Source organism: Euleptes europaea, chromosome 2, assembly GCF_029931775.1.
Source record: "Euleptes europaea isolate rEulEur1 chromosome 2, rEulEur1.hap1, whole genome shotgun sequence".
Lineage (NCBI taxonomy): Eukaryota > Metazoa > Chordata > Lepidosauria > Squamata > Sphaerodactylidae > Euleptes > Euleptes europaea.
Window position 1 is genome coordinate 125,456,218 of NC_079313.1, and position 144,179 is coordinate 125,600,396.

The 144,179-nt window shown below is 44.4% G+C and overlaps 3 protein-coding genes across 3 annotated transcripts; 1 reads left to right on the top strand and 2 right to left on the bottom strand.

Moving 5' to 3' along the window:
* Positions 1–5,976: 5,976 nt before the first annotated feature.
* Positions 5,977–16,045, bottom strand: ANKRD60 (ankyrin repeat domain 60). Its single transcript, XM_056844893.1, has 4 exons — positions 15,763–16,045; positions 11,830–11,960; positions 10,357–10,522; positions 5,977–6,245 (listed from the first exon to the last, which is right to left on the bottom strand). The coding sequence occupies exons 1-4, from the start codon at positions 16,043–16,045 to the stop codon at positions 5,977–5,979; spliced, it is 849 nt and encodes a 282-aa protein (XP_056700871.1).
* Positions 16,046–20,153: 4,108 nt separating this feature from the next.
* LOC130473039 (serine/threonine-protein phosphatase 4 regulatory subunit 1-like) lies at positions 20,154–79,303 on the bottom strand. Its single transcript, XM_056844557.1, has 20 exons — positions 79,281–79,303; positions 77,936–77,980; positions 62,166–62,298; positions 60,131–60,237; positions 59,258–59,400; positions 56,921–57,067; positions 46,134–46,241; positions 44,464–44,529; positions 41,032–41,190; positions 37,933–38,087; positions 36,480–36,922; positions 35,176–35,387; positions 33,867–33,956; positions 32,540–32,725; positions 30,977–31,138; positions 29,736–29,836; positions 24,035–24,155; positions 22,495–22,629; positions 21,682–21,823; positions 20,154–20,328 (listed from the first exon to the last, which is right to left on the bottom strand). Exons 1-20 carry the CDS (start codon positions 79,285–79,287, stop codon positions 20,174–20,176), a joined length of 2,817 nt encoding a protein of 938 aa, XP_056700535.1. The 5' UTR covers positions 79,288–79,303; the 3' UTR covers positions 20,154–20,173.
* Positions 79,304–79,832: 529 nt separating this feature from the next.
* On the top strand, positions 79,833–108,462 carry RAB22A (RAB22A, member RAS oncogene family). Its single transcript, XM_056844555.1, has 7 exons — positions 79,833–79,868; positions 86,632–86,711; positions 95,140–95,221; positions 101,481–101,552; positions 101,638–101,744; positions 104,891–105,000; positions 108,329–108,462. The coding sequence occupies exons 1-7, from the start codon at positions 79,833–79,835 to the stop codon at positions 108,424–108,426; spliced, it is 585 nt and encodes a 194-aa protein (XP_056700533.1). The 3' UTR covers positions 108,427–108,462.
* The last annotated feature ends 35,717 nt before the right edge of the window (positions 108,463–144,179 follow it).

Here is a 144,179-nt window from a genome sequence, read left to right on the forward strand (position 1 = left end):
TTTAACTGAAGGCAGACACTGACAAACCAAGCTGGCTGACTGCTTCCCAAGTCCTTGGAGGGAGAGAGTGTGGTGGTCAGGAATTATGGTTGCCAGGTCCCTCTTCACCACCCGCGGGAGGTTTTTGAGGCAGAGCCTAAGGAGAGCGGGATTTGGGGAGGGGAGGGGCTTCAATGCCGTGGAGTCCATTTGCCATAGTGGCCCTTTTCTCCAGGTGAACTGATCTCTATCGGCTGGAGATCAGTTGTAATCTCTAGCTAGTACCTGAAGGTTAGCAAACCTATCAGGAACCTCAGAACCCACTTGCCTGTCCTATCTAGCCTCCCAGCAGAATAACAAATCATTCATGTGTAGCAGTTAATGAGACATGTCTGGGAACACAATCCTTTGCTAGATAGCCCATGGCCCCTTAGCCAACACTAGGGTTGCCAACCTCCAGGTGGTGAAAAAATCAAGATACCCTTATGCTGCACTATAAGTCTAACAAAATACAAAGCATAAGTATGACAAATACGGTGTATAATATAATGTAACAGTTACAATAGTTACACTCCAATTATATATTCACATATATATTCCTATCTACATACCCACTACAGAAACTATAGTAGCTCTATAATGCATAAACTTAACAGGAGATAATAGAGCAGAAAGGCAAAAGACCAACCTCCAAGTGGTGGCTGGAGATCTCCTGCTATTACAACTGATCTCCAAGCAATAGAAATGAGTTCCCCTGGAGAAAATGTTGCTTTGGCAATTGGGTTCTATGGCATTGAAGTCCCTCCCCAAACCCCGCCCTCCTCAGACCACCCCCAAAATCTCCAGGTATTTCCCAACCCGGAGCTGGCAACCCTAGCTCTCACCCCCAAATGAAGCTAAGCCCAGTCCCATAAAGGTACTGAACTACATTTGAAAAGACAGTGGATCCAGGCAGGAATTCCTACTTTGCCATGTAAACTGGTTGAGTGACCTTAGGCCAGTCACATTCTCTCAGCCTCACAGGATTGTTCTTTTGGAAGATACAGCGAAGAAGAACAGAATGATGTTGCAAGCCACTTCGGACCCACTGGGAAGAAAAGTGGAGTATAAATATATATATAAATAAATTCATGGCTGAAGGTGGGTAGTCGGTTTTCCAATACAGCAGCCCTAGCAGCCCACTGACGATAAGAGAGAGAGATGTTACCAATGGAACTGACATCACCACATTGGAGAGATGCTCTAGGATTCACCCCAAACTCTATGATTTTACTATAGAGTGAGGTGAATCCTACAGTGTGAACATAGATGTGGTGACATCACTTCCAGGTATTCACTGGAAGTGACTGTGCAGCAACGGTGCACCATCATTCCACCACCTGTCCCCTTCCCCTCCCTTTCCTAATCTGAATCAAAGCCCCTTCCCACCTGGGAAATGAGTCCGCAGTATGAAAATCTGGGCACATCTCTGATCCAAAGTACTTGTGGCAGACCTGGACAAGGCCTGCGGACTCTATAACGTACAGTGTAGGGGCTAAAATGAGTTTCCATGCAAAAGGAGTAAAAGGGTGGAATACAGAAATAAATAAGTGCTAAGTAAAAGAAATCAAATAAGTGCTGACTGAAGTGGGTCAAATTACAAGGAACTTTCCCAACCTTTCCTTGCTGTTAAAGCTACCCTTCCCTGTAGGGTTGCCAACCTCCAGGTAGTAGCTGGAGATCTCCTGCTATTACAACTGATCTCCAGCTGATAGAGATCAATTCACCTGGAGAAAATGGCTGCTTTGCCAATTGGACTCTATGGCATTGAAGTCCCTCCCCTCCCCAAACTCTGCCCTCCTCAGGCTCCGCCCCCAAAATCTCCTGCCGGCGGCAAAGAGGGACCTGGCAACTCTACTTCCCTGGCACATCAGGGCAGGCCAGTCTTGCATGCTTCTGCAATCCTGCAGAGCATTATGCACTGTTGGTGCTATTTTCATAACCGCAGTATCCTGTTGGTCACAGAAAGCAATTGCCCTTTGGACAAGGTTGTGTTCTCACGCTGAGTGGCCTAGTTTATGCTCCCCCGCCATAAATATGCCTGTTAGGAGATAGCCAGGCATGTGACGTCTGGGAAGAAGCCCCCATTCCACCACCTGCTTCTTGGTCCCCTCTGCTGCACAGACTAAACAACAGTCTAGACAAATGTCAGAAAGAGGAGCTTCCAGGAAAAAAAAACACCTCTTGTGTATTTCCCCGTGATGTGAAGAGCGTTCAATAAGCAGCAGCGGCAGCTTTCCTGAACGACTCTGGCATCTGTCAGAGACACATTGCGAACGACCCCAGTTAGACAGCAGCATGGCACACTTTAAAGGGATCAACAGCAGGGTACACCAATCTTCTGTTGCAATAGGGGACTTTCGAAGGCTCTCTTTGCAAGTGGGAAAAGATCACTGTATCCAAAGAGGGAAATTGAACGCATGAACACATGAAGCTGACTTCTACTGAATCAGACCCTTGGTCCATCAAAGTCAGTATTGTCTACTCAGACCGGCAGCAGCTCTCCAGGGTCTCAGGCAGGGGTCTTTCACATCACCTACTTGCCTAGTCCCTTTAACTGGAGATGCCAGGGATTGAACCTGGGACCTTCTGCATGCCAAGCAGAGGCTCTGGCACTGAGCCATGGCCCCTCCCCAAATTGCAAAGGCTGCGTTCTCAGCTACAGCCTACGCATAGCCCAAAGTTCCCCTGTGGGCACCATCACCCTGCAACACGTGTTCAGAATGGAAGCAAGCATACATATAGCTGGCTATGAAGAACTGGCAGGCCTGCACCAAATGCACACTTCCGTTGGATGCCTGATCCTTGAGCACCCTCTGCTGCCTCAGTGCGAGAGTACCGTTTCAATATATCTCCATACAATTTCAATTGCCATGACCTGGATGGTTCAGACTGGTCAAATCTCAGAAGCTAAGCAGGGTCAATCCTGGTTAGTACTTGGATGGGAGACCATGAGGAAATCCAGGGCTGCTACGCAGAGGCAGGCAATGGCAAACCACCTCTGTTCGTCTCTTGCCTTGATCCCTACAGGGTCACCATAAGTCTATCCCAACTTGACAGCACTTTCCACCACCACTGTTACGCCAAGCACAGGGGGTCTCCGTTTATTGGGGAAATTAGCTGGAGACTAGATAGAGCTTTGCCAGCTGGAGACTAGATAGAGCTTTGCAAGTGGCTGGCATGGGGGTCTTTTAACCAATTCTGCTCCAGATGAGTGGACCAATGGAAAGTGACCCAATAATGAGGCTTTCATGAATTGTATTAAAAGTAATCAAAATTGATGCGCGCGCACACAAAATTCCCAACACATACAGAGCTCAGAAAATAGTCTTGAGAGTCCCAAGTGGGTTTATAGCTACCTTCCTGAAGACTGAGGTCCAGAATGGCAGTGGCAAAGAAAGCAAGTAATGGCCAGCACTACTAGCAAGGAAAACGGCACATGCAAGTACCATGGCTCACACTTTGGATCCAGGAAGTGGTAGCAATTTGACTGAGGCCAATAGGGCTATACTTATACCCCAAAATGTAACTGAAGGCTATGACTGGGAATGGCTGGGCTCAGAGAGGCTCACATAATAGTTCAACGTATATTAAAATAGAATAAAACATTTTGAAATTACAATTAAAACAGCCCGATAAAATCCCTAAATAGTACAAAAAATATATCTGATGGCACCCCCCCCCCACCGCCCAGGTTGTAACAGAGTTGCAGCAGGGTGAACAGATGAATAGGCTTTGGGGAGCCGCAGCATTTTTTTTTTCCTTTTCCGGTGTTTTTTACTGATAAAATGCTACATTTGTGAATATTTTAGCGTTTTATTGATAAATTGCACTGGAATATGAAAAAAACCGCTGTGCCTCCCCAGCGAAGGTTTCCCACCCCATGGCCGTTGCCGCTGCATCGGTTCTCCTCCTCATACTCCCAGACCCTCGCCTCCTCATGCTGCTCCTCTCCCAGGTTTGCACCACCCACCTTTGCCGGCTCTCTTCTCACTCTGGAGCACCACGATGCCCGCATGAGGAGAGGAGGAGGAGGAGGAGAAGAAGAGTTGGCTTTTATATGCTGACTTTCTCTACCACTTAAGGAAGAATCACACCAGCTTACCATCACCTTCCCTTCCCCTCCCCACAACAGACATCCTGTGAGGTAGGTGGGGTTGAGAGAGCTCTAAGAGCTGTGACTAGCCCAAGGTCACCCAGCTGGCTTCATAGGTAGGAGTGGGGGAACCAACCAGGTTCACCAGATTAGCGTCCTTTGCTCATGTGGAGGAGTGGGGGAATCAAACCCGGTTCTCCAGATCAGAGTCCACTGCCCCAAACCACTGCTCTTAACCACTACACTATGCTGGTTCTCATGGCAGGAAGGCAGGAGGGGAAAGGAGAAGCAGAGGGGGAGCGCTGAAACTGGCAACACTCATGTGAATCTGAAAAGCAGCCAGGAAAAGTTTCAGCAGTGAGGGTTAAGATCTGGGAACGTAACAGAGAAAAATAGGAAGGATACCCTATCCTGAAATAAATCATGTCTACAATTTTCCTTTCTCTGTGCATCTGTTTTGTTTTTGCCTTTTTTTTTTTTTAATAATCCTCTCGCAAAGTCTTCTTTCCATAGCTACTGCGTTAAAAAATCAAATGCAAGAATCCCATGGTGGGCCTGACTGGGGCTGGAGATTTAAAAAAACAAACAAACATACAGCCAATTACAGAGTAGCGTTTGCAGGGGGAGGGACTCTGACGGTCCGCCTTTTCAGTGGCGATTTCTTCATTTCAGAAATTTACTCCTGGAAATTCTTCGGGAGTATAAGCCCCCATCCATAGGGGTTTTGATAATTTGGATCAGAAAACTGTGCAGCTTGAGAGCAGCAAACCCAATGCAAACCCCCCACCCTGCATAAATGGCTATGGACTGCAAGCTTGCACATAGTTAAGCCTTTACTCCTGTATCATTTTCCTCACCTGAAACAGCCCCAGAAAACTATTTGTTCCATTGGAGGGCTGAATATATAGCCCACAGTAAACACGCAGTTCTCAATGCAGCATGGAGCACCACCACCACCTCGTTTGGGGTTGGGAAATGCTGCCCTCCTCCTTTCCTGCCATGATCTTGATCCAAATTGGGGTCCCACGCATTTGAGAAATGAGTTTCCACATGAACACATGAAGCTGCCTTATTCTAAATCAGACCCTCGGTCCATCAAAGTCAGTATTGTCTACTCAGACCGGCAGCGGCTCTCCAGGGTCTCAGGCAGGGGTCTCTCACATCACCTACTTGACGAGTCCCTTTAACTGGCAGGATGCTGCTGCAGTTGTTGTGTTTGGGGGCTTCCTAGAGGCACCTGGTTAGTCACTGTGTGAACAGACTGCTGGACTTGATAGGCCTTGGTCTGATCCAACATGGCTTTTCTTATGTTCTTATGTTAGTATCTTGGAAGAAGGGTAGGTTAAAACACTTTGGCCTTTTCTGCAGGGACGTTTCCCCGTGGTCACCCCCGCTGACTGCTTCAGGGCTTCCTTTTGATTATGTATGCCTTTTCCGCCCGTCAGAGGTCGCCTAGCTCTCCCCGCACATTTTGGCATCATTTTCCAGATTCTGGCTAAAACAGCATCTGGAAAACACGGGCAAAATGTGCAAGGAGAGCGAGGCGACATGCATAATCAAAAGGAAGCCCCAAAGCAGTCGGCAGGGGTGACCGCGGGGAAACGTCCCTGCCTAAAAAGCAAAAGATATAGAAGACTGCATCTTCCAAGTATCCCTGATCCCTGTTACAGAGATTCCCACACCCTAAAACAGGGCAGTTCAGTAGCATGGGGCCAGTTTTTCAGGGCTTTTGGGGGGTTGTTTTAAAAAATAATTTCCCCTCTGTTTTAATAATGAACAGTTCACATGACTGAAAAAAAAACACAGGCCAAGCTGGTTACTTCTCAATGAATAATCTGGCCCTTTTCCATCTTAGGCCTGCGTCAAACTTCTATTTTCTCTTCCGGTTTGGTCTTGGAAGCGGTGTGGCAACTGGCCATTCTCAGCTGCCACTGGCACTGAAAGAGCTTGCGCTCACTTTCTTTTTGGCCCCACGCACGGGCTGTGACCACAGCAGTATGCCCAGCATGGTCCTTGTCAGTGACACGGGCCCCGTAGTTAAGAAGAAGCTCTATACAGGCAAGCTGGCCCCCTGCGGCAGCGGCATGAAGGGCTGTTCTACCCAGCGGCGTTTGGTATCTTGGATCAGCACCTGGAGAGAGAAAAACGAGGCACAACAGCAATCCAACAGACTTGAGTTTATAAAAAAAAATTAAAGTGTTATATCGACAAAAATAAACCCTTTGATACATTCCTAAAATAAGCCACTACCTTTCTCTATATATGGGCGCCTTCATAGGTCATTTATGCATGGGTACTTGGACTCACGTTCACCCCCTGTCTGACATGGTTGTTCCTTGGAGTTCTGCATGAGTTTTCCGTCCATTCGAAATGACCTCGCTGCCAGCCCTCATGATGTCCGGGTCTTCCCACTCCTCTTTTAACCCGACTCTTCCCTCTCCCCTGAGCTCAGCCTGACTGAAATCTCCGTGCAGAAGGCAAAGAACTGGACACAGAAGATTGCTTTCTCTCACAGCCAAACACAAAGCAGTGTGTAAAGAGGCAGGGATTCAAATGCTCCCTGTTTCCTGGGAGCTCTTTCTGAGCAAAAGAAAGGCTTTTTAAAACCGAGGCTTGGATTTCTCCCCCCCCCTTTCTTTCAGATTGCTCCATTTTTTGTTTTTTTTTTGTTCTAAAAATGCTTTTTCTCTCACAGTGAGCACTGTGAAGTATGCCAATTACAAAGCAGCATTTAAAGGGGCGGGACCTGATTTGAGTTTGGAGACTGCTGGTGCAGAGATACCCAACTGGAAAGTGTGGGTCCAGCGAGGTAAAACTCCCATGCATAAATGACCATATATGCTGAATAATGCACTTTCAATCCACTTTAGCAATTGTTTGCAAGTGGGTTTTCCCATTTCACAAAGTAAAATTCACTTTCAGAGTGCATTGAAAGTGCATTATTCAGTGTCTGATCTGCACCTGCAGCTGGATGAGCCAAGGTGGTAGAGTCCTAGAGTGTACTTGTTCAGGCTGCAGGTATGGGAATCACTTTCCCCCAAAATAGTCCCTCTATGGCAAGCAAAAAAATACTGTGCAAGCAGAAAACTGGCAGAACAGGGAGCTGGCTTGGCTAGCACCTCTCCCCCAAATTTCAAGAGCCATTTGTTTTCAGACCTAGGGAGAGTAGAGTACTACTGTTTGAGCCAGTGTGGTATAGTGGTTACGGTGCCAGACTAGGATCTGGGAGACACAGGTTCGACTCCCTGCTCTGCCATGGAAGCTCGCTGGGTGTCCTTGGGTCAGTCACACACTCTCAGCCTAACCTAATTCTCCTCCCCTCCATTTTATCCTCACAACAACCCTGTGAGGATAAAATGGAGGGGAGGAGAATAATGTAAGCCACTTTGGGTCTCCATTGGGGGGAAAGGTAGGGTATAAACTATAGAACACTTGTATCCAAAGCCTCATGGAGCTGGACAATTCTCTAAATGTTTTCTATGATCACAAAAACCCTGGTCATAGAAAGAGAACCAAGATATGCAAATTCATATACAAAAGAGATTTGGTTTCCTAACAAGGCTGTGGCTCAGTGGTAGAGCATCTGCTTGGCATGCAGAAGGTCCCAGGTTCAATCCCTGGCATCTCCAGCTAAAAGGACTAGGCAAGTAGGTGATATGAAAGACCTCTGCCTGAGACCCTGGAGAGCCGCTGCCGGTCTGAGTAGACAATACTGACTTCGATGGACCAAGGGTCTGATTCAGTATAAGGCAGCTTCATGTGTTCATGTATGTGTTTATGTGAGATTGGAGGACCAGAGGTTGGACACTGTAGATAAATAATAAACTACAGTCCAAGTAAGCAAACCATTACATTATATAAGATATATAATGTGTTATATATAACACATTATATAAGATAAGAAACCTGTTTATATGCTAAAAAATCAAGAGCAAATTCATTGTATGTAGTATACATAACATCAGCTATGTGTACATAACATCAGTCCAATTAAATGAAAACAATTCCTAACAAGGCAACATTGTTAGAGAAAAACAGATAACAAACTTACAGTATGTCTCCTACCCAAAGGGCAATCTGTGTAAGTATTGTATATGCATAAATGAAAATAATGCTTAAGAAAAAGGAATGGGCAGAGAAGAGCGCACCTGACCTAAATTAGCAAAACTGTGATGGAATAACTGAAGCAATACGTGATTGTGGGAAAGACTGAAAACATTAAAGGGAAACTCATTCAATTCTCCAAGAAAATACGCTAATGAGTCTGATTAAGCATATGAAGTATATCTAGTGACCTGGAAAAACATGCCTATTAAATATAGGCTGATAAGTCTAACTGGTTTGAATTTAATGGTTTGCTTATTTGGGCTGTAATTTATTATTTGTCTTCAACTGTTTAAAACAGGCTTCCAATTTAACCAATGCAGGATCATTCAGAAGCTTCTTAAACTCAACTTATATAGAATAGGAATGACATGTGTGCTTTTTTATGGGGTACGTCAGGGTTCTGTCTGTCTATTTTATTTAATCAGATCTAGAGAGATCAGATTATTTTAAAATAAAAGTCTCAAATAGTACACGGATAGTTTATTGGCTGGGAAATATGGGGTTTCTCCTTGAATCTGGAACACACAAATTAACAAACCTCAATGTCTTTCTTAGAAGTTGAAGGCTGTGTCCAGCAAAGACTGAATGTTGTAAGGGGACATTCAGTCACCAAGCTGCGCTGTGATCTAGTGGTTAATGCATTGCTTTAATTCAGTCAAATCATTTAATCTCCATGTGGCTGTTTAAAGTAAAGCCCCCTCACAAGTGTGTCCCAACTAGGGTTGCCAACCTCCAGGTGTAGCTGGAGATCTCCCGCTATTACAACTGATCTCCAGCCGACAGAGATCAGTTCACCTGGAGAAAATGGTGGCTTTGGAAGGTGGACTTTACGAAGTCCCTCTTCTCCCCAACCCCACCCTCCTCAGGCTCGGCTCCCAAAACCTCCAAGTAGCTGGACAGTGAAGAAAGCTGATAGGAAGAAAATAGATTCCTTTGAAATGTGGTGTTGGAGGAGAGTGTTACAGACTGCCAAAAAAACAAATTAGTGGGTTCTAGATCAAATCAAGCCTGAACTGACCCTAGAAGCTAAAATGACTAAACTGCGGCTATCGTATTTTGGTCACGTCATGAGACGACAAGAGTCACTGGAAAAGACAGTCATGATAGGAAAAGTTGAGGGCAGCAGGAAAAGAGGAAGACCCAACAAGAGATGGATTGACTCAATAAAGGAAGCCACAGCCTTCAATTTGCAAGATCTGAGCAAGGCTGTCAAAGATAGGACATTTTGGAGGACTTTCATTCATAGGGTCGCCATGAGTCGGAAGCGACTTGACGGCACTTGACACACACGTTTCCCAACCTGGAGCACAACCCTCGTCCCAGCAACCATCACAGCAGGTTAGGAGGATTGTGGAGATTTTTGGGGGGGGGGGGGTGGAACCTGAGGCGGGGTGGGTTTGCGGAGGGAAAGGATTTCAGTGGAGTATAACGCCACAAAGTCTACTCTCCAAAGCAGCCATTTTCTCCAGGGGAACTGTTCTCTGTAGCCTGGAAATCAGTTGGAATTCTGGGAGATCTCTAGGCTACACCTGGAGTAGGGTTGCCAGCTCCGGGTTGCGAAATACCTAGAGATTTCTGGGGCGGAGCCTGAGGAAGGCGGGGTTTGGGAAGAGGACAGACTTTAATGGGGTATAATGCCATGGAATCCACTTTCCAAAGTGGCCATTTTCTCCAGGTAGGGTTGCCAACTGCCAGGTAATAGCAGGAGATCTCCTGCTAATTCAACTGATCTCCAGCCGATTAGATCAGATCACCTGGAGAAAAATGGCCGCTTTGGCAATTGAACTCAATGGCATTGAAGTCCCTCCCCTCCCCAAACCCCTCCCTCTTCAGGCTCCACCCCCAAAATCTCCCGCCGGTTGCAAAGAGGGACCTGGCAACCCTATCTCCAGGTGAACTGATCTCTATCGGCTGGAGTTCAGTTGTAATCCCAGGAGATCTCCAGTTAGTATCTGGAGGTTGGCAGCCCTAACCTGGAGATTGGCAACTTTAAACACACAGGCCTGTCTGTAGCATAAATACAGTATTACTGCTGTTGATTAAGGTCAACTGGAACTGTTTCTTGGAGACTTGTAATATGGAAAAATGTTAGCTTACACAGGTACAATGACCCCTTTCTGAATGTAAAACACTACCATTTTGAAGAAGAAATTCCACTGCCTCCAGGAGGCCTCTGTGCGCAGTCACGAACAAAGCCACAAAACTTCGGTGTGCCAACCACTCTGCCCTTCTTTCCGGGTTCAGCAGCTCTGAATGTGCCGTGCAAAATAAGGAGGTCTTTGTAGCTCCTACACCGTGCAGCTGGCAATGGAAGGCGCAAAGCATTACCCAAGGATCGACTCATTATTTAAATAGACTCACCGGAAACCTATTACATGCTTCAAGGTCCACTCTGTTGGCAAAATGGTAAAACGGTGGCCAACATTTTCCCTAGAGTTGCCAATCTCCAGGTAGCAGCTGGAGATCTCATAAGAACATAAGAAAGGCCCTGCTGGATCAGACCAAGGCCCGTCAAGTCCAGCAGTCTGTTCACACAGTGGCCAACCAGGTGCCTCTAGGAAGCCACAAACAAGACGACTGCAGCAGCACCATCCTGCCTGCGTTCCACCGCACCCAAAATAATAGGCATGCTCCTCTGATACTAGAGAGAATAGGTATGCAGCATGACTAGTATCCATTCTAACTAATAGCCATGAATACCCCTCTCCTCCATGAATATGTCCACTCCCCTCTTAAAGCCCTCCAAGCTGGCAGCCATCACCACATCCTGGGGCAGCGAGTTCCACAATTTAACTATGCGTTGTGTGAAAAAATACTTCCTTTTATCTGTTTTGAATCTCTCACCCTCCAGCTTTAGCAGATGATCCCGTGTTCTAGTATTATGGGAGAGGGAGAAAAACCTCTCCCTGTCCACTCTCTCCAAACCAGACATAATTTTATAGACCTCTCTCATCTCTCCCCTTAACCGCCTTTTTCCCAAGCTAAACAGCCCTAAGTGTTTTAACCGCTCCTCATTGGGCAGTTGCTCTAGTCCCCTATATCATTTTGGTTGCTCTTTTCTGGCAAATCTATCGGTCTGTCTGTATTTCCCAAGTGCTGCTGGAAAGCTCCAGCTAAGCACAATTCAGCTCCTAGTTATTTATTCATTTAGCAGGAGATCTCCAGCTAGTACCTGGAGGTTGACAACCCTAGTGGAAACACACACATTCTCTACCATATCTAAGATAACAAGAAAGATCCATGTTATCCAGGAGACTGCTGACAACCTTGACTGCCCTTCTATGATGGCAATACAAACTTCCACTAAACAAATCAGCCAGTGCTGTTTCAGCAAGAATTGGTTTTTATATGCTGACTTTCTCTCCCACTTAAGAATCAAACCGGCTTACAATCACCTTCCCTTCCCCACAACAGACACCCTGTGAGGCAGGTGGGGCTGAGGGAGTGTGACTAGCCCAAGGTCACCCAACTGGCTTCGTGTGTAGGAGTGGGGAATCAAACCCAGTTCTCCAGATCAGAGTCCATCGCTCCTAACCACCGCTCTTAACCACTACACCACGCTGGCTCCCAGGACGTATCCACATGTTTACTTTTGTGAAGAAACCAACCTTGTGGGTATTTCCTTTTACAGCTGTCGTCACAAGGCGGCCCCAAGCATCTTGTGACCAGATTCGCATGGTGAGGGTTGCGCCACTGACAATATCATTCTCCTTAAATGTAGACTTCTCAGGGAGATCCGCTGTGGGGAAAAATCAGAATGGGGATGGGAGGAAGAGGGTGGTAATAGCTGATATGTAAATAAGAGAGCTCTACAAAAGTAGGGTTGCCAACCTCCAGGTGGTGGCTGGAGATCTCCTGCTACTACAACTGATCTCATAAGAACATATGGATGAGACTGGATCAGACCAAGGTCCATCAAGTCCAGCAGTCTGCTCACACAGTGGCCAACCAGGTGCCTCTAGGAAGCCCACAAACAAGGCGACTGCAGCAGCATTGTCCTGCCTTTGTTCCGAAGTACCTAATATAATAGGCATGCTCCTCTGATCTCCAGCCAACAGAAATCAGTTCACCCGGAGAAAATGGCAGCTTTGGCGATTGGACTCTACGACATTGAAGTCTTCCCCTCTCCAAACCCTGGCCTTCTCAGCCTCCACCCCCAAAATCTCCATGTATTTCCCAACCTGGACCTGGAAACCCTTTACAAAGGTTGTAGTTGTGGCAAACTCTTGAACTTAGAAGAATAGTAAATATTTATTTATTCACTTCATTTTTACCCCACATTTCTTGCCAAGGGCGTACACCCAGAGTAGCTTATATCGTTCTCTCTCCCATCTCTCTTGCCAGGCACATGGTTCCATAACATGTATAAGATTGCCATGTTGCCACAGAGTAGTTACAGTTATCAGCCAGTCCTAAAGCTGGACTGATCTATAATTCTCTCAGTATACCAGACAGAAAAGCAAGAAATACATTTAAAAGTAAATAAACATTGATCAAAACTAGGGTTGCCAGCTCCGGGTTGGGAAATACCTGATTTTGGGGGTGGAACCTGAGGAGGGCGGGGTTTGGGGAGGGGAGGGACTTCAATGCCATAGAGTCCAATTGGCAAAGCGGCCATTTTCTCCAGGGGAACTGATCTCTATCGGCTGGAGATCAGTTGTAATAGCAGGAAATCTCCAGCTACTACCTGGAGGTTGGAAAGAATCCAGACAGCACTCACACAATATATATTAAAGTACTAATTTATAAAGGTGAAGGAAGGTGCAAAAGTGAACAATATATACAACAAGATAATAACCAGATACACATATAGATATCAATAGCAGTCCAGCAGCAAAAAAGTTCAATGTATAAATATCCTGGGAGTCAGGTAAGTCAATGTCAATTCCTGAGTGTCCTGAGTACAGGTAAGAAAATTTTTATACTCAAATATAGACTTCTTTAGGTGTTGTAAATTGCTGGAAAGCGGAGTCCCAGGCAGGAGCCAAGGAGGGAAGCTGTTAGGACGTGTTTAAACCCACCAAGAAAATACAACAAATGCTACGATCAGCAAAAGACAAAAGAGACCCCCTCACCTCTGCAGGAGTATATCGTATACCTTGCAGCTGTGGAGAAGTTTAAATCGGGACCACAAAACGCAGCATACAAACAAGGATAAAAGAACATGAAAGATACTGCAGACTTGGCCAACCTGAGAAATCAGCAGCGGCTGAACATGGACTGACACAAACAGGACACAGGGTCTTATTCCAAGACACTGAAAGACTGGACAATTCTACCAACTATTTCGTCAGATTGCACAGAGAAGCCATTGAAATTCATAAACAGCACAACTTTAACAGAAAAGAGGAGAGTTTAAGAATGAATAAGGCTTGGCTTCCTGTCCTGAAAACCTCCAGACTAACAAAGGCAACAGTCAACAATAGCCATGCAGATTAGCCTTGGATTACACACATTAACAGATCACTTCAGGATCAATGGTTCCATATTAACATACCATACCCTCATTAGCACATTATCTTGATACTTACAGGACAATGATTAGCACATTACTTTTGCAGGACAGTACTCAGCTCAAACCTAACCCCTTTCTGACTATATATTACTCTTCCTACACCCTTGACACTGAGAGACACTGTCCTTCAGTGTTACTCCTCTGAAGATGCCTGCCACAGTTGCTGGCGAAACGTCAGGAAAGAAAATTCCAAGACCATGGTTACACAGCCCGGATAACCTACAAGAACCAATAGGGTTGAAATGCCTGCTGAAACTTCCAAAGCCAGAAAGGTGGCTAAATAAGATTTTTAGTGGTTGAACTAGAGCGCCAATGTCTTTGCTGTTCCCATTAATCAAGCAAAAAGAAAGGGGGCCACACCCCGAAAAAATGGAGACAAAAAGCAACAATTGGTGCAAGGAAATAAAATTTAATAAATACCCCAATGCGTTCCGCACAAGCTCCCTCAGGGGTTTCTGCTCCGAAAAATGCCGACTATAAGCAGAGATGGCAAACATTCTTTGACAAATATGATTGAAAGAAGTAATAACGAAAGAATAACGAAAAGTTTATAACATGATGAGATGTTATTTCACACATATTAGTATTTAGCGGTGTTAAGCTAGAGCGATTAGATATAGTCAAAAAACTTAGGTTGGTGTATAAGTATTAGACAGCTTACAAGATTTGATGTATTAATTATGTATTGTACTTTAATACGTGATAGCAGGTAAAGCTAAGACAGGCATTGAAAGTTTTTACGGGCATGGACAAAGAACCCAATGTAATGATATACTATTTCCTACTTGTTTTCCCTCCCCTTCTTGTTTCTGTACCCCCTAAAAATCAAATTAATTTTAAAAAAAAAGCTTCCTCAGGGGGGGCCCATGCAAGCAATAAAACAATGCAAAATAACACCACTGCAGAATTACATAGAGATTCTGGAAATGTTTTTGCACATTGCAGAATTCAGCTAGTTATGGTGCAGTTTTAGTTGTTTTTTTTTAAGCATAAGCCCTCAGTATAGATCTGTTAACTATTGCAATCAGGAGAATATAGCCTCATGGGAGTCTTATTTATTTATGCAAGTAGTAAGTACCGTAGATAATTATTACGGTCCTAGACCAGAATTCTGTTATATACAGAGAATTAAAAGTATAATATAATTATAAATATAAATATTTCAATCAGACTCCATATTATTGATATTTATTTATTTATACCCTGCTTTTCTCCCCAATGTGACATTTTTTAAAGGCCAGATACAGCTTTTGTACACAAAGAGACCTCACCTTCATCTAGAGTTGCCAACCTCCAGGTACTAGTGTAATGCCTGTGTTATAGTATTAATTTCGAATTAATATAACACAGTGGGAGGTTGATAGTTCAAAGCAGTAGTTTTATTGAGCTCAATATACATACCGGATGAAACTGCCCTAATACGCAGGACAGTCTTCATACAGAACAAAGGATTGCTACCCCAGTTATAACTTCTGGTTAGGGATGTTCCAATTACGTCGACTTACTAAACATTGGTTGTCTGCCTTTCTTTAATTAACATAGTATATAGAGATTGGTAGAAGCTGTCTCTAAGCAAGCACTTGGTCTTGTGATTCACATTCCTAACAGTGAAGGTAAGACACTGTTTTTCTCTACAGGGGAAAGCCTGTACCAGGCAATGTGTTCTGTTGGCCTCTTATAGTTATGAATGCCAATGTTCCCAAAGTTTCCATGTGTGGGTAGAATATATCTGCCTGATGCTATGCTCTATTCTTGAGCATAGCACCTCATGAACCTATGAATGTTTATACATATGAAAGAATATATGTTTTCCTATAAATGAAGTTTATAGGCACTTCACTAGCTGGAGATCTCCCGCCATTACAACTGATCTCCAGCCGATAGAGATCAGTTCACTTGGAGAAAATGACCACTTTGGCAATTGGACTCTATGGCATTGAAGTCCCTCCCTCTCCAAACCCCGCCCTCCTCAGGCTCCATCCCAAAAACCTCCCAGCGGTGACAAAGAGGGATCTGGCAACCCTACCTTCATCCAAATATTGGAGGCGCTGGAAATTCACAGGGATCCCAGCCAACAGCTCCAGTCGGGACTTCAGATTGCTCACGATCAAGTCACGGTGACAGTCAGGCACGGAAAAGGTCTCCTCGGTGTCAACAATGTGCAGTTTGACACAGAAAAACCGGTTGGGGCTAGTGAAATCCCCTGAGCGTCCTGAGAGCTGCTGTTTGAAGAGGGTGCTCGTGTAAACACCCGTTTTCTTCTTGCTTGAGGAACCGCCACTACCTTTCTTCTTTTTCCTGCCCGGCATCTTTCAAAGGAGCCCATTCATCAGAGCGTCGCTGCTACCTGGTTCTCTAAACATCAGAGCCACGATGTCATCAAACAGGAACAATGTGCGTGCGGTAACTCGCCAGGGCACATCCAATGTGATGTCATCTTGTAACTGGGAGAGCTCATCCTCTGCAATAGGCAGAGGAAGCACAACCCCATGCAGTCAGGTGAGGAGGCCTCCTCTAAATCCAATTCTGGTAAAGCAGGCGGATACGGAACAAGTAGGGCTGAGTAGCAGCTCAGTCAGGTTTCCTTTCCTCCTTCTGGTATGTTGCTGGGATACAATCAACACTGCCTATTGTTTAATATGGAGTTCTCGACGTGCTATTCAAGGACCAGAAAAGAGCAAGAGTCCAGTAGCACCTCAAAGACTAACAAAACTTCTATCAGGATATGAGATTTTGTGAGTCACAGCTCACTTCTTCAGGTATCTACTGGACTCTAGCTCTTTTCTACTGTTACAGCCAGACTAACACGGCTACCCATCGTGATCCATTCAAGGATTGCCAAAGAACATGTTCTTATTGTGGTGCGAGTCAGTAAGCAAAGAACACGGACGTTTGATCAAATGGTCAAGCGATTTATTAGGATAAATATGAATAGAAAGATACATAGATTCTATGCTCTTGACAAAATCAGTGGCACTTCCAGAGTGTCTCCATCTATTTGGGCCCTCAACACTGTCCTTTAGACATACATCTGCCACTTGGGCAGGTGTTCCAGGAGGCGCCAAGTTTATAACCATATACAGCAAACGACAGCAGGGTTGATTTCTCAGTCAAACGACTCACAAGCTTCGGATTACAAGTGCCTGATATTTCAATATTGCACCACCAAGATTATTTTCCACGTCCCTTAACCAAATGTACTTGCAACCCTTGCAGCTTTGGCAAGAGAAGAGTGGCTAACTTAACACGCTTTTGCTTAGTTGTGATGAGTGAAAAGAGAATGTTGACGTAATTTAAATGGTGGATATGCTACTTCTATCTTCGTTGCACGTGTCTTTGTCTTTTTTACTAAAATGATCTATTAGGTGCTGCCATCCAGCCGTGCTTGGATTATACTGGAGGGGGCGGGAAGGGCAATTAATGGATAGCTGCTGGATGCCTGTCAAATATTTTGAGTGACACTTGCAGAATTACAAATAAGCCCTGCTTGAATGAACGGAGGTTGCACAGATGTAGCTCTTGTCAGTTTACACCCATTGCCAATAGTAAACCAAATGCAAAAAAAGAAATCTCCATGTATCTTGAGTTGGTGTGGGAAGAGGAAAAGTGAGTTGAACAGAACTGCACAAAATTCTCTTTTCTAGTACATGCAACTACAGATTCTTGAAGACCTGTTTTGAAAAAAAAATCACATTTTCAACAAGGACAAAATGTCTGGGTTTAGGGGGGAAAGTGCTTTTTAAGTGTAAAATTTGATTTGTCACATGGGTAAAAATTAAACTCAGTGACTTACTCATGCACAAGTGATATCAAAAAAACCAACAACCACCACCTCACCTTCATGGAAACTTCTCCAGTTTTTAAAAAGAGACATCAAAGTTTATGATACTTAGTTGGCTATGTGCAGCAAAAGGTAAATATCAATCTAGAACTAACAATATGGCAGCCAAAACTGGGTTATGTCTAAAGAACAAACTATATATAATTCTTTTTTCAAACGTTTCTATGTACACTTTTAAAAACGCAATGATCAGTGCTGAGAAAAATTTAACAACTTGTCATGGTCAACAGAAACAAACAAAAAGAAATTTTTTAGAAAAATCTGACTGTTAAAAAAACTCTCATAGCATTAGAAAAAGATTAAAATTACAAAAAATTGACTTTTTTTGCTGAGAAATTGCAGTCATAAAAATTATTTGCATTGAAGAGGCATTTTTTTCAACTTATTACAACATTTAAGCACAGAACTCCCTTGCAGAATATACGGCTTACATAGATGTTTTATGCTGAAATAGCACAGACACATTTATCTAGATCATTTCTAAAACCGGTCTAGGAACCTGCAGGAACTTGCAAAGCAAATAATGTTACCACAAATGCTAAACACTGTATTGCAAATCTGGTTCAAATTTTTCATGGTCTGATAGGCAATTGTGGAAAATTAACGCCGCCCCCCCCTTTTAAGCCCTCAAATCTGAAAAAACATACCAGGAGTTAATTTGACACTTAATGCAACACTGTGGTCTACACAAATGCTGAACAGAATATATTTACTTGCTATTAAATGAGATTTGTTTTTCCACAAACTCACTTTTGATCCAATGATGCATCAGAGCCTTAAGATTATAAAGAGCACCCTTAGTGACAGTGTTCACATTTCAAGGGAAAGAAAATGTGAAGAGGGTCCACTTTCGTAACTGATAAGACCCTTCTGTAGAATTGTTCTGTTTGTGGCCAATTCACTAGTTAAAATGTCATTCAACAATGATCACTCCTGTGAGCAATCCTCAATGAACAGCTGTGTCACACATCATATTCACTTGTGCATAACCTATGAAATCTGGGTTTCCAGAGCTGGACTATGGAGTTCCCAGAGAAGTTGTATGTGTATCAGATTGGCAGATTTAAGTTTCTATGGGTATCCAGAAATAGGATTCCCTTCTGGGTATGATCCTTGGAGTAAGAACGTAACCTGTGGATCTGCCTTAGCGAAATGGATTTCGTTATCTTTCCAAGGTTATTGTATGTAATATAGAATCTTAATAATGCATATCCAGTCCAAGGGTTCAGAGTCTACAATAATTTAACCAAAATGGCTGGTATTCAGAGCACACATACCAAGTAATCCCCCAGAAATAGGGTGCTCCCGCTGGTTTTCCCTCATGGCAGCAGCTCCTCACACCTAACAGAATGCTACCCAAGCAAACCGTCTGACCACAACCCACAATTTTCAAAGGCAACTTGGGGTGGGGAGCTGTGATAGGAAGAAGTTGGTTGAAAATCCTTGATTACTGCACATGTGGAACCTTAAATACAGTTGCTGAATCCCAGCCAGGAACAGGCTGGACACCACACTGAAAATCCCACTAATCTTCATCGGAAAAATGAATTCTCATTGGGCAAAGTACAGAAACCCAGATTTTCAGAGTTTTCACTTACATACAGGCAAAAGATTTTTTGAATCTCAAGAACTCACATTTTTGACTTCATTACATGACCCCCCAGTATTTAAAAAAAAGAAGTGTTTTGATGGATTTTACCAAACTTAAAACAAATTTGCACTATATTCTAGTACTGAAGTATTAACAATTCAAACCCACAAACTTCAAACCACTTACTTCAGAGTAGTCCCAACAGAATGTAAGAACTACTTTAGAATTAGTTATCTGAGGACCATGCCTGCCTCACAGGTCTAGTAGAATGATTGAGGATTAGCAGGAATGAAGGAAAGTGACCGCTACAAAGGGTTCTTTCTAATTTTATGCACACCAACACACAAGACTAAAATGCCACAGTACACAAAGTGAATTTTAAAAAATCATCTTAGACAAAAAGAAAATTTTTACTTTGCTCTAACAACTGTGCTGTATTTTTGCCTTTTAAAAAAAAGCCTTTTTTTGTTACAGGTACAGATTCAAGTTTTCTGAATTCTATGCTGAGTTTCATATGCACACGTTGAGTCGACTGATATAATAAAATGAAATGCCATAAACAACAGAACAGTTCAGTAACAAAATGGGTGTTAAGTGTCCATAGTTTTTTATATTTCAGACCGGATTAGCTCAAGCCCGAAGTGGTGACCAAGCAATTCCTAGTCCTTGAGTCAGCAAAATTCAAAAGGCATATTCCCGTTACCTTGGAGGAGGATGCAGAAGCCGTGAGTGCGTGCATTCCACACAAATGCAAACATAAGGACTGGACTTTTTGTTGAGGTCAATATTAATCCCCACGTTTGCAAAAGGGAGTCGGGGAATGGACAGTGGTTGAGTATTCCAAATCACGTTGCCAGTTTTGTGGATAGGCCCACGCGTTCCTCAGTTATGCGACTGAAATTAAGAACAAGCCCTTTTTCTCTTGGGTTGCATTGAGCACTCGATGCAGTCTTCCTTCCTGGCTAGTTGCTGGAAACTTTTAGCGGTCCACAGAGACAAACGAAGTTAGTTTTGTTTTTCGAGGGAAGTAATGTGCATGGTGTGGTGTTTTGGTTTGATGGTGGCAAAAAAGGCAACATCTTGATCCCTGTCGGCTTGCAGAACCAGAACAGTTTCTTCAACAGCTTCGAGATGAGGGTTGCCCACGCTTCTAAAATAAACTACAACATGGAAGTGAAGAAAAATATTTTAATCTGACCACACTGATCAGTTAACTATTAAAAATAAGTCGACCATGGGTCTCAAAAGAGACAAGTCCCCTGTGGCGACCATACGTTTTTTTAAAAAACAAACTTTATTAAAACAAATCAAATAAAAACGAGGGTCTAAAACACAAATTACTAAATACATAGACATCAAAATATACAAGTTCAAACTAACTGCTCATTCTGGACAGAAAGGCATTCCATTTTCCAAACTTTTCAGACTTTTGGTCATGTAAGAGGTTAGTTTACACAGTCAAATGCACTCTGTCAGCTTCTCCAACCACTCCTCCTTCTTTGGGATTATATTTTTCTTCCAATTCTGTGCAAGTATTAACCTTGCCAACGTTACAGCATTAAGCACAAATTCATGGACTTCTTTCAGAAGGAAAACCACACAATTCAATCATAAAACCTATGGGGATAATGGTAAGACTTTGCTTACACCTTGAGAGATCACCGAAGCGATCATGTTCCACTATCCTACCATTCTGCTTCATTCCCACCATAAATGTATAAAATTTTCATTAGCTTCTCCACATATCCAACAATTCTCTTTAGCCCCTTGATAAATTTTTGCCAATTTAGAGGGGGACAGGAGCCACCGGTATAGCATTTTTATTAAATTTTCTTTGGCAGAGAGGTTTACAAGGAAATTTTTAACCACTTCTTAACACGAATGCTCAAACCTCTGGATTTACTGGGGCTTTCAAGTTATTTAAAAGAGCCCCGTGGCGCAGCGTGGTAAGCTGTAGTCAAAAGCTCTGCTCACGACCTGAGTTCAATCCCGACGGAAGTTAGTTTCAGGTAGCCAGCTCAAGGTTGACTCAGCCTTCCATCTTTCCAAGGTTGGTAAAATGAGCACCCACCTTGCTGGGGGTAAAGCGTAGATGACTGGGGAAGGCAATGGCAAACCACCCCGTAAACAAAGTGTGCCTAATAAATGTCGGGATGTGACGTTCACCCCATGGGTCAGTAATGACCCAGTGCTTGCACAGGGGGCTACCTTTACCTTTTGCAAGTCTTTTGTCCAGAGCTTTGCAAATATTTTCCGAAGTGGCAACCGTAAGTTGATCTCTGGTGACTCCTCCTTCTCTGTTACTTCATACAAAGTGAGAAATCTTCTCCCCCAAAGTCACCCACATACCACAGAGAGCTCCAGTGCGTGTTTCTGTTTTTTTCAGGTGCTATTCTAGGCACAAGGGATCAACCCCCACCCCCTTTCAAGTAATCTAATGGAGGGGTGAGGTCTCACTTTGCACTGGGCTTTGGGGAAAGGCGGTAAAACAGCAAAATGAAAAGTATGCATACCTTTCTCCAACAGCGTTTGCCTCAGAGCTTTGGCAAGCAGAACCCTTACGTTTGGCACAGGATCTGACGCCAAGCTCAGGAGGCTGGGCAGCAGGTGCTCGACAAAATGGTTAACGGGCATGCACTCCTCATCCACCACCGCCTGTGGGAATATATCAAGCCGAAACCAATCCCGTAGTTAGCAGAATAGAGGGCCTGGTTTTCAGTAGAAACAACTGTCAAGAGCCACACGACAGTAATGGTGCATGCCATTGCAAGACAGAGCGCATGTGCAGCATGGTGGCTATGAAACTGGAAGAGCCAGGGTCTCACCTTAGCCACGAACTCACTATATGGCCTTTTTGGCAAGGCGCTTTCTGCCTCTCAGCTTTCACCCCCCACCTCCACCACATGAACGCATGAAGCTGCCTTATACTGAATCACACCCTTGGTCCATCAAAGTCAGTATTGTCTACTCAGACCGGCAGTGGCTCTCCAGGGTCTCAGGCAGAGGTCTTTCACATCACTTTACATGCCTGGTTCCTTTAACTGGAGATGCCGGGGATTGAACCTGGGACCTTCTGCATATCCAGCAGATGCTCTACCACTACACCACACTGGCTCTCGCAATTTTACTACACCTGCACACCCTTATCCTCTATTCCATCACAGACTTCAGGGCAGCCTTACTGACAGTGCTGGTCGGTCTCCTGTCCAGAGAACTCACAGACCCTATTCCACTTCGGGAGCAGAGCTGTGCCATGCGCCCTCTTAGAACCATTCTGTTCTGCATTCACATCCCAAGCCAGAGAGCCACAACACAAAAATTCCCACCTGGCAGATGAAGGCGAAGGCTTGTCTTCCAACCCACTTGGAACAATGGCGGAACCTCACAATCAACTCATTAATGAAATTTAATCCCAGAGAGTTTGCATTGTTGGCGTAGAACTTCTGTAATATTGCCACAACCTGTGAAAATATCGGGGGGGGGGGAGGGAGGGGAGGAATCAGGCCATGAAGGGAAACAGCTAAAGAGAGCACCACTGGTGCAACAAATTGTTAAATTCTATGTAGATACATGAAAGGTTTTTAATTGTTTTTATGGTTGTGCTAGCCAGCCTCAAGGCTGGGAAAGGGCGGCCTTTAGATCAAATAAACAAACAAACAAAATGCCTCAATATGCTTTAGAAATGAAAGTTTTTGCATGCAAGACAAAAAAGGTAGCTAAAATACCAACAGCTATAGGAAAATTACAGTCAAAATTAGAGCAGTAACAATTGGCTTCAAATTGGTTGAAGTAAATTTCCATATGTTATATGCTGTCAAGTCGCTTCCGACGTATGGCAGACCTATGAATGAATGACCTTCAAATAGGGTTGCCAGGTCCCTCTTTTCCTCTGGCGGCAGACTTTTGCGTTAAAGCACGCGTGGCACTTCCGGTTTAGAACCGGAAGTTCCACCTCACGAGGGGCCTTTACCTCTTACCGTAGTTTGAGTGGTAAAGCAACCCTTTACCACTTAAACTAAGAGGTAAAGGCCCCTCGCGAGGCAAGACTTCCAGTTCTAAACCGTAAGTGCAGCGCACGTGCACGTTTGCCCGCCGACCCTCAGGTGGTCGACGGGCAGAGGGGGCAATTGCCGGGAGTTTGCTCGCCACCAGTGGGCACCTAGCAACCCTACCTTCAAAATGTCTTATCTTTAACAGCCTTGCTCAGGTCTAAATTTACAGCTGCCAAAAAAGGTGAGAAGAAGAAGAAGAGTTGGCTTTTATATACCTACTTTCTCTACCACTTAAGGAAGAATCAAACCAGCTTACAATTGTCTTTCCTTCCCCACAACAGAAACCTTGTAAGGTGGATGGGGCTGAGAGAGCTCTAAGAAAGCTGTGACTAGCCCAAGGTCATCCAGCATGCTTCATGTGGAGGAAGAAGAGTTGGTTTTTATATGCTGACTTTCTCTACCACTTGGAAGAATCAAACCAGCTTACAATCACCTTCCCTTCCCACAACAGACACCCTGTGAGGTAGGTGAGGCTGAGAGAGCTCTAAGAGAGCTGTGACTTGAACAAGGTCACCCAGCTGGCTTCATGTGGCGGAGTGGGGAAACCAACCTGGTTCTCCAGATTAAGAGTCCACCATTCCAAACCACTGCTCTTAACCATTACATCACTCTGGCTATACCATCAGGGAAGGACCGGGCCTTTAAAATGGCCTAGCAACAAGCCAAGAAAAGCAGTAGACTTTGCCGTGCTATTGGCTCCAGGGCTCAGTGTACTCCTGGCCACCGGAAGCCCCTCCGGGGTCCTTCTCAGTAAAAGAACCCTTCTGCCCCTGCCCCCCAAATACAACACATGCAGGCAGAGGACGCAGCCTACCAGCCTGAAGGAGATCCACCTGACTTCAGAGACTTTATCTGAACAGAGCGTTAGTGCAATGTGTCTTAAGTAGTCGTATACATCGTTGGGATTGTAGAGCTCCAGAATCAGAATCAGTTGTCTGAAATAGAGGAGAGATAATTACTGGCAACATTGCTGGTTATTACACCTGCCTGCTGAAGAGGAGAGGACTGACTTTTTTCTGGTGAGCAAGGCTTTAAGGAGACATTATGATAATGAATGCAAAGCCTTGAGCCTTTGTCCTTCTGTTTTAATCAGTGTGAAACACACTTCTCAACGAAGACATAGGAATCAACTTTTTTTCTTAGACAAATGCAAAAATAATAATAATAAACAATTGCCTGGTCCATCTAAAGCACTGCAATATCTGACAAACACACTTCATTAGCATCTCAAGCAAAGAAACCTTAACTGAACGGTCTGGGTACTGAGATAGATCAGAGCTTCTCAAAGTGTGGGCCGCGACCCCAAATGGGGTCGCGTAATTGAATCTTGGGGTCGCAAAAAAGTCAACAGCCTTGTCCCCCCAGCCCCTCTCGCCGAGCACTCCCTGTAGACCAGGGGTGTCAATCATAGGGCCCCAGGCCGGATCAGGCCCGAAGAGGGCTTTTATGCGGCCCACGGAAGCAAGGCGCCCCCCTCTCCCCAAATCCGGGCTGGAGCGTGCAAGCTGCCCCAAGCCTGCAAGCAGCTTGGTTTACACACTCCAGCCCAGAGTGGGGAGCTGGCTGTGCTGGGGGAGGGACCTTCCCAAGCTGCTGCGTGCGCCGCCAGGGCAGAATAGAGCATGCGGCCCGCCAGCACAATGAGGTTGCACGTGGCGCCGCGCTTCGCAGTTGCTTAGTCGCAGGGTGGCCGGGCCACCTGGGTGCAGTGTAGTAGAGCCAGTGCAGGACCCAGCTCCCTGCACAAGCCCCCAAGGCAAGGAGCTGTCATCCAGCCGCTTGGCATGGCTGCCTTTGAGTTGCTGCTTATCACCAGCCCTGCTGCCTCCTTGCTCTTAGGGACAGCTGCAAAATTGGGTCCCTCCTGGCCTCCTCCCCCCTGGCGGTGAGTAGGGAGTGGAGGGCAGGCATGCTTTGGCATCCCTGCATCTGGTGCTGGACCTGGAATGCGATTATTGGTGGGGGGGGATTCAAGGGTTCTTAGCCAAGGGATATTTTCTCTCCCTTCTTTCCTTCCTTTCTTTTCTCCTCCTCTCTCTGCTCTCCCTTTCTCCCTGGTTCTCTTTCTCCCCCCCCCCCCACTCTCTGGTGCTTGCTTGCTTTCTCTGCCCCCCTCTAGTTCATTCGTTCGTTCCCTTTCTCTTTCTCACTATCTTTCTCTCCCTTTCTTTTTTATTTCTCTCTTTGTCCCCCTTTCTCTCTCTCCCTCTTTCTTCCCCCTTTTCTCTCTCTCTCGGTATCTGTCTGTCTATCTATCTATTTCTCTTGTTCTCCCTTTCTTGGGATGTACTGAAACAAATGACAGGATTGTCCATTAGAAGCAATGGGAAAGGCTGCGCAGCCCATTGAAAATAATGGGAATCTGGATTGCCAATTGACTTGCATGGGCTCCACTGAAATACATTACAGCACAAAAAGAGTTGCAAAGAAATAGTGGAATGGAATTTCCAGTAAGGTCTCTAAGCCCAGATACTCTACTCTGGGACTGGAAGGACAGCCCCTGGAACTAGCAGAAGAGTTCTGGGACTGGACTGACAGCATCCAGATTGGAATGAGGACCCCTGGGACTTGCACAAGTGGTCTGGGACTGGAATGACAGCCAGGCGGGAATCCGGTTTGTCTCCAGGCTGGGAACTGATTCCCTTCCTGATTGTTGCAGATGAAACCTAAGCTAAAGGCACAGGTGCTGGGCAGGCTAGAGTTTCTCTTGGTCATTTGGCAACCCGAGTGTAAAGTTGTATGGGCTGCCAGGCAGAACTTTGTCTGGCTGCAGAGCACTCTGTTTGCATTTGGGGAGGGGGAATAGAGCTGCCTCCATGTGTACCCCCCAAGACTGTCTGAGAAAGGTGGGTACCTGTCCTCTGGGTCTTCACTTACTTGGTGCTGCTTGGTGTTGAAAGATAACTGAATCCCCCCACCCCCGATCTCTGAGGCAAAAACGCGGCCCTGGTGAGCATCTGCCCTCCTGAAGCGAATCTTTTTTCTCATGGGAAATGGGATCCCTTTGGAGCAGGAGGAGGTGGTGGGAATACAGTGAGGCCCTCCTTTGGCAAATGGGGGTGGGTGGGGTGGAAGTGTTACACAACACAGGATTTCTGTGGGGCCGGTAAGGCATGTCTCCTGATTTGTAACTTTTTCAGCCCCCTCTCGAGTAGACAGATCAGGAGAATCCCAAATGGAGAATGTGAGTGTGGGGGGAAAGGTGGGGGGGGGGAAACTCCCCCCCCCCAGGAAGAGTTGCTCAGAGCAAGAGGCCAGATGCCTTAACTGGATTGGGTGGGGACTCTTTTGAGGGGGGAGGGAGATTCTCAGATGACTGCTGTCTGTTAGGAAGGGTGTGCATATTCCTGCCAATGTCTTTCATCTGAACCACATTTTTCAGGAGGATGCTTTAATTAAAAAAGGGATATTGTTGTGATTTTCATGATGGTTGATATACGGCTGGTATAGGAAAAAGCCCTCCTTGCCCAATGCTGCAGTCACAGTGTAATTGGACCTCCCCAATGGATCCAAAGTGAGAAGGTGTGGCTTCTCAGCTGGACTCTTCCACTTTTTGCGGCTGACAGGTCTGTTGCTGGCTTAAAGGTGAGCGTTGCCTTCTACCCAACTTTCCTGGGGATGGACCCTGAGCCCATAGCTCCTGTTTGCCCCAGGGGTACCTTTCCCCAGTGAAACCCAAGAATGCTTTCTATGAATGTTCAAGGTGCTAGTTTTGACCTTTAAAGCCTTACACCAGGTGTGTCAAACATAAGGCCCGTAGGCCGGCTCTGACTCCTTGAGAGATCTTATCTGGCCTGCAAGCCAGCCACCCCCACCCCCCACATGCACACTCTTGATCTGGGCTGGCGAGGCATGGCATGGCCCGACCAAGTGACATTTATGTCATAGCCAGTCCTCATAACAATTGAGTTTGACACCTTTGAGCCAGCTGAAGCACTAACACTAGAAGCAGCCACACAGCTAGAAACGCAAAAGATGGCGATTACTGATCGTGTGGAACAGCCAAATATTAAACAGCCTCGCACACATACACCCTCAGTCACTAAGCACTACGAAGGGCAGGTTGTAACTTTTTTTCTGCAGTATAAACACTTTTCAGGTGCAGTCTCAGTAAGGGAAAAATCCATCCTTAAAATCCTTTAATAAATGGTATAATTATAGGTACACCAATGAATTATTTTAAAATAAATTTCTTTATGATTTATTATCAGTAAATGTTTGGTTTGTATACCAATTTTATATACCTATATCCCCAGCGGGGTCCCCTAAAAATTTCTTGAGAAAAAAGGGGTCGCGAGTGGAAAAAGTTTGAGAAGCTCTGAGATAGATCATGATGGGTTAGTCTGTCTGTAGCGGTAGAAAAGAGCAAGAGTCCAGTCGCACCTTAAAGACTAACAAAATTTCTGGCAGGGTATGAGCTTTCGTGAGTCACAGCTCACTTCTTCTCTGAATTTCTGGGTACTGGTTCTGAAAATCTCCATGTAGCTGTAAAGACATGTGCTTCATCTTTTAGCTTCAGTGGCTATGGTCTTCGTTTTATGCTGAACACAGCCAATGGGCACTACTTTATCAGAAGAAGAGTTTGTGTGTGTGTGTGTGTGTGTTTGAGAGACAGAGACACAAACTGAGAGAGGAGGGAAAGAGAAAGGCTATTTGTGAGTTAGTAGCTTTGGTGTGAGAGATATGGCCCGAATGAGAGTAGGGAAGAAGCTGTCCAGTGGACGAAGAAATACGACTTCTGTGCTAAATGTAAACTGTGGGGGAGTGGTTCAATGGATTCCAAACCCCCATGCAATATTACATGATTTTTTATGTTTTATGAAACATGCAGCTCTATTAAAGAATACTGCAAAGGACCTACATGGATACAGAAGATGTTCCAGTGAATACCGCTGTATTAAATGCTCGGTGGGGGTTGGAAATGAACATTTAACACAGATTCCAATAATTAAGGAATAGTATTTTCATCATTCAGAACCGATCTTCTCCACTCTTCCCTGACTCTATTCCAGTACTGCATTGTAAGCCTACCACACACTGGCTGCATCCACATGGGGAGACAATCATCTGCCGTGATCGGCCACACAGCAAAGCCAACCTTCCCATTTTCTGGTTACCCCACATAGGGTACTGGGTGGAGGGGAGTGAGACTGGCTTCAACGCCTGGCCAGTCACTCCAATTAGATACAGCACCCTGACCCACACACAGATGTTGAATGCCAAATGCCATTTTTGCAAAGAGGCAAAGAACAAAAAATGAAGCAAACTACCACTGTTGTAACAAATTCTGCTACTTGATTAGGGGGTGCTAATTCTGATATTTGTGAACTGATCTGGAGAGGGTTTTTTCCCATTTACAGAATTTAAGAGGTATCACTATCCCCATATTGCGGGGGAGGGCATGTCTGAGGAAAGATCCAAACAGACATAAGAACATAAGTCCCAGACCTGGGACTTTTTCGTTTATATCCTTAGCTGTGCTCCAGAGCACATCAGTGCAGATGCAACACCCAAGTGAACTGATCAGGAGAGGGTTTTTTTCCCTATTTACAAAATCTAAGAGGTATCATGATCCCCATATTGCAGGGGAGGGCATGTCTGAGGAAAGATCCAAACAGATCTGGGACTTCTCGGTTTATAACCTTAGCTGTACTACGGTGCACTATGCATCAGTACAGATGCAACACCCAAGTGGAAAATGGAAATCTTAACACCCTTCTGTGACGCGTTAAAAAAGAACCATCATTCAAAACAGATGAGAGTGAAATATTCTGTTACATCAACATGTTTGGAATGAAAGTACAAGATATTCCAAAAGCCCTCTTCCAAGACACATCATGCTTTTGAATCCACACAGATCTTATGGCCCACTGAGGCCTGCTTGGTGCCTACCCTACTGCCTTCCAGGAGCCAAGCCAAAACAAAGACCCAGGCTTTTAATTAAGGGGCTGATCTTTAAAACAAACAGTTCTATAGCCTGCTTCTGGCCTGAGATACTTCTTGAGATGGGTTTTCACAAATTTTAATGATTTTATGATGTTTGATGTTTTGTCATGTTTTTTATTTTGTAAGCTGCCTTGGTCAGGTTCCCTTGAGGCAGCACAGAAATTTCCTAAAATAAATAAGAAAACACCAGTACAGGGGTAGCGTCAATCACATAAGAGTACTGAAATGACAGAAGCCTCCCACTAGATGTCAGAGTTATCACACCAGACTAATTCTGAGTTCCGGTGGAAACAGTCCACAGCCATACACAGCCGCTGAACCTGTGTTAACCTTACAGGTCTGTCTGGTTCCATTCAGAGGATGCAATTCTGCCTGGCTTCGTACCATTTAACGCAACTTATTTGTATGCATTGCACACAAAAAGTCTGACGATATCTGGCTAGAGCATGCAATGATTAACCTCTTCTCATAAGGTTAGCAAGAGCAGCACACGCCACGGTTCAAAAACAATTTCATGCCACTAACAAGGGCACAAACGCATGCAAAAAAATGAAGATGTTTTTACTTACTCTGCAAGCTCATAGCGAAACCGCCAGTTCCTGCTGTTATCGGTAACCACAAACTCTTGAAGCTGGTAAAGGTACTCACGCCTTTTGTCTGCATGAAGCAACTATAAAACAAGAAGGTGCCCAACAATGGGAACAACCTATGAGGAATCAAGTTCAAAGTCTTTGGTATCTTAGGGCACATTTATATACTTTCCTTTAAAAAAAAAAAAACAGCTTTGCCTTTTTCAGACCAACAAAACATTTTCTGCACATCATCTAGACCAGGGGTGTCAAACATAAGACCTGCAGGCTGGATCCAGCCCCTTGAGAGCTCTTATCCAGCCCGCGAGCCAGCCGAGGCAGCCACCCCCACACTCTCGATCTGGACTGGCGAGGCGTGGCCTGGCTCGACCAAGTGGCATTTATGTCATATCCGGCTTTCGCGACAACTGAGTTCGACACCCCTGATCTAGACTGTCTCCAACAACGCTATTGGAGAACAAACGCCAATTATTGCATTTGCTACTTCTTCAAGCGCTGTTAAGGGGCACCCTGCTCAGGAAACACATCCTGATAGTCTCGGCCAGTTATTATGTAATTTCAACTTAACTGTACAATGTCTTAATGACTTTGTACAATTAAGCCCCTGTGGAGGCTGTAAAAAAACCCTCACATTCATCCCCACACCCCACAGATTAACAGCTTTTTTAAAAACCATTACACACATATTACCCAGTACAGCCACCATCAGGGATTTCTGTTGCACATGTGCACTGATGCTGTGTGCATTAGAAACAGCTCATAGGCCACGAAGCAGACAGGCTGTACTATTTAAACAAGTCCTCAGTGGTCTTTATTTTAAAAAGTTTAAATAAGAGAGAAAGCCATTGAATTGTTATATCTGTTTTAATATTTTTATAAGTGCATGAAAAAATAATAAAATGACATATGCAGATCTCAGCCTCAGTCTGCTGCACAACCGGTTGTTTTTATAATGTATGCTCTTTGCAGACTAATCTACACAAACAAACAAAAAAAGACAGATTTGAAGTAACTTTTAGCTGCACCAGAAACTGCTGCTGAAATTCCAAACTAAGTGGGGTAGCCAAAAGCTGCAGGATACTAATTTTCAAACAATTGGGTGAGTGTGTTTAAAAAGCCCCTCTGCACAAAACTGGCCTTTCCACAAACTTTGCTTGACCAGGGCCATGACCCTAAGATGCCAAAATGGGGAAGCGCAAATAAACTCTAGCTGCTTCTACCTTAAGGAAGTCATAGAGGTGTTTAAGGACTCCAATGCGCACTTCATCCAGGTCTTTTAAGAAGCCGTTGAAAATGGGCACCAGGTCTGCTGCTGTGAGCTGATCTCCCAAAATAACAGCCAGCTCGTGAATCGAGAAAGCCAGCGTCCGACGCACCTTCCACTACAGTGAACAAAAATTAAAAATCAGATGGAACCCACATTAACATAAGATTAAAAGACTTTACAAATGACATACCAATGCAGTGCTTAACACATACAGAACAGTAGCTCAAAAAGAGCTTTTTTTTGTTTTCTATTTTACATACTTAGGAGGGCCAGCGTGGTGTAGTGATTAAGAGCAGTGGTTTGGAGCGGTGGACTCTAATCTGGAGAACCGGGTTTCATTCCCCACCCCTCCACATGAGCAGCGGACGCTAATCTGGTGAACAGGGTTGGTTTCCCCACTCCTACACACGAAGCCAGCTGGGTGACCTTGGCCAAGTTACAGCTCTGTTAGAGCTCTCTCAGCCCCACCTACTTCACAGGGTGTCTGTTGTGGAGAGGGGAAGGGAAGGTGATTGTAAGCCGGTTTGATTCTTCCTTAAGTGGTAGAGAAAGTCGGCATATATAAAAAACAACAACCCAAAAACCAAACCAAAACTGACCAGGCAAAACAGGGGCCTCTTTTCTATCTCACCCTCCATATAAACCAACTTGAGCTGATCAGCTCAAATCCTATCTGAGCTCCTTTTCCCTAGATTGGAAAACTGTTCAAGAGGATCAGATTAACTCTCTGCAAACAATGGGCCAGAATGCCCTTACTGCTTTGGGGAAGAGTGGAAATTCCTATTTGGAATATGGGCCAATGAAGGAAGCAGTATAATAAGGAATTGCACAATGTAGGCTTATCAAAGCACCCCAGTCCCAATCAGGTTCCCTAACAGGAACCACTGGTGTAGTCCATCCCACCTGCCACTTTGAGGCTCTATCAGGCTAGCGCAGATGCATTTGTGCTACATCCCTCTCACACCTTACATGCTTTATCATAACTTTATGGTCACGTTTCAGGAAGACAACTCACTGGAAAAGACAATAATGCTAGGAAAAGTTGAAGGTGGCAGGAAAAGAGGAAGACCCAACTTGAGATGGGTTGACTCTATAAAGGAAGCCACAGCCTTCCCTTTGCAAGACCTGAGCAAGGCTGTTAATGATAGGACGTTTTGGAGGACACCGATTCATAGGGTCGCCATGAGTCAGAAGCGATTAGATGGCACTTAACACACACACACACACACACACATCATAAAGGGCACACCTACCATTCAGGTCTGGCCCAGACTAGCCCATTCTCATCAGATCTCAGAAGCTAAGCAGGGTCAGCCCTGATTAGTGCTTGGATGGGAGACCACCAGAGAAGTCTGAGGTTGCTACGTAGAGGCAGCCAATGGCAAACCACCTCTGAATGACTCTTGCCTTGAAAACCCTACAGGGCCACCAAAAGTCAGCTGCGACTTTATGACACTTTACACCACCACCATCATCGTAAGGGGCAAAGTGGTCCTGTACTGCTCCGTATTTTTACCTGTACATCAGATGCCAAGGTTTCATAGGTGTCTTTCAAGCAATGCCAATTCTGTCTCCCCAATGTTAAGGCCACGCCCGGAAGACTGTAGGCACAGTGTTTTGCTATTTCATTATCAACCGTCTGTGCTCGAGCAGGGTCTGTCATTGATAAGTACTGGTCCAGTAAAGGCTGAGGTATGATATCCTGAAAACAAAAAAAACCCCCAACAAACCAGTAAATTATTGATAATAATTAATTAAGCAGGAGGAAGAATGTATCAGCGATGAAAGGTATCTGTCAGAGCATTTGATCTCCCCTCCAGATGGCGAACACACAATGGAAACCAGCCAGTACGGAACAGCAATGTCGGGCCAAACTCCATCAGCTTCATCTTGCGAGCCGGTTACTTTATTGCCACAGCACTCAATTGATTAATTAGACAAAAGGGAAGATCTGGCTGATCAGGAGTTACCGGGAAGCATCAGGAATAACAAGTCACATGAATGATTTAATTGTATGTTACATATGTATACACAGGTAACTCAAAGTTTAGTTCTGAGCGTGCATGTAAATTTGCCCAATTACATCCAGAACAAAACTGGAGGGTGAGAGATTCAAAACAGATTAAAGGAAGTATTTCTTCACACAACACATAGTTAAATTGTGGAACTCCCTGACCCAGGATGTGGTGACGGCTGCCAACTTGGAAGGCTTTAAGAGGGGAGTGGACATGTTCATGGTGGAGAGGGCTATCCATGGCTACTAGTCAAAATGGATACTAGTCACGATGTATACCTATTCTCTCTAGTATCAGAGGTGCATGACTATTATAGTAGGTGCTGTGGAACACAGGCAGGATAACGCTGCTGCAGTCATCTTGTGTGTGGGCTTCCTAGAGGCACCTGGTTGGCCACTGTGTGAACAGACTGCTGGACTTGATGAGCCTTGGTGTGATCCAGCATGGCCTTTCTTATGTTCTTATGTCTCCCCCTGCCCCGAGTGCCCACAAGAAAAATAAGGGGTAACCTTAAACCTGCATACAAGTTACTGGTATGTACAATACTAAAAACCGTTTCTGCATATAACCTTTTTTTGTCCCACATTTAGGGTCATCCTCATTTTGGGCAAATACACCTTCATATTGGGTTTAGAAAGTGGGATTCGATAATGCCCTTGCCCTTATTCTTAAGTGGTGAATTTTTTCCCGTTTGTTATCTATTCTTACACATCAAATTCAATCAGAAGCAAGCAACCAAGACTGGTTTCTGAACAATGGATTAAACAAAATGTTTCAGGTATTACATTAGAACCTCACTGTGCTCTATTAAGAAATATTTGAAACAACCTGTAATTTTGATTTATCTTCTTCAAAGGGTGTATCATTATCTTCTATCTCTAAAGCTCTGTCGGTCCCATTGAGTAGTTCTTCTACATCCTGTAAAAGTGCCCAATATGAAACAGACAAAATTATCTTTAGATGATCCAAGAGTAATGCATTAAAAGACAATACAACTCAAGCAATGAGCATCTCTCTGAGAGCGGCAATCAGGTTATCATGCTTACGAATGTAATCAAAGTTATTCGAGCCATATAAAGATACAATACAAGCATCTGTACCTGACAATTTAAAGCAATTTTTTATGACCTCTGCAGATCTGTGATCCAATAAAAACAACACCTAAATAGATACTTATTACTCTTTGTTAAACCATTTCAAGCCATGGCAAAAACATTTTCATATTATCTCAACACTGACGTTATTAACTTCATTTTGATCTCGGTCATTAATTCACTAATACGCAGGATTAATTTAAAGATGTGATGCTCTGAAACAGAGACATTACTTATTAATGCATTTCTGATTACAATGGTCTTGACTGCCTTTTGATGCGCAATTATGTACCTACTGAATAATGATTCTTCAGCTGAAACACTGACAAACTAGACCAGGGGAGTCAAACGTAAGGCCTGGGGACCAGATTCCGGCCAACGAGCCAGCCATGGGAGCCACCACCCCGGGTCCCAATCTGGGCTGGCGAGGCACGGCATGGCCCAATGAAGTGACATTTATGTCATATTTGGCCGTCATACCAAATGAGTTTGACACCCCTGAACTAGACGGTCTGTGAAAAATTGCAGGCAGCCTTCCCCCCCCCCCCCTTACACTGCATTTTTAACTGAATGTGTTACCTAGCTTTATTGTGCTGTTTATTGTCTTATTAGACCGGTCTTTACTGAATCGTTTTATAATTCTATCATCCATCTCCAGTCTCAATGAGAAAGCTGGATGATAAACAAAGTAAATAAGAAATGAATAAATAAAAATTCTGAGCCTGTTGACTTCAGGATTGCATTGTTAGCGGCTGACCCATGAAGTCCTGCCTCCTGGGGATTTGCCAGTCCGATCATCTAATGGAACAAGACCTCGGTATCAGGCTGGCTTTCAGTGGCTGGAATTAAAGTGTCGTTTAGATGAGACTTGTTAGTTATATTTGCCTTCTGTTTTAAGTGCAGGCTCAGTGCCCTAATTTTTCATGGCTGCAGAAGTCTGAATAAACAAACAGACTTCTATAGTGGTATGAGATGATTGACAAGCAAAAGGTGTCAGCCTCCCCTGAACATTCCCCCCCTCCCACCCCATCCCAGTGGCTCACCATATTTTTCTTTATAGTTGGACTGGAAGGGTCAACAGTCTCTCCCTGGGTTGGTGACAAAGACAGGGGGCTCTCATTCCCTGTGCTGTGATCGGGGTCCAAAGGGGATGCCTCTTCCTGGTCGTTACTATTAACTTCCTCATCTTGTTTTACCTCATAGCCGGAGTCGAGATGAGCAGCTCTGAGTGCAGCAGACAGTACTTGAACCTGAGCTGATTAGATGGAACAAGTCCAGTTAAGTTACTTTTTCACGCACACACCTTCCTAGAAAGCGATACAAATGAATCACATCGTATGCTTTTAAAACTTGCAGCGTTCATGCATTGTTTTACTGCTCTGGAATATTGAAAGATAATATTAGTCTCCTTCGCATACATTCTACGCATAACAAGGGGATAGGCAGAGCGATCCTAAGGGGGTGAGTGGGTACAAGAGGTGCGCCCAGGGATGGTGCAGAAATTCTGCCTCTCGAGCGGCCTGTTGGCCTGGCCAGCTGGTGGCCCTTACGCGGGCAAAAAGGCAGGGGTGTAAATTTTGTAAAACAAATTACAAAAATTTGCTGTGCAACCTTACATGGGGGCTTGCTTACACAAGGATGCTTTCACACAAGAAACTGGCTTCACCTGGGGACAAGTGGCTGAGTCCTGCTTCCATCTGGAATCTCACAGAGCCTCCCAAATCCAGAGCTTCTGTATTTCAACCATTTGATCAGTAAAAAGCATTCTAGAACCCACTGAATTGGTCATTTCGGGGCAGCCCAATAGTAACATTACCCCCCTCACACACCCTTGGACATGGCTGCCCACCTCCCCCCATGACTAGTATTGTTGACTGTTCTTCTGTTTTAGTTTTCAGCTTCTCTTGTTGGAGCCAGCATGGAGTACTGGTTAAGAGGGGTGGACTCCAATCTGGAGAACCGGGTTTGATTCCCCACTCCTCCACATGAGTGGCAGACTCTAAGCTGGTGAACCAGGTTGGTTTCTCCACTCCTACACATGAAGCCAGTTGGGTGACCTTGGGCTACTTACAGTTCTCTAAACTCTCTCAGCCTCACCTACCTCACAAGTTGCCTGTTGTAGGGAAAGGAAAGGAAGGAGACTGTAAACCAGTTTGATTCTCCGTAAAGGGTAGAGAATGTCAGCATATAAAAACAACAACTATTCTTCTTGATTTTCTTTTTGTGTTTATTTTACTGGTTGTTGACTGCTGTGAAATTTTAGAATAGTGGTCTAAAACTTTTTAAATTCCTAAATATAAATCAAACAATTTAGGCAGGTGAAATGAGGCAAGAGGTAGAGTCTAACCTTGAACGTCGGGGTCATCCATGTGCTCCTGCAAACTTCGCAGCACCTTTTTAATTTCACTGCTGGCAACGCAGTTGTTACAAAGAGCTGCCGACGCCAAGCAGCTTTCTTCTAGCATCTCTGTTTTGCACTGAAGCAGTTCCAGATCCTGGCTTATGTCAGGAAGCGGAGGACGCCAGTATAAGAAAGTATTAAACACGTCTTCTGCAGACTGGGCCCTTGAGTCCATTGACCTGCAATTGCCGACTTGACAGCCTTTTATATCCTTGGCCACACAAGCACCAACATTGTCACTCTGACTCAATCGAGTCAAATCTATCTCTGAATTAATACGCGTTGCTGAGCTTTCTTCTCGTGAAGCCGAATTTTCAGAGCAAGATGTGCAGCTAGCGGAAGGTCCCTCAGTCATTGATTCTGATTTATTCTCCACGGGCGTCTCTGAGCTGAAAACGGAAGCCCTTTTAGTCACAACGTTAAGAGAGCAATTCCACAATGAGTGTCCTTCGTTAACCAGCTTAAACATTACATCTCAGGTAGATTTCAATTGCAATAGTCGTAATTTTTTTTCCTTTCGGAATCAAATCCTGCTTTCACAGAAACATCATAAAATTAATCAAAGTTAGGTAGCATGAAACTAAGTGACCTTGTTCTATACATGAATTATTTTACTGTCAGGACTCTAGCTGGGTTGAGATCAGGAATGACTTTGAGTTTCAATGTACAGACTCAGGGATATTTCATTTTCAAATAAAAGCAATTTTAGCCAGTGTAGCATAGTGGTTAAGAGCGGTGGACTTTAATCTGCAGAACTGGGTTTGATCCCCCACTCCTCCACATGAGCGGAGGACTCTAATCTGGAGAACCGGGCTTGATTCCCCATTCCTCCACATGAAGCCTGCTCGGTGACCATGGACTAGTCACAGTTCTCTCCGAACTCTCTCAGCCCCACCTACCTCACAAGGTGTCTGTTGTGGGGACGGGAAGGCAATTGTAAGCCGCTTTGAGACTCCTTTAAAAAGGTAGAGAAAAAGCGGGGTATAAAAACCAACTCTTCTTCTTCCTATGACTTCTCTACCATAAAGACAAAAGGGACTGCACAAGTCCCATTTCTAATCTTGCCCCTGGCACAACTGTGAGGGCCAAGTCACAAACAAACACTTTGACTTGAGCTTATTATTTCAAAGTTGTCCTTCCTGCACAGATCAATTACTGGAGACCAATGGGGGTAGCCACCAGATAAACAGAACAATTAGGACATAACGTAATCAGCCCTGTAGCTACGCTGAGCTGATTTCTGCAATGTGCTAATGAAGGACATGCATTAACATCGGCTGATTCTGATCAGGTATCTCCAAGACCAAATTGCTGTACCTGCGTACAGCAGTGCTAATGAAGGACATGCATCAACATCGGCTGATTCTGATCAGGTATCTCCAAGACCAAATTGCTGTACCTGCGTAGCATAGCATTCATATGGTTGCCTGCTGGGTGGGGGCTGGAAGGCCGGATGCTGAGGGTCCCATCTTCCCGAATGTAAAGACCAGCACTGGAAGGGTTTGCAAAAGTAGAAATAAACGGCCCAAGCGACTGGAAAGCAGCTTGGCGAACCTGGAATAGTAGAAAAAATAAGAAGACACAAAGGAATGAATGACCATCCTTCTGTGAGCTAAGCATTCACAAGCCACTGTTCACTTTATTTAAATACATTTCAAAAGTAAGGCAATCAGCTCTGACTTGTAATAGTTAATACCTTTTAGAGCAGTGGTTCCCAAACCTTTCAGGCCACTGCCCCCCTGGTTCCACAAACTAAACCCCAGCGCCCCCTACCCTATAAAAAGCATTATTCATAACAGGGGTTTGCATGACTCCCTAAAGATAACAATAAAAAATAACAATAAAATTTAAAAACAATAACAATTAATTGCATATCTATTCAAAATCAAATGAAAACTATTAAGTTGAAATTTATTCAACAAAACTGATGAACTTAATCCAGTGGTACCAGCTCTTCAAAGTCTGGGGCGGGGGGATTCTGATAGTTTCCACCAAATTTGCCAGCATGGTGCCATAGCTTGATCTATTGTAAATCAGTTGAAGGGGCCCACCTCTAGCACCCCCTGCTGCCCTCTTGCTTCATAGTGCCCCTCCTAGGTAATCCCACTGCCCCCCAGGGGGTAGTACTGCCCACTTTGGGAGCCACTGTTTTAGAGGATATTAAATAGGGAATGAAAAAAATTCCAGGAGCAAAGGGTATTAAAAACACAAGATTATTCATGCAACAAAAAAGCAATTCTATATATAATTTGATTGCACGAGCAAGCAGTTTTTAAATGTTTTGTGAAGTTGGACCAAAGAACAAATGTTGAACATATAACGGCTAGATTTATGGCATATCGCAACATCACGACAACGGAGATTATGTATTATTTTGTATTATATAAGCTATACGGTGGCTTGCTTGGAAAAATGTCTTCCATATACGTACATATGAAGCACGAAATAAGGCTGGCACTGCCAGCGATGCCTTCGACTCAGTGCCCCTATACCTCCAAGTATGTGGTCAAGGCTGCCAATCTATTTGCCACAGCCCAATATATCATGAGGATGGACACATACAGCCCAGATGTAGCATGGCAATCTTTTTCAAAAAGACCCCAGTCTAGAAAAGGACATCTCTTTGACAGCAGATAATGCAGTATCTGCTTCTCAGCGTCTTTAGCGGTTTAATCCAGGGAGTGATATATTTATTCAATGCAGTATTATTTTGCGGACATGCTAAAACAATGTGGGCTAGGGTGTCTATTTGATCTGGACAAAATGGGCATTTTCCATTCTTCTGCAATAATTTTATTGTATTGCGCTTGTTTCTTGGCTGAGTCTAGGGCAGTAAATTTCATCCCCCCTTTTTAAAGTGTGTAGTGGTTGATGGATAGCCAGTGGCTGTTAAATCTAGGGAAAGGAAACCAACATCTACGGAGAAGCCCGCTTTTGTAGGTGGAGTCCCCTTGATGGGTCAGGTTGCTAGAACCCGTCCGCACTATTAAGCTTTGGTCTGAGACAAAAATTAGTTTGCTGGTCAGAGTCTTTGACTGACTTTGGCCCCAGAAGGTCGGACAAGAACCAACGGGCTTGTAATCAAATCAAAAGAGTTTTCGGCTAAATGTTAGGAAGAACTTGCTGACAGACAGAGCGGTTCCTTAGGGGAACAGGCTTCCTCGGGAGGTGGTGGGCTTTCCTTCTTTGGAGGTTTTGAAGCAGAGGCTAGATGGCCATCTGACAGCAGTGCTGAGTCTGTACATTTAGGTAGTTCATGAGAAGGCGGGCAGGAAGAGGTGAGTCAGTGCTTGGCTCTTGTGACCCTTTCTCACATGCCCAAATAACGTGGATCACCGCTTTGGGGTCAGGAAGGAATTTTCCTCCAGGCCAGATTACCCAGGGATCCTGGAGGTTTTTTTGCCTTCCATTGGGCATACAGCAGGGGTCACTGGGGGTGTGGGAGAGGGGAAGTAGTTGTGAATTTCCTGCATCGTGCAGAGGGTTGGACTAGATGACAGCTCCAAACCACTACACCACTCTGGCTACACCAAACATACCATCAGGGAAGGACTGGGCCCTTAAAATGGCCTTGTAACAAGCCAAGAAAAGAGAGCTAGCGTGGTGTAGAGGTTAAGAGCGGTGGACTCTGATCTAGAGAACTCACTCATTCCCCACTCCTCAACATGAACGGCAGAGGCTAATCTGGTGAACTGGATATGTTTCCCCAGTCCTACACACAAAGCCAGCTGGGTGACCTTGGGCAAATCACTCTCTCTCAGCCTCACCTACCTCACAGAGTGTCTGTTGTGGGGAGGAGAAGGGAAGGTGACTGTAAGCCAGTTTGAGTCTCCCTTAAGTGGTAGAGAAAGTCAGCATATAAAAACCAACTCTTCTTCTTCTTCCCTTCCAACTTTATATTTTTATACCACAGAACTAGCTACACACCTTGCAAGGAAAGGATGGTTCAGCTCAACCACTTAGACACTGGTCAAACATGCATTTGCACACAGAAGGAAAGGCATTTTCACAAATGCAATTTCCCTCAGTCCTTAGCATATGAACAGTACTTTCATGTCAAATTTATTTTGCAAAATTAAGAGAGAGAGTTAACATAGGATCCTCAAAAGCTGACAAGGCTCTTGGGAGAACTAAGGATGGCCCCTTTTCCATCATAGCTGAGACCATGAATAAAGAAATAAAATAAAAATGCTTTCCCTGCTCATTTCTCTATTGAAGTGAAAAGAAAAATGTTATACATCTACCCATGGCAAAAGATGGATCAAGATCTATTTTGAGAGGTAATCACAATTATCATCTGAAGATGACTGTTTTATGTAAGCTTCCTTTCTCCCATTAATTATTTTCCTCGTAGGTGATATACGGAGAGTTTTAAACCACCTTGACATTGACGGTTCTCATTCTACCTGTTCAGAGTTGACAATTTTCTCAAAAGTCAACAAAGAACTGTCATGGTGCAGCTCTTATTCACGGACGAGCTAATCCACCTTCTACTTACCCATCTGCAAGGGTCACTGATGAGGCTGATAAAAAGGGGAGACAGCTTGCTCCTCCTAATTTCTGGTGATGTCGTGTAGGAGACAGCCATAAAGCATTCAGCACAAGCCTTCCTCATACCCCAAACGCTATCAGAGCAAAGCTCAAAAAACTTAGGAATCTGCCAAAATAAAGAAAAGAGACTTATTTTAGAACTGGATTATCAAGAAGACAAATGAGTGGGTTCTAGATCAAATCAAGCCTGAACTCTGCCTGTTAGCTAAAATGACTAAACTGAGGCTATCGTACTTTGGTCACATTATGAAAAGAGTCACTGGAAAAGGCAATAATGCTAGGAAAGATGAAGACAGCAGGAAAAGATGGATTGACTCAATCAAGGAAGCCACAGCCTTCAGTTTGCAAGACCTGAACAAGGCTGTTAAAGATAGGATGTTTTGAGGCCATTAATTCATAGGATCACCATAAGTCCAAAGCGACTTAACAGCATCTCTCTCTCGCTCTCTCTCACACACACATTTTAGAACTAATGTGCTGTTATTATTAATTTGGATTGCGGCCCTTAACACATTTACTTTACTTTTCAATAATTATCTAAAGACTAGGGTGACAGCTAGCTTTCTGAAGCCTCCTGCTGGCCAGCCGTTTGTAGCAAAGAAGGGCAAATGAATCTAAGTGACATTAACAGAGAAATCTAAAATAACCCCCCCCCCATGTCATGTCTATCTCAGTGACACTGTGGCACTGTGTGTAGGTGCACGCCACACTTGTAAGCAAATACTCATGTCACCCAAGCTGTCTGTCAATTTGATTTACTTCAAACTCGGATGAGAAGGTGACAGTAAGAGCCAGATGACTTTAAAAGAATTCATGCCCTTTCAGCAGGGCTTAAAGAAGGAATGCTGACATGAAGGATTACCCTTCCAAAATAAAGTTGTCAATTGCAGCCGCCACCTTAAATAAAGTTGTCAATGGCAGCCACTACCTTGGCTAACTCAAGAAGCACAGGGGTAGGGGAGGTAGGAAATGCCAAGGGCAGTCACTATCAAACGCAGATGTTACTGAACTCTTCGAGTCTTAGAGGCTCGGTGTGTGTATATAGATATTTTTTTCTCCTCCATCTGGCATATGTCAGCAGGAGCAGACAGTTCCTATGGTGGCTTAATTCCCCCCACCCCCGAGCCAGAATTCCTATCGGTACTCTAAGCACCACTGCAAATTATTTCATGAACTTCTATTTGATGCCGTGGCAAAGCAGGGGAAACCCTGATCATTGCTTGCAGAACTGTACACATTTAAAAGTTTCCTTGCCCTTTCCACAGACCACCCCCCCCCCAAAAAAAAACTCCTTCTATATCTTTTCTTTCTGTTGGCCTCCTACTCCCGATTACATTTTAAATTGATCCCAGCCTTCCTCGGAGAAGCTTGGGACACGTGAACACATGAAGCTGACTCATACCTAGTTAGCTGTTTAGCTTGGAAAGAAGGTGGTTAAGGGGAGACATGTTAGAGGTCTATAAAATTATGCATGGTATGGAGAGAGTGGACAGGGAAAAGCTTTTCTCCCTCTCTCGTAATACTAGAAGGGGAGTCATCTGCTGAAGCTGGAGGGCGAGAGATTCAAAACAGATAAAAGGAAGTATTTCTTCTCCCAATGCATAGTTAAATTGTGGAACTCCCTGCCCCAGGATGTTGTGATGGCAGCCAACTTGGAAAGCTTTAGTAGGGGAGTGGTCATGTTCATGGAGGAGAGGGCTATCCATGGCTACTAGTCAAAATGGATACTAGTCATGAGGCATACCTATTCGCTCCAGGATCAAAGGAGTACGCCTATTATGTTAGGTGCTGTGGAACACAGGCAGGATGGTGCTGCTGAAGTCGTCTTGTTTGTGGGCTTCCTAGAGGCCCCTGGTTGGCCACTGTGTGAACAGACTGCTGGACTTGATGGTCTGATCCAGCATGGCTTTTCTTATGTTCTTATGTCACTGGTCTATCTAGTTAAATCAGTCTTGTCTACTCTGACTGGCAGCAGCTCTCCAGCGTGTTAGGTAGAGCCTTTTCACACTACCTGCATGAACCCATGAAGCTATTTTACACTGAATGAGACCTTTGATCCATCAAACTCAGTACTGAGACTGGCAGTGGCTCTCCAGGGTCCAGATCTTTTTAATTGGAGATGGCAGGGATTGAATCTTGGACCATCTGCATGCCAAGCAGATGCTCTATCACTGAGCCACAGACCCTTGCCTAACCTACCTCCTCGTCTTTTTAACTAGAGATCCCAGAGACTTTCTGCCTGTCAAGGACATGCTCTGAGCGGCACCCACTCCCTATACATGGTTACCCCCCCTTCAATGCCATCCATGCAACAATCTTGTGAGGCATGTTAGGCTGGCAGAAAAAAACTGGCCCAAGGTCATCCAGTAAACTTCATAGTGGGGATTTGAACTTGGGTCACTCCCATCACAGTCTGACACTCTAACCTCTACACCGCAGTGGGAATTTCTTTCCCCAAGTTCTCTAGCAATCTGCAACCCGAACAAAGGAACCTGCTTAAAGTGTCTTGATAACTTTCAGATGGACCTAAGGGTTTTTTTTTCCTGCTGAACTCCTTTGCTAACAGGAATGTCTTATCTTACAGAATTATTTCATGGACTCCAAATGATCTGATTTTTACCATGATAAATAGTGAAGCAATTATGGTGCTTATTTCATTATTTACATGATGGGAGGAGGAACCTCAATGCATCTCCCTGAGGTCTGCAGCTGTTTTCTTTTCCTCTGCTTTCCTGAGTAATATAGAGGAGCGCGCTCTCTCTCCCCCCCCCCTCCATCTCTAAATATAGAGCTATGAATCATGGCAACCACAGGAAAACATTCCCTTACATTTTAAAATAACAGCAGTCCTCAGCTGCAGTTCTCCATCTGCCACTCAGAGGAACTTAATTCTAACTTAGTAAGGCCGAGACTCAAGCAAAACATTTTTAATATTTCTTTTGATATCAGTAGATTCTATTCCTTAATAAAAGGTGGTGGAAGAAAGATACATTGTTCGGGTATACTCATCCAGCTCTGATAGAAGAGTGACGTGCTAACAATGCAATCCTACAGAGAGTTACTCAGAGAGTTCATTTCAATGGGCTTAGATTGCAGTAACTCTCTTTAGGATTGAGCTGTAAGTTTACAAAAGATTACAACACACACACAAACACATACAAGACACACAAAAGATTACAAGATACACACAGAGATCCCTGCCACAAAAGTCCTCCTCATTTATGTCAGGCAAAGGGACCATTGATAATCTGGGGCGACTGATTATTTTAATGCTTCCCTGATTACTTTTTTCTTTCTTTGCATAAAATGCAGTTCCCTGCAACAGTGTTAACTCTAAGACTTCCGGCGGGTGGGGGGGAGTGTCAGAGTTTTATCATACCAAGCTCTTCTCTGTGGCTTCTTGCCCTACAGCATTGCAGATATCACCAAAATTTGCTGCACAAACCTGCAACAAGAAAAAAAACCGACTTTTATTTCCTATTACATGTTTCATCTTACTGACATCATCGCAGCTCTTCATGAAATGTTTTCCCCTCCATTTTTATTACACAGAGAGGACTGATTATTCACACCACCAGAGGAAAAAAAATACATACTGCATTTCCAAGCTACAATTTTTATTAAACCATATAACAAGGCTCCCTTGAGTCTGCAGCAGCTACCACCTGAACACTGTTATGCACAGCAACATCTGCTCAAGACACTTTATGGAGAATGCGTCATAAATAAGATAGGACTGAATAGGAACATGGCCAGGACCAGAGGATCATCAACACTACAGCTATTATTCAGCAAGCACTCAAGTTCGTAGTAAACTTTCAAGTATATGAAGAAGAGGCAGAAGAGAAAGAGGAGTTGGTTTTTATATCCTGCTTTTTCTCTACCATAAGGGGTCTCAAAGCGGGTTACAATCTTCTTCCCCCCTCACAACAGGCACCTTGTGAGGTAGGTGGGCTGAGAGAGTTTGGAGAGAACTGTGACTGGCCCAAGGTCACACAGCAGGCTTCATGTGGAGGAGTGGGGTTCACCAGATTAGAGTCCACCGCTCGTGGAGGAGTGGGGAATCAAACCCAGTTCTCCAGATTAGAGTCCGCTGCTCTTAACCACTACACCACGCTGGCTCCCAAGTTCTTTGTTAAACTGTGGACTATTTTGAGCTAAAGCTAGTGCCACTTATCACCTACACTTCAGGGCAGCCATCTTACGGTGAATTTCATACATTTATATTTTCATAAGTTTATATAATTTCATAAGGTCAACAGGCATTTTATTTACTTCAATAATGCCCAGCCTTTCTCCCCAACGGCTTACGTTGTTCTCTCCTCTGAGCCCTCGAAGGTAGGTTAAACTAAGAATGCGTGACTGACCCAGGGTCCACCCAGGGAGCTTCCATGGCAGAGCGGGGATTTGAACCAGGGCCTCCCAGATTCTAGTCCAACACTCTAGCCATGACACCACGCTGGCTCATTGTAGGTATGCTCCAATGTAGATAGAGCGCAACATAAATCTGTCTCTGCACTGTGTCCATTCTCTGCAATGGCAAAGAGAAAACAGAGGAATGAGGAGAGGCCCTTCTTTCCCTCATGTGACCTAAAGGCAACAAAAACTGTTGAAGGCGGGGGGGGGGGTGTGGCAAGCCTTGCACTCTGACAGTGTGGTGTAGTGGTTAAGACCAGCAGACTCTAATCTGGAGAACCGGGTTTGATTCCCCACTCCCCCACAAGAGCGGCAGACTCTAAACTGATGAACCGGGTTTGGTTTCCCCAGTCCTACACATGAAGCCTGCTGGGTGACCTTGGGCTAGTCACAGTTCTCTGAGAACTCTCTCAGTCCCACCTACTTCATAAGGTGTCTGTTGTGGGGAGGGGAAGGGAAGGTGACTGTAAGTTGCTTTGAGTCTCCTTAAAGGTAGAGAAAATCGAGGTATATAAACCAACTCTTCTTCTTTGTCCTCTCCATCATTTTCTGCAGCTAGGCTGCACATGCACAGTTCCCTGGGTGGGGGGCAGTCCCCCATGGAGGGCTCAGAGACTATAAAGATGGACTAACCTTTCGGACTTGAAAAAGTTTCCCATCCCCACAGAGCTCACAGAATCGGGGAAGAAGTAAGCATTCAACTGTCGACTTGTTCACCATAGAAGCCATTTTGCAGATTATCTATTAAGGAGAGAAGAGAGAAAAAAATCTGAGTTTATTATTTCCATTTAAAATTATTTCCCCTTGGACTCAGCAGTTCTGTTGAAAGCGGTGTCACAAGATGTGGTTTGTCTAAAAGAACTTATTATGGTTCAGGAAATAATCAATGTGGTTAGGAGAATAGGAAGTAATAAGTCTCTGTGTTCCAATGGTTTTCATGCAGCGTGGTTTTCATGCAGCGTACTATGTAAAGTATTTGAAGAGCTCCTTATGGATCAGTTACTTAAAATGTTCAACAGCTGTCTGTAGAGTCATTCCATTCCAAAATCGTGGAATGAAGATCACAGCACATGGATTCTTTAAGAAGGAAACAACCTATCCTTCTTTAGTTCCTTTTGGCCCATTTTACTGTTTAAATTATGGCTATATATTTGAACAGCAACTTGAGGAAAACAATCCTAATCCAGATCAAACAGGGATTTTAAATGACTGGAAAAAGACAGGCTATACTCAGCCCTTGATATTCTATTTTAAAGGTAACCAGATCAGAAATAATTTTCATATGCAGTAGACCAGTCACAAATTTGAGAGGTTTCAGAGCTATTATTGAGATTATTAAGAGAATAATGGATATTGCAATGCCCGAGGCGTGCAAAATCTCTTCCCATAGCTGGAAAACTGGCAGCAAATTTTTGGAAAACCACCTGTTTTTAAGACATTATTTGCCAAACAAAGTTGGGAACATAGATACGTTGAAAAATTCTAGCTAAATTTAAATGGTCCAGGCTCACAGAGAGGTTTTAGAATACGTGGAAATGGCATTGAATGTCAAGAACAGAAAAACTACGTTACATTTAAAAATTGTTAAATGACAAATTATAGGCAGCGGATAATTTTGAACACCACCGTACTTTTGAACAACAAAAATATCTCCAACTAGCCAAAGGCTTTCTTAAAGTTTCTACCTTCTTCAATTTATTTATCTGCTTTTTTTATAATCTGCTTTTCTTGATGACTCAAGGCGCATTACAGGATATAAACAGTACAATCAGACAGCATAAAACAACCAGTGAACAATGCAACTGGACTATGATTATAGAACTTAAGAACCATGCAAACAACAAACTATCTAAGCCAAGGTATATTATTAAGTGTGTGTGTGTTAAGTGCCGTCAAGGCGCTTCCGACTCATGGTGACTTTTATGAATCAATGTCTTCCAAAACGCCCTGTCGTTAACAACCTTGCTCAGGTCTTGCCAATGGAGAGCCATGGCTTCCTTTATAGAGTCAATCCATCTCGTGTTGATACTATAAATACAGGAAGTGGATTACAAGGTCTAGGACAATGCCGTAAAACAGGTGATACCTATGATAAACATTGCTACAGAACTACAATTCTATTCTATTACAAAGGTTAGGCTGTTCATTAGCTTACAGTTCTAGCCGCTTTAAAAAAAAAAAACAAAAAACCTCTTGAACATTACTGCCCTTTCTGCAGAATGATAGAAGTGCGGGAGCCCTCCCGACCTCCTCAGACTGGCTGTTCCACAGGTGGGGGCCACCACTGAGCAGGCACATCAACGGGCAGCAACTGATCTTACTTATTAGCAAGGTGGCACCATCAGAAGGCTTTGCTTAGTCTGTTGATGGCAGATAGATTTGTTTTTAGGTAGCGGGTTTAAATGTATATAGCAAATGATGGTCTTCTGTTATGGGGGGATCGAACACTGTAAGCTAAAGTGGTTTAGAAGTATCTAGATACAAATAAATATCAAGTACCGTATATACTCGGGTATAAGCCGACCCGAGTATAAGCCGACCCCCCAAATTTGAGGCCAGAAAAGGGAATTTCTTATTGACCCGCGTATAAGCCGAGGGTCAATAAGAAATTCCCTTTACCGGCAATGCTGCGCTCTAAAATGCCGGCAGCCATTTTAGAGCGCAGAGCCCCTGCCCCAGGTCGCCCTCCCGCCCCACCCCACCCCCAGTGCCATCCAAGGGGGGGAGGGGGAAGAGCCCCTGAACCCCCTACTTACCGGGAGACGCGGCGAATCGGCGGCTTGGCCTTCCTGGGCCGGCAGGAGGCCTTTCCAGGCCCCTGCCGGCCGGAGGAAGGCGCTTGGGCACGTGGGTGGCGGCGGCGCAGCTGGCAGGGGCCTCCTGCCGGCCCAGGAAGGACCCTGCAGGCAGAAGAAAGGCGCCCGGGCGCCTGGGCGGCGGTGGAGCGGCCGGCAGGGACCTTCTGCCGGCCAAGGAAGGACCCTGCCGGCAGGAGAAAGGCGCCCGGGCGCCTGGGCGGCGGCGGAGCAACCAGCAGGGACCTTCTGCCGGCCCAGGAAGGACCCTGCCGGCAGAAGAAAGGCTCCCGGGCGAGGTGGCGATGGCAGCGGTAAGTTCCTCCCTCCTCCCTCCTCCCCCCTCCTACCGTATTGACCCCTGTATAAGCCGAGTTCGGCTTTTTCAGCCCTTTTTTTGGGCTGAAAAACTCGGCTTATACACGAGTATATACGGTATATCAACTCTAGTTGAAAGGGAATATTGCAACCAATCACAGTTTGCATATTATCCAATATATGTACAAGGTATCGTTTGATGCGTTTACAATATTCACCAGACATGTAAGATGCTTGTACTACAAAGACCACTATATCAGCAGGAATAAGAACTTTGAATGAAATTGACATAAAACTAGCAACTTAATTGAAATAGAATTTTAATATATATTTTTTCAAATTAACACACACAGGTGAAGGTTATCTGACCTAAAACCTTTCAGAATAATCAGTGAATTATTTATTTATTAGCTGCCTTTCTTTCTTATGGAGCTCAAAGCAGCTTACATAGATAAAACATATCAAATAAAACACATTAGAAGCATAAAACCAAACTTTAAAATCTCTACTCAGGACTGCTGCTAAACTTAATTGAATGCCATCTTAAATAAAACGGTCTTCAACTGCCTTCTAAAGATCAAAAGTGAGGGAGCCAGGCCACCCCCCTGGGGAGGTTATTCTTCACTGTGGGGCTGCCACTGAAAAGGCCATCTTCTCCTGAACCCACCAAACAAGCTTCTTTGATTGATGGAGACAGTCAGGGGGGCCTCTCCCTGTGATCTTAATTCTCATGCAGGAACACATGGGAGAAGGCCCTTCAGAAAACCCGTTCCCAAGCCATGCAGGGCTTTGAAGGCAGCCCCAAGCAAAGTACACTGTAACAGTCCAGTCTGGATGTAACTAAGGCATGGTTCACTGTGGATAGATCTGACTGACCCAAGAATGGATGCAGTTGACTCACCAGCCGGAGCTGTGCAAAAGCACTCTGAGCCACAGCAGACACCTGGCTTCCTAAGGTGACTGCAGGGTTGAGTAGCACTCCCCAGCTGCAACCCTGGCTTTTCAAGGGGAGCACAACCCCATCCAAGTCCCAGAACTGCCTTTCTACTAACTCCGAGAACCTCGGTCTTGTCAGGATTAAATTTCAGCTTGTTCACCCTCCTCCCACCCCTTTATGACTCCAAGCACTGGTCCAGAATATCAACAGCATCCTCAGAAAGAGGTGAAAAAGAAAGGTAGAGCTGGGTATCATCTGCATATTGGTGACACAGCAGCCCAAACCTCCAATCAGCTTCACACAGATATGGTGGATAAGAGTGAATCCTGCAGAACCCCACAGGGTCAACAGCCATGGGGCAGAGCAGGAATCCCCTAGCACCACCCCCTCTCATATAACGGGGGGGGGGGGGGATTTGTAGTCAAAGGACAGACTTCTGCATGACAAGCAGAAGCTCTACCACCAAAACAGTTTGTTCCTCAGCTACCTCCACTCCCCCAGCAACAACAATGCTATGAAAACATGTCCTTTTAAGACTGCTAATTTGACTACCTTGGACTGACAAACCAGCAAAGAGGCGAGCCCCCTGCTGCCAGGAGCTTCTAGCACCGGCTCTGCCCCCCTCCGCTCCCTGTCAACAGAAGATTTAGTTGTTCATTTGGGTCAAATTGTTTTTTGGGGGGATTTCTGTTGCATCTCTGTGTGGAGGGTAGTATCATAAGAAGAAGAGCTGGTTTTCATATGCCGACTCTTTCTACCACTTAAGGAAGAATCAAATAGGCTTACAATCACCTTCCCTTCCCCTCCTCACAACAAACACCCTGTGAGGTATGTGGGGCTGAGAGAGCTCTAAGAGAGCTATGACTAGCCCAAGGTCATCCAGCTGGCTTCAAGTGTAGTAGTGCAGAAACAAATACAGTTCAGAAGATTAGAGTCCACTGCTCATGTGGAGGAGTAGGGAATCAAACCCGGTTCTACAGATCAGAGTCCACCACTCCAAACCACCATTCTTAACCACTGCACCACGCTGGCTCTCTAAGCTACTCTGAGTCCACAACTGAGTGAGGAAAAGCAAGTTAAAAAGTATCCTAAATAAATAAATAACTCTGCTTTAAAACATTTCCTCATGCTGGAGAAGGCTCTGAACCGGAAAAATGTTTATGGTCACAATAAAAGCATGTCATTAAATTCTTATAGGGGAGTATACAGACATCTAGAGGTCAGTATGCTGGGGGGGTTTTTTTGGGGGGAAGAGTCCCCCCCTTTACACAACAGGTGAAAGTCACGTTTTTCTGTATATCTGAGTACTCCCCTGAGTATGCAGAAGCCTTCTTCTTGTTTGTCACTGACTCTGTTGCCGTTGCTATGGTAATTGGCACTGTCCAGAGATAATGTTATATAACTCTTATGTCATCTTCTAATTTCAGTAAGACTTTGTGGCATTTAGATAACAACCCTTTCCTTTTTATAGATCCCTTTATGGTTTTCTTGAAAAGGCGTTCATTCTGTACATATATTCCTAGCATGAAAAAAGGACTGTGCTCATGATTCCATCGAGCAACTGACTGCTGTACCTGTAGGCCCAGCCAGATCTTTACCTATGGCACCAAACATTGGGGGGGGGGGGCGATACAGGTGGCTGGATTCCGCCATAACAAATGACCGCCACTAATACGGGTAATCACACGCTGGAAACTACAACAGTGGGATCGACTTAGCACTTCCACCAGCAACAGACTGCAACCAACGTTACCAGCGAGGAGGGGCCGTGGCTCAGTGGTAGATCATCTGCTCGGCATGCAGAGGTTCCAGGCTCAATCCCCGGCATCTCCAGTTAAAGGGACCAGGCAAGTAGGTGATGCGAAAAACCTCTCAGCCTGAGAGCCTGGACAGCTGCTGCCAGTAGACAATACTGACTTTGATGGACTGAGGGTCTGATTCAGTATAAGGCAGCTTCATGTGTTCATCCCTGAACTTTCAGTTCTTACTTATCCCTTCCCATTTACTTTATTAAAATATTTGTACACCACCTTTCCTCTTGGCTCAAGGAGGCTTAAGGCTAATAATTAAATGTTACAGATTAAAGCCAGATAAAATAAACCTTCCACATACCTCCCTCCTCCAATAAAAGATGCCTGTTCTTCATACCCCAGAGTTCTTCATACCCCATCAAAAGCCCTGGCAAACAGGCAAGATCTCTAACAAGGGGGGTCCCCTCACTTCTTCAGAGGACCCATTCCAGACAGTGGGAGCCATGATGGAAAAGGGCCAGGTTCTGGTCGATGCCAGGCGGTCCACACTAAGTGGAGGAACAGCCATTAAGTTCCTCAACACCTCAATTGGGGCACTGGAACATAAAAGAGATGACAGCCCTCTCGTCTCTCAAAGAGAGATGCATGTTTGGGTTCTTAAACATTTTAAAATCAAGTACAATGTGTTCTTCTCCCAAGTCTTAAGGCTCAGACTGTTTTCTATTTTGCTTTTTTAAAAAAATATTTAAGTCTCCTATGCCACAAGACTGTAGGAGGAAAAAAACCCAACAAATATCTCAAGAGTTTCACAATATTATTAAGTTGCCAATACCACAAAAAGTTCACTCAAATATGGTAAGGATAAATGTTGATATTTATACAGGCGACATATAAAGAGTATAGATATTAAAAATAACATCTTACTACTCAAACAAGCTCTGCCTTTAGGACAGGATGCCAAGTAAGAATTTGGAGAATATTATACATTTCCTTTTATAATGGAATTGTCAGTCCCTGAAAAAGACATCTGGTGTTCAGATGTCACTTTGGAAGCTGGCCTAAGCAACTCCCAGCCACAAAATTGTAGTCTGGCTGGTAAAGTCATTTTATGGGTGAAGTATCAGGCACTCATGCTGAAATGGATATACATACCTGTTCAGTTCTGTGGAAACACAACTCATTTCTTGTAAATGAACTGAAGCAACTCAAAGACATTAATGAATCAAGCAATTTCATAATTCATATTTTTACTATTAAAAGGTGACAAAAAGAAGTGGAGTATTTTCTGTAGACTACTGGACATCATGGTGGGAAAAATAGGGCAGCAACATTAAGACAAGTTGCAAATATTCTAATGCTGGAACTTGAAGACTTATGGTGACTCGTAGGGTGTTTAAGGCAAGATCACTATGGGTAGCCGTGGTAGCCTTTCTGTAGAGGTGGAAAAGAGCAAGAGTCCAGTAGCATCTTAAACAAGAACAAAATTTCTGGTAGGGTATGAGCTTTCATGAGTCACAGCTCACTTGTACAGATACTTCTTCAGTGAGCTGTGACTCATGAAAGCTCATACCCTGCCAGAAATTTTGTTAGTCTTTAAGGTGCTACTGGACTCTTGCTCTTTTCAAGGCAACAGACATTCAGAGGTGGATTGCTACTGCTTGCCTCTGGTGGACTGAGAGAGTTCAGAGAGAACAGTGACTGGCCCAAGGTCACCCAGCAGGCTTCATGTGGAGGAGCGGGGAAGTGAACCTGGTTCTCCAGATTACAGTCCACCGCTCTTAACCACGCTAGCTCTCTATTTGGAGGTATCAGAGCTAAATTTTATTTTCCTTCCAGAGTTTAAGTATTCTAACGCTAGAAAATAAACATCCTTTCCATATTTTGACCTTCCCACCATATAGGAGATACATGGTTAACGAAGTACATATTATATTATTTGGCTAAATGTAGCCACATGGGGCTGCTAATTTGATCATGGCAAAGGGATGAGGTCAGGGGAATGTTCAGCTCTTTCTTCCCACATCATTTTCTTAAACAAACCCTCCTAGGTAATTTTGGTCTAAAGGTAAAGGTCGCCTGTGCAAGCACCGGGCTACTCCTGACCCATGGGGTGACGTCACATCCCGATGTTTACCAGGCAGACTTTGTTTACGGGGTGGTTTGCCAGTGCCTTCCCCAGTCATCTTTCCTTTATCCCCAGCAAGCTGGGTACTCATTTTACTGACCTTGGAAGGATGGAAGGCTGAGTCAACCTTGAGCTGGCTACCTGAAACAGAGTTCCGTCGGGATCGAACTCAGGTCGTGGGCAGAGCTTAGACTGCAGTACTGCAGCTTACCACTCTGTGCCACGGGGCTCTAAATTTATGTATTAGAAGGGATATATTACTAGTTTTGGTCTACTGGGGAACAAATGTAGGCCTTTCTACCATGCCTGTATTTTTTCTCACAAATTAAATGCTGGGGGTAGGGATAGTATTGAGATTCAGAAAAAGGTTGGTCATGGATCTTCTGACCCTGGGACTTTATAATTTGATAACACATTTCAATCAGCTTTCAAAGCAACTTCTTGGGTCAACAGCATTCCAATATTTCTTTTTTTTTTTTCAAATGGTAAGAAAAAAAAAAAGGATTTAGAAAATAGGATTTGGGAAGGGCAGCTCCAAGCTACTGCAGCTTCAATGGCAACAATTCACAGCAGCGGGTCGTGACCTATTTGTAGGTCCAGCCTGGCAGATGAACAGATCTCTAACAAGATCTGTGTTAGAGGTAATGTGGCAGAAACAGCTAACTGAGGTACTGCCCAGGAAGAGATATCAAGACATCCTTCTGAGAGATACATTTTGGGAGCAAGTCCTTTAGGGAAGCTCCTTGGAAACAAATGCTCTGAATTACTGTCTGATTGATGAACAAGCCTCAAAAAAGCCGCAGGCTCACCTGCACGATCTCTTCTACCATTGTCAACATACTCAAATTAGTCGTTTCTTGGCTTGTGAAAAGCTGTCATTTGTCATTAAATCTGAATCGGCCAACTTGGGTTTCTAACTACCCTACAAACCAGAATTCTACCTACACACAAAACACTGCAGTTTGGAATCTTGGTTTGCAAGGCAAGCACAAACTACAGTTTGCCAGGGCATATGTAAAAGTAAATTATTGCTTGCTGCAAGCCCAGAAATAATTAATTTGTGTGCTGTGCATGAAAGGAGGGTGGGGGTGGGCATTATGAGACCAAGGCTCCATCAAGAATTTTGTCATTACATCTGAACCAAGACATTCTTTTGGTCATTTCACTGGAGGAAATCTAGCCTCTTTTTTCCTGAAAACACAGACTGAAACGAGCCTTCCTAGGATAAAGAATCTGGAAGCTATACTCATCTCATTTTATTTTTAACTTTCTCATGAATTGCAGTAATTTAAATTAATACAGAACAATGCTTTTAACGGACCGATTCTGGCGGCAAGATAAGCCTTTCAGGTTGCATAGAATTCTTCTGGCAGGCGGAAGTGTCCTATCAAACCTGGAAGCTTGCTATGCTACTTTACCAACACAGAACACAAACTATTATTTTGGACAATGGTATTATCTGAGTCATCTTGGATCATATCTTAGCCAACAAAACAATCTTTCTTACAGCAATTTAGGGCAAGTTCTTCCATTCCGACAGATTTAACAGATCAAGTCTGTTTTAATAAAGGGGATATAATTATCTAATCGGTGGTGTAGTCAGTGATACAGCCTCCAACTCAAAAACTGTAGGTTTTGCTCCCTTGCTTGAGACCACTAAATGTGGGCAAATGAAAGCATTCTGCACTCACCCAGATGAAGGCATTCTGCCCATTCCTTTAATCATTGGGGCAGGGGTAGAACCATTTGTTTTGTTTTTTCCTGCTATTTTGATAGGGCTTTGAGCTAATGAAATAAAACGAAAGAATATGGCCGCTCCTGTTAGCGTTTTTCCCCTTCTCCTCACAGCAAAGGTTGCCATGTCCCCCTGCAACTAGCAGGAGACTTACCTAGCCACAGAGGGGCCTTGTCGGCAACATTAAGATGTTACTGGTAATGCGATGACTTCACTCCCCATGCAACCAGAAGTGGTATTTGGGCAAAACTCTATGGTTAAACATTATGGTTCAACCACTGAGTTTTCTCCGAATACCAGTGCGTCTCCGGCATCCCCTGACAATGTGTTCATGTCACTTTGGGGCAGATGGAAAATGACATCAACGCATCGGGATGCTGCCAATGTCCTCTGCCCAGTTTCCTGCCATTCTACCCTCACCAGCCAGCTGAGCAGCTGTGGAGAAGCGCCCACTGGTGAGGGGGGATCCCCTGCCCCCAGAGGGGCTTCATATGGAGTATGGGTCACTGGGGGGGTGGGGGAGGTAGTTTGGAATTTCCTGCATTGTGCAGGGGGTGGGACTAGATGACCCTGGTGGTCCCTTCCAACTCTATGATTCTAAGCTTACCTCACAGAAGCCTCTGGAATGGTCATCCTGCTAGTAACAAAACATGCACACTAGAGCTTTTTCTGCGACATGAGCTAACCTGTCAGGAATGTTTAGGGTGGTTATATGTCTGCCTCATGGCATAAGCAGGGCAACCTTAAACAGAGTTACACAATTATAAGCCTATTGACTTCAACGGACTTAGACTAGTGTTGCTCTTCTTACAATTGCCCTGTACAATTACCTCACCATTTTTGGATTGCAAAAGCAGAGGGAAGACAAGAATGCAGGAACCAAAGCAAGAAATAAGGGGTGTTCCAGAACACATGCCAAACACATATCTCTGCTCATTTATACTTAAGAGCCTTGAGCAAATCATGATATATTTCGGAAGAATGTGCTAGGGTACGAAGGAAGACTATCCAGGTGACAGCCCTGTAGATGGCCCCAAAAAACAGCCGACAGCTGTGAAACGCATACCCTGGGGATTGTGAAGTATTGCCTGAATAGATTAGTTCAGGCCTGGGAAACTGGGCAAGGGGGGGGGGACATATTACACTCTAGAGAAATTTTCGTTCCCTAGAACTCATCAACATTACAGCTTCTCACATGCCCAGCTTGATGCTTGAGTACTAAACCAGTAACAGGAGAAGAAATAGTTTGTGACCGGAAAGTGCAATTTAGCATTGGGGTTCTCACAGGAAGTTGCTCTTTCCCTTGTATGGATTGCACTGGCTATATTCAGCCTTTAATTTCTCTCATCTGCAACACAAATGGGAAGGAAGTCAACAAAGTCTTAACAATGTGGTTGATGCTGGCTGAATGCACTGAACAAGCACGTCTGAGAGCCGCATATAAGATATCTACTGCAGTCACCCGGATCCCTCCCATTGTCTCTGCACTTCAATTTTTTCTTAAAACCGGTGAGGGGGAGAGAAGGGGGACTACTGGGCAACAAGCCAGCACCAAAAGTGGAATTAAACTAGCAAAACTTTACAATATTTAATTCTGTAAAAGATGTGTGTGTGTGTTAAGTGCCGTCAAGCCGCTTCCGACTCACGGCGACCCTATGAATCAATGCCCTCCAAAACGTCTTATCCTTAACAGCCTTGAAAGCACACTATTCCTAAAAAGCCCAAACAACAACAACAAAAAAAGACAATTGCTACTCACATTGACAGCTTCCACCTTGTATTCGTCGTCACTCTCTGGAGCAGACAGGTCCAACAGGATCGGGCATACTTTGTTTTCAACATCATTTTGAGCGACAAGCCCTTGCTCCAGCAGTATCACCAGAGATTCCTGGCTGGCTTTTCTCACCTGTTGAGAAAACGAGAACTATGAAGGTTTCTTTCAGTGCAAAAAAAGTACACGAGTGGTACCAATGACAACCCAAACGAATCCCTGTCCTCCTACTGAACTGCAGGTGGTTGATCTTTCAGTAAGCTACCACTCTGTAACATTTTGAGAACATAAATAAAGGGGGTGGGGAGGCTGTTGCATACACATTCTGTCACGGACTTGAAAACTGTCATGCTTCAGTACAGAAGAGTTGGAATTCCTCATACAGATTTTACCTGGCCAGTACTGGTCTTGGCCAGGCATGAAGGCTTGTTTGTGCCTGAGTTAGCCTAGAGAACAATAAAGGCACCAGTCCAAAGCTTTGGATCATGGTGCACTCACAAAGCTATGTGTTTGCAACAATATCCTCATGAATTTAAATGGCGAGGGTAGCTCTTGGTGAAAGCTTGTCATTGGTTCTTCGACTGATCACCACGGGTAAATGTCATCCTGAGGTTATCAAGCAGAAAAAAAAATCTGTAATTAACAGTAAACTAATCTGATGGTTCCTCTTCAATCCCCCAACCCCTTTTCTGGCAAATTATATGCTGCAAGTGACTAATGCAAGTATGTGTAGTGTATTAAACAAACCTGTGAGGACTAATAGCCTTTGAGGGCTTAACGGCGAGGCACAGCATTATCTCAGACACCTAACAGCAGCCTCCTGTGCAGAGGAGCTCCACACACACAATTAGAGCGGTTCCTCAATGGAACAGGCTTCCTCAGGAGGTGGTAAGCTCTCCTTCCCTGGAGGTTTATAAGAAGAGATTAAGTGGGAGGGAGAGTATCTTGGCCATCTTCTGGGCATGGAGTAGGGGTCACTGGGGGTGTGGGGGGGGGAAGGTAGTTGTGAATTTCCTGCATTGTGCAGGGGGTTGGACTAGATGACCCTGGTGGTCCCTTCCAACTCTATGATTCTCACACACACACTCAAGCTAGTAATACTGGTCCCAATGGCCACTCCAAAATAATCTCCTAAACTTGCTTCCATCTCATATTCTTATAACAAATTATGTAATAAATCGGATGCTCGAGTGAGACCCTCTGCTAAGCTAAGAGTTATTGACATGCTATTACTGAATTTTAAGACAATAATATAAGCGGCAACATTGCTAGGCGTTTGGGTAGGGTGACTTCAGAATCCAGTGCAAGCGCAAAAGAGCAGCCTTCCCTTGCCATCAATGCAATGCAATTGATTATTATTATCAATTCCTGATAATAACTATGAATTAATATGTCTTGAGACAGTCATATCTTTCTGACATTAACAAGCAATCTCTTCAACAGAAGCAGCTATTGAGGATTCTCGTTGAAATGTGATATATTTATTATATTTTAACCCCTCGTCAGCCGAATCCGCTCCCAACGAAATTCACTGGAAATTCTTTTAAAAGATAGATGACAAAAATACAGTACAAATGTTTTTTGGGGAAGAAAATTCTCAGCTGAGCTGAACCCATGTATCACAGAGGGGCGTCTCGCTGCTTCCTCTCGTCCCTCTGATTGCCGTATCCATGGTGGCTAGAAGCAGGAGGAAAAGGGGCCCTTCAACCTGAGCTGTGTGTGTGCTACGTGCCGTCAAGTCGCTTCCAACTCATGGAGATGTCATGAATCAATGTCCTCCAAAACATCTGAGCCTTGCTCAGAACTTAGAAACTGAGGGCTGTGGCTTCCTTTATAGAGTCAATCCATCTCTTGTTGGGTCCTCCTCTTTTCCTGCTGCCTTCATCTTTTCCTAGCATGATTATCTTTTCCAGTGACTCTTGTCTTCTCATGTGACCCAATTACGATAGCTTTTTAGCTTCCAGGGAGAATTCAGGCTTGCCTTGATCCAGAATCCACTTATTTGTCTTTTTGGCGGTTCACGGTATTAATAAAACTCTCCTCCAACACCACATTTTCCAAGGAATCAACTTTCTTCCTGTTAGTATTCTTCATCGTCCAACTTTCACACCCATATACAAAATGGATTGAACCTTGCTGTTTCCTGCTCTCCCACTGAAAACTCCAACAATGGACTGGAATAAAAGTTTCAGCAAAAAATAAAAATTCAACCCCAAACTATGTGAACACAAAATAAATCTACACCATGCCCAAACAGTTTTCCACTGTCCCAAAGAACAGATCTTTATAATAACTGAACGATATCGTGAGTACAGAAATCTCTACCTGGTTATTTGGATCTGTGAGATACCTCACCACAATGGGCATAAGATACTCTGAAAAAGCTGAAGGAAAGTTTGGTCTGCTCTCTTGCAGGAAAATGGCTATGGGTGGTATCTGCTCCATTAGTTCTGTCCGTACAGTAGGTTCTGGGGATTTAAAAGAAAAAACGTAACAACTTTAATCAGGGTAAAGACAGAAAACTCATGGTTCCAACACAGAGCATATTACACTGTGAAATTGTAGAAGAATCAGTAAGTAAACACATTTCTGAAAATGTTTCATATCTTTTAGAATGCCATTACTTAAGTATAACAACAAATCTTTTTCTGCAAAATCTAACTGCAATTTATTTTTACACTGGGGAGCTGCATATACTTGGCAAGTAGACCATGCAAACATCCAAATCAAATGAATATCCATTCCACCAACTCCTCCTGATAACCTTTTTTGGTAGAATGTGGTGTTTGTGGATAGACAGGTTGATGCAACAGAGAGATTAACTGCAGGAAATCCAAGTTGATAGGGGCAGACTGGTTGGGCTGAGGAGGGCAAGGCGGTAAGTTCTGATCATTCAGTCGGGGGGGGGGAAGAGCTTTATAAATTAAACTGGAAATCTCTGCTTTATCAGATTTAAGACATCTAGTGCTAACGAAATAGGAATTCTGACCCTGCAACTAGCTTTATTTTAAAATACCCAATTCAAATCTTTACAGAAGAGCTCTTATTCATCTGATGAAGAAGTGAAACTTTATTGTCTTTATCACCCCAGAAAGCCTTTTGGGACAAAAAGGCACGCATGTGGCTTTTTCACTCCTATCTGCTATAATACAAATTAACACTTGTTAAGGGAAGAGGGTATAAAACTGAAAATCTCACCTGTATCTTCTGACAGCCTGACCACTATTGCCATTACTGTTAAGTAATCTTCATCATTATGACTGAAATCTCGAAAGACATCAAGTAGACCTCTGGCAATGATTTGCCTGTAACAAAAAAAGTATCATCTAACATAATATTCTTTTTTGGATTTTTTTAAACTTACTTCAGACATTGTGAGCAAGATTAAACAGTGCAATCTGATTTAGCTGAAGGGGTGGGGAATTTGAGAAGTCTGGATAATCAATACTGTCACATTTCTGTTTGTGCCACATACTGTAGCTAGGGGATTAAGACAGCAAAGTCCCGTTATATAACTATTTGCCCATCACTTCCACTGGTCAGAAAGATATGGCTGCTTTTTATATGACGACATACCCAAGAGAAGTTGTAATTATGTCTTAAGACGTGCAAAAACGAAAACATTATGTATCTAAAACTTCACCTCTGGTTATGCTCCAGAAGGACTAACAAAGATGTGGAATTACGCAGATGAGCATGCTGTACATGATGAGCAGTAAAGATATTCATTCTCACTCCCTGCCCCAGGATGTGGTGATGGCTGCCACCTTGGAAGGCTTTAAGAGGGGAGTGGACATGTTCATGAAGGAGAGGGCTACTAGTCAAAATGAATTCTAGTCATGATGCATACCAATTCTCTCCAGGATCAGAGGAGCATGCCTATTATATTAGGTGCTGTGGAACACAGGCAGGACAATGCTGCTGCTGTTGTCTTTTTTGTGGGCTTCCTAGAGGCACCTGGTTGGCCGCTGTGTGAACAGACTGCTGGACTTGATGGACCGTGGTCTGATCCAGCATGGCCTCTCTTATGTTCTTACACCACGCTGGCTAACTAGTCAGCAGCATTGCTCTGCCCCTTCTGAATTACAACAGCTGGCTCATACAAGATGATAAAGGAGAAAACCAGGGCCATTTACGCATGGCCTTTTAGTCAGCAGCATTGCTCTGCCCCTTCTGAATTACAACAGCTGGCTCATACAAGATGATAAAGGAGAAAACCAGGGCCATTTACGCATGGCCTTTTGCGGATTAATTTGTCCCTCTGAAATAGCACTCTTTCCCCAAAAAACTGCACGCATGGGGTGGGAAAGGAGCGCATGACAGGAGCCGCAGCCACTCTCCTCCACCCGATGTCTCTGGGCAGAGGCGAGGGGAAGCTGAGGGGAAGCCGGCAGGAGTGGAGGCTGCTGCGGCTGCTCCGCGTGCCTCCACCCCACCGGGCCAGGGGGAGGGGAAGCCGGTGAGGGGTGGAGGCTGCCGCAGCTGCTCCATGGCCTCCACCCCACCATCCCAAAAAGCTGGGGGGGAATTGGAGCTGCCGCAGGTACGCCGATCACTTCCACCCCACCGGACTGGGGGGAGGGGAGGGGAAGCCGGTGTGTGGGGGGTGGAAGCTGCCGTGGCTGCTCTGCGCACCTCCACCCCACCGGGCCAGGTGGGGAGGGGAAGCCAGTGGGGGGGGGGTGGAAGCTGCCGGAGCCAGGTGGAGTAAGAGAAAGCCGGAATGAAGGGAGAGGGAGAGAGTCGACCCGAATGCTAAACGCTTTGGGAAGCTCTCACAGTTGCAGCGATCCTTTAATTTATATCGCTGCAATCCAGTACTTTGCAGACCCGGGGAAGTTCCGGTATTAGGTGGGTCGATCACGCAGACCATGCGTGAAGCCTCATTATATTCGTGACAAGCCAGGGAGCTTAGAAGGATAAACGGCCATGCGTAAATGGCCCAGGTTTCTATATGGGGGAGGGTAGAAACAAGGGAAAGAAACAGTCTGATGCCAGCACAGATAGTAGAGCTTTCCCAAACATGGGGTCTCCAGCCTGCAGAATGGAACTATCAACTATATGATTTTTTAAAAATTTTAAAAATATGTATCCGCATTATAAAACATATAATAAAAACTGTGATTAAAATCTGTGATAAATTTTTTGTCCACAAACAACTTCTATTTATGAAAAGGTGAGAAACATTCACAGCATGATGACATTACATGATTATTCACAGTATATTTGTTACCTGTTGAATATATTATCGCTAAAAGCATATTTTTCCAGACGTGCAAGTGGAGCCAAGTTATCCTGCCCTGGAATGTCCAAGAACGCAGTTATCCTCATGCTATCACAATCTGGTCCATAGTCTTCAAACCCAACTTGAAGGGAAGGAAAGTAGTACATCAGCAAAAGGGAAAATAAACCCCCAGCGCTAAATATGCCTGACAGGAAAATTTGAAAATTAATCCTCGTAAAAAATCAAGGTTGCCAGCTTTCACCAGCTTTGAGATTTCTTAAAGCCTAAACCAGGGTTCTCCAACCTTTTTGATCCTGCGGGGACCTTTGGAATTGTGACACGGGGTGGTGGGAGCAAGCACAAAATGGCTGCCGTAGGAGGCGGAGCCAACCACAAAATGTCAGGGAGTGAGGTCATACATAACTCTAATAGTAACACTTAAACAGAGCTTCTACCTGAAATCTTGAACAGGATGTGTTTTAAAATGGACATATTGTTTCAAAATATTTTCTTGTATATACACAGTTTACCTTCAGTAATACATCAAACATCCTGGTACTATGGTGGCAGCTGCTACAGCTGCTACAGAACCAAAAAAAATCTGCACAGTCAATGAGATCTCCATGTTAATTTTAAGCATTGTGTACTAATATTTGATAATTTCAATATTTGGGGTATTTTTTCTTTTCTACACTGGAGTGCTACATGAAGATGGCACAGAAATTTCGAACTACAGTCATTTTAAGAAAGTCTCAATTACTAATACATTAGGGTTAACAACCTCCAAGTACTACCTGGAGATCTCCTGCTAGTACAACTGATCTCCAGCCAATAGAGATCAGTTCACCTGCATTATATGGCCGCTTTGGCAATTGGACTCTATGGCATTGAAGTCCCTCCCCTCTGCAAATCCTGCCCTCCTCAGGCTCCACCCAAAAAATCTCCAGTTATTTCCCAACCTGGAGCTGGCAACCCTATAATTCATTAATATGTGGAAAGGTAACTATGCTGTTGTATTCCATTTGTTTTCCATTTTTAGGTGTTCAGAAACAGGGTGGCCAGGAAAACAACAAGAGGGAGCCCCACAAGGATTTGCAGAGGAGGGGAGATCATGCTTCCCATCTCCTCCTTTTGGCTATGTTCCCCCCCCCACACACACACACACACTGCCTCTGGCTCACTATCACTGGCTCACTTCCTCTCTCCTACCAGCCAGCACCAATTCTGGCTCAACTCCCCCTGCCCCACCACCAGCACCATGTCCTTATCCTTTCCCAAGCCACTTATTGTGTCTGTGCACCACGCTTTGTTGCCATGACAACCATAAATGCCATAAATGCCACCCAAACTCCAATAGTTTAGTTTTTTGCAATTTTTCCCCAAGCAATGTCATTATGAACTTTTTGAAGAATTTTCTGCCCGTGTTAGGTATGGGTTTGTTTAAAGGAAGAATTTTTTGCTATTGTGCCAGTTGGACTATTTACACAACAGCCAGCCCTTGGCTCTAAGATGTAGTGCCATACAATAGTAATTATTTAAATAACATCATTTAACTAGCTCTTTTTTATTGTTAGAGCACTCCACATCAAGAGGCTTGGTTTAGATGGGGGCAAGCTAGGTTGTCATGGTGCCTAGAAATTTCATTGTGGCACCTAGTATTTCCAGCAATGATTTTATTGTAGTGTGTCCCTGGATTTCTCAGTGTTTGTGCACAGCTTATTTATCATTTTTCATCAGAATGTTTTATTGTATGATATAAAAATAAATGGGCGTGAAGTTCTTATCATTGTTGTTTATATGCAAATTTTACTTTAAACCTTTCAGCGGTAGTGGATTAAATTATTTCTTAACCAGTTGTTTTCCATTCTGCCTCCAAAATTCAATTAAATGGAGCTTCTTAAAGCAATAACCCAATTACAAGAAATTGGGGAGACGTTAGGATAGCATTAGAGGTTGTCTTGTTGTGATTACGACAACCAGTGTTAGCCCTATATTTATATACGACAACCAGTGTTAGCCCTATATTTATATACTATAACACTTTTGTCACAGCTTTAATAACATTACAAGAAACCGTGAAGAGGTTACGAGTAGCTTTCATAGTGGCAATAGTTTAAAAATGCGGTCATTAAAACACAAAACCCTGATGGTTGAAAAATGAACCTTGTCTTCTAAATTTCTGGACTGGATTCTAAAGCCAAAGAAAATTCGTCCAGGCCTGGCTTAGATATAATGCTGAACTGTGGGGTTTGGTGCTACACGAATGTTCTAGAAAGGAGTTCCTATTCTCCCATGGCATACAGGGAGCTAATCTGTTGTTTACTAGTTTCCAGAAAACCACAGTTTGCTATTACACCCAAACCAGCAAATAATGGGAGAAAAGAGCCAGAGTAACACCTTAAAGACTAACAAAATTTCCGGCAAGATATGAGCTTTTGTGAGTCACAGCTCACTTTGGGTTTGCACTGCAAACCTATATTGCTAGCAAGCAAAAAAACCAACTGTATAATCCTGGTTTGCAGCCAAACATGAACCACAGCCCGCCAGATCAGAGGTAATAGTACACTACAGTGTAATGCAAACTAGGAAGTTAGTCATTTGTGACAAGCTCAGGACCCTCCCATGCCTGTTCTTGCATAGACAGATCATGGTTTGGCATTATAATTTTAAAAAATTATTTCCTTTGTTTATAGTCCACCTTTCTTGATAAAGCGGATTACAGGGTGAATACCTCCTCCCTCCAAAAACCCAGAATAGACAGTCAACAAAAGACAACCAATAAACAATGTAATATGACTGGATTACAGAATTTGGGAACAATGTGAGCAGTAAACTAAGGCAAGGTACACTATAAAGAACACATAAAGTGGATGGATATAAGACAATATATAAGTTATAAGACAATGAAGTAAAATCAGAATATACCAACAATATTCATTGTCGGTTCTTGTAGGTTATCCGGGCTGTGTAACCGTGGTCTTGGAATTTTCTTTCCTGACGTTTCGCCAGCAACTGTGGCAGGCATCTTCAGAGTAGTAACACTGAAGGACAGTGTCTCTCAGTGTCAAGGGTGTAGAAAGAGTAATATATAGTCAGAAAGGGGTTGGGTTTGAGCTGAGTATTGTCCTGCAAAAGTATTGTCCTGTAAGTATCAAGATAATGTGCTAATGAGGGTATGGTATGTTAATATGGAACCATTGTATCCTGAAATGATCTGTTAATGTGTGTAATCCAAAACTAATCTGTATGGCTATTGTTGAATGTTGTCTTTGTCTGGAGGTTTTTCAGGGCAGGAAGCCAAGCCTTATTCATTCTTAAACTCTCCTCTTTTCTGTTAAAGTTGTGCTGATGTTTGTGAATTTCAATGGCTTCTCTGTGCAATCTGACAAAATAGTTGGTAGAATTGTCCAGTCTTTCAGTGTCTTGGAATAAGACCCTGTGTCCTGTTTGTGTCAGTCCATGTTCAGCCACTGCTGATTTCTCAGGTTGGCCAAGTCTGCAGTATCTTTCATGTTCTTTTATCCTTGTTTGTATGCTGCGTTTTGTGGTCCCGATGTAAATTTCTCCACAGCTGCAAGGTATACGATATACTCCTGCAGAGGTGAGGGGGTCTCTTTTGTCTTTTGCTGATCGTAGCATTTGTTGTATTTTCTTGGTGGGTTTAAACACTGTTTGTAGGTTATGTTTTTTCAAAAGTTTCTCCATCCTATCAGTGACTCCTTTAATAAATGGCAAGAATACCTTTCCTATGGGAGACTGTTTTTCTTGAGTTTTCTGATTTTTGTTTGGTTCAATGGCCCTTCTGATTTCATTCTTGGAGTAGCCGTTTGCTAGCAGTGCGTGATTTAGATGGTTAGTTTCTTCCTTGAGAAACTGTGGTTCACAGATCCGTCTTGCACGGTCCATTAATGTTTTGATTATTCCTCTTTTCTGTCGGGGGTGGTGGTTGGAGTTTTTGTGTAAGTAGCGATCTGTGTGAGTTGGTTTCCGGTAGACCTTGTGACCTAACTGAAGGTTTGATTTACGGATGACAAGGGTATCAAGAAATGGGAGTTTACCCTCAATTTCCTTTTCCATGGTAAACTGAATGTTTGGATGGATATTATTAAGATGGTTTAGAAAGTCCATTAATTTTTCTTCACCATGGCTCCAAATGGTAAATGTATCATCTACGAACCTGAACCAGACTGTAGGTTTGTAAGGTGCTGATTCTAATGCTGTCTTTTCAAAATATTCCATGTAAAAGTTTGCTATTAATGGACCGTGCAAGACGGATCTGTGAACCACAGTTTCTCAAGGAAGAAACTAACCATCTAAATCACGCACTGCTAGCAAACGGCTACTCCAAGAATGAAATCAGAAGGGCCATTGAACCAAACAAAAATCAGAAAACTCAAGAAAAACAGTCTCCCATAGGAAAGGTATTCTTGCCATTTATTAAAGGAGTCACTGATAGGATGGAGAAACTTTTGAAAAAACATAACCTACAAACAGTGTTTAAACCCACCAAGAAAATACAACAAATGCTACGATCAGCAAAAGACAAAAGAGACCCCCTCACCTCTGCAGGAGTATATCGTATACCTTGCAGCTGTGGAGAAATTTACATCGGGACCACAAAACGCAGCATACAAACAAGGATAAAAGAACATGAAAGATACTGCAGACTTGGCCAACCTGAGAAATCAGCAGTGGCTGAACATGGACTGACACAAACAGGACACAGGGTCTTATTCCAAGACACTGAAAGACTGGACAATTCTACCAACTATTTTGTCAGATTGCACAGAGAAGCCATTGAAATTCACAAACATCAGCACAACTTTAACAGAAAAGAGGAGAGTTTAAGAATGAATAAGGCTTGGCTTCCTGCCCTGAAAAACCTCCAGACAAAGACAACATTCAACAATAGCCATACAGATTAGTTTTGGATTACACACATTAACAGATCATTTCAGGATACAATGGTTCCATATTAACATACCATACCCTCATTAGCACATTATCTTGATACTTACAGGACAATACTTTTGCAGGACAATACTCAGCTCAAACCCAACCCCTTTCTGACTATATATTACTCTTTCTACACCCTTGACACTGAGAGACACTGTCCTTCAGTGTTACTACTCTGAAGATGCCTGCCACAGTTGCTGGCGAAACGTCAGGAAAGAAAATTCCAAGACCACGGTTACACAGCCCGGATAACCTACAAGAACCAATGAACTCTGACCGTGAAAGCCTTCGACAATATTCATTGTCAATTTGTAGTTATGGCAAAGTTGACACACTTGTTAAATAAGAGACCTCTGGGAGAATTGCAAAGAAAATGGGAAGGTTATTATGATTATGTAAAACAAATACCAGGTTGAAGCATAATATCGAAATAGAGAAATGTATATTAAGATTGAGTTTTGTAATCGTAACAGTATTCTTATTGTATGGTTGGAGCAGTTATTCTAAACATAGCAATTTCTTTAATGCGCGGTTCGAATTTAGAATGTTATTTGTATTCAGAGTGTTCTCGAATTAGTAGCAAGATGAATAAAATTAGCTATAAAATTAGAAATGAGAAGCAGTAATAATTAGGACAATACGGTGTTAGGTATTCTCTAATACAGTATTAGTAAAATAATTTTACTATTTGTAACTAAGAGATTATTATTATTATCATTAGAGTTGGTTTTTAAATGCCGACTTTCTCTACCACTTCAAGGAGACTCAAACCAGCTTACAGTCACCTTACCTTCCCCGCCCCACAACAGACACCCTGTGAGGTGGGTGGGGCTGAGAGAGTGTGACTGGCCCAAGGTCACCCAGCTGGCTTCATGTGTAGGAGTGGGGAAACAAATCCAGTTCACCAGATTAGCCTCCACCACTCACGTGGAGGAGTGGGGAATCAAGCCCAGTTCTCCAGATCAGACTCCACCGCTATGAGTGTTGATTTCATTTTTCAAAGAGGAAACTGCCAGGAGTGGAGTGGAGAAGAGAAACGAGTCTGTGCTGCTACTAAAAATTACTACTCCATATCAGTGCTACAAACAAAAAAATAATAATAGCACCACTGGCAATTCCAGAATGATATACAAGGCAATTATCTGGCTGCATTTGGCAAGTGAAAACAAGCTTAATGAAAAGATGCAGCAGAAGCAGTACTCTGCCATGGTTTCCCTGCCACAAACCTAATAGCATCTGTGTGTGTGTGCGCACGCCATGTTCTCTCTCTTCCCCCCCTCTTCTACTCCCATCTCTCCTGGCAGAAATACAAGAGTTCTCAGATCTAAAAGAAAGCTTGCAGGTATAAAAATGAAATACATCTGTCCACTTGTATATTGTCCAAAGCCTGCAGGTTGCTACAAAGTGCTGGAACTCAACAACACATTGAACACCATTCTGAGATCAGTTCAAAGAACAGGCTGGCATTGCAATTCTAAACAGAGCTGTACTCCTCTAAGTCCACTGACTTGAAGGGACTTGGAAGGACATAACTCTTCTTAGGATGGCACTGTTAGAAACTTAAATCATTTCACATGCCTATGTCAAGCTTCACAGCTTAACGAGCTACACAGCTAATGCCTGGAAGCTACAAAATCCATAGCCTAAAAAGCTGGTGACCCATTTTACCCAATTTGGCTTTTAAATTTAATTCAGAGCCAAAGGGGTGGGAGGGCCAGAAGATAAAGAGATCTGAAAGCCAGAAATACTCATTAGATGTGAGGAAAGCCAATAAAAACACCAGGGAGAGGTAGGCTATAGCAGAGCAACATGACAAGATATGACAAGATCATCCGTCACTCTCCTGGCAGCAGAAAGGGCTGGATATTGGCAAAAGTTGTGGAGAAAAAGTAGAGGATTTGTCAAAATGTGTCAGAACAAAGGAGAGGAATGCTTAAAATATGCAGCAGTGGCTAAAGGCCTAGGCAGCAGATCGGTCAGCAAAACTGCTGACAAACCAAGCACAACCTCAAATGAAAAAGTTCACTTTTCCTAAAGAGAGTAAGAAGAGAAGGGGACCAAAGTTGGCAAAACTGCTGACAAAACCAAGCACAACCTCAAATGAACTTTTTTCCTAAAGTAAGAAGAGAAGAACAGTTGGTCTTTATGTGCTGACTTTCTGTACTACTTAAGAATAAAACCAGCTTACAATTACCTTCTGTTCCTCTCCCTACAACAGACACCCTGTGAGGTAGGTGAGGCTGAGAAAGCTCTAAGAGAGCTGTGACTAGCCCAATATCACCCAGCTGGCTTCATGTGTAGGAGTGGGGAAACCAACTGGGTTCACCAGATTAGCGTCCGCCGCTCATGTGGAGGAGTGGGGAATCAAACCCAGTTCTCCAGATCAGACTCCACCGCTCCAAACCACCGCTCTTAACCACTACAACACTCCATTACAACACTCCACACTGGGGACCAAATTATCAGACTCGGACCTCTGAATGAGTTGTCTAGTGCCTGTACCTTGAAACCCTAGCTTGCTTCCTTCACCATCCCAGGCTCCTCAAAGATGCCTCCACGCAACTAGGACCAGGCCCACTGCAGAAAGAGTACTTGCAGCCAGACAAAGAACTTCGTTGGAGCACAGCAGTTGTGTGGCTAAAACACCACAGCTTGCCCTAGTTGTTGCCTTTGCAACCCCTTTCCTTCAAGTATGAATGAGACAGCAGCCAGCCTCGGAGCAGGCCAACCCACCCTCACGAAGCGCCCCTCAAGGGGCTAGGCACCTTACCATGGGAACTCTTCCTCCCCTGTGTAGGGCAATCAACATATTGGCCCTTCACTGTAACACCTGTTTCGGTTTACTTCTGCAGATCTGAGGGACCTGCAATTTTTAAAAACTGAAAGAGCAAGCAGGGATGCAGCACAAAGGAATTCTGGCAAGTGGAGCAGGGTCAAGATTTACCTTCAACAGCTATACTACTTCCTTCTGAAAAGATATGAGCGCCAAATGGCAGCAGCAAACATAGCCTGGAGCAAGCAAGGAAAGCATGTTTTAAGGCAGAAAAGTTAATTACAAAAATAAAAAGCCCAAAACAAAACTGTTGGGAAGACCTGGTGAAACTTTTTTTTTTTGGCCGTCAAGTCACAGCTGACTTATGGCGCCCCCGTGGGTTTTCAAGGCAAGAGACGTTGGGAGGTGGTTTGCCACTGCTAGCCTCCGTGCATTCCTCGGAAGCCTCCCATTGTCAGGGTACACTCAAGGCTGAGAGTGTGTGACTGGTCCAAGGTTTCCCAGCAAGTTTCCATGGCAGAGTGGGGATTTGAACCTGGGTTCCCCAGATCCTAGTCTGACACTTTAACCACTACACCACGCTGTCTCTAATTGGTGAAGCTTGCCATACACTAAATCTTGTTTTAGGGCAGAGTTGCCCAGGCAGTATGCAGCTCCAAAAGCAAGTTATGCTGCCTAAAACAGAAACTAATGCAAAAGAGGGCAAGAGGTGGGAAGCACGATGTTGCCCCATTGTTGCACGATGTTGTCAAGCTTCGCTGAAATGCAGTGAAGAAACATTTCAAGAGAAAGCCAAGAGGAAGAAAATTAAATAATAATAATAATAAAGATGCCAACCGAAGTGGTAAATACAGCAGCCACTTACCTGGCAACAAAGGCTAACCACCCAAGTGCCTACAGCAAAAAAGAACTTGGTTTTCACACCAATGGAATATTGCCTGTATCTGAGGCCAATATAACAACTGCTGACATTTACAGCAAACATCCAGCACTATCTACTGGCAAATTTCTTGTCCTGGCACAATAACCCTACCTTCTTGCCCTCGTTCTGAAGAAAATTAATACAACCTGCTTAAAATCCCGCCTAGAGGGCTTGAAATGTTTACAAATATGACTGCTCAACAGGCACCTCGGGAGTAAGACACAGTAACAGCAATACACGGAGAAGTGTATTGATTTGTACGCTCTTTGCATGGAAGGTTTGGTCAAGCATCACTTTCTGAGTTATCTGGAACCTATCACATAGATCGTTGTGATACACTTGGGAATACATGATTGAGTTATCTAGTCTACTAAGCCCTGCACAAAGAAAAGATATCCTGTGCCAATATCTGTCCCAAACAAACATATACGGTACTTCCAGGAAGAAGATTTCACCGTCTTTCCCTTCACCTGTGATTACTTCAACTTGTGGCTTTAGTGCACTATCACAACAAATTGGGTTATGTGAATTGGTTCTTCGGGTCAACAAGGTTGCACAAATACATTAGGAGTTTAGATAGCTTATCGCAGGGCTTAGGAATTGCCTGAAGCCAACCTATGGTGGCCCTGTAGGGTTTTCAAGACAAGGGACGTTCGGAGGTGGTTTGCCACTGCCTGCCTCTGTGTAACAGCCCTGGTATTCCTTGGCGGTCTCCCATCCAAGTTCTAAGCAGGGCCGATAGTGCTCAGCTACCAAGATCTGACGAGATCGGGCTAGCCTGGGCTACCCAGGTCAGGGCTCAACATTTTTAAACAGGAAAAAAATAAAATAAAAACACAACTATTATTTTTAAAAAACAAGTTATTGCTATTGATCCCCGCAGTCAGAGGTCGCCTCGCTCTCCCTGTGCATTTTGCCTGCATTTTCCAGATTCTGGCTAAAACAGCATCCGGAAAACATGAGCAAAACCTGCAGGGAGAGCGAGGCAACTTCTGCTGGTCGGAAAACTCATGCATAATCAAAAGGAAGCCCCGAAGCAGTTGGGGGTGCGGGGTGACTGCGAAGAAACGACCCTGCATAAAAGGCCTCTGAATCTTATTTTATGTTCCTTAACTACCTGAGCTCTGCAGGTTGCTCATTTGTCAAGTGACAAATACTTACTCCTTGCACACAAACGAGGACATTTCATTTCCATCAGATGAAAAGTGTGCTCTACCTAGTAGGCTACCAGCCCTTCCTTCTAGAATGCTCTGGGCCCTTAGTTGTCTCTAGACACCCACCTGTTCCAGGACTAACACTAAGCCAAAATTTGGCAGTATGGAAATTGACCTGTGCAGGTGGGTAAATGTCAATCCCAATAGTGCCTTCCATTTTAGCACCAAAAAATACAATAGCCTGCTGCTACATCCAAACCCACAAACTACGGTTTGTGTTTCTTCTCCAAACTTGCTTTGATCATACTTTGCGATCCTGGTTTGGAAGGGAAGCAGAAGTGACAGCTTGCAAGTTTGAATATAATAGCAAACTGTGCTTTTTTCCAAAGCATGCTAGTGAGCACACCACAGGAGGACAGAGCATGCCACACAGAAGTCATTCACTACACATCAAACCATTGTTTGGCAAGACACTTGAACCAACCCAAAGATACAAGACCTACAATGAACAAGAGTTTTGTAATATCTGCTACTTAGCTTTTCTCAGAAAATGGAAGTGCATACATTGAATGTACACAGGCAAGAATGGGATTGCAGCAGCAAGTACCACTCCTGGCCCGCACAAGTTTTCTATAATGTATTCACAGTACCTGCATGTATACAATCTATAATTGTAATTCACAGTGGGTATCTGAAGAAGTGAGCTGTGGCTCACGAAAGCTCATACCCTGCCAGAAAATATTTTTGTTAGTCTTTAAGGTGCTACTGGACTCTTGCTCTTTTCTAATCTATAATTGTATAAGCCTTTTCTGAACAACGATGAACCCTACTTTCTGAAGGGTTCCCAAACCTATATGCAGACTGTACATTCAAAGAGACTGAGAATACAATCTAATGAACATACACAGCTCAAGAACAGGGCTTGCTTCTGCAATCACACCTATTCCGTCCCACCATGTGTATTCACAGCACATGCTTCCATCACACAAACAGGGATTTTGTATTTCTGGAGCAGAATAAGGGCAAGGCAAGAGAGTTGTGCAATATAGGCAAAGCAGCAGGAAGCACTACCATTGGAAGACTCCTTGATCCGTATTTTATGTACGTTGTAAGCCGCCTTGATTATGTTGTAAATTAACATGTTTTAGGGGTTACAGTAAAAAAACAAACTATCAAACGTTACTCTTTGGGGAACCTGGTTTAAATGGCAAAGAAAAAAAAGAGGATGGTTTAAACCATCATTTAAATAGCTTTGGTAAAAATTATATCATTCAGTCATGGATTGTGGCTGTTACAACACACCTGTGCCCAAACATAGTCAGAATATTAAATAGAATATTGCACATATCAGTATATAGAAATTTCTAAAGTGGGTTATTTATTTATTGCTATCCCACCAAAACTCCTTGGACTCAAGTTGGCACACAGTGTGGCTCCCAAGTGGCAAAGGCATAAATGAACGAAATTAAAGCAGACTAAAATACAAACTGTACCAGTTTAAAAGAATTCAGACTTAACACACCCAAGAGCTAAAATGCACAGGATCTGCAAACTCACAGGGCTTTAAAGATAATCACCAGCACTTTGAATTGGGTCCAGAAATAAATAGGTAGCCAGTGCTTCTGAGTTTTTCCTTGTATGTTCAGACTTCCATCCAATGTATTTATTGTTTTCCCCAAATAATTTTAACAACATTTTGTCTAGGACCCACACTGAACACAAGCCTTTGGAAGAGGTCTTTCCATTTCTGAGTGGTACTACGAGTAATAACCAGTATGGTGCAGTGGTTAAGCAAGTTAGACTGAGTCTGGCTAGACCAAGGCATGCCACGAAAAAATCACTGGATGATCTTGGGCCAATTCTATCTCTCCCTCACAGGGTTATTTTAAGGGCAGGAGAACCACCTACGTCACCCTGAGTTCCATAGAGGAAGGGCGGAGATGAATCTTTTCAAACAAATATTTGTTATGTTTTAGAAACACTTGTTTTAAAGGTTGACTCACCTTCCATTTATTTAGGCACATTCCATTTCTTTATGTGCTGCTAGTTGTCTTCCATCTTACGTTTATACCACACTTTTACTTCCTCAATGTCATTTGTCTACAATACACACACAAACCCTTCAAAGATTCTTAAGTTGTATAGGTTCATCAGGCATAAATATTTACCTATATCTAAGGCTCCAATCCTACACAAAACACTAACCAAGTACACTGAAGCAGTCAGTACTTAAGTCACGATAGCTCAAAGGCAACCAGCAACTTTTGATGCAGCAACCAAAATAGCTCCAGTGCAAGTGGGTCAGATGCGAAGCAGGGAGGCGGAAGAAGCAACAAAGATAAGAGAATGGGAGAACCATTTCAGCCCCTGCTTAGGACATCGCGGTCCCCAAGGTGTAGGGTGCAAATCAATGGATTCCCCCCCCCCAGACTGTAGAGTCAGCAGTCAAAACCAATGAGGAGGACAAAGGACAGGTATTCAATCATAGAATCATAGAATACAATCAAAGAATCATAGAGTTGGAAGGGACCACCAGGGTCATCTAGTCCAACCCCCTGAACAATGCAGGAAATTCACAACTACCTCCCCCACACACATCCAGTGACCCATACTTCATGCCCAGAAGATGGCCAAGGTGCCCTCCCTCTCATCATCTGCCTAAGGTCAAAGAATCAGCATTGCTGACAGATGGCCATCTAGTCTCTTCTTAAAAACCTCCAGGGAAGGAGAGCTTACCACCTCTCGAGGAAGCCTGTTCCACTGAGGAACTGCTCTGTTAGAAAATTCTTCCTAATGTCTAGACAGAAACTCTTTTGATTTAATTTCAACCCTTTGGTTCTGGTCCAACCTTCTGGAGCAACAGAAAACAACACGGCACCATCCTCTATATGGCATCCCTTCAAGTACTTGAAGATGGTTATCATATCCCCTCTCAGTCTTCTCCTCTTCAGGCTAAACATACTCAGCTCCTTCAACCTTTCCTCATAGGACTTGGTCCCAGACCCCTCACCATCTTTGTTGCCCTCCTCTGGACACGTGCCAGACCCTTCTTTTTCTCTATACAAATCAATGCGACCAATACAGATATTCTGGATATTCTGAGAACTGTTTGCGATTAGAGCAATACCATGGCAGCCAGACCTAGCCTGAGTTACTGAGCTGCATGGCAGCCTAAAGTTACAAAAGCAGGACCATATTCCTGCCATACAACGCCCTAAATAAATGATTATTGAAACAAATGGGAACTAGGTTTTTTTTTACTATTTTTATTTTTCAAGTCACAAGGCTGTCGTTAAAAGAGCTAGAATTGGCAGCTTGAACATAAATGTCATTATAAATAGAAACAAGAAGTGCTGCATAGTTATTTCTTGCTCAAGTTCTCCTTCCAATCAAACGAGCACCAGCAATTTTGAAGAGAGCAATCGTACCAAAAAATGAAACAGAGAGGCTAAGCAGGACATGACTAAAATGTGTAACCTGGAACCTACTCAGCAGCTGGGGTTGCAGTAACATCTTACTTCTGCAATTACCAGTGGAATTTGCAACACAAGTTTGATAGTAAACTTCTGCCTAAAGGAACAGAGGTGAGAAACATTACAAGCCTTATAAGCACAAATATTTCAGTAAGATACTTAAGAATTACAGCTATCCCCTAAAGTGGAAACCGCTATCAGTATTTCCACAAGGCACTTTTTGTTCATCCCATTTGTTATTTTTAAACTTGTTTCCCACCCTTCTTCCAAGGAGCTCAGCATAATGTGCATGAGCTTGTCAACATTTCATCCTTACAAGAACCCTGTGAAATAGGTTAGGCTGAGAGCGAATCACTATTCCAAGGCCATGCATTCAACTTCCTCTTTGGGCTGGAATTTGAAGCTGTACCTCCTCAGGAAACATGCAAGAGCTGCCAAATTTGTGGCTTGCCCTGTCACAGGAACAATTTCCACCCGGATGATGCATATTTTAGGTGGCAAATGATACCAAGGCTGTCCCCTATTGCAAGAGTGATCCAGATGGTGGCCACCTCTGAAACTTTATAGCCATCACGCAAGAACCAGTCACAAAGGTGCACTTCAACCTCCTATGTGTATGTGCTTGTGTGTGCCGTCAAGTCACAGGTGACCTATGACAACCCCTTAGGGTTTTCAAGGCAAGAGATGCTTCGAAGTGGTTTGCCACTGCCTGTCTCTACATGGGCTGATAGAGTTCTAAGAGAACTGTGGCTGGCCCAAGACTTAATGTGGAAGAGGAGGAGAAGAAGAACTGGTTTTTAAACCCCGATTATCTCTACCTTTAAGGAGACTCAAACCAGCTTACAATTGCCTTCCCTTCTTCTCCCCACAACAGACACCTTGTCAAGTAGGTGGGGCTGAGAGAATCTGGAGAAAACTGTGACTAGCTCAAGATCACCCAGCAGGAATTCATGTGTAAAAGTGGGGAAACCAACGCAGTTCACCAGATTAGAGTCTGCCACTCACGTGGAAGAGAACCAAACCCGGGTCTCCAGATTAGAGTCCACCCCTCTTAATCACTACATCACACCAGCTCCTAGCCTACATTAAATGCTTTATTCAGTAAAGGAAAATGCAGTTCATCTCGAGGAGTTTGCAGGTCACTGGTTAATATGCTAACGGCATATTAACTAATCCTAGTTTGTCAACTCCTGCAGGGTTTCAGCACTAGAAAGCCAGGAGTGGTCGTCCCTCTTTGGGGCCAACTAGTTCTCTCAGGAATGTTCTATATTCTCAGAGGTCCCTGCTTTTGTAGAGGATACAGGAACGCTTTCCAGCATTCAAAGCTGTTGATGAGAAATATCAGGAATATCAAGAGCTAGCTGTTGCTGAAAGAAATCCAGGTGCAAATAGAAGCAAAGTTAAGTACTTGATACAGTTATTAGATGTAGCAGTTCAAAATCCAAGGGGTGTGCATACGTACTCTCACAACAAGTCTACTGATCTACCTTAGTAATAAGTATCCTTGCAAAATCAAGACTGCATATACGCTGCCTAAATTACTGAACATAGAGGTGGAAAGCCAATTAAAGTTTCTATAGCAAGATTAACACAAGCCCAACACAGCTTTCTTCCCCCCACCACTGGATAGCTCCCTCACCAACAATTTCTGCTACAAACTTGTTCCATTAAATGGAATGGTGTTTGCATTATATTTTCCATGTACTTTACAACACTAACCAAACCAGGAAGGGGGGGGGGGTTGAACTCTCTTGTTGACATGTGATAACAGTCCTGAACGAATGAATCTTTCTCCTCCTTATCCCTGGCCTGACCCAGAAATCTGTATCAATTCAACCTCCATGCTGCAGAAGAATACGTTATGGCCTTTACAGAACTGAGGTTTTTCTGCATATTTATTTTACTAGAACTGCAAAAGTAAAATTAAAAAATCCTTAGCAGCTTACCCAGTCACCCGTTTTTAAAGTCTGCCTCTTCCCCTTCTTATTTTCTAACAGGACTTTAGCATGCTCATGTATATTTAAAATTTAAATGCAAACTAAAATAAAAACCTGCAAAGACTATTAAAAAACAAAACATAACAGGACCCTAGCATCCAAAAAATAAATAAAAACGGAAATCCTGACGTTTTCAGACTAAACCTCAGATCTGTTAGATTGTCTACCCATTGGAAGCAAATTTTAAATTGGTAGAAGAGTGTTTCCTTCCAAGCAATGGTTATTGAAATCATGGTGTTCAAACAATATTCTGCTCAATCTACGCTATTTCTCAAATGCAGGTTTTCCCCCCCAAAATTCATTAATTCCCTTCAACGGAAGGGCGGGTGAGAAGCACCCTGCTTTACAATCCATTTTCCCCACCCCCCAAGGTGGGGGGGAGAGATAAGGAACGAGGAAAACCCGTCGCTTTAAAACAAAACAAAAACGTGATGACGGAACGACACAAAGACCTCTTTCGTTTCTACCTTGGAGAGGGGGGAGAAAATTAAATCGGTTACTCACAATCATCTAAGTCATCCTGCAAATCCACAAAATACAAAGGGATCCCTACAAACAAAAAAACAAAAGGAAGGAAAGAGAGAGAGAGAGAAAAGGAGGAGGAGGGGAAAAAAAGACACAGGGGGTTGGTTTTCCACTAGGCTCTTGTCGGAGAGGAGACAGATATTATTTCTCTTAAAAAAAAAAAAACACATCACCACCACCACAATAACAACACACAGTGGGTCGCCGTGTTAGTCTGTCTGCAGTAGTAGAAAAGGGCAAGAGTCCAGGAGCACCTTCAAGACGAACACAAATATTTTCTGGCAGGGGATGAGCTTTCGTGAGCCACAGCTCACTTCGAAGAAGTGCAAGAGTCCAGTAGCACCTTAAAGACTGACAAAAACATTTTCTGGTAGGGGATGAGCTTTCGTAGCACCTTAAAGACTAACAAAAACATTTTCTGGTAGGGGATGAGCTTTCATAGCACCTTAAAGACTGGCAAAAATATTTTCTGGTAGGGGATGAGCTTTCATAGCACCTTAAAGACTAACAAAAATATTTTCTGGTAGGGGATGAGCTTTCGTAGCACCTTAAAGACTGACAAAAACATTTTCTGGTAGGGGATGAGCTTTCGTAGCACCTTAAAGACTGACAAAAATATTTTCTGGTAGGGGATGAGCTTTCATAGCACCTTAAAGACTGGCAAAAATATTTTCTGGTAGGGGATGAGCTTTCATAGCACCTTAAAGACTAACAAAAATATTTTCTGGTAGGGGATGAGCTTTCGTAGCACCTTAAAGACTGACAAAAATATTTTCTGGTAGGGGATGAGCTTTCGTAGCACCTTAAAGACTGACAAAAATATTTTCTGGTAGGGGATGAGCTTTCGTAGCACCTTAAAGAGTAACAAAAATATTTTCTGGTGGGGGATGAGCTTTCATAGCACCTTAAAGACTGACAAAAATATTTTCTGGTAGGGGATGAGCTTTCGTGAGCCACAGCAAGCTCACGACAGCAAGCTGTGGCTCACGAAAGCTCATCCCCTACCAGAAAACATTTTTGTCAGTCTTTAAGGTGCTATGAAAGCTCATCCCCTACCAGAAAACATTTTTGTCAGTCTTTAAGGTGCTACTGGACTCTTGCCCTTTTCTACCACCACAACAACAAACAAGAGATCCACGAGCAACCCTTTACACCAAGCCTGGGCACCCCGTGATAGACAATTCACACGACACATACACACACACACAAAAGCAAAAAAAAAAAACCCTCCCCGTGTTATTTTTTAAAAAGCCGGCAACGGGGAGATGAAACACGCATCCGTCAAAGCGAAAGGAGCAGGGGGGGGGGGGGGGAAGCCACTCACCAGCCATTTTGAAAGGGACATGGGTGGAGAGAGAGGAGGAGGAGGAGGAGGAGGCGCCGCCCGCCCGGCCTGACCCGCCGCTGAACCGGCCGCGCCCGCCCCCCGCAAGGCCGCACCGAGGCCCGACCCCCTTCCAGAAACCGCCTTTGTATCCCTTTCCCCCCCAAAAAGCATAATAATAATAATAATAGTTAAAAGGGGCGGAATATAAACTTAAAGGCCTCCCCTCCCTTCCCTCCCAACGTCGCGTCACCGCCAAAGGGGGAGTGGAGAGGCCTGGTCAGGTGACCGTCCAAGATGGCGGCGGCTCTGAGGCGGCGCGAGGGGAGGGTTGGCCTGTGACTGGGAGCTGTGGGGTGAGGGAGAGAGGGCAGGGGTCGTGTGCGCTTATATTTGGAGGGGGGGTGTCTCTCGCCCCCCTTCTCGGAGACTCCGCTTGGCCCAGAGGGAAAGTGGGGGCTCCCTTTCTCCAGGGAGGGGCGGTGATGGTGCTGCCGGGCTGCGCCTGCGGTCCTTGAGGAAGGAGGCAGAAGCCGCCGCTCCTCTCCGGCCATGGCTCTGAGGGAGCTCAAAGTTTGCCTGCTCGGGGTAAGTCGATGGGGGGGGGGGGAGGTTGGGGGCTGTTGGAAAGTTTTGACAGAGAGGGTTTTGAGGTTTTAAAGCTTTTTCTCTGCTGTCCCCCCCTCCCTTCTTCTTTCAGAGGAAGAGTGTCCCGTTTCCACACACACCCTCCCCGCAGTCAATCTTTGCAATATTGTGTGTGTGTAAAGTGCCGTCAAGTGCCGACTTATGGCGACCCCTTTTTTGGGGGGTTTCATGGCAAGAGATTAACAGAGGTGGTTTGCCATTGCATTCCTTTGCATAGCAACCCTGGCCTTCCTTGGTGGTCTCCCATCCACATCCTAACCAGGGCCGACCCTGCTTAGCTTCTGAGATCTGACGAGATCAGGCTAGCCTGGGCCATCCAGGTCAGGGCATATATTTTGCAATATTTTGCAAATATTGCTTCTTTGCAATATTGCTTCTTTTTTATTTCTTTGGAGGGGAGGGGGGAGAAAACGACCCCCCCCTCCCGTTGTTATGGTTCAGTGTGGAGTTACCAGATTTTAGGGAAAGCTCGGTGAGTGGGTGGGGGAAGAGCTCTTCTTCCTTTCCCTACAGGCTACAGCTATTGCTGTACATTTTAAGATTTGGTTTTCTCCTGTTTTTGGTATGATGCTTTTTTTTTTTTTTTTTTTGGAGGGTGGGGGCAAGATTCTGAACTTGCTCACGTTAATCAGAAATGAGCCCTGCCTTGTGGAAATATTAATAAGCTTTGTGGCTTGTAAATGGTTCCCCCCCCCCTTCATTGGGAAGAAACGTTTGTTTTTTTCTGTTTTGTGCTGCAAATTATTTTAGAGCCATTGTTGATGCATGGGTCCAAATGATTACAGGTTGTTTACTGGATTGTTAAATTATGGCTTGACATTTTGGAAGCTTCTGAAAGAGGAGAGAATCATACCTCGGTGTATGGAGGAATGAAATCCAATCTGAATTCCAACTTGGGAGAGTTTTTGGCATACCTAAATAGTTTCCCCTAACATTTAGGAACGCCAATGCTTGAAAGGTATATTTCCTTCTCTTCTGAAAGGTGCCATCCTCTATGGCTGGTTGCTTATGGGATGGATAGGTATTCTGTAGGAGTGGAGGAGGAGAAGCAGTCCCTGAGATTAATATTTGTTCATCTTTTCCCTTAAATCCATCTCATAATATTTGGAGCAAAAGTCTGGAAGAACAGTGTCGAGATACTTCAGTTTAACTATCTGGGTTTATATCAAGAGTTTTGACATCCACGTGATACTCTGTGGTGGTATTTGTCAAACTGGTTTCCAAATATTCATAAAGGCAGAGTGCTTACTTTGGCTTTCATTTAAACATGGGAGAGTAACTGTTATTAAGAATAGGTATACTGAATTAGGGTTGGAGAGAAACACCTTTATTAAGTAAAATGTTAATGTTGGGATTACAAAAAAAACAGGGTCTCCACCTTCTTAAACTTGGGTCAGTTTCTAAACTTCGATAGAAGAATTAAAACTTAATTTCATAACATCCAGGCAGGCCAAAAGGTTCAACCCAGGGAGAAATTGGTTGTTTGGTGTACTTTAAAGCATAACTTTTTGACATGGATGAAAGTGAAACAGTCCAAAATTAGGAAAGTTTCACTTTGGGATTCCTTACCTGCTCTGTTTATATCTATTCAATAAATGCTTTTCCAAGTATGTTAAGGGAAGCATGCAAAGTCTTTAATTAAATAGGGTGGGGCTGAATGAGTAAGAATCGTTATAAGCAACTAGTCTGACACCTTTTGGTTTCCATCCTTAAGTTGTTTGTTACATATCTGGAGGGTTTGTCACCAACATACCTTTTGGCAACAAAATGAGTGTTTCTGGTGAGATGTACCTGCAAATGCCACTGTGATATACATTATGTGAAAGCACGGAGGCATCACTGTATTATTCAAAACAACCATTTTATTTATTAATTTTGATATCTACACCCACCTTTTCTCCCCAATGAGGACCCAAACTATCTCACAGCATAGCCTTCCCCTCCTGCATTTTGTCTTCATAACAACAACTTTTTGAGGTATGTTAGGCTGAGAATGAGTAACTGAGTCAAGGTCCCCACCAGCTTCCATGGCAGTGTGTGGATTTGAGCCTGGGTCTCCCTTATCCTAACCTGACACTCTACTGTACACCACACTGCCTCTTATTCAGTGATGTGGAATGAATGATGACTTAAGATCTCTGACTCTTGTGTCCATACATAGTCCACAAACAGAGTCTAGTTGTTGGGTAATATTTGCCATATATCACACATGTATAATTATGGCAGAATATTTTGACTATGTTCTTTGACATCCCATTGATTATCAGTGGGGCTTGTTCCGAAGTGTGTATATAGACACACTCACAAGCACACACTTACTTATGGTTGAATATTTTGAACATGGTCTTTGAAATAATCCCATTGATTATCAGTGAGGCTTGTTCCAAAGTAAGCATATGTATATATTCAGCTATTTATGTTCCACTTTTCTTCCAAAAGCAGTTTACAAGATTGCTGTCCCCTCCTCCATTTTTCCTCCCAACAACAGCCCTGTGAGGTGGGTTAGAATGAGTCACTGACCCAAAGCTACACCACTTGGGTGGTAGAGGGGGATTTGCACCTGGCTATCCCAGGTCCAAGTCTGACCTGCAGCACACCATGGCAGCCAGATGTTAAGGTGGACACTGGGGTTATAACAAGAATCCAGAGAATCCATAGGATATCTTCCACAAACAATATGCTGTAAATCAGGGGTGTCTAACTCAACTGTCACGACGGCAAGATATGACTTAAATGTCACTTGGTCAGGTTGGGCCAGGCCATGCCTCACCAGCCCAGATCAGGAATGGGGAGTGGCTGGCTCGCAGGCTGGGTAAGAGCTCTCAAGGGGGATTCAGCCTGTGGGCCTTATGTTTGACATCCCTGCTGTAAATGGAGGCATGTGAGGGCATTTCTTCCTGTATTTTACAGATACCTGAATCGTTTTACAAGTGCATTTGTTGTTCAATGGCATCACACCTTCCCATTCTTTCAGTGCAATCCTATACAGGGTTACTCCAGTCTAAGCTCATTGAAATGAATGGGCTTAGACTAAAGTAACTCTCTTTAGGATTGCACTATTTGCCACTGCTTTAAAAGGTTTACACATTAACTTTGAATAGGTTGAATAACTTGAAAAGTTTTGTTTTTAACAGATGTTTTCTAAAAGGGTTTAGGGGTATCAAAGTTTGCCAAATGGATGACTGTTTAGTTGAGGATAGATAGTTATATTATGAAAGCTCTTTAAACAGTTAGGCAAAACTTCGATGGGTAGGCGTTAGGGTTTTCTGACAGTGTTCACTTCATGACCCCTTCCAAGAAAATATAAACTGTTACGGGCTTGAAGAAGCAAACTTGACGCACACACCCACAGGAAAATGGTAATGCCTTCTGCAGGACAAGTATCCTCGGTGTTCATTGGGTCACTTTTTGGGTGCAGTTTTTTTTAAAAAAAATAAAGCTGATATTTCTGAGTGTACCTTCAATATGCAGAAACTCCTACCATGTCTGTGGGTAGTCCTGCTTCACTGTCTTAATGACAGGCTTTCTGTCAAGAGTGGTGAAGATGCCCAACAACGCCTGAGCAGGTATACTGCATAGCTGTGAAGCCCTTATAACTTTATAGTGCCCACTTTGTAATGGCACCAGATCTCTCCCTCCTCTGAGTCAGTTTGCACAACAGAATATTTAGAAGAAGAAGAGTTGGTTTTTATATGCCAGCTTTCTCTACCACTTAAGGAAGATTCAAACTGGCTTACAATCACCTTCCCTTCCCCTCCCCGCAACAGACACCCTGTGAGGTAGGTGAGGCTGAGAGAGTGACTAGCTCAAGGTCACCCAGCTGGCTTCATGTGTAGCAGTGGGGAAACAAATCCAGTTCACCAGATTAGCATTCTCCACTGGTCGTGTGGGGAGCCATTGCCATAGCTGGTATTTCCTCTTTGCTACTTTTTTATCTCTAGATTGGCAACCCTTTGGGTGTTTGGAATTAACCTAGTGGTTGTCATTTGTTGATCCTTAGAGTGTCAGAGATTGGCACCACTGAATATGAAATGTTGAGGTCAGAGAACTCTTGCAAGAAATACGTGGAGAAAAATCTTCTTTGTTTAGCTATCCGTATATAAATACTTGCTGTTGAGGTTCGGATTAAACATTTTCTTCCACACTGGCTATCTGTACTATGGAAGTCATACAGCAGTGATGGCGAACCTTTTAGAGAGCGAGTTCCCAAACTGCAACCCAAAACCCACTTATTTATCGCAAAGTGCCAACACGCTGTGAGCTATGCTCCCCTCCAACCTAGCTCCTCTCCAACCCCACCACAGGAATCACCTTCGCCACAGACTCAACAGGCAGCCGTCCGCGCCGCACCCTCACGCCACATGTGAGCTTCCCGGCATGTGAGCTGACCTTCCGCATGTGACAGGGGAGGGAGGAAGCGCTCCCATTGGGCTGCTGGGCAGAGGGGCGGGTGATGTGAGAATTGCCCTGAGGCACGCGTGGAGAGGGGGAGGGGAGCAGCCCGGCCCCGCATCCCTCTGGCTTTCTAGTAATGAACTCAGGCGAACTCTGTGCTGGGGCGACGGTGGGCGTGCCCACAGAGAGGGCTCTGAGGTCTCCCTCTGGCACGCATGCCATAGGTTCGCCACCACTGTCATAGAGGGAGCCTTCTAACAGATGTCAGGATAATTGAAATCTCCCATTACTACTACATCTTTCTTTTTTTAATGTTTGGACATCGGTTCCAGGAAAGCATCATCTAACTCTTCAGTTTGGCTTGGGGATCTATATTATACCCCCACAATGACATCACTATTTTTCTCTCCCTTAATTTTTACCCAGATGGTTTCAAGCTGGGTTCCAGCGTTTAAGTCCTGGATCTCCTCTCGGGTGTAATCATCCCTAACGTATAATGCTACCCCTCCCCCCTTCTGATTTGGTCTATTTCTCCAAAATAGGTTATGCCCTTCAATTAATACATTCTGGTCATGAGACTCATCCCACCAGGTTTCCGTAATGCCTATTATATCATATTTACTTTTTGCTATTAAAAGTTCTAGTTCATCTTGCTTATTTCCTATGCTCTGTGCATTAGTGTAGAGACACCTTAGACCACCGGTCCTTCTTCTTGGCAGCTTATTTAAGATTTTCTCCCTCCAATTGTTACATTTTTGAACTGTCTTTCCTTGCGTATGTGCTACCCTCTGCAAATCGTTTATATCTATATTTGCAGTTATTGTTCTCACTTGAGGCTTTAAATTTACGTCTCGCTCCCCTGAAGATTTAGTTTAAAGCCCTCCTTATCAGGCTTGCAAGGCTGTGGCCAAACACATTTTTACCCAACTTTGAGAGGTGCAAACCATCTCCCGATAGAAGAGCATTATCCAGGTAGCGTAAGCCATGGTCCAAAAAACCAAACCTTTCCTGGTGACACCATCGAAGCAGCCACTCATTTATTTCCAGAATTTTTCATTCTCTTCCCAATCCACGGCCTACTACAGGAAGAACCGACGAAAACACAACCTGTGCTCCCAGTTTCTTCACGTTTTTACCCAAAGCTGTATAGTCCCTTTTAATACTTTCTGGGCTGTGCCAGGCAGTATCGTTTGTTCCCACATGAATAAGAAGGAAGGAATAATCTGTGGGTCTAACAACTCTATCCAGACTTTCCGTCACATCCCGGATATGCGCTCCCGGCAGACAACACGCCTCTCGAGACAACAAGTCCGGTCGACACACTTTACCCTCTACCCCTCACAGTAGGGAATCCCCAATAACCAACACTTGCCTATTCCTACGTTAGGGAGCAGAAGTTTGAGTCCTGTCATCCACAGGGACTTGAGAGACCAGAGAAGACTGGGCACTGAACCTTTGTTCCAGTGATCTAGGCTCAGCATCTATAGGGAGGTTTTGAAACCGATTGTTAAGCAGCAGAGAAACATAATGTCTCCTGACTTTCCTATTTCTGCGGGTAACATTCTTCTCCTGAGGTGGGTCCCCCTCCCTACACTGAGTTATTTGGCCCTCCTCTTGCCCTCCCAAGAGGTTTTCAAGAGTTTGGTCCATGAACTCCTCCCCCTCTTTTATACTCTGCAGTGTAGACAAGCGTACCTCAAGTCCCCTTATTTTCTCTTCCAGTAGAGCCACCAACTTACACTTACTGCATGAGTAATTGCAGTTACCCTCGGGTAGGAAAACAAACATTCCGCAAACCTTACACGTCACTGCCTCCACTCTCTCACCAGCCATTCCGCTTTGATCGGCTCGCGCCTGTGGCAAGCAGAGCCTGTTTAAATACTCTCAGCCCCACCCCTCAGCAATCAACCGCACAGCAATTACCTTCAGCCAGCTACAGCTAGATAAAACAACAAAGAGAACCAGTCAGAAACCCCCCTCCAGCAGGCTACAGGCACTCACTCACACACACAGCAACCTCAACTACTGCTCCCCAGCCACTGAGGAAAACACAAACTTTACAATAAAACTTTCACTGACCTGTCTCTAAGCTCCTCCTTTGTCTCTCTCCCAGCTGCTCAGATTTTGTATGGACACAAGTCATCTCCCCACAGCCCTGAATAGCATTATTTGTCTTAAAGCTGAGGAGAGAGATTATCAGTTTTATTAAAAGGATATTATGATAGTTGCCACCTCTCCCCCCCCCACACACACACACATACCACACACTGAATAATAATTTCAAAATTGATTTCTTTTTCTTTTTCAGGACACTGGTGTCGGCAAATCAAGCATTGTATGGCGCTTTGTAGAAGACAGTTTTGATCCCAACATCAATCCAACAATTGGGTGAGGAACTTGAAGAAATGTTTTACCCAAGTTTGTTAAGCACCTGAGAATGTTGTATGTAAAACGTTTTCATGTGTAAGTGTAACATGGGTGTAGAAATTAAAATTTGTGAAAACTGTGTCTCTCTTTTACCCAACAAGCAAGCAGGAAACTAGAAATCAAGGAGGGATTGTGCGGTTGTTGTGTCTTCATCTTGGCCATGATTGAGAAATCAGGAGCTAGTCGCGGGGAGCGTGAACTCCCTCCCCATTCTAGAATCAGATCTCCAACCTTAATTATGGTTAAGGGAGATGTTTGCTGTTAATTAATACAATAATTAGTATAAACAGTGGCTCTAATTTAACTAGAGTGTCAAACCCTATCTTTGAAAATGTATTTTGTATATTGATAGTATAGCAAAGAATTATCATTATTTAATGCTGTAGGTTGTTTTGCATACAAATTTTCATGCTACACATTGGGAGTGAAACATTTTATTTAAATGCATTTTACCATTCAAACAAATATTTCATAGGCTGTATCCCCAATTGTCCAAGTTTTTCCATCAGAATTTTTAAGTCCAGAGGAAAGGATCTCTCCCCCTCCCAATTTTTTTCCTCCCAGCCCTTACACCTCTTGTCAGAATTCTCCAGGGGGAAGATTATGTCATATCTACTACTACTAACATTGAAGGGTGACAGTAGAAATGAACAGTGTAATCACCAGGAGAAGACGGGAGTAACTCTGTGTATGGCTATATTGTTCCCTTTTCTATAACTTTGTTATTAAGAGCTATAGAGAAAGTTTAAAATCTCATTAGCTATCTCAGAATACAAATACACAAACACACACATAAAAAAAATTAATGACAAGTCGCAGATTAAAAGCAATCAGAAGCCAGTGCTGGTTAATAAGATGCAGCAATAGCTTGGGAAGCTGATTACCATCGCGTGCAGTGACGGCCATTAGCATATGATTCTTTAATGGGATTAGCTGCACTGACTGAGGCTAAGCTTCTCAGTGTCCTGTAACCATTGGTGGCCACAAACTTAATCTCTGTGTTAGTGATACTTCTGTCTAGTTGGGGTGGGGGGAGTTGGATGGATATTGTCCTCCTTGCACTGGCTGGCTGGCTGCTGACAGATGGAATGCTTCTGACCTATGGAGATCATTACTCTAAACCAGAAGGGCAGTCCTTATATTTATGTGACCCTATTTGTTTTAACCATTGGGTAGAATACTGTTAAGGCAAGCCTTGACAAATTTTCTTTGGCTTTAGGAGCCAGCCCCAAAATGTAGGAGGCAGGCTCATTTTTTCAGCTTTCAGAGTTCTATGTTTTCTAAATATTTCTACCACAAAGCCTAATCCTAAACTATTATAATTTTATTAAAGCTATGAAAAAATGTGTTGTAGTATATAAACAAACCAGGGTAACCCTGGTTATCAACACAAAAGCCCCTATAACGTCTAACCAGCGTGGTGTAGTGGTTAGGAGCAGCGGACTCTAATCTGGTGAACTGGGTTCGTTTCCCCACTCCTGCACATGAAGCCAGCTGGGCTAGTCACAGTTCTGTTAGAGCTTTCTCAGTCCCACCTGGTTGATTCTTCCTTAAGTGGTAGAGAAAGTTGGCATATAAAAACCAACTCTTCTAACACTAAACCTAACTTCCACATGGGTAGCTGTGTTAGTCTGTCTGTAGCAGTAGAAAAGAGCAAGAGTCCAGTAGCACCTTAAAGACTAACAAAATTTCAGGTATCTGAAGAAGTGAGCTGTCACTTACGAAAGCTCATACCCTGCCAGAAATTTTGTTAGTCTTTAGGAACTACAGGATTCTTGCTCTTTTCTACTGCTAACCTCCCTGGTTTTTCGAGGGGAAGGGCTGTTTCTCAGTGGAAGAGCCTTGCTTTGCATGCAAAAAGTTCTAAGTTCAATCCCTGGCATCTCCAGTTAAAAGGACCAGGTAGGAGGTGATGTGAAAGACCTCTGCCAGAGACCCTGGCCAGCCACTGCCTGAGTGGACAGTGCTGATCTTGATGGTCTGATTTAGAATAAGGCAGTTTTGGGTGTGTACCTGATTTCATTTACTACCTTAAAAAGCTCAGTTCAATTGAATATTGGAGCTATTATCTATCACCACTGAATTGTAAAGAAGTAATGACAAGAACTTCGTGCGCATATGTTTTTGTCAGGCATCAAAAAGATTACTACTTGAAATGATTAATAAACTTTGTACTTCTATTGAGCTACGCTACAATAAAATCATAGCTGAAAATATGACGGGCCGCAATGAAAATTCTAGGCTTTATGGCAGCCTGGCCCCTGGGATTTGCAAAGCCTATGTTATGATAACAGAACCATTTGTTTGCTTTCATAGAAGCTGTTCCCTACCAAGGCTCATCACCTAAAGAGAACAATAACTTTGAAACGGGGAAGCTGGGAAGTTTGTTTCCTTACCCACTGTAAATACCTGAAGGTCTGCCTACTTCCTTATGAGCCTGCCTGGCCAATACGGTCATCTTTGGAGGCCCTAGTTCAGGGGTCCCCACCTCCTGAGATTAGGTGGGTGGCAACCTGGGAGAGGGCCTTCTCAGTCAGGGCACTGAAGCTCTGGAACTCTCTCCCCAGGGAGATTCATCTGTCTCCTGTTACATTTTCTGCTAGTGGGTGCAGACTTCTTTGTTTCATTTCTCATTCCCTTCTTCCTAACGGATATTTTAATTGTTGCTTTTTGTGCTTTGTATGTATTTTAACTCTGTTGTGGTTGTTTTAATGATGTGTTTTGTGAAGGTTGATTTTAATAGCTGTACAATGTGATTTTAACATTTACATTTTTAATTGTTAGCCACCTTGGTGGCCCTTTAAAGGGCAGAAAAGTGGGGTACAAATTTTGTAAATGGTAGTAGAGTTGGTTTTTATATGCCGACTTTCCCTACCACTTAAGGAAGAATCAAACCGGTTTACAGTCACCTTCCCTTCCCCTCCCCACAACAGACACCCTGTAAGGTAGGTGAGGCTGAGGAATGTGATGAGCCCAAGGTCACCCAGCTGGCTTCATGTGTAGGGGTGGGGAAACCAAGTCTGTTCAGCAGATTAGCCTCCGCCGCTCATGTGGAGGAGTGGGGAATCAAACCCAGTTCTCCAGATCAGAGTCCACCACTCCAAACCACAGCTCTTAGCCACTATACCACGCTGGCTCTCAATAAATTAATAATAAATGAATAAATATTGTTGAAGGCTTTCACTGTCCGAGTTCATTGGTTCTTGTAGGTTATCCGGGCTGTGTGACCGTGATCTTGGTTTTTTCTTTCCTGACGTTTCGCCAGCAGCTGTGGCAGGCATCTTCAGAGGAGTAACATTGAAGGAGAGACACTGTCCTTCAGTGTTGCTCCTCTGAAGATGCCTGCCACAGCTGCTGGCGAAACGTCAGGAAAGAAAAAACCAAGACCACGGTCACACAGCCCGGATAACCTATAAGAACCAAATGAATAAAACTTAATAGTTAAGACTTCTACCAAAAAAGGGGGTATTTGGACTGGGACATCTGCCGTATCTATACTTGCACCAGTGCAATCCAGTCAGCATTCTTTTGGTATCTAGCTTACCTCTGAGAATGGAAGCTGTAATGTGTCAAACTTTACTTTTTAGAGTCTGGCCTTTGTCTTCTTTCGTGCCAGATTTGTTGCCTTGACCATTGACATGATGGAGGAGAATATACCCCTTTTCTTCAGGTGTCACTCACCTATCCATGTCTGGTTTGCTTCCAAGGAGACTGAGGAATCCAAGCTACACTCCACTCACAGGGGAAACCCACCAGGGTGGAAGTGGGAAGTGCCTAGCATTTTTCACGCTTGCTTAAGAAAGTTGGTCAAGTGATGATTCAGAATACCCAAATTTAATCCTAATCCTGCCTTGAAAGACCCTACGTGGGTTCAAAGGCAGCACAGAAGTGTTTTAAGTAACATAAATCTGAAATCTGAGATTCAAACAGCAACGTTTGAAGATGTCTGACTTGTGTGGAAGAAAATTGTACCAAGTAATACTCTTTAAATTTGATGTATTAAACAGCAATTTCAGAGCATTAGGAAAATTGTTTCCAAAAACTGAGTACTTTGTATAAGGAGCTTATGGATTCACCTGTTAATTTGCATGCATTATTGTTTAAAACTCAGTTTGCATTTCATGTTAAAGCTTAAACCAGCTAGGAAGGATGTACTCCAAATGTCCGTTCTACTCATAGCTTTGCTTTCAGTTTCATTTTGTTTAAGTTTCAGCCCGTTCTGTCCATTTAGTGATAGCTGAGAATACTTAAAAAAAATTTCATTGGCAACATACTGAGGATCACCTCTCTTTTGGCTGAGAATAACTTTGATGCAAATAGTGAGCATGAGTGCAAGAACAATGAACAGTTTCCTTCTCTTTTCTATTACTTGCCAGCACAAACATTCTTATACCTGCAAGAGACTTAAGTAAATCTAAAGCCCAATTCATACACTGGGTGATGCTGCCAAATTTCTTTCATGCAATTGTTTTAAGTCTTCATGCCCTTCCTCCACAAGATTTCAAGGATGGGTCCAGTTCAGACCACAAATAAACAGATATGTGTAACTATTAGGGTTGCCAACCCCCAGCTACTAGCTGGAGATCTCCTGCTATTACAACTGATCTCCAGCCGATAGAGATCAGTTCACCTGGAGAAAATGGCCACTTTGGCAATTGGACTCTATGGCATTGCAGTCCCTCCCCAAATCTTACCCTCTTCAGGCTACTCCCCCAAAACCTCCTCCCGATGGTGAAGAGGGACCTGGCAACCCTAGTAACTATGGTAATGCCCATTATTCCAGTGGCTCCAAAAAGTGCTCCAGTAGTTGCAAGAATTGCTGTTATCACCTATTCAGGTGCACAGATTGGGGGGTGGAGGTACAGGGGGGCACCCTGAACCTGATGGCCATTTTTTTAGTTTATATTTTTACCACCGCTGCTCTGAATGGCAGCAGGAAGCGAGAGCTAGGGGCAGGGGATCCCCGCCCCTGGCAGGACAATGGCAGCCCTAGCACAGAGGCATTTTTAATCATAGGTTGCTTCTACCGTATGATTACAGGTGTGCTGAAGGTGATGATTAGGAAAGTTAGCAGCTCTGCTGGACGTATGTGCTGGCCTTAAGTTGGCTTTTATGGCTGGGGGAGGATTAGGAACTTGAATACATGAAGCTTCCTTATACTGAATCAGACCCTTGGTCCACCTCAGTATTGCCTACTTTGACCGGCAGCAGCTCTCCAGGGTCTCAGGCAGAGATCTTTCACATCACCTACTTGCGTAGTCTCTTTAGCTGGCGATTGAACCTGGGACCTTCTGCATGCCAAGCAGATGCTCTACCACTGATCCACAGCCCCTCCCCCACCTTCCACAGATAGCTGAAGCCTAGGGTTACCAGCCCAAAGCTGGCAACTAGTGGGAGACCTACGGGCATTGGGGGGTGTCTTGTCAGTGAGGTCATTTCTGGTGCAATCCAGAAGTGACATCATCGCATGGGGTGGCACTCTTCCAGTTCACACCAGAAGCAACGCCACAGCATTGTGGGTGGTTACCTGCCCTCCCCTGCCAGTCCACCAAGTGGCTGATGAAAGAACATATTGTTAGGAACACTAGATGATGTCATTTGGATGGATCTTCCATTATACACACCTTGTTCTTTCTAACCTGTGAGTTTGTGTTTCCAGTGCATACAGTCTTGTGAGAACACATTGTGGTAAACTTCCTGAAACGTGAAAAAATTTTGTATATAGCAAAATCATGTACTTGGCAACAAAATTACTTCCCTGATGCCCTATGGGTGCACATGAGGGATATTGTTATTCCTAACTGCTTTGATTTGTAATTTTATATATTAATATGGTGAAGGTAATTCAGGTTGAGGGGCAGGAGGGCTGCTAGAAGGATCTCCCAGCATTCCAGAAAACTTCACAGCATTATGGTAGCCATTTTGTCCTTGGCAATGGTCTTCCCAAATACTTTATCGTTAGGGGAAGGGCTGTGGCTCAGTGGTAGAAGAGTTGCCAGCTCTGGGTTGGGAAATACCTGGAGATTTTGGGAGTGGAGCCTGAGGTGGGCGGGGTTTGGGGAGGGACTTCAAGACCATAGAGTTCAATTGCCGAAGCGGCCATTTGATCTCTATTGGCAGGAGATATGTTGTAACAGCAGGAGATCTCCAGCTGGTACCGGGAGGTTGGCAACCCGGGAGGTTGGCAACACATGGAAGATTACATGTAAAAAGTTCCCACCTTATCCCCTGGTATATCCAGTTTTTTAAAGCATCCGCTGTCTATATTGAAGGACATTTAAATGTTTTGCAGTTGTCTGTATTCTGGTACTATTACATGCTGTCGCTAGCTGCTGTTTCTTGTAACAGCACTCTGACAGTGCATTCCTAAGGAGAGTTACTCCAGTCTAAGCCCATTGAAATGAATGGGCTTAGACTGGAGTATTTGACCTTAGGAATGCACTGTGAGTTTCTTAGTTCTCAGGTTAAGAAAGTGAGGCCATCTAGCAATTCCATATTCAAGCATGAAGCTGGGACTAGGTTCAGTTCCAAAGTTATCCCCTGACTAGCAGCCATTAGCGTTGCAACAGGATCTGAATAAACGTGCGTTGGCTTTCATCGACAGCAAGAACCGATTCCTCGAGAGTTGTCACTTTTAGTTTCTTCCCGTTTGTTGTTTTTGTTTAATTGTAGCTAGTCAATTGAATCAGACTTGTTTTTTCCAAATGCTTTCAAGTCAGTAAAGCAGGGGTGTCAAACTGTATTTTTATGAGGGCCGGATATGACACAAATGTCACTTGGTTGGGCCAGGCTTCCCCAGCCCAGTTTTGAGAAGGGGGGTGGCTGGCTTGCGGGCCGGATAAAAGCCCTCAAGGGGCCGGATCCGGCCCTCGAGCTTTATGTTTGACACCCCTGCAGTAAAGAATGCTGAGCACCTTTTTCTTAAGAAAACAGAGTTCAACACATTGTTCTCTGTGACCTGATATTGGTGACCAGAAGCCCGGGTGGGAGCTATTTTCACTTCAGGTTGTGTGTCATTTGACACATTACTCATTTGATTCAACGTAGGTAGACTGCATAGAAAAGGTTACTGCTCGTTGAGTACGAAGCCGTTTGTGTAACTGAGCACAGGCAACCATTTACTGTGCCTGTGCCCGGTTTGACTAAAAGGAAAATTATGTGATATTTCAAAAAAGGCCCAGAGAGCAATGATGCTGGCCAGATTCACAATTGACAAAATTAGCTTTCCCAGTGTTTAAGTGTTGTATTGGTCTCTGGAATGCAGCCCAGCGTTTTAAGAGCTGTTTGGTTAATAACATTAATCTTAATGTGGATGAACTGTGTAGTCTTTCCTGCCTGGCAGAAAGAGAGCTCCCTCTTCCTGCTACTGGGGAAAAACTGTACTCTTACTTTTACGGTGTGAGCATGAAGCTGTTTTCTTTTACAGTATGGCACTGCTTTATGGCAGCTTTATGTATTTATGGCACTAGTGATCCAAAGGGGGGGTGTTCCGCTTTCTTCTTGAGCCAGCGTGGTGTAGTGTTTAAGAGTGGTGGACTGTAATCTGGAGAACTGGGTTTGATTCCCCACTCCTCTTCATGAGCAGCAGACGCTAATCTGGTGGACCGGGTTGGTTTCCCCACTCCTAAACATGAAGCCTGCTGGGTGACCTTGGGCTAGTCACAGTTCTCGTCGAGCTCTCTCAGCCTTACCTGCCTCACAACGTGTCTGTTGTGGGGAGAGGAAGGGAAGGAGACTGTAAGCCAGTTTGATTCTCCTTAAAAGGTAGAGAAAATCAGCATATAAAAATCAACTCTTCTTCTAAGCCCTGGGCCACACTAGACGTTGTGTTTGACACATGACTGCCATGAAGGGCTTGCAGTCAGATGGAAGCTGCAAATGGCCCTGTGAAATTCATTTCTGAAGTGCATGGATCCCCAATTTGGATCAAGACTGTGGTGTGGGGGAGGGACTTCACCTCCCTACATTCTGTTTTCCTGAACGGAATCAGCTCGGGGGGGGGGGTTCTCTTTGCCTGTATTGCGGGCCTGCATGTATACAGGTAGTCTAGTGATGGAAACAATTGGATCCTAGCTGCATAACGCTGTCTTCCCACCTTGATAAACTTCAGGTGTTCTCCCTTCTACTGGATATGGGAAATACAATTTGAAATCTTCCACCATTATAAAACCACATCAAAAGCTAGTGTGTGAAAAGTCATATGTGTTTGGATTTTTTGCAAGGTCTTTATACAGAAATTAACTTGAGTTCCTTGGAGGAAGGGTAGGATAAAAAAGTACTAAATAAAAATAACCTGAAAAATAATATATGTTTCGGAAAAGCTCTCAGTTTTGGTGTCTGGTGTTTAGAAGGTGTTTTGTGATGCATTCTTGTACTAAATACTTTTCAGGGCATCTTTTATGACCAAGACAGTGCAGTATCAGAACGAATTGCATAAATTCCTAATATGGGATACAGCAGGACAAGAACGAGTAAGTACATAAGATGTTGTTTTTTATTGGTCAGCGTGACTAACTTTGCTCATAATGTGTTAATGGTGTAATTCACCAAAATAAAGATTGCTGTATCCTTCTTTCTAGTATGTTTCCTGATTTTTAGAGCTGTTCTTTAATGTTCCATAGCCACTTCTAGATGACATTTTTAAGCTACTCATAATGAGTTCTCAAGTTATTCGGGGTATGCAGGGAATACTAATATTTATATTTGAGTAAGTATCTTTCATTTAATTTAAATTAATTCGCTCTTTATCAAATTCCAAAAATTGAATGTATCAATGTTTTCCTGGATCTGATTATACTGTTCATAATCTGTTTATACAGCAGACAAGAGTGCTGCTGTTGAGAGCCAGCGTGGTGTAATGGTTAAGAGCGGTGGTTTGGAGCAGTGGGCTCTAATCTGGAGAGCCGGATTTGAATCCCCACTTCTCCATATGAGCTGCGGAGGCTAATCTGATGAACCGGGTTGGTTTCCCCACTTCTACACATGAAGCCAGCTGGGTTACCTTGGGCTAGCCACAGCTCTTAGAGCTCTCTCAGCCCCACCTATCTTACAGGGTGTCTGTTGTGGGGAGAGGAAGGGAAGATGATTGTAAGCCAGTTTCCCACCTTTCCACTTAATGTCACTCTGGAATATTGCTTCCTTTTCTGAGATATTCCAGGTATAGGGTGACTTTGCCCCAGTGTGAGCTCTAGCCCTGTGGCAAACCATAAACAGATTCTAGCAGACGGCAAATCCACGAAAGCAGTTTTATTGGTTATCATCGACAGGTTTCAGAAGCCATATTCAAAAGGACACTAGTAAGGGGCAAAGGCAAGGTACATGACATATATGGAAAAGCAAAAGGAGATAACTGGTAACCCAGGCAACCCCCCTCCCAGAGGCAGGAAGGAGTACTTGGCGATTCCCACAGTATGGGAATCTATGAAGACTAAACACGGGGCATGGACTGGCCTTGGACAGAATAGCAAAACAACGCCTGGAAGCACAACCACGAACTGACCTCATGGCCTGCTCCTGACACCCAGAATTTTTCCCCCCAGGAATTTGGTAGGTGAGCATCATTCTCCATTAGGCTGATAGCTAGTTAGCACAGAGGATAGTCATGTAATGCTGTGACAATTTTCAGTTTAATCTTAAATTGTAGAACCCTGGCTTTAGGATCCAGTTGATTTAAATATATATACTTATCTGTCTGCATGTGCCTGAAATCTCTCTCTATTAGAGTGTGGAATACTTTGAGAGAAAAGACAGGATCCTCTTTTCTATTTTTACTTAAGACATAAAACTGGGCTTTTGCAATGGAAGTAACATGATACTTACTCAGCACTGAATAAGCACTGTGGTCTTCCTGTACGCAGGCAGCACAGGGGTGCTGTAAGGCAGGGGGCCTAGGAATCCTGCATTTCATCACCAATAAAAGAAAGTATAGAGATTTAAATTTCTCAAAATTGTGAAGCTATTGTGGGAGGGGTTCCCCAGAAAAAAATGGAAAATTTTTGTGGGGGGATTGAAATACGCGATGCTTACTATCAAACCAAAACTTTTTCTGAACCACACGGACTGTGCAATCCTAAGGGGTGCCCGCTCTGTCACGGCTGGCTGCTGGTGTAACCATGGTGCCACTTGTCTGCCCCCTGAAGGGTTTGGTTAGTAACCGGCCTGCAGGAAAAAGACTGTGTAGCTGGGTTTCTGAGGCTGCAACCACGTCAGTGTCCCCAGCAACTGCGCTGTAGCATACCAACCAGGTGTTTGGTTGTGACGGCTAAGCCGTGACAGGCAGGCAGAACCAATCCGGGGCCGGTAGCTCCAGGGGTCTAGCCCTGCACTTGTGGTGGGAATGGGTGTGGCCCGGGATGGAGGCTTTGTGTTTGTGGCAATTTTCCTTAAAGGGACTGAACCCTGCCCTCAGTAACTGGGCAGCTGCAAGAGTTTGCAAAGGCCCCAGCAGTCACCCTCCTGCGGAGACCCCAAGCAGGTCATACGGCGCAAAGAGGGCCATCTCCTCAAAAGGGGCAAGGGGACACATATAGCACACAAGGCACACTGTTCCCCAGATGTCCGATTGGGACAGTTGCCTCTCTTCCTTCCTTGGAAAGGGCTGACTCTCCAGAAACTGTATTGTCAGAAACATCTTGTGCTTGCAGGCGGTCTTGGGGTCCCCAATCCATTCCGACTACAGCGACTCAGGTCCTGGTCAGGCGAGCTTGGAACAAGGAAGCACATCCTGGTGCCACTGTGGGTTTCCCCTGCTGTGTGAGAGTGCTCCAATGTCTCCCAGGTAGCCATGAGAGGCCCTTGGCATTCTAGGTCCCCACCAGGCATGGAGACCCAAGGAGCCCCTCCCCCCGTTCTGCTGGCCCGTTCCTGTCCTTCACACCAGCACATCCCCTTTCTGATCAGCTGGGAAGTGAATGAAGGGTGGGAAGTGAAGCTCCTGTCATGCAAATGGAGCCCCTCAAATTAGAGGGAAACTGTATTGAAAAAGGCCTGCTTAGCCCAAATGTGGAAATTTCATAGTCCACTAGTAGAAGAAGAGTTGGTTTTTATATGTCAACTTTCTCTACCACTTAAAGAAAAATCAAACAGGCTTACCATCACCTTCCCTTCCCCTCCCCCAACAGACACCTTGTGAGATAGGTGGGGCTGAGAGAGCTCTAAGAGAGCTGTGACTAGCCCAAGGTCACCCAGCAGGCTTCATGTGTAGGAATGGGGAAACCAACCCAGTTCACCAGATTAGAGTCCCCCACTCTTGTGGAGGAGTTGGGAATCAAACCCGGTTCCCCAGATCAGAGTCGACCGCTCCAAATCACCATGCCAAACCACCGCTGTTAACCACTACACCACGCTGGCTACTGATTGTTCCGGGGGGGGGGACCCCAGGTGATTTTTGAATGACCATTCAAATGTCCCAGCCACACACCCCTGTGGGAATGCTTGGGCCGGGGAGGGGGGATGACCAGACAGTGCAGGCATTGTGATTTGGTGGCAGCTATAGCTGCCTGTTCTAGAATTACACCCAGTTTTTAATTGCTCCCCCTATTTTTCACCAAGTAGAAGAGGGAAGAGTGGATGACCAGGCCAAGGACATGGAGTGGTTATTCCCCCCTCCAGCCGTCCCTGTCCCACAGGGGTTACTGAGTAATTATGTGTGACTTGAGGGGATGGCTATTGACAGTGTGACATCACTTCCAAGAAACCCCAGAAGTGATGTCAGTTCCTTTCTATGGTAAAACCATAGTTTTTGGCAATCCCTAGACTTTCAACCAATTCTTAATAAAGGTGTAGTGTAACTTACGAGTTTTTCCAGAAGTGACATCACACCATCAGCCAGTGGGCATTAAATTTTATTTTTCTTCTGCCACCACTCTAAGCGGTTGTGGGAAGCACCAGCTAGAGGCAAGGTATTCCCCACTAGGAGGTCTAGCAACCCTGTATGTCACTGTTGTACAACAGTTTCTTTCTGATGGAACCAGATTTCCTTAGAAAAATGACTTGCACTATGTTGTGCTTTTTCAGCAAACTGGTGAATTAGTGAATTAATGAACTCTGTCCCCGCTTGCTCTTGTAAGCAGCCAATATCAGTCAAACTGCTTCTGTTATTAGTCACCAGACTTGCAGAGTCTGAAAACAACATGAGTGTAGCTATGAAGTTTGGCTCCTTCTTTCTGTCAGCGTCGCATCAATCTATAATAATGAAAGGAGGCATCTGCTCCTTCTGTTGCAGGCGTAACTCATCACAGAAGTGGGGTAGAAATGAAGTAAATCTATAACCATTGCCAATTGCAAGCAGGGTTAAGGTTTCTGGAGGTAATCTGGGCCCGGATGTAGGAAGTTGGGAATGTGGAGGCAGCACAGATGGGGAGGGTGGAATTTAACCCCTTGTTTACATAACAGACCTTCAGACAATTTGTAAATCAAGAGGTCTGCTTGGGGAATAATACTTGTTGGAATAATACTCTAGAGGGAGCAACTTCATTGAAAGTATTTATTCTTATAGGAGAAAAATGTGGCTGTCAGGATCTTGGGGTTGGTAAACTTGCTCCCCAAGTTAAAAAAAAAAAACTCTTTTCAGATCCAAACAAAACAGTATTATTTAATACGTAACAGCAACATAATAAAAACAATAGAAACCTGAAGAACTGTCCTTGTTAATTTCAAACTTAACAATATTCTGAGGCTTTTCTACCTGCGTTCTCAGGGGGAGCGGAATCTCCTCTTCCCTGCTCTCCAAAGTAGCAGCTCCCTTCATGGACTCCTTTGACACTGGCTGTAGTCAGGCTGCTGGAGCCTAACAATCTCCACAGCTGTTCTGCCCTGCCTGGTCTACAGCGTCTTCAGGCACCTTCCACGTCGTAAGGGATTTCTCTGCTGTCGGTGTCTAGATTTCAGCTCTGTCTTTGGAAGGCCTCCAGAACTCTTCCTCTGAGTCTGCGTTTGAGTCTCCCTTTTGAGTTTCTGTGTCTCCTTGTGTCTGAGCGCTCAGTCTACTTATAGATTGAAAGAGGATTGAAACCTCTACCTTTTGATTGGCTCTTATCCAAGCCTGCTAAAAGGGTCACCCAGATTGCTACGTCCCTGCTGCCTGATTGGTTCTTTTCTTATCCAACTAAAGACCAATATCACAGCTCTATTTTCCCCTCCATTTTCTTTGATGGGTTAACTTTACAATTCCTTAATTTGCATGATTGTTATGTTTTTCCTTACACAACCTGACATTAAATTCATTCTAATACACATACATGGCTATTTACAACTACAAATATATACATGGGGTTTTTGATTCCCTCACAGTGGCCAAACACCACTTCTGGGGTTAGCCTGCGGAGTACTGATTGATTGATTTGTGCCCTGCCTTTCTCCCCAGTGGGGACCCAAACCATCTTACATAGTTCTCCTCTCCTCTGTTTTATCCTCACAACAGCCCTGTAAGGTGCTACTGGACTCCTACTCTTTTCTACTGCTAGTGACAGACTAACACGGCTGCCCGTCGTGACCTGTGAGATGAGTTAGGCTGAGGGAGTGTGACAGGCCCCAGGTTACCCAATCAGCTTCCAAGGCATGAGTGGAAATTCGAACCCAGGTCTCCCAGATCTTAGTCCGACACTCTTAACCACTACACCACACTGGCTGTATGTGGGGGCAGAGCCCTTATAAAACAGTATTGTGAGTGCAGCAAGATAGGAGTTGGTGAGCAGAGTGAGCTGGTGAGGTCTATTAGTAAAGCTAAAATCCAAATACTGTATGTTTTTAAATTCAGGTGTTCTAGAATCATAGAGTTGGAAGTGACCACCAAGGTCATCTAGTCCAACCCCCTGCACAATGCAGGAAATTCACAACTACCTGCCCCCCACACTCCCAGTGACCCCCTACTCCATGCCCAGAAGATGGCCAAGATGCCCTCCCTGTCATGATCTGCCTAAGGTCATAGAATCAGCATTGCTGACAGATGGCCATCTAGCCTCTGCTTAAAAACCTCCAGGGAAGGAGAGCTTATCACCTCTCGAGGAAGCCTGTTCCACTGAGGAACCACTCTGTTAGAAAATTTCTAATTGATATACTTTTCAAAATTGGTTTTGGTCAAACAAAATGTATCCAAAGTACTCATCATTAGAGGAGAAAAGAATTTAACATAAGAATTTAAGAAAGGCCTTGCTAGATCAGACCAAGGCTCATCAAGTCCAGCAGTCTGTTCACATAGTGGCCAACCAGGTGCCTCTAGGAAGCCCACAAACAAGACAACTGCAGCAGCATTATCACGCCTGTGTTCCAAAGCACCTAATATATTCGGCATGCTCCTCTGATATTGTAGAGAATAGGTACTTTGCACTTATGTCTCTCACACACCCCAGTCTGCAACAGTTTCTCCTCCAGTTCCACCACCCTCTTATTTCTTCAAACAGCTCTGCCCTTGCTGCCCTATATACCTCTAATGACATTATATATATCCTATCAAAATGTCTGGAAGGAAGGCATCATGGTGTAGCCTGATCTCATCAGATTTTTGGAAGCTAAGCAGGTTTGGTACTTGGATGGGAGATCACCAAGGAAGACTGGAGAGGAAGGCAGTGGCAAACCACCTCTGCTTCCTCATTTGTGTATGGTGATTAGAAGGGCTCATAATATAACATCACAGAGCATTTATTTCTCCCTAGACTGACTGCTCCGGTCACCCTTTGTGGTCTTTTATGTGCAACTGACTACATTTTCTACCATGCTCTTCATTATTTACAGTTCCGTGCTCTAGCACCAATGTACTACAGAGGGTCTGCAGCAGCTATTATAGTTTACGACATCACAAAAGAGGTAAGAGGGGAGTGCTCGCAAAAAAGAAAACTCTTGCGTCCACGATACATTTGTGTGTTGCTAACTTATGTCCCCTCCATTTCAGGAGACGTTTTCTACATTGAAGAACTGGGTGAAAGAACTTCGGCAGCATGGACCTCCCAATATCGTTGTAGCTATTGCTGGAAATAAGTGTGATCTTAATGATGCCAGGTAAATTCAGGAAGTGCTGCTCAGCTATAGTTTTTGGAAAACTAGCCTCCAGTCCAATCACTCTTGGTAGTTAAGGTGAACTAGACTGACTCATTGGGAGGCTGGACTGGTAGGAGGTGCTGGGCTGGTGTAGACTACGTGGTAGGGTGGGCTGCTTGGTAGACTGGTCCACTCTAGACAGCTAGACTAGACTACTTAATCAACTTAGAGTGGTTCCTCAGTGGAACAGGCTTCCTCGGGAGGTGGTAAGCTCTTTTTCCCTGGAGGTTTTTAAGCAGAGGCTAGATGGCCATCTGTCAGCAATGCTGATTCTATGACATTAGGCAGGGAGGGCATGACAGGGAGGGCATCTTGGCCATCTTCTGGGCATGGAGTAGGGGTCACTGAGTGTGTGTGTGGGGGGCAGGTAGTTGTGAATTTCCTGCATTGTGCAGGGGGTTGGACTAGATGACCCTGGTGGTCCCTTCCAACTCTGTGATTCTATGATTCTAAGTGCCTTATTTGAGTTGGGCTTTTTTTAACATCTAGTGCAGTTGGCTTCCAATATATGTAATACTCTTATTGGGTACGGTTAGGAGCAGGGCATACTGTATAAGTAAAAACAGCCCCCAGGGCTTCTGCATCGTAGAGTGACTACATAAGCATCAAATTATGGGACCCAGCATGGTGTAGTGGTTAAGAGCGGTGGTTTGAGAGCGGTGGATTCTGATCTGGAGAACCAGGTTTGATTCCCCTCTCCTCCACATGAGAGGCAGATGCTAATCTGGTTAACCAGGTTGGATTCCCCACTCCTCCACGTGCAACCTGCCGGGTGACCTTGGGCTAGTCACAGTTCTCTTAGAGCTCTCTCAGCCCCACCTTCCTCACAGGGTGTCTGTTGTGGGGAGGGGAAGGGAATTGTAAGCCGGTTTGATTCTTCCTTAAGTGGTAGAGAAAGTCGGCTTATAAAAACCAACTCTTATGATGATGATGACCATCTAGGTTGGAGGAGATAGTTATGAGACAGATACAAGAGTACAGTTGCCTTTGACTATCTGCTTGTTACCAGCTGTTACAAGAAAGCTTATCTGTGAAGTAACTTGTGTAGCTGCAGTATTTCTCAACTTTTTCTAATGAGATCCCATACCTTTTGATGATTAAGGTTTTTTTATTCTTTAGAAACCATAGCATGTGAGCAGTCACAAAGAGAAGTGGTATTGGGTAGAAAGGTATTCAGATTGGGAGGGGTTGTGGCTCAGTGGGAGAGCATCTGCTTGGCATGCAGAAGGTCCCAGGTTCAATCCTTGGCATCTCCCATTCAAAGGACCAGGGAGTAGGTGATGTGAACGGTCTCTACCTCACACCCTGGAAAGCCACTGCTGGTCTGACTTTGATGGACCAATGGTCAGATTCAGTATAAGGCAGCTTTGTGCGGGCATGTGATGAACACATGAAGCTGCCTTATACTGAATCAGACCCTTGGTCCATCAAAGTTAGTATTGCCTACTCAGACCAGCAGCGGTTCTCCAGGGTCTCAGGCAGGGGTCTTTCCCATCACCTCCTTGCCTAGTCCCTTTAACTGGAGATGCTGGGGATTGAACCTGGGACCTTCTGCATGCCAAGTAGATGCTCTACAAACTGAGCCAGAGCCCCTCCCAAGCTGTACGAATGTATACACCCCTACTTGTCACCTGGAAAGGAAGCCAGCCCTACTATTGGAAGATACTGTTTGAATTTATTAATTATATTTTTGATCCGCCTTATGGATTCAGTACCAGTCCTTGTACATTTAATGGCTTAGATCCTATGGATATATTTCACCAACAGTTGCGTTTTCCTCTGGCGCAAGGAGCTTTCCACTGATGCTAGAGTAGAATCTCCTCTGTCAGTAGCTCCTTGTGCCAGAGAGAAGTGTTACTGTTTTTGGAATTGATCTGTTGGATCCAACCCAGCATTTATATTTGGTCAGTGTTGCTGGAATCCCTTCCCGCCCTTATTGCAGTAATTACTGCCTTGGACTCCTGATGTGAAAGGACTTTTGCCAGAAAGTGGCTGATCAGAGGAGCCCAACTTTGTGCAATCTCATTCGACTCATATATTAGTAACTCTCCTTGGAATGCTGCCGTGTTACAGAGAGCAGTATGCTGGGTAAGAGTATCTTATGGCCTGATCAGTAATAACCCTTCAGGAGAGAGCCGAAAGATTGCACTTCTTAAGTTGGGACACCGTCTGTGTTACATAACTCCACTCCTGTTGCATGACCTCATGCTGTTTCACACGTATAGAGAGAGCATTGACAGGACTGCTATTGCCATTCAGTACATTCATACCCCACCTTTATCCCCAGTGGAGAGCCAGCATGGTGTAGAGGTTAAGAGCAGCGGAGTCTAATTTGGTGAACTGGGATTGATTCCCCACTCCTCCACATGAAGCCTGCTGGGTGACCTTGGCCTAGTCACAGTTCTCTCAGAACTCTCTCAGCCCCACCTACCTCACTGGGTGCCTGTTGTGTGTGAGGGAAGGCGACTGTAAGCCAGCATGATGTAGTGGTTAAGAGCGGAGGTTTGGAGCAGTGGACTCTGATCTGGAGAGCCGGGTTTGATTCCCCACTCCTTCACATGCGTGGTGGAGGCTAATCTGGTGAACTGGATTTGTTTCTTCACTCCTCCACATGAAGCCAGCTGGGTGACCTTGGGCTCGTCACAGCTCTCTCAGCCTCAACTACCTCACAGGGTATCTGTTATGGGGAGGGGGAGGGAAGGTGATTGTAAGCCGGTTTGATTCTTCCTTAAGTGGTAGAGAAAGCCGGCATACAAAAACAAACTCTTCTTCTTCTTTGAGACTCTTTACTGTCGAGACATTTGGAGGACGTTTATTCATAGGGTTGCCATGAGTGGGAAGCGACTTGATGGCACTTAACACACACACGCACACACACACACAGTGTTGAGGAAAGCAGGATATAAAAAAAATTGTTCTTCTCTGAAGTGACTCACAATCTTCTCCATTTTGCATATGTTCCAGATGCTGTGGCGACATAAGCAGGTTTAGATTACTGGCTGAAAGCACTTTTTACTACTGCATTTAACCCTGCCTACCTCTTCTGTTCTAAAACTGATATAAACCCTCATACTTTGTTTGTGATTTGTTCTCTTTCTCCTTCCTAGAGAAGTCATGGAAAAAGATGCTAAAGACTATGCAGATTCCATCCAGGCGATATTTGTCGAGACCAGTGCAAAAAATGCAATAAACATAAACGAACTCTTTATAGAAATTAGTAAGTACTGTGTACTCGTAAGCCAATGCGATGTGTGTTGCCCCCTTTCCTTTTCTTTCCTCGAGTTTAAAGACACCAAAAAGGAACTTTGTTGCTGTCTTAGCTTAGATTGCTTCCTTTTCTATCCTTATGCCCCAGTTTCATTCGTGTCATCATTTTGATAGGCTTGACATTGCAGTATAATTTCTCTTGGGTCATTCGTACAAGATCTGCAAGCTTGCGTTAGTCCCTAAACCGCTCTCCTTTAAAAAAAAAAAAAAAAAAGCAGCAATGGAGTGCACCTGTTGTAATTCATTGTAATTGAAAGAAAAATGTTGGAAATGTCAAAGTGAAGTGGGAACCTTTTACCATCAATGGTGGAGCTGTAATAAAGTGGAAAAAAATTGGAAAGTTATTCATGAGGAAATCTCTAAAATTATTGAAGCAAAAATCCCACTTAAACTGAAAATATATTTACTGGGTATCTTAGGACATTAGAAAAATAGTTGGGAGATATCTTTAGATACTTAACAACAGTGGCAAGAATCACATGGGAGAAAAAAATGGAGAACAGAAGAAGTACCCACATTGCATGAATGGTATCAGAAAGTTATGGAATTGGCCAAGGTAGCTAAGTTAAGTAAATATATAGAAGATAGCTGGGTTTCCGACTTTAACATTGATTGGAAGGTATGGTCTATATAAATCAGTACTTTAGAGACAGAAAAATGACCTTAGGTTTTAGCTTAAATTTATTAAATTGCAGATTAAGGTGAAAATAGTCAAATAGTAAATAAAGTAAAGATAGATAGAATTAAAGTGTATATATTTAATATTCTGTTCTGTATGAGGAGAGCTGGAAGTCGGTTTCTTTTTGTATTTCTGTATTGTTTTATATTTCTCTTTTCTTTTTTGTGGTATTTAGGTTTTTTGTATATTTTGCATATTTTGATATATTCTGTAATCTTGCATACCACAATAAAAATTAAAAATTAAAAAAAAGAACCAGATTTTAGTTAGATGTCATGAAAGGGCGAAGAGTGGAGAAATTCTGAGCATGTAGAAATTCGCATGAACAAAGGCATGATAGCGGATTCGTCTCGAGATGGTAAAAGCCAAATATCCTTACAGTCCTGCAAGATATACATAACCGCTTAGACAAAAAGCTTTCAAATTGGAAGCATCCCAAGATATGATGCGTGGACGGATTTCATTTAACTGTCATCTGATCTCCATGGATGGTCTTTCCCTCCTGCCCCCCCCCACCCGCCGGCTGACCATCCCAGAGTGATGAAAAAGGCCAGTGATGGTGGCTGAGGAGGATCAAGATGGTACCGAGAGTAAGCGCTGTTGGGAAGGGTGATTGTCCCATGGATTCATGTCCTGTAAAATAGGGTTAATCTCAGCAAGGCTCAGTGAAATTTATGACTGAGCTGAGAGTCGATCTCTAATAAATGATGTGGCAAGACTAGGATTACGGAACTGGGAGGCAGTGCAAATAAAAACCGTCCAAGGCATGACATGCTATAATGCAGAAAGTAGGTTACAAATGGAAAATCAAGGCAGTTGACCAGAGTTCCCCAACATTTTTGAGCCTGTGGGCACATTTGGAATTCTGACACAGTGTCATGGGTGCAGGCACAAAAGGGCTTCAGTCACACAGTGAAGATCTTTATGTTGTAGCAGCTGCTGCCAAAGCAACATTTTTAAAACTGCACAGTCCATCAGAAGCCTTGCTGGAGAAAAACCCCACCTGGCTCTGCCCACTTTCTAAAAACACTTGGTAAGCACCGGGAAAGGTTTCGGTGGACACCATTGCGCCCACAGGTACCACGTTGGGGACCCCTGCAGTACACAAAGATGGTGCATACAATGAACTTTTCAATATTCTACAATGTTATTTCAGCAGCCTAAATAGCCCAGACTAGCCAGAGTTCATGAGAGGTCTAAGCAGGGTCATCCAAGGACATTACTTGGATAGGAGGCCCCCAAGGAAGATCAGAGGTTGCTATGCAGAGGAAGGCAATGGCAAACCACCTCTGCTCTTCTCTTGCCTTGAAAGTCCCATGAGGGGCCATACGTTTGTTACAACTTGATGGCTTGTTGTTGTTGTTGTTGTTAGAGTTGGTTTTTATATGCTGACTTTCTCTACCACTTAAGGAAGAATCAAACCGGCTTACAATCACCTTCCCTTTGCCTCCCCACAACAGACACCCTGTGAGGTAGTGGGGCTGAGAGAGTATGACTAGCCCAAGGTCACCCAGCTGGCTTCATGTGTAGGAGTGGGGAAATAAATCCAGCTCACCAGGTTAGCGTCCACCACTCATGTGGAGGAGTGGGGAATCAAACCTGGTTCTCCAGATCAGAGTCCACCACTCCAAACCACCGCTCTTAACTATTAAACCACGCTGGCTGGATTATTACAGTCCTCTCCCTTGTAAAAGCAACTTCCTGAGCTGTCCCATTTTACTGCAGTTCTGTGCATAAAAATGCCCTCCTCAAAATTTATGCACTTTCAGCAAAATTATGAATTTTGTGGTTCTCTCCAGCGCACAAAGAAGTTAGCGTGTGAGTGCTATCTGGAGGTACAGGAAGGAGACTGCTGCTTTTCTCCCCCTCCCAACCATAATAACAATTGTATGCCATCAATTTGCAGCTGACTCATGGCAACCCCATGAAGTTCCCACCTCATGGGCTTTTCAAGGCAAGAGACAAGCAGAGGTGGTGTGCCATTGCCTGCCTCTGCATAGCAACCCTGGACTTCCTTGGTGGTCTCCCATCCAAGCACTAAGTAGGGATGACCCTGCTTAGCTTCTGAGATCTGATGAGATTTGGCAAACCTGGGCAATCCAGGTCAGGGCCTCCTGACAGTAATGGCCTTTCAAATGGTGATGAGCTGTGCTCGCTAGGCTAAAAGGTGAGAAACGTGGAATAGTGGTTGTTACAGTTCATTCCTAAGGAGAGTTACTCCAGTCTAAGTCCATTGAAATGAATGGGCTTAGACTGGAGTAACTCTCCTTAGGAATGCACTGTTAGTGGTTAAGAGCAGTAGTTTAGAGCGGTGGAGTCCAATCTGGAGAACCAGGTTTGATTCCCCATTCCTCCACATGAGCGGTGGAGGCTAATCTGGTGAACTAAATTTGTTTCCCCACTCCTACACACGAAGCCAGCTGGGTGACCTTAGGCTAGTCACAGTTCTCTTCGAGCTCTCAGCCCCACCTAACTCGCAGGGTATCTGTTGTGGGGAGGGGAAGGTGATTGTAAGCCGGTTTGATTTTTCCTTAAGTGGTAGTGAAAGTCAGCATATAAAAACCTTCTTCTTCACATTTGTTGCTTTGATTCTTTGCAGGTCGCAGAATCCCGTCAACAGACACCAACCCCCAAACTAGCGGTAAGGGCTTCAAACTTAGAAGACAGCCTTCAACGACAAAACGAAACTGCTGTTGACTGAGAATGTAGTACATCAGACTAGCTTTTATAACATATTTTGGCCTTGGAAGTTACCGGTTTATTTGGGGTACATTGTGTCAGTAGATCGCTGTCTGCCTGGTGTTTGTACACCCCTAAAATGAGCCAACTTTGACCTAAATACGAACGCTGAGGAGACTGCAGCTGTCCTACTGTTTCCTTGCATACAGACTTTCTCTTGTACGCAAAGGGAATCCATCCTCAGTTTCCGCTTTGGCCTTGTGAAAAAAAGAAACTCAACCGTACAGATGGTAGAATTTATATTTTATAGATATTTTTTTTGTAAACAAAAGTTTGCCATTTTTTGTAAAAGAGGGGGAAGGGAAACTAGCACTTTCATGGATTATGAAGGGAGCGTGTGACACCTGTGGATTGAAATTTTAGCTCTGATCCTTGATATGGTTCTGCTCTCCTTCATCTTCATTGCTCTAAGCCTTACGGTTTTCATTCTTGCGTCTCCTGAGCAGGGGGTGAACAGCTGATGAGCAGATAGCTGCGAAAAGAAAAGAATGAATGGAATTGATAAGTGACCAAATCAGCCCATCTGGTCCATAATTGCACTTTTTATTATTTACCGATGATATTGTAAAAATACGAACACGGTCTTTTTCTTTTCTTTCTTTCTTTTTTTAGAAGTGGCGGAAACGTAGACAATCTTATCTGTATGCTTAATTGTTTTAGGAACGAATCAGTAGCCTCTGTAGAACTTTTTTTGATAGTTTTTTTTCCTTCTTTGAGGCAGCAGTAAAATCCTAGATGAAATTGACCAAACTTAACTTGATCACAAACTGACAAACGTCAGTGGCTGTCCCCACAGGAGTGCTGAACGGCATCTGAAGGGCATCTTTAATTGCTTAGCATGTGAAAGTTTTTATAACTCTTATTTATGAGACCATTGCCTGAAGTATTATAAATTATGCAAGTGCCATAGGTTTTTTAAAAAAATCTGTTTTCTACCATCCATCCCTCACCTGTTGGGAAGAGTCCTAAGGTCAGAGTTGCTGTCGGCCTGAGGACCTGTAGCCTTGCATCAACTAGCATCCAGAAGACACTCCCCTCTGTGTCCAGTAGAGGTTGCTGCTAGTGTACTTTGAGGCTTCTTTATAGAATCCATCACCTCTGCATGATGAAACAAAAACATGGAACCAAAGCCAAGTGGGGCAGCGTAGATCGTTGCCTTTTGCTCTTGGGCCTACCCTGAAGTGTAGCTTTTCTTTTTTTCTTGTTTTTTTTTAAGTATATCAGCTTTTAGCTTTGTAGGGGGGTGTTTCCCCCCATTTTATATTAAACTATAAATTAATCTTGTCCCTATTATAGTATTTCTCATTATTTATTATTGTTGCAACCTGCCAGTAGGAAAGTACCTGTGCTTCTCCACCTCCCCCCGTTAGGATATAAGCATTTACTAAACTCACAGTGTGTAAAACGAGCCTCAAGACGTCAATATTTTATGTTAACCGAGAGATGTCTGGGGTGGCGTGCTCCCAAGCTGTCACTTGCCATTTTACCCTCTTAAGTAAGTGTTTTCAGCTGAGAAGGAAATTTCAAAGGATGCATAGGAATGAAACAGCTTGCGCTTCAAAATAACGGGGTGTGTTATTTGGAGTAGTCCTTAATGCAACTGATGGGCCGTGATTAAGTGGTGTGATTTCAAATTGCTCTGATCAGAATAAACAGTTTTTAATAAAATGCATGGGTTCAAACTTCCCTAAAGAGTCCAAAGTTCTAAGATCGTCGGGTAAACAATTTTGTACATGGTGCTGGCAGGGTTTAGTCTGTGTGTGCGAACAAACTCCCTGTATCAACTTGTGTTTCGCAGCAAATCTTTTTTAGCACAGCATTCATTGTGACTGATCGATAAATGTAGGGATTGACCTTCGAACATTTACAGAGCGCTGCATACCTCACTTAGTTTGTAGCATAAATCTGCTGTGAGTTTTTATTTCAAGAGTCAGTTGAGCTCAGTCCAAAAAGCCACTCATGTTGGCAACGAATATTTTGCATTGGGAGCTGTGCAACGTTTGCAGCCTAGAGTAGCACGCTGTCTTACAGGCTGACCCAGGACGTCTGTCTTGCTCGGCAGTCTGGATTATTAAGCCTCTGGGAAAGCACTGTGTGTGGGCAAATCTATTGTGTAGTGCGGATTTGGTTCTGAGAGGCAGTGTGGTAAGGATGCTGAGGCAAAGACTTCTCTTTGTGGCATTTGAAGGCATATTAGTCCCTGCAAAGCTAGCTAAGTTACAACAATGCTATAGTGTAACACACAACCCATTTTGAACCTGTATTGGGTTTCAGCAGGAGCTTCAACCCTCCCCCCCCCACTGGACATCCAGAGTGGTGTAGTGGTTAAGAGTGGTGGACTCTAATCTGGAGAACCGGGTTTGATTCCCCACTCCTCCACAAGAGCTGCGGAGGCTAATCTGGTGAACCGGGTTGGTTTCCCCACTCCTACACATGAAGCCTGCTGGGTGACCTTGGGCAAGTCACAGCTCTCTTAGAGCTCTCTCAGCCGCACCTACCTCACAGGGTGTCTGTTGTGGGTAGGGGAAGGGAAGGTGGTTGTAAGCCAGTTTGATTCTCCCTTAAGTGGTAGAGAAAGTCGACATAAAAACCAATTCTTCTTCCTCCTCCTCTTCTTCTCCTCTTCTTCTCTGTACTGCACAACAAGCAGCCACTGGAACCCTGGGATGCTTCATTACCTCACAAGGAGCTAATGTTGGGGAGAGGGAAATGAGAGAGCCTGGTATGCATGTGCTGGCCCTTGTGTGCCTGCAGGAACTCTTTTGATCCTTGCTAGGATGCCTGATCTTTGGCAACAGTCCTCGTTTATGAAATTGCACTTTGCTATCAGCATGGGGGGGGGGACTGTGGCTCAGTGGCAGAGCATCTGCTTGGCATGCAGAAGGTCCCAGGTTCAATCCCCGGCATCTCCAGTTAGACTAGGCAAGTAGGTAATGTGAAAGACCCCTGCCTGAGACCCTGGAGAGCCGCTGCCAGTCTGAGTAGACCATACTGACTTTGATGGACCAAGGCTCTGATTCAGTATAAGGCAGCTTCATGTGTTCATGGTTTTGTACTTACCTTAGGGCAGTGGTGGCGAACCTATGGCACGTGTGCAGAGCGACTCCGCATGGGATGAAGTGGGGATGTTAATGTATGATTATTTTTTTCTAAACTAAAACCTCAGTATTCAGATAAAATTGCCATGTTGGCACTTTGCAATAAATAAGTGGGTGTTGGCTTGCAGTTTGGACACTCGGTCTCTAAAAGGTTCGCCATCACTGCCTTAGGGCAAACCATACCTGTAGCTATAGGAACCATGTAGCAGTGCCTAGCTGCCTGTGCGTTTATCCTGACTGGTGGTAACTAAAGCTCCGTCTTATTCATAGGGCCTCTTCCCCCCTTCCCTCAATGGGTGAATGACTAGACAGCGTTTTAAATGCCAATTGTCCTTGAAGGTTGAATCAGAGGGGGGGGGAAGCACTTGTCGTTCCTTAGCATAAGTGAACTTCTGGTTAATGTTTTACACACACGTATAGCTGTGTGGTTGATCTTCCCTGTCTCTCTACAGCGAGAACGTCCTGCCACTGTCCTGCAGTGTGGCTTTCAGAGTTCACTCACAGGTGTTGTTGTGAAGCCAGTTAGCATCTCCCTTCTTTCAATTATACATAATTGGGTGTGGGCGTGTGTCCGGTTTCACCTTCTGTTCAAAGAAAATCTCCTTACATACTTCCAGTACCGTCTCTCTCCCCACCCCCCCAGCTGTTACTATATACTTGTCTTCTGTTACGGCTTGGTTATTCAGCCCAACATTTCAGCCCACAAGCTGTCGTCCTTGGAAGCATTTCAGAGGCTCCTCCCCCCCCCCCCAGCAGACCGTCAGGTGCATTGCCAAGGTGTTAACTTCCGATAGAGTTCACTGAGCTTATCGAATCCAATACTTATCATAGAATCAAAGAGTTGGAAGGGGCCATACAGGCCGTCTAGTCCAACTCCCTGCTTAATGCAGGATCAGCCTAGAGCATCCCTGACAAGTGTTTGTCCAGCCTCTGATTAAAGACTGCCAGTGAGGGGGAGCTCACCACCTCCCCAGGTAGCTGATTCCACTGTCGAACAACTCTTACTGTAAAAAAAAAAAAATTCCTAATATCCAGCCAGGACCTTTCAGCTTGCAATTTGAACCCATTATGGTGAGTCCTATCCTCTGTTGCCAACAGGGACAGCTCCCTGCCCTCCTCTAAGTGACAGCCCTTCAAATACTTAAAGAGAGCAAGCATGTCCCCCCCCCCCAACCTCTTCTTCTCCAGACTAAACATTCCCAAGTCCCTCAGCCTTTTCTCATAGGGCTTGGTCTCCAGGCCCCTGATCATCCTCGTCACTCTCCTCTGCACCCGCTCCGTTCTGTCCACATCCTTACTTACATTAAGACAGGTTTTTAATTTGAGAAAAATTTCTGGATGAGAAAAGATAGGCTTATCTTGCAGTCCCTCCTTGCTTAGATTTAAGGAATGAATGGATGTTTGAGCTCTGACATCTGGTAATAAATTTCTGGGATTCTTTTCAGCCTCTTAGTAGTCGTGCTTAAAGCCAGCTGGGACTGAAGGCCGTTTAAATTAGGCCACTTTGTTTAGCAGCAGGACAAAAAAAATTCTTGCATTAATTCTGTGACTGTCATTGTGTTGGCTGTGTGAGGATGGAGTTGACTGTCTCTATTGCCCTCTTTTATGCTTGTGAAAGTTTTCTGTTTGTTGCACAGTTGTAGTGTTTCAGTATTGTATAAATGGTACGAGAATATTATCTCCTCAATGACAAAATAGCTATCCATCAGGATGATGTTTCCTTTTTGTTTCCCTTCGCATGGGGCAAATGAATTATTCCAGAATAACAAGTTTGCAGAGAAGAGGTAAAATAAAATATAAATCAGATGCAGGAGATAGAGGAAGGAGATAATATAAGACCATGCAGGAGATAATATAAGACCATGTATCTGGCAGTACATGAAGTGTGTTAGATATTAATTGCAGACCTCCCATTTCTCAGGATCTGTACCCCAAAAAAGGTATTTTCAGCCCTAAGGAGATCACTCCATTTGTATATTCCATTCCAAGGAACACTGAAGATGGCTGAGGTCTTTTAACCCACCCACCCCCCACCCAGCAGGCAGTGATCAGTTCTGGTAAACAATTTGCCCCTGCCTCTGCCACTCTACATTCTAACTTGATATTGGTTCAGAAAGCGGCTGTGTGAGCATCCTTCCAGACGGGCAGCATTTCAAGTGACTAGAGAGACATCACAGTCTCCTCAAGGCCTTAGCTATTGCATTAGCTTAAGGAACAAGTAGTATCAAATATGAATAAGGGAGGGTTCAGCAAGATGGTGGCTGGCTACATTCCACAGCTGCTGCGCTGCCTGTGCTCATTGGTATACCTGTGGTATATGTCACCACCTTCGTGGTGATTGACAGTGTATCCTTGTGACTTGAAACTATTGGGCATGCCTCGCCACGTGCGCATGCTCAAAACCCCACTCCATTGGGAAGCATCCTAAATGATAACTCGTGCTTTTATAGTCATGTCCAAATAATCCTTTGTCCCCCCCAAAAAAGGGGGGGACGACAACAAAACTTAACCCTGTAAACAGAATTAATCAAGCAAAAAACAGCTAACAAGGCCAACAATATAATTAAAAGCTAAACCATTAAAATGTTGTCTGTGTGTGTTAAGTGCCGTCAAGTCGCTTCCGACTCATGGTGACCCTATGAATGAAAGTCCTCCAAAATGTCCTGTCTTTGACAGCCCTGCTCAGATCCTGCAAATTGAAGGCTGTGGCTTCCTTTATTGAGTCAATCCATCTCTTGTCTACATACATACAAATTTAATACAAGCTAAAACCAAATGATGCTAATGACTCCTATATGGCCTTGCAAGGAGCCTTCCAAGCAAGTGTATTAAAATAACACAATTGGCATAATAGACTATAAGACATACAATCAGACACAAATCATAAACAAATAATCCTTTGGCCTTCAGGGTGTTCATTCCCTCTCTGCTTCAGTCTGCTGAGATAATTCTAGAGTGGGGCATGACAAAAAAAAGTGAAACACTGGTATTACGTCCAAATAGATACTTGCTCTCCCCCCCCCCCAATATTTATCTGCAAAGGTGGTCTAATCTTCAGCAACAAGCTGCTGGTGAGATCCAGGTGCTGTTCTGGTGTCTTGTGTGACAGCATGCACACCACTCTGTCTTGAACACATGAAGCTGCCTTATACTGAATCATCGGCATACCCTTGCTCCATCATACCCTTGCTTCATCAAAGTCAGTATTGTCTGCTCAGACAGGCAGCGGCTCTCCAGGGTCTCAGGCAGAGGTCTCTCACATCAACTACTTGCCTAGTCCCTTTAACTGGAGATGCCGGGGATTGAACCTGGGACCATCTGGATGCCAAGCAGATGCTCTACCACTGAACTACAGCCCCTCCCCATGTGATGGTTAGATGGTGGGGAGGTATCTTGTGCAGGGTCAAGCACTTAAGCTGTCTTGCTTAGCATCGTCTACTCTTACTGGCAGTGGTTCTCCCGTGCTGTAGGCAGGACACTTTTCTAGCCCAGCTACTGGAGGTCTGAAACGTCTATCTGTGGCGGGCCTTTTCCTAAGGTGTACAGGCCCTGACTCCAAGATGTGGATCTAAAACTTCACAAACACCAACCTAGCATGACTATCAGGCTTAAGCAGGATACAAAATAAGAATGGAAGAGTTTAACTTACTACCACTGTCACTAACCCATACTCCTAATGCAATTTGTGGATGTGGTGGGTTAAAAAGAATGCCAGAGTGCCATTTTCATGGTGGTATAAAATTTGATCCGTTTAAACTGGTAGATATTGAAAGTTCTGTGTTCTCAGGCCAGCAGGGATTTACTTTTGTCTGAAGATGCTACCTTTGCTTGTTTCCTGCCATGAAGCCAACTGCAAGGGGCTTGTTCCAGGTAGCTTTTACATATCTTTACGATACTGATTTTTTTTTCAAATGCATTCCTGATGTTCTAGGTCAATAGCAGCTACATCAATGCAGGAGACTAGTATAGAGGGTTCACCCATGAAGCTCTTGAATGCATAGTGTTAGCAGAGTTCTCATTCTTCCATGACATCCAATCAGTGGAGGCCCTTCCGTCCCCCTTTAAGATCAAAATGATCACTGGCCTTAATGAAGGAAACAAATGCAATGAAACCTCTGAAAAAGGAGGGTGGTATGTTCTTATTCTCATCCCTCCTCACCTGGTTTCCAGGTGAGTAAGGGCAATGATTCAGTGATAGGTGGGAGAAGAAAGGGTTGGACTAGAGAATTGCTCCCTGGTCCTTCTTTCTTTGGTTTGCCACTCCCGGCTGGGTTGATATGAAAACAAACTTGGGAAGGCAATGGTGTGTGCCTTCCTTCCCAAGTCCTGACCTTATGAGGGAGCTCACAGCCTACCCAAAAACAAAAGGTAACCCTTGGTTTGGTATCAACCGGTCCTGCCCTTTTCATCTGGCACTTCCCACTTTCCCAGGGTTGTCTTTCTGCTGCAGTTGTTAGACAGTAAGTTGGGGGGTGGTTCAAGAGCCCCCTGCAGAGTTGATCGGGGTCTGTCTGGGGCTTCCAGTGCTGGCCATGGCTCACCCTGTTCCAACTGGAAACCGGCGCCATCTTGATTGCCACAGAGAAAAGCATTGCATTGTTGCCGTGGTTTTTTTAATGGTGCCCTTCCCAAATGGTGCTCGTTGAGGAGAGATGTCTTCCTATTTTTAGCATCTTAGATCAGCAAATCTTCCCTTAAATGATCGTGGGGGACTTGCTGATTTATAGCAGGCAGGCTGCCATTTGAACTGCATAACCCGCCACTCCTCCTCTGCAGTTTTGCTTTATAAATAGCCACGAGCAGGGCTAAATAAAATTAGGAAATCATCAACAGCAAGTAAGTGCTCACATAGCTGGCTTCTGTGTACTTGCTTTAAAAATAAAATAGGGTTGTCCTCGAGCAAATCGTCTGATTTCCAAGCTCTCCTAGCTTGTTCTTAAAACTTCCCAAAATTGATCAGGTTAATTTTCTTGCTCGGGAACTCGAGACAGGCGCTAAATAAAATGCCTGCAATTGATTTCTCCTTCTCCAAAAACACCAATAGGATATTCTCATGCTGCCTCTTCCTGGATCCATATATAACTACATTCAATTTCTCATGCCGCTAGAGCCATGCATCCGGAACTGAGCTACTTAATAGCTCAGCATAAAAACCGCTGGACGAAAACATAACAGTATTGATGTTCACATCTCGTTCCCAGCTGCATGTTTTCTGACTACTTAGCAAAAACATTGTTGCATGCAGAAATATTGAAGCTGGGGTGGCGGTCTGATGTCCATTCAGGTTATAAATTATTAAAAATGAATAAAATGGTATGAAACTGGCATACCAGCAAATTGTCAGATGTAGCATTTTTTTAGATTGAGGTTTTGTACTGCCTAATAATGAGGCACGTCCATCCATTCTCGTCTTCTCTGACTGGTAGCGACTCTCCAGGATTTCATTTGAGGGCATTTTCTCAGCCCTGGGGTTTTTCTGGAAATTCTTTAACTAGATGTGTGCCAGGTTAAATTTGGGGCTATGTTCGTACATAGCTCAATGAGTTATGGATAAAACCCATTGAGCGTAATGTCCGCTTGCTAGGAAGCAAAAACCTTTTGTGGCACTCCAGCATGTGTGCATGCAGCATGTGTGCATGCAGCAAAATACCCACATGTAAAATTTGGCATAGATTATCTGTTGGTGATTTTCACGCTCATTTGTACCCCAGGTACTAGCTGGAGTTCTCCTGCTATTACAACTGATCTCCAGCCAATAAAGATCAGTTCACCTGGAGAAAAATGGTCTCTTTGGCAATTGGACTCTATGGCATTGAAGTCCCTCCCCTCCCCAAACCCCGCCCTCCTCAGGCTCCGCCCCAAAAACCTCCAGGTGTTTCTCAACCCGGAGCTGGCAATCCTATTCATTTGTGTATGAAAGCACTGCCATGAAGGAATTTTGCAACATATGAAGTGGCCTTAATGTGCAAAATTAGTGACTGGTGCATAAGAGAGCTTCTTTTTAACCTTATGTGGTTCCTTTTCTGATAAAGGATCAGGGAAGAAGGTGCCTTTTGCGTGGAAAGTGTTTAGAATCACCGTATTGTTGTTTTTTCCTTGAATATCCTGTGCCGAACTGTACCGTTTTGATTCCTAAAATATGAAGAGCTGCTTCTGCTGCTCAGTAGTGAGAGCTAGCTGTAGCAGGTATGATTTTGTAGGATAAATTAGTTCCATTGGTTTTCTGTCTAATAGGAGTTTGGAATGAAGGAATGAATATATTTGGTTCTCTCTCTTGGCGGACAGCAGCTACTAATAAACAAAGGGCCCTTCCAGGTAGAAGGGTTTGCCAGCATCGTATTATGCTGAATCACGAGTCCAAATGGCAGACCAGGGGACTAGTGGAATCCATAGAGAAAGCATGGTACAAAATGGCAGTTGGGGGGGAAGTTATCTTGTGCTGTCTCTCTTCTTTGGCGGTGCCTCCTGCAGTTCTCGTTTACTTTGACTGCACAGCTCTCGGTGTGGGAAGCTGTTCTGGATGCAGCTTGGGAAATCTGATCTTTCACCGAAACTAATTAATGGAAGCAACGGCAGGGCGGTTCTCTGGAAGCCCTTGATCTGGCAGGGAAAGTATTTCTAAATAAGGTCGAAGTTTTGATCTTAGCAGCAGCCAAGGTCAAAAACCTGGCCCTTTCTGCATTGCATTTGTTCTGTGCGGAGCTTTACCAAATGACGCTTAAAGTGACCAAATCCCAGCTTGCAAGTTTAATCGCCAGCATGGTTAAGTGGTTAAGAGCGGTGGTTTGGAGCGGTGGACTCTGATCTAGAGAACCGGGTTCGATTCCCCACTCTTCCACATGTGCGGCAGACGCTGATCTGGTGAACCGGGTTGATTTTCCCACTCCTACGCGTGAAGCCAGCTGGTGTCCTTGGGCGAGTCATAGTTCTATTAAGAGCTCTCTCAGCCCCACCTGTCTCACAGGGTATCTGTTATGGGGAGGGGAAGAGAAGGTGATTGTAAGCCAGTTTGATTCTGCCTTAAGTGGTTAAGAAAATCAGCGTATAAAAACCAACTCTTCTTCATTTAAGGCCTGAGAGGGTTAGTTCACCCTTTGTCTTAGCAAGGGTACTTGCTGGTACCAAAGTGAATGAGAAAGTTGTTTTATTTCAACCATCTTGCCTCCAGATTAGCTATTTAGGGAGAGCAGGAGATTCTGCTGAATATTTTCACACACTCTCCGTGTTTCAGGTCACATGTGAATGTCCTGCCTGGCCTGTTCTTTGGTTCTACACAATTACTGACTCTTGTTATGCACAATTAATTGGGTTTTTGTGTCAAGTTGCATGCCAAAATACAAATCCTTTTTGCTTCAAAGTGAAAAAGGTGTGACTACTTGGATTGCTGTTGTAACGATAGTTGATAACAAATGCTGGGTAAAGTACGCTGCTTTTTTGCAACTTAATTCTGACTACAGTCAACAATAGCCATGCAGATTAGCTTTGGATTTCACACATTAACAGATCACTTCAGGATACAATGGTTCCATATTAACATACCACACCCTCATTAGCACATTATCTTGATACTTACAGCACAATGATTAGCACATTACCTTTGATACTTTTTGCAGGACAGTGATTCAGCTCAACCCAACCCCTTTGTGACTATATATTACTCTTCCTACACACTTGACACTGAGAGACACTGTCCTTCAGTGTTACTCCTCTGAAGATGCCTGCCACAGCTGCTGGCGAAATGTCAGGAAAGAAAATAACAAGACCACGGTTACACAGCCCAGATAACCCACAAGAACCAATTAATTCTGACTGTATTGAAGAATGGGCCTTTATGTTAATGCTGAGACATGGCTAAAGTAATGCCTATTCTGCCCATATTAAGCCAAAGACATTGTTCCACATGTTGTCTTCCTAATAAAACACAAGAATCACAAGAATAATAATAGGGTTGGATCTGGAGGAACGCTTCTGTGGATGGTAGGAGGGGTGATTTTTGTGAATTCCCTCCTCATGGTATTCCTGAGGGGCTCCCTGTCTCCCAGTAGTAGTTGGGGGGGGGGGCATTAGGGGCTGAAATGGGGGAGGGGAGGAAGTCTTGCTCCACTGATGGAAATCCCTTCTGTTAGCAGAGATTGTCTGCAGGATCCAAGCCGTAGTCTTAATAAGCATATAAGTGTGTTCATATGAACTGAATAAAGATCTAATTTCAAACTCATAGCAACAAATAAACAGCCATCAAGTTAAAAGGAGCTATCCAGGAATACTGCAAAGGGATCTGGTGCTGTTCAAAGTCTTTATTAACAACATGAATGAAAAATAGGCAGTGCACTCATCAAACTAGTGGGCAAAAAGGAGGAGCTGCATGCATTATAGAATCAAACTTCGAAATGATCCATGTGGAGAACTGGAAAGGTAGGATCAAAATGAAATCCCGTTAAGGCCAGATGCATCTAAAATAGACACACACTCTGCAAACACAAGTATAAAATGTGGATTAACTGACTAGGGAGTTTCACTTCAAAGAGACTTCAAATTGTTTAATGGATCCCAGAACACGAGTAGCTGATGTGATGATGTCATATGGAAGGGCGGTGCCATTTAAGGTTGCATGAGCAAGAGTGGCTCAGCCAGTCAGAAAAGCGATTGAACCGGGTCCATATCGCCGTTGCGCCTGATCTTCTCTGGAGTTCCATCTTCAGTCTTTGGTGTTGCAATTCCAGCAGTAAGTTGACAAGTTGGATGGGAATTCAGAAGAGACCAATAAAGATAACTCCTAGAAGGTTGGATATGTGAAAGAACTGAGTATGTCTAACTTAGAGAAGATTAAAAGGGAGAAGGCTAACAACACAGATTGGGAAGAGACATCAGGCAGAAGAGAAACAGTTGTCATTCCTCTTCACAGGGGAATCTGGCAAAGAGTAATTGTTCTAAAACGTTCTGCAGATTGTTACAGGGTATCCATAAGCTGACCCAGTGCCACACCTGTGCACATATGTGTATGTTCTTCCATGCTTTGGGATAGTTTTGTCTCCAGTTTGTTGACCTGGGGAGCAGACGACAGCACTGCACAGAACAAGCAAAACAGATAAAAGGAAGTATTTCTTCACATAACACATAGTTAAATTGTGGAACTCCCTGCCCCAGGGTATGGTGATGGTTGCCAACTTGGAAGGCTTTAAGAGGGCAGTGGACATGTTCATGGAGGATAGGGCTATCCACGGCTACTAGTCAAAATGGATACTAGTCATGATGCATACCTATTTTCTCCAGGATCAGAGGAGCATGGCTATTATATCAGGTGCTGTGGAACACCGGTGGGACAGTGCTGTAGTTGTCTTGTTTGTGGGCTTCCTAGAGGCACCTGGTTGGCCACTGTGTGAACGGACTTGATGGGCCTTGGTCTGATCCAGCAAGGCTTTCCTTACGTTCTTATGTCTGTTTGGCAGGGCCTATCTTCCGTGAAGAAAAGTAGGTGGGGGCGCACCAAGGCCAGACAAAGGCATGGAAACAAATGGTGCAGCGGGGAATGAATTCTTTAATAATTTTTGCTACCCCTACATGCATGCATTCACTTTTGCTTGAATGCATGCATGGGGATGTTACTAAAAAGAATCTGAAAGATTCCCCTGACAAAGTTGCACGCAAAACGCGAAGGGGTTGCCAAAATTATTGAAAGAATTCATTTCCCTCTGCGCCATTTGTTTCCTTGCCTTCGTTAGGGCCTATCTTCCGCCGCAAATTCCAGCTGTTGGGGCCTTCCATTGGCCACCCATGATTTTACTGCCTACTTTAGGGGAATCGCCTTCCTTGGGAGGGGTTCTTGAGAAGGTTTAAGCAGTCATTGCCAGGAATGCTTCAGGCATTGCCTTTGCCCCTTCACTTACAAAGAGTCCCCTCCAATGTATAGCTCGGTTTCAGGTGATACAGAAAGCAATTTAATAATGGTTACAGCAAGATAGATCACAACCGATAGCCGTGTTAGTCTGTCAATAGCAGTAGAAAAGAGCAAGAGTCCAGTAGCACCTTAAAGACTAACAAAAATCGTGGCAGAGTATGAGCTGGGGAGGGGCTGTGGCTCAGTGGTAGAGCATCTGCTTGGCATGCAGAAGGTCCCAGGTTCAATCCCCGGCAACTCCAGGCAAGTAGGTCTGAGCAGACAATACTGACTTTGATGGACCAAGAGTCTGATTCAGTATAAGGCAGCTTCATATGTTCCATGTGAGCTTTCTGAAGAAGTGAGCTGTTGCTCTGAAAGCTCATACCCTGCCAGAAATTTTGTTAGTCTTTAAGGTGCCACTGGACTCTTGCTCTTTTCTACGGTTGCAGCTAGAGCATTGCTTTTTAAGAAGCACTCCCTTACTGAAGCATTGTCTAGCACTCCTAAATTGTAGAAGGGTCACAGTTTACTGGGACTGCGTCCTACACCCTCTCTATTGAACGTGATAGAAGTGGTACTGCAGGGGAGCAAGTTCAGAGATTGCAATTAAATGTTTGCAAGGAATGGCCTTAAAGATGAATGGCGTTCCACACAGGTAATGCTGGAAAACAAAATCCTGGTGTAATTTGTAAACACCGACCACTAGCCCCTTAGGTCAGCTCCGCTGCTTGTAAAGAGACACTGCTTTTGCAAGGTCCGTCTGGACTCCGTATGATGAATCGCCTTTTCTGTGGTAGCACCTACCCTACAGAACAGTTTCCTCGGAGTAAATGTGAAAAGAGCCTTCCCTGGTTCCGTTTTGTAACTTACCGGCCATCTTATTTCAGCAGGCTTCTGTGAGCCTGCTGTTTCTGTGCCAACGTGCCCTGGTCGCTGCTCTTTGTTTTAGAGCTGACAAGTTCTGTCGTGCTAGAAAGCTTATGGGTCACATTTGGCTTTTACGGGATGCGAATTTGATTGTACTCCATATTCCCCATATGCTGAAATTAATTGTAAGCTGTGCTGAGCGATGGTAGGAGTGAAATACAAATTTTTAATTTTAAAAAATGGTTTAAAACCCAGATCAATTTTAGTGAGGCTTACCCAGGTAAAACTGCAATGGAAATATATCCTGATTGAATGGTAACACATTAACCATGAATTGCCAAGTGTATGAAAGTTCGAAGACTTGATTTTTCCCCTTAATGTTCTTGGGCTGGTCCTAAGATGATATGAACAGTATATCTGTATTGTTGACATGTAAAGGCTGATGGGGTGGGGGTGGGGCGGGGATACCAAAAATCTAAACTTTTAATCTCATGGCCTTTGTAAGGGTGGGGGGGTATTTCTTTTTGTAGTTTGATTTTGTTAGAATCAAGGATTAACATGTTAAACAGCCTTGGTTTCAGCTTAAACAAATGTACTCTTATAGCATATGAATATGCTAATTTACATGCTGGATGTATTGTGCAGAGTTAAGGTGTAAATGGTTTAATAAAATGCTCTGTAACATATCCTGCTTTGGTTTCAGTGTGTAAGTTTTTGTTGTTGTTTTTTGGACATTGAGAAGGAGTCACTAGCGCCACTGCGTGTGCTCTTTGAAAAGCATCAGTCTTGCACATGTGGAAGTACCTAGTGGCAGAGAGAGTGAGCTCCGCAACAGAGGAAAGCCTCTGCATTGCCTGGAGAGAAGCGCGAGGGGAATGACGTCATAGGATCCAAGCCATTGTTTTCCAGTCGGGATGTGACATCACCCCATGGGTCAGTAATGACCCGGGGCTTGCACAGGGGACTACCTTTACCTTTTACCTGTACCACACATGGTGTCTGTGGCCGTGCAGCATTGCCTGTTGGAATGATCTAGAGCAGGGGTGTCAAACTCAATTATTACGAGGGCCGGATATGACCTAAGTGCCACTTGATTGGGCCAGCCCATGCCTTGACAGCCCAGATCAAGAGTGGGGGGTGGGTTGCTGGCTCGCGAGCTGGATCAGAGCTCTCAAGGGGCTGGATCCAGCCCGCAGGCCTTATGTTTGACACCCCTTTTTTAGAGCATTAGCCTTAGAACTGGCACTCACCCCCTCCCTCAGTTACATGTACACATAATGTACAGACATTGTTTGCTTTCACAGTTCATGCTGCCTCGTTGGGCATGGTTGAGTTTTCAGATTTGCCCAATGTATGTCAGCAAGTGTTCAGACATTGCATCATCTTCATTGTTAAATTGTGGAACTCCCTGCCCCAGGATGTGGTGATGGCTGCCAACTTGGAAGGCTTTAAGAGGGGAGTGGACATGTCCATGGAGGAGAGGGCTATCCATGGATACTAGTCAGAATGGATACTAGTAATGAAGCATACCTAGCTGCTGGTGATGTTCCTTATATGAACACCCAAGTTTGGTAAAGATTGGGTCAGGGAGCCCAATTTTATGGAGCCCCATTTTTCCTCCATTGGGGGTCCATAAAATTGGCCCCCTGGCCCAATCTTTACCAAACTTGGAGGTTTGTGTAAGGAGAGAAACAGATAAAAGGAAGTAGCCATGAATACCCCTCTCCTCCATGAACATGTCCACTGTCCTCTTAAAGCCTTCCAAGTTGGCAGCCATCAGAACATCCTGGGGCAGGGAGTTCCACAATTTTAACTATGCATTGTGTGAAGAAATACTTCCTTTTATCTGTTTTGAATCTCTCACCCTCCAGCTTCAGCAGATGACCCCACGTTCTAGTATTATGTGAGAGGGAGAAAAGCCTCTCCCTGTCCACTCTGTCCATACCATGCACATAGGTAAGCTGGTTTGAGTCTCTTTTAAAAGGAAGAGAAAAACCAGCTATCAAAACCTACTCTTCTTCCTCTTCTCGATTATATCACTCTTCCAAATTGTTCATGAATATTTCATTATGGAGGGGGGGGGAAACAACTATAGTCCTCCCCACTACTGGAACAAGGACTTTGAAACGATAACTTCTTTTGTACCCAATAAAGTGAGGACGTTCTAGGATTCCTTGGTTGCTGAAGGACGTTGCATCCTTGCGGAGGTCAGGTTTAAAATGGCAACTTAAATCATCACCCCCACCCACCCCCACCCGCACAATCTTGTAATTGTTTTTGCAGTCAGGAGTCTGAGGAGCCTGTATGAAGACTTCAGTGATTCACACAGGGACTCGGTCCGTAGCATGTCATGTTTGATGGCTGCTGCCAGGGGAAACCTTCTTTACAGCCAAGCATTTTGGAATGCTGGGCTCAAGCTGTGATTTACTTGCTTGTTAAGGCCCCGCGAGCAATTCCATTTCCTTTACCCTGCAAATAGCATGATATAGAATACGAAGGAATGTCATGAAAGCAGGAAATGCTGAGCATACTCAGTTTCACAGCTTCAGAAGACGTTTATTAAGGACTAGATAACAATTGGAGGAGTCGAATGCAGCTGTCTGTTGCAGCAAAAAGAATCAGGCGGCTGTTTCAAAAACTAATGCTTCTTTTAAAAAAAAATTATGGCACAAGTTTCCATGGACAGGTGATGGACTAGGCTGTGGTCACATAAACTTATACCAGTGGGCATGTTTGGGAATTTTAAAGAACTGGTAGTAGGCACCATAATAAAATGGCTGGCACATGGGGGGATCAATCACAAAACAGTTGCCATGACGATGGAGGTCAACTCAGTTCTGCATGTGGTGAGATGAACTGGAGCTGTGGAAGAGCATGGTAACATTCTCTGATCTGGAGAACCGGGTTTTATTTCTCACTCCTCCACATGAACGGCGGAGGCTAATCTGGTGAACTGGATTTGTTTCCCCACTCCTGCACATGAAGCCAGCTGGGTGGCCCTGGGCTAGTCACACTCAGCCCCACCTACCTCACTGGGTGTCTGTTGTGGGGAGGGGAAGGGAAAGTGATTGTGAGCCAGTTTGATTCTTCCTTAAGTGGTGGAGAAAGTCAGCATATAAAAACCAACTCTTCTTCCTGCATGCACACACACACTCTTTACAATTGACTTCTACCGAACTTCCTAGTGGATTGTGCACTGTGGGAGATGAGTGCATGCACAGAGGGTGACTTTTGGAGTTCATCAGTTCCTTTCAATTGCTTACAGGAATACATCTTTTTTTTCCCCTGAATGACCACTGGAAAGCAACAGGGGATTGGTTGCTTATAAGGAGATCTTCAGTGGTCGCCTCCAGATAGCAGATGTTAATAAACATTCAAGAGGAATTACCCATACATACAACACCGTCTCTGTTATGGAACTTAAAAATGTCAACGGACCAGCCAATATATACAACAGTATATCTTCTCTTTTCTGAATTATCCCAGCAAGTTTCACACTTGGTCATGTCAACAATTCCCTTTTGTAGAATGTTCATCTCAGTGATATTTTAGCGTCACATAGGTTTTCTGCTTCTTTCACCAAAATATCTTGGCTCACTCTGCCACTGCTCTTTTATCAGTACCGCTGAGTTTGCATCTACCTGTCCCTCCTCCTCCTCGTAAATACATTTCCAGATACCATAGACATATGGCTCTTTATGAGTCTTCAAACAGAGGCAGACCAATTTGTGTTGTAACCCGTTGTGAATATCTAATTATACAAGTGAGGCGGTATTGCAATCAATAGAGCAGTGCCCTGTATGTAAAAAAAAATCTTTACAAGGTTGTAGTCATCTTGCTTTTCAGAAGTCTTGTGGCAACAACTATGGTTTTCTGGAATCCCTCCCTTCGTATTTGAAGTGCCTCACAATCCCTAGTCACAGGCGTGCTTTTATGCTCGCTAGATTAAATGTCCTGCTGACAGCACAACTGAGAGGATGATTTGATAAGATTCCATACTCAGATTGCTTCTGTGGTTGTGTATCAGGGACAATAGAGATGACAGATCACCTTTTTCTATTCTGTGATCAATGAATTGCACCCAGGGCTATATATTTTATTTAAATAATCGGCTTCCTGTTGAGCCATGGGTGGTATCACTATTGCTAGCAGACTGTTTGGGGACAGGGCCTGAGAAGGGTGAATGCTCTAGGAATCCCCAAAACTCTGTGGAAATACCATAGATATTTGATCAATTCCATAGAGTGTCAGGATATGTGGTGACATCATTTATAAGAACATAAGAAAAGCCCTGCTGGATCAGACCAAGGCCCATCAAGTCAAGCAGTCCGTTCGCACAGTGGCCAACTAGGTGCCTCTAGGAAGCCCCCAAACAAGACGACTGCAGCATCACCATCCTGCCTGTGTTCCACAGCACCTAAGATAATAGGCATGCTCCTCTGATCCTGGAGAGAATAGGTATGCATCATGACTAGTATCCATTTTAACTAGTAGCCATGAATACCCCTTTCCTCCATGAACATGTCCACTCCCCTCTTAAAGCCTTCCAAGTTGGCAGCCATCACCACATTTTGGGGCACGGAGTTCCATAATTTAACTATGTGTTGTGTGAAGAAATACTTCCTTTTATCTGTTTTGAATCTCTCACCCTCCAGCTTCAGCAGATGACCCCGAGTTCTAGTATTATGGGAGAGGGAGCAAAACATCTCCCTGTCCACTCTCTCCAAACCATGCATAATTTTATAGACCTCTGTCATGTCTCCCCTCATCCACCTTCTTTCCAAGCTAAACAGCCCTAAGCATCTTAACTGCTCCCCATAGGACAGTTGCTCTAGTCCCCTAATCATTTTGGTTGCTCTTTTCTGCACTTTCCCAAGCTCTGTAATATCCTTTTTTAGGTGTGGTGACCAGAACTGTACACAGTATTCCAAGTGTGGTCTCACCATAGATTTGTACAAGGGCAGTATGATATCAGCAGTTTTATTCTCTATTCCTCGTCTAATTATGGCCAGCATGGAATTTGCCTTTTTTACAGCAGCCGCACACTGGGTTGACATCTTCATTGAGCTATCCACTACCACCCCAAGATCCCTTTCTTAGTCTGTCGCTCCCAGCACAGATCCCATCAGTGTATATGTGAAGTTGGGATTTTTTGCCCCAATATGCATCACTTTACACTTCCCTTGGAAGTGCCCCAATATGCATCACTGGGTCTTCCCTTGGAAATGGTGTCAAAACATTAGCAGCAATGTCTCCTCCCTATGTTCACCGCACTGAGGGTGAGCAATGGAAGGTGGGGGTGGGTGTTCCCCTGCCCTCAGCGGGCACCTGGCAACCCAAGGGATTTGACTTGGAGCTGATGGCTGTGCAGGATGGTCTGGGAGGCCATGATGGTCATGAGCCATGCCTGTTGCCTTCTCCCTCTGTCCCCAGCTGTGCTACCAGTTACTCGGTTGCCTTAGCGTACATGTGGCCCTGAGTGCCAAGCAAAACAGTCTGGTGCGCTGCTGTTGGTGCACATGCTGGGGATTGCCTCTCCCTGAAATAGGACATGGCAATGATGTGTATGCATGTGTAATACACTGCACTCAGATGGCACATCAAACCAACTTAAACGTGAAATGTGCATACCCCAGTTTGTCTCTAGGCTTGTATGTACCCACTTCACTCACGCCTCTTCTCCCTTTCTGTCTCATGCAGAGCATGCTCCACACGAGAAGGGAGGAAGGAGGCACATTCAGGTTTAATGCTGTCTCGCCATGACATCTGAATGCAATCTCAAGCAAAGCCGTTGGAATGGGGCCAAAACCTGCTCCTTGCCCTTGCAAGGCACATCTAAGATGTGAGGTAGATCTAGGTTTGCCAAGCTCCAGGTACTAGCTGGAGATCTCCCCCTATTACAACTGATCTCCAGCCGATAGAGATCAGATCCCCTGGAGAAAATGGCCGCTGTGGGAATTGGACTCTCTGGCATTGAAGTCCCTCCCCTCCCCAAATCCTGCCCTCCCCAAAATCTCCAGGTATTTCCCAACTCGGAGCTGGCAACCTCGGCAGATCCTGCCTTCTCTCAACTGGGTCCCTCTCCCAGGTTTTGGTCGCACTAATCTCTGGCCAACAGGGCCTCAAGCTTTGCCGGCAAAACTCACACAACAGCCTAGTTTGAAATGCCACTCTTAAAACCCTTCCTAAGGCACGTGTTGCTGGCCCAACAGATATTATACTGTGCCAGCAGCATCCTTACAAGCAAACATTTCCCAGAGACCAACTCATAAATATAGCCCACTGCATTTAGGGTGACAGCCTAAACCCAAGAGAAAGTCAGAAGAAATATTTCCAGTCAACGACTTTGTTAAACCACTATTTGTTCCACAGGGGAGCCGACAGGCATTCTTTTGAATTCCTTTTCTGTGCAGAAAAAATCATACTGTACTGTGATGTTGTTGACTGCCTCTCTGCTTTACAGCTCAAGGTGGTTTCCAGACAATATGTCGTTACATGAAACACTATTTAAAAGCACAACTATTCCCATAAAATAAAGCAGTCAAAGAGCCTACAAGAAAACAAAATCCAAAACATTTTTAATATGTTTATTTCTTTATTCTTTATTACATTTTCCAAAAAAAAGGAAAACGACCTAAACAAAATACTTTAAAGTTTACAAAGCAAAGTATTACAAAGTTTACACAATATACAACCTATTTAAGCTCTTACACAGAACAAGATAACTCTATGTAACAAATTTTAATGATTAACTAATTATTTCTTCACTTAAATCTCCTTAAAATAACATCATCTCATAGTAGGGTTGCCAGGCCCCTCTTCACCACCTGCAGGAGGTTTTGGAGGCAAAGCCTGAGGAGGGCGGGGTTTGGGAAGGGGAGGGACTTTGATGCCCTAGAGTCCAATTGCCAAAGCGGCCATTTTCTCCAGGTGAACTGGTCTCTGGCTGGAGATCAGTTGTAATAGCAGGAGATCTCCAGCTAGTACCTGGAGGTTGGCAACTCTATCCTATAGTCTAAATATTCTTTGAGCAATCTGACAGCCCTTGGACAGAAGATAAGATTAGATTGTGAAAGTGCACACCATAAAGTAAAATGATTCAAAATACAGGAAGGCAGAGTTTGGGGAGGGGAAGGGCCTCAGCAGGGTTAATTACTTATCCTCGAGATCTCTGCCATTTCTTAACATAACTAGGGGTAACATTACTATTAATTTCTAGTATATAGCTATACTAAACTGACATTTTACTTTGCTTTTCTCCATGGTATGAATCAAACCTATACACGATAGTGGCCGTTACCGCACTAGGTATTCCCAGCGATGTATTAAGAGTTTGAAAATGTTATTAAAAACATCACTTTAAAAGGGTTTTTGGATACCACGGCTTATAAATGGTTGGAAGACGTCTTCACAGCTAAAGGGGCCAAACAAAGTGCGAACAGTATTTTTTATAACGTTTTCAAACTCTTAATACGTCGGTGGGAATACATAGAAAGTGCGAACAGTATTTTTTATAACATTTTCAAACTCTTAATACATAGCTGGGAATACAAGTGCAGTAACAGCCATAGACTAAAAGTACATGGCTATAGGACACCAACTAATTATAATATCTAATCTATTTCAACAAGTAAACATTAGATATAGATATATTCAGGGTTACATGAAAATAAAAGTTCTGTGTCATACTATAATCCTTCTTTGAGATAAACAGTTCACAGATAACCTCCCGGCAAGGAGTTAAAAGTCCTTCTCCACTCTGTAATCTTTTTCTTCTCCGTTCTGTGATCTCTCTCAAAGGAAAATCCTTGGCAATTAAATCTGTAAACAGTCTTCTCAGAATAAACAGATAAACGAAGGGTTACCACGTGCTTTGTACTCTATATCTTGTATACACTGTTGGCGTGGCTCAGCTACTGCGTTTTTATTAATCAAACTTATTCAGCTCTACCCTCAATTCCTCTTATGAATTCTTTTGCTACACAAAGCCGAGTAACCGTAAATAATGAATCCAGGAAATGGAATAAGCACTACGCTAACTTAGAAGAAGAGTTGGTTTTTACATGCCGACTTTCTCTACCACTACAGGAAGAATCAAACTGGCTTACAATCACCTTCCCTTCCCCACAACAGACAACCTGTGAGGTAGGTGGGGCTGAGAGATTGTGACTAGTCTAAGGTCACCCAGCTGGCTTCATGTGTAGGAGTGGGGAAACAAATCCAGTTCACCAGATTAGCCTCCGTCACTCATGTGGAGGAGTGGGGAATCGAACCCGGTTCTCCAGATCAGAGTCCACCGCTCCAAACCACCGCTCTTAACCACTACACCACGCTGGCTCCCTGTTTCAATAGACTTGAACTCATTGTTTTTAATTAACTTAAAAGAGTGGTCCAGTTTAATAACTCTCTTTTACATTGCAGCCCAGTGCAACCTAGTTTTAAACTTAATTAAAAAACAGGTGGTACTATGAGAGAGGGACAAGAAACAAAGTTGCCTTGTTTCTTATCCCATGAAGACAAAACAGTATCAAAATATTATCATAGATTTTTGTTTCAAATGATACTTTTTTCTCAAACTTTTTTTTAACGGAAATCCAATCTCTTAATGACACTGAGATAAAGGTTTGTTCTATCTGATAATGAAACCATTGAACCAACCATTGGATTTTAGATCTGCGGTAATAAAAAGAGATATTTGGAATTGAAAGACCACGCAGCTTCCATTTTTGTTGGGCTTGTTTCCAGTTCATTCTTGGTACCATTCCCCACCCCACCCCCAAAAAAACCCTAAATCTAAGATAACCTTCTGACATTTCTTAATATTGCTCTCTGGAATATAAGCTGAGAAATTTTTGAATCAGAAATATTAACTTGTTTTAAAAACATCGATCCTGTCCAACAGAGCTAACTTCAAAGAAAAACAGTGCAGCTTATCCTTGATCTCTTTAAAACTGGGGCTGAGTTATACTTACAAAGCAGACTTAAGTCTACTGAGATACAAACCCCAGATACCTGATCACTTTTCAGAATACCTTATGGGCAGCCCAATTCTAAGGGGGTTGTGTGTAGTTAGTCAATGGCTGGAGAAAGCGCAGTCACGCCGCCTCCTAAGAGGCTTCCCTGGGCATAAATATAAAATAAAAATGAATTTCTAAGCAAACGCCATTGAAACTCTCCCATAGAGTTTTACGGGGCTACACCACCTATTTTGCAGGCGTAAATAGCAATACTTCTGATTCAGACACATTTAACTTATAACCTGATATTATAACCTGATAAATCTACGCCTGCAAAATGGCGCATTCCCGGGACTAAAAGCAGCTTCACCCCCAGGAAACCCCCCCCCCCCGATGCCAGTGCTGGGTTCATGCTGGGTTCATGCTGGCTCCTATGTGGCTCCACTCCCCGCCCCTTAGTATTGCAAAGTTAACCAGTTTTCCTCATAGAGATCTTCCTTTGCTATATTAAATAGCAATACTTCGGTTTCAGACACATTTAACTTATAACCTGATATTTACGGGGAGGGGCTGTAGCTCAGTGTTCTACCATTGAGCCACAACCTCTCTGTGAGAACTACTTTATGACCGGGGGGGGGGGTGCTGAAGGCACATGACCTTGCTGAAACAGAGCAGGTATAAGGCCTATACGGGAGGCCTTATGGAAACATATTTACACCATTTTGATAGAAGAGAGATGGGATGTAAATTAAGTCCAGAAACATGATCTATATTGTTAGGAAAGCCATTTTATCTGTCCTCGGCTTCCTCCACCCTGTCAATCTCTTGTGTACAGAAAATCTTGGCTTCTGTACCCAGCAGGGCACATTTTGTTCTTATGATCTATATTTTGGGAAGAGTTGATGTACAAGGGGGTTATTTAAAAGTGCAGGGTTCCTGTAATTAAACTTAGTCATGTGCAAGCAAGGAAATTCAAATTGTATTAAGAATCTGGTTTTGCAACTGCTCCTTTGCAAAAGTAGGTTGGGAAAATAACTGGGTGTGATTAAGCTAACATGAAAAAATATTTACAGTAAAACATAAGAACATAAAGGCCCTGCTGGATCAGACCAAGGCCCATCAAGTCCAGCAGTCTGTTCACACAGTGGCCAACCAGGTGCCTTTAGGAAGCCACAAACAAGTGTTGCCAAATGCGCTGCCTGACCTCCCGCCCTGGTCATGGAAACCACATCAGAGACTCACTGTACTGTCTAAGCGTTTATAGCCCGCTGCTCTGGGCTAGCGCTCTGCTGCATAACCAGGCTGTCCAGGACAAGAGATCGGGTCACCCCTGCAGAACCAGTCAAAGGGAAGCCATGATCCTGACTGTCTCCTGATCCAAAGGGAAGCCATTACAGCGAAGCGAGAGCATCACGTCGCTCTCTCTCCTGCAGTTCCCCCCAGTATCCTGAGAGAAAAACAGCCGCCGCAATCTGCATCAATACTCCTCTGCTGCATCCCTGGAGTGTGGAGATTCACACCTTCCCGAGGTACTGTCGAACATGAGAAGATCGAGTCAAAACATCCCAGAGATATGTAAATCATTGGTGCCAGCTTAGTTTACAAATTGTCACTTTTTCCGATCTCTGCATCTGAAGTCTTTGATCCCTTTTGTTGTAGATAGGAGCCATCTGGGGAATCTCAAACCCCCTCCACCCCCCCAGAGAAGGGTATATTTCACCCTCCCTGACAGAGCAGTAAGGTTCTTCTTCTTGGTCTCTGCCCTACCTCTCCTTGCTTACATTGTGTGTGTTGAGTTTTGTGGAGCTCCACACACCCCCTACTCTCCGGTGACTTGGCTGGCTCAAGTCTCTGATACGTCCCATTCCCCGCTATATTTCATTTTGTACCTATATGCCACGGATTTTGGACATATTCACTTCTAGATCAGTAACGTATTACCCAATCAACAATATCCTCTCTTTGAGAAACGTCTCTAACCCTACCTCCTTTTATTCTTAGTTTCTTGTATGTATGTATTGCAACACTGAATGAATGAATATATAAACACTTTTAATCTGGAAATCCTTGGTCTGTCGTTATTCTGAGATTCACTGAAAACAACCCTGGTATACATTGGGTGATTCCGCTATATAAATAAATTAGTGCCACTACTCATGCTAATTTCCCCAATCAAAGAGCAGTTTTCGGTAACAAATTACTGGTGGAGAATGCGGGCACCCCTGCACGTGTGAATGCAACGCGAAGTCGACACGCATGTATTCCGCGGGCAGACTTACGGGAAAGTTTCAGTGACTCTCCGAATCTTGACTGAACGCGTCACCCGAACAAAATTGTCACTTTAAAAGAACAGAGTGTGTGTGTAAACTGCGTGTGTGGCTCTAGCACAGCGCTATCTGTGGGTTGGCTTTACCCCCTTTCATTCTTGGGCAGTGCGATCAAGACGCCCAGCGCAGGCCAGTCTATGAGCCCAAGTCAATGCATATGTGGGTCGCGTTTGCCTAATCCTGGGAACCACCTCTCGATCTGACAGCAGATCGGGACTCCTTGTTTAAACAGCTGTCTGGGTTGGGACTGTCAGTGTAGGATCGCACCTAGGCACTTGCACGTTCTACATGCAGGCTGATATAAAACACCCCATTCCCCCCCCCCCGTCCTGAAAACTCTCTGTAGGAGAACCTTTTGCGATTCTGTGTGTTTAGCTGGTCATCTTTCTTCTTGAGATTCTCTGTGGTGCGCGTATTAAAGAACAGAACGAGCCCGCACCTCCTTAAGGTCTCATAGTCACTGGGAATGAGCATGAGTGCCCCCTCCCCGAGATCGACCACAACCCCTGGCCGGCTACATGGGGAGTCTCACTTGCAGAAGCAGAAGCACTTGGGTTTGAGTGCTGGTTCTGCGATGGATCCTCCTACCATGTCAACGGTTCTCCTCATACAGGCTTTGCTGCTGTACGAGTCAGGGACAAAATGATCCTAAAGGGAATCACGATTCCCCATTCTAGCCAAGCAGCGGAAATTGACGCTATGTACGCTGTGCTAGACTTTGAAGACCCAAGGACTGCCTTGGCAATATTTACTGACTCAGATTGGGCTGCCAGAGCCGCCGCCACCTGGCTACCGGTATGGCAGAAAAATTCTTCAAATACTCAAGACGGGAAACCAGTCGCCCACCAGCAATGCTGGATGGACATGGCTGCCTTAATTCAGAGGAGAATGGCAGTAACCCAAATTTTTCACGTTAAGGGTCATCAGAAGAACGATTCACCTGTTGCCTATTGGAATGCTTTGGCTGATCAGGAAGCCAAAGCTGCTGCTGCTGTGAATCGTCCGTCCCCACCGCACTATATTAACAGGGTTGAACCAGTAGTCACCCGCCGAGCCGCTGCGCAACAACAGCCCCCAGACGTCCTTGATTTAGCCACCCTACAGGAGAAAGATCCTGACATTCAGGCACTGGCACAAGCAGGCAAAGATGCCACAGGCAGGTATTCTATTGAGAGTAAAGGTTCAATAGTCTGGGCTGTAGATTCCGATGGGAATTTCCATTGGATCGTGCCCATGGATGTTCGGGGAGATCTCATTCAGTTTGTGCATGAACAAGGGCACCGAGGGAAGGAGCACACGCTCTCCCATGTCCAGGAAGTGGGATGGTGGCCGCACATGCGCCAGGAGGTGGCACAGTAGGTAGACAATTGCCTCTCCTGTGCCATGGTTAACGCGGACCCTTCCGGCCCCAAGGCACGCCTTCAGCACCAAAGGATCAAAGGACTGTGGACTCGCATACAAATAGATTTCATAGGACCCTTGCCCACCATGGCCAGAGGTAACAAGTACTGCCTAATCATCATAGACCCCTTTAGCAAATGGACTGAAGCCTTCCCCCTCCCGGTGCAATGACACAGCCACAACCACACACATCCTTTTCAATAACGTATGGAGTAGATGGGGGATGTGTGACGTCAAGAGCGACCTGGGTTCGCACTTTACTGGGCAAATCACTCAGGAATTATGCAAAACCTTGGGCATCAAACAGCGTTTCCATATGCTGGCAGACCCCAGTCATCAGGAAATGTAGAAAGGGCAAACCGTACTATCAAAGAAGCCCTCAGAAAGATGGTAAAATCTTCTGGGAGAGACTGTGATGAGAAATTGCCCATTATCCTAATGGCAATTAGGGGCACCACGGCCACACATGGCTATACCCCGCTTATGATAATGACAGGGAGAAAAATGCAGCTCCCTGAATCATTCTGGTTGGACTCACAGATGCCTAATAGCTTGGAAGCTGTGGTCATCAATGAGGAGTGGATCCGCAGTCTAGTAAAAACTGTACAGGACATCCACTTGCAGGCAGCCCACCACCTTGGGGTAACCCAGCAGAAAACGGACAAGAGGCTTGGGTGGATCAGAAACCCGCACCAATGGGAAGAAGGACAGTTAGTTCTCTACAGGAAGTTTTCCCGGGACGGCCACCCCCTGTCCGCTAAATGGCAGGGTCCCATCTCAATCACCAAGCGTGTTAGCCCTGCGGTGTACCAGGTGGCCATCCCCAAAAAGAATGGAGAAAACTGGCTTAAGTACTTCCATTGCTCCCAGTTGAAGGAATGGAAAGGAGAGCCACCTGACCCACTGCAACCAGCTGAGTGAACCGCTCCACAGTCCTTGCCACCTCCAATTTCCGCCGTGCAGGTGACACAGGTCTTCATAGGAAGTTTAGCTCACCTACCAACCATCCCTTTGGCAGGAACGTTTATGGAGCTCTAAGTTACCCCAGCTAATCAACAGCAGCTGATCAGCTAATGTGTGTTTTTCCTTTACATTAAAGTTACAGGAAAAACAAAGGGGGGAAGGAAGAATAAGAAAAAGACCAAGCAGAGAATACCCTCCCTCCCGATTTTTCACTCTTATTTTTTATTAGACATATATATATTCCTTTGTTATACCCTGCAACCCCCCCTGAACGTGCCCCATCTCTGTACTTGCAGGGACCCCAGAACACCCTCACAATGGGATAGAAGACATGGATCAGGACCTTGTGCTTCCTTGCCACCCTGCAATTCGGTGACAGCCAATCCATGAACAATACTGTTTTCAGCATCCTGGGGAAACCTCACTGGCAATGCAGGTCCACAGGGGCAGAACATGAGCCCATGGTCTGTGACATTCTTAAGAGTAATTATGCACACACTGAGTTCCCATCTTTTCCATCAAGTAACACATTCAGAAGTTGCGAGGAACAATGGGTCAAACCCCCCGACTTGGTTCTCATGTGTATGGAAGCTAAGACCAAATATTAGGTTCTTATATGCTACTCTCATTTAGACAGACAAACTCCACTGGTCAAAGTTTCATGCACTTGGAAACAAGAGGGAAACCCCAGCTTTGGAAACTGGTCCCAGATGCACCAGCCGTATCCTATGCTCAAAACCCCATGTAAAAGAAAACAGAATATTCCCCCAAAGCCAGCGACTACCCCTGCTAATACCTTTCCTCCCCCGGTTACGGAGGATTGGGTTCCAAATTGTGCAGTTTGTATGGTGTTGGCGGCAATTTGGAAGGCAAGGGAGCCACTTAAAATTATCATACTCATAGTTGCAGCATCCATTACATTGACCACTCCACAGGGAGATATCACTTTTTTCCAAGTGGGAAATTGGACCAAAACCCCTTGGACCGTAAGCAAGGAGGACTTAGACAAGCAGGGTCCCCCTGACTGGCTACTAAGGTCCACAGATCCAAAATGCCCAAGTCGGCCTCACTCCATATGATTTCACCACCTAGGAGTGATAGAACTCCAAGTTACACACGCTGTGGGTCAATATCATATTGAAATATTAGCAGGAGAATCCCTCAATCTCACTGTCGATCCACTAATTAAAGACTCACAGGCGCTCACGAACAATTACACAAAAGTCGCTGGCTCACACGTCATCAAGACGGATATTAAAGAAACCGTCCTCATTCAGCCCCAAATGTCCCTTAAGGAGATCAGGGTGCAGCTCTCTGGTCTCAACACCACGCAGCAATTGCCCCAATGTGCCCCCTTTTTGAAACCTGGCCAGGATGGCTGGAAAGCCTGGCTACGACTTTGGACCAGAGCCTCTCCCACCATTAACCGGAGGAAGAGGTCCGCCGCCGATTGGATTGCTCCCGCAGTGGGGGACGCAGCCATCGTGGATGCAGCAAACATAGAAGTGCTAGCCAATAAATTTGCTTCCGCGACGGCTACGATGTCAGATTTAGGCAAACCCATCACCAACTCCATGAAGTCACTGTCAGAAGTACAGCATTCAATCAGTGACATATTAGTTAATTGGGAAGGTCAAATGGAACAAGATTTTGAAATCCTCCTACAAGGCACCCAATCCCTGCAAGCAAATTTGTCCATGGCGATGGCTTGTAGTCAAGCACACAGCCTCAACATCAGCATGGCAATGGGAATAGTCAGAGAAGCCTCCGATGGCCACCTCCCCGTGGAAATCAGGCATCTCATTGCCCCAAAACTCACAGCCACGGAGCTCCAGCTGGAACCGTGGTGGACCCTGGTAAACTCCACCTTCAACCCCCAAACCCGCAGTTTTCGGTAACACAAGACGACTGCAGCAGCACCATCCTGCCTATGTTCCACAGCACCCAAAATAATAGGCATGCTCCTCTGATACTAGAGATAATAGGTATGCAGTATGACCAGTATCCATTCTAACTAATAGCCATGAATACCCCTCTCCTCCATGAATATGTCCACTCCCCTCTTAAAGCCCTCCAAGCTGGCAGCCATCACCACATCCTGGGGGAGGGAGTTCCACAATTTAAGTATATGTTGAGTGAAAAAATATTTCCTTTTATCTGTTTTGAATCTCTCGCTCTCCATCTTTAGCAGATGACCCCATGTTTTAGTCTTATGGGAGAGGGAGAAAAACGTCTCCCTGTCCACTCTCTCCAAACCATGCATAATTTTATAGACCTCTGTCATGTCTCCCCTCATGATGGAGAGCCAGCATGGTGTAGTGGTTAAGAGCGGTGGTTGGAGCGGTGGACTCTGATCTAGAGAACCAGGTTTGATTCCCCACTCCTCCACATGAGTGGCGGAGGCTAATCCGGTGAACTGCATTGGTTTCCCCACTCCTACACATGAAGCTAGCTGGTTAACCTTGGGCTAGTCACATTTTCTCAGCCCCACCTACTTCTCAGGGTGTCTGTTGTGGGGAGCGGAAGGGAAGGTGATTGTAAGCTGGTTTGATTCTTCCTTAAGCGGTAGAGAAAGTTGGCATATAAAAGCCAACTCTCCTTCTTCTTCCTATTGTAAATGTTATGTTCGACAAGCTTTATTTATTAATTAATATAGAATTAATATACCTTGTGTTTCCTTTTCTGGATCAAGGTATCTTACAAATTAAACATGATTTTTAAAAAGCCACACAAAAAAAAACCCCAGAATTTTTATTTTCAAAGACACTGAACAGGGTTTGAGCTACCGAAACGTACTTGCAAATAATACGGCCTTCTAACACCTCCTAAAAAATCTCCAAGGATGGTGCTCCCTGACCTCCCCAGGAAACCTATTCCTTCCAAAGAAGGAAAGTTGCTGCCAACTTTCTCTACCACTTAATGGAGAATCAAACCAGCTTACAATCTCCTTCCCTTGCCCTCCCTACCACAGATACCCTGTGAGGTAGGTGAGGCTGAGAGAGTGTGACTAGCCCAAGGTCACCCAGCTGGCTTCGTGTGTAGGAGTGGGGAAACAAATCTAGTTCACCAGATTAGCCACTGCCGCTCATGTGGAGGAGTGGGGAATCAATCCGGTTCATCAGATTAGTCTCCGCCACTCATGTGGAGGAGTGGGGAATCAAACCCGGTTCTCCAGATTAGAGTCCACCACTCCAAACCACCGCTCTTAACCACCACACCACACCGAAAGCCACTGGTCAGATAAATAAATAATAAACAAGGGGGACAGCCAGAACACAGCAACCATAGGACACTAAGAGCACAATCCTAATTGGGGGTGGGGAGTACTTACCCCAGGCTTGGGGACAGTGCATTGATTTCTACCAAAAGCTCCAACACCTTTTCCAAAAATAATTTTAAAAGCCAGGATGCACATGGAATAAGAGCACATACCTTTCAGGACAAAGTCAACTTCCAAGTGGGCCTCCAAGTCAGAATGAGGGATTTAGTCAGCAAAGAACCTCAGAAAAGTGTCACTGCTGAGGATAAGGTTTCCAGGTTCCCCCTGGCTGCCGGTGAAGGATGGGAGCTAGGGTTGCCATATCCAGGTTGGGAAGCTCCTGGAGATTGGGGATGGAGCCTGTGGAGAACAAGGACCTCAGTGGGATACACTGCCATAGAGTCCACCCTCCAAAGCATCCATTTTCTCCAGGGGAACTGACCTCTGTAGTCTGGAGATGAGGTGAAATTCCAGGGGATTCCCAGGTCCCACCTGGAGGCTGGCATCCCTAGCTGGAGACCAGATTAACAATACTAACCAGTTTCATAGGTTAGCCATGCTCGTCTGCAGTAGAACAGCAAGAATCGTGTTGGTTTCTAAAGTGCTCCTGGACTCAAATCTAGCAATACTCACCGAGTCAGACTTAGATGTTATCAGGTCATGAACTACCTTAAACAATTGATCTGGCAGAGATTCAGTTGATTCAGTGGTGGTGATGAAGAAGTCCTTCATCCTCATCATCATCATCACCTCTTACTTCTGCAAATTGTGTGGCATACTCTGATTCATCCCAAGGATTTACCAATGAAACCTCCCAGTCCTCTTCATACCTCCCAGCTCCCTTGTGAAGCAAGGAATTGGGGGGTTACTCAAGTGAGAGAGGAATCAGGAGCTACCTGTCTATGACCTCATCCAGCCCATCATTCCATCCACCTACAAGAGCCTTCACAGAGCTACTGATGTTCTTAAAATCCCCCAAACACAATCTGGAAGCCATTCAGATCTATAAATCTCTGAAAACGGGCCATCATAACGGGTCCATCACCACTAAAAGGAGGAGGTAGAAAGCTCAACCATGCCTTCAGCAGATAATGATTCAGTGATTGCAGAGGCTGAACATTCAGCCCCCTAATGAAATCGCCAACAAGCCGCTAGATGCAGAAGATCAAACATGCTCATTTTTGTGGATTGGGTCCATCACAATCTGTCCTATGGTTGACATGGCAGCCATGAAGTTCTTGGCTTGACCTGACAAGGCACCTTGGCATTATGCTGAAGTCTCCCGAGGACAATCATCCTTGGGTCTGTCAGAACGTCACCGATTCCTCCAGTCAGGTTTCAGTTAAGCAAGCCAGGTCTACCCGTTCTTCAAACAATAACTTAAGTGTTACAGAGATTTTATTCCTCCCCTCCCCCACAAACCTAGTATTGCACAACACTAAGGCTGAAGTGGAGCAAAACAGGGCAGCCTCTCCGCTCATGTACACAGCATTGGTCAGGCCGCACCTAGAGTATTGTGTGCCGTTCTGGAGGCCTCACTTCGAAAAGGATGTGGACAGAATGGAGCGGGTGCAGAGGAGAGCGACGAGGATGATCGGGGCCTGGAGACCAAGCCCTGTGAGGAAAGGCTGAGGGAGTTGGGAATGTTTTGTTTGGAGAAGTGGAGGCTAAGGGGAGACATGATTGCTCTCTTTAAGTATTTGAAGGGCTGCCATTTAGAGGAGGGCAGGGAACTGTTTCTGTTGGCAGCAGAGGATAGGACTCGCAATAAAGGGTTTAAACTGTGTGCAGAAAGGTACTGGCTGAATATTAGGGGGAAAGTGGGTTTGTTTGTTTTTTACAGTAAGAGTTGTTCAACAGTGGAATCAGCTTCCTAGGGAGGTGGTGAGCTTCAACTCACTGGAAGTCTTTAAGCAGAGGCTGGAAAAGCACTTGACAAGGATGCTCTAGGCCAGTGATGGCGAACCTTTTAGAGACCGAGTGCCCAAACTGCATCCCAAAACCGCATCCCAAAACCCACTTATTTATCGCAAAGTGCCAACACGGCAATTTAACCTGAATACTGAGGTTTCCTCCCAGCTCGGCAAGGGGGGGCGCGGGGAGTCCAGGGAAGGGGGGTGGCTTTGAACGGCTCCGCGCTCCCTTCAAAGCCCCCGCCGCCCCCGAGCGTGCCCACAGAGAGGGCTCGGCGTGCCGGACTTGACGTGCCATAGGTTCGCCAACATGGCTCTAGGCTGATCCTGCATTAAGTGTGTGTGTGTGTGGGGGGGGGGGTTTGGACTAGATGGCCTGCATGGCCCCTTCCAACTCTATGATTCTGTGTTTCCCCAGGTGAGACAAATATTAAACAAACAGCAAGCTCTACCAACACCATGTTTCTCTAAGTCTCCCTATCCCATTGCTCCACCCATCACTGTACCTTGCTGCCCCCACACACCACAAGTCGAAAAAACAACAGTTTCCACACTTCATCACATGCTTCCTTGAACAAGATTTTCTGTTGTCAGATGAAAGATGTTAAATCAGATCTGGTGCCATTCAATAACATCAACCACCAATTATTATCACTGCTTCACAGAGTAAGATAACCAAAGAAAGACACATTTTTTAGAGTGGGAACAAAACGAATGAGGAACGTATGAAGAGGAAAAGGTCAAAGCTTAAAGCAAAGTGTGCTATCAAGATGCAGTCGGCTCATGACTACCCTGTGAAGTTTCCACTTCATGGGGTTTTCAAGAGACAAACAGAGGTGGACTAACATTGCCTGCCTCTGCAAAGTAATCCCGGTCTCTCATTCAAATACTGCCCAGGGCCAACCCAGCTTAGCTTCCAAGATCTGATGAGGTTGGGCTAGCCTGGGCAGATGCAGTTAACCTGGTACCATATGTTATGACTGCATGTAAAGTAATGTGCATTTGTAAAGTGCCATCAAGTCACAGCTGACTTATGGCAAGAAGAAGAAGAGTTGGTTTTTATATGCTGCCAACTTTCTCTACCATTTAAGGAAGAATCAAACCAGTTTACAATCCCCTTCCCCTCCCCACAACAGACACCCTGTGAGGTAGGTGGGGCTGAGAGTGTGTGACTAGCCCAAGGTCATCCAGCTGGCTTCATGTGTAGGAGCGGGGAAACAAGTCCAGTTCACCAGATTAGCCTCCGCCGCTCATGTGGAGGAGTGGGGAATCAAACCCGGTTCTCCAGATCAGAGTCCACCACTCTAAACCACCGCTCTTAACCACTACACCACGCTGGCCCTCAGTAGGGCTGGCTACCCAGTAGGGTTTTCAAGGCAAGAGACTAACAAGAGGTGGTTTGCCATTGCCTGCCTGTGCATAGCAACCCTGGACTTCCTTGGTGGCTCCCCATCCAAGTACTGACCATGGCTGACCCTGCTTAGCTTCTGATAAGATCCAGTTAGTCTGGGCTACTAAGGCTGCTTGTCAAAACTTACTCCTCAATAAATATGCCTTTGATTGTGCCAGGCTTCCTGTTAAGACAGAACTGTCAAAAGGGATTTGAAATAATACAGATATAATATTTTATATCCCACCTTTCTGCCCAATCAGGACCACCAAGGTGGCTAGGTGGTACCACTTAGGATTTCAGAGAATAAGTTCTAGACTGGTGCAGGACACAGGGAGAAAGGGATTCTGGGCACTGGAGCATAACTTTAGGGTGGCTGAGGGAGCCAGAGATGGAATGGCAGGCGCCAGAGAAACAACAAGCAACTCTTCCAGAGAAATTTCCTTCTTAGCTGTTTGAGGATCCTGTGATACTTGCCCCTACAAATTGCAGGACTCAGTCTGGTTTAAAAACAAACAAACAACTTTTATGGATTGGTGTTAATCTAGATCAGAGGTTCCCAAACATTTTGGGTCACCACCCCCTTGGTTCCACAAACCCAACCCCAGCACCTTCTATCCTATCCAACAACACAGTTGAAGGGGCCCACCTCTAGCACCCCCCTGCTGCCCCCTTGCCTCTTAGTGCCCCCCTAGGTAATCCCACCGCCCCCCCCAGGGGGTGGTACTGCCCACTTTGGGAACCACTGATCTAGATGAACACATGAAGCTGCCCTATACTGAATCAGAGCTGTGGTCCATCATAGTCAGTATCGTCTACTCAGACCGGCAGCGGCTCTCCAGGGTCTCAGGCAACATCATCTACTTGCCTATTCCCTTTAACTGGAGATGCCAGGGATTGAACCTGGGACCTTCTGCATGCCAAGCAGATGCTCTACCACTGAGCCCCGGCCCCTCTGTGTTAATAATGGCATTTTGCACATGTGCAGCTTTGCACAGCCTTATAGGAGCCATAACCCCGTGTTATTAAATTATATGACCCCGATCCTTGACCCTGGTGGGGGAGAACTGATTACACCTACTGCACAGCTGCAAAGTTGTTCAACATGCTGCTCAAGTCGGAAGGCAGCGAAGGCTGGGCTCCCAACTGATTGTGGCAATCGAAAAGGGTTATGTTTGCCCGCCGAACATATTTACTGCGAAGTTCTCAGCGTCTCTAATTTAGGGATGTAAATTATGTTTTAAAAGGCAACTGTTGTAATTAACACCCCTATCTTAATTTTAATTAGGCATCAGCTGTTAGAGGAAAAACAATGTGATTCCAGAACAAAAGCTTAGTATGTCTACCACCTTTTCTTCTAGCAGGACCCCTATACTTTTAACAACTGCACGACAGGCAGAAGGCCAGTGGATGCATTTCCTTGAGTGTGGCAGTGAGCAATGCAGCTGTGAGAGGCACTTCACCTGTGGAACTGTCGTCTGACCCACAGCAGTTAAAAGCAAAGGAGACCCCAAAATTACATCATCCCCCAGATATGTGAAACCAACAATAAAGAAATGAATGCTCTTGAATTTGTGTATTCATTTTTCTCCCTGTCTGAACACAACTGGATTCAGCACGTCTGAGAATTAACTGGCCACCTCTTGTGCAACATGGGCA

Excerpts from the sequence above, each read along its gene's own strand:
- ANKRD60 (XM_056844893.1), bottom strand. The coding sequence starts at position 16,045 with ATGCCGGGCAGGAAAAAGAAGAAAGGTAGTGGCGGTTCCTCAAGCAAG. Across the intron at positions 11,961-15,762 it reads CCTCCAATATTTGGATGAAG|CGGATCTCCCTGAGAAGTCT; the intron begins GTAGGGTTGCCA and ends TTTTCCCCACAG. Across the intron at positions 6,246-10,356 it reads GGAATTTCTTCTTCAAAATG|GTGCTGATCCAAGATACCAA; the intron begins GTAGTGTTTTAC and ends TTCTCTCTCCAG.
- LOC130473039 (XM_056844557.1), bottom strand. Across the intron at positions 44,530-46,133 it reads AACTTTTTCAAGTCCGAAAG|GTTTGTGCAGCAAATTTTGG; the intron begins GTTAGTCCATCT and ends TTCTTGTTGCAG. Across the intron at positions 29,837-30,976 it reads ACCTCTATGACTTCCTTAAG|TTGCTTCATGCAGACAAAAG; the intron begins GTAGAAGCAGCT and ends CTTGTTTTATAG.
- RAB22A (XM_056844555.1), top strand. The coding sequence starts at position 79,833 with ATGGCTCTGAGGGAGCTCAAAGTTTGCCTGCTCGGG. Across the intron at positions 86,712-95,139 it reads AACATCAATCCAACAATTGG|GGCATCTTTTATGACCAAGA; the intron begins GTGAGGAACTTG and ends AATACTTTTCAG. Across the intron at positions 101,745-104,890 it reads TGTGATCTTAATGATGCCAG|AGAAGTCATGGAAAAAGATG; the intron begins GTAAATTCAGGA and ends TCTCCTTCCTAG.